Below are 144,179 nucleotides of genomic sequence, written 5' to 3' on the forward strand. Positions count from 1 at the left end.
ACTATTTTGGATTAAAATAATTTAATCTTTCTTACATGCCAATAATGACATGTTAAAATAAAACATACCATTGTTGCCATCTCACCATGCTTCATATTACCCATTTTATTTTAATTTCATTTTATTCCTACCCCCACCCAACCACTCCCCATCCCCACCCCCAAATCTCACCGCCTCTTGCCGCCTACCCCGCCAGTGACCCCTGTAGAGGGGGGAGACGGCAGTCCAGAAACAGAGGGCGACCGACCTTGATTTCGACGAAGCAATCCAAAAATAGAGAGCAACATCGCCCAGTCCAATAGAGAGGGCGACCTTTTCTTAATTGAATTTTTAAAAAAGTTTTAAGAAAAAAATCAAAAGAAAGTGAAGAATTTACTTCTGAAAGTAAGAAATTTTATGCAAGTTTTTTCAATAAAAATAAATAAATAATTGGACTTTAATTTTAAATATTTTTTACTGTAAATAATATATTTTATTAAAATATATTCAAAAACTAAACAATAATTTAAACTACAGATAATTACACTCTTTGAAATTTGAAATTATCATACATAGATCTCAAATGGTTTGAAAAATTACGTCTAGTACCCTTGAGGTTTGCTCCCATCTAACAAATAGGCTCATTCGTTAGTCAAAATTTACTGAATTTATTGATTTTAACAAAAAAAATAAAAATTTATATTTACCTTCGATTGACTTATTGCAGGTCAAATAAATTTTTTCTGACTAAATTACTCTTATAAAGATGAAAATATACCTCCTCACATGCATTAATGTGTTAAGATGTATAAAGATAATTTAATCATAAAAAAAATATTTGACCTCCAACAATAATAAGTCAATCGAAAGTAAATATGAAGTTTTATCTAACTTTTTCTTTTTAATATCAATAAATTCAATTAATTTTGACAAGCAGAATTAAGTACAAAAATATACATGAGAATATTCAAAGAAGCGCAAAATTCAAAATTTATGTATTTTATTTTTTTGTTTATATCAACATTTTCGATTCAAATCCTAATAGAGATGAGTCATGTGTAAATCGAGGATTTTCAGAAGGAGTGCAAGTGTAATTCTAATTTTTTTTATTGAAAAGAAAATATAATTTAACATTTTCAGAGGGTGCTAAATATAGAGAACCCTATTTAGTATTACCTGTTTTCTTGGGTTTATTATTTTACTGGACAAATTATCGACAAAACTTGAAACGCTTGATGACCGCAAACGCATGGCTCATCGGGTTTTTGCTATGAAATCCAGCTCTTGCCCAATTCACAATCCAAAATACAATAAAAAACATGGCTCCTGATCCCTAGCAGATGATACATGGCAGGAAACATGCCTCTCAATATATAGACTACGAAAACTGAATCTTACACGGCCGGTAGCTTTTTGATAGGCACTAATTGCTTTTGCGTACCCGGCAGAAGGATATTATTACTAGAACTTTCTAGCATGGAAGAATGAACTGAACTTTTCATTTCTAGCACTTACAGAGCCATCGTACAGTAGAATAACATATTGACGAGTAGCGTTCCATGCCTCACATCGTTCCACCAAGAAGTGCTCTGATTGTATTTCCTCTCCCTTGTCCAGAACGACGGGTTGAAGTTACACTCATAAATGTGTAAATTATGGATCGTTTACGCCAATAGTTTCTTCATATCATTGGACAGCAGTTTCTTTTCTTCGAGCCCATAGCATTACGAGAGAGAATCCCATCAATGACATTATTACGGTCTGCAAAGTGACGGTAAAAATCATCACTCCATAAGAAAGCAGATCATGTTACATTGGTCCCATTTTTTGGGGTTTTGACAAAGTTCATAAATCGACTTACAGAAATAGCAGGAGGAATGCTGACGAGTGGATCTTGAAAAAACCTATTTGCAAGTGCGAGGGCCAGTAGACTGCTTTGCATGCCTGCAAGTGAGGGTGGGGTGTGGGGATCAGTTCAACTCCACCAACATTGTTATCCTGAATTGTGTTGAGAACATCAGAGGTATTAATTACCTGTCTCATAGGAGAGTGTTCTTTGCAGAGCTTTGGCATCAGGCAAATCATGGAAGACCAGACCAGTGAGAGTGAATCCAGCAATGAATGCTGACAAATGAAATGCAATCACCAGCAGCAGCACCGATATCCCAGAAGGTGACATTACCGCCTCTACGTTAATAGCAAGTGGAGCTCCAACACAAAGAGCAGTCACGAAAACTGAAAGCAGAGGCAGAAGCGGCCGAATTGCGTTACAAATTTTAGGAAAGAATCTGCAGGTGCAAGCGGATGAAGGTAAGAGATGATGTGGTATGCTAAACGAAAAAAGGGACAGAAAAGATAGCATATATAAACGCTAAATACCTATTTAAAAGTAACCCAGTTGCAATAGGAGTGACCACAATTTGTAGGATGTTGGAAACCATTCCTTTCACATCAACCGGCAGCTTTTTGCCAATAAGCAATAAGGACAAGAAGGGGGTGACGAAGACCGCAGTAGCAGTGGAAAGAGATGTCATGACAATGCTAAGAGGGGCCATTTGTGGATCAGTTAGAAAAGTGGCATAATTCGAGAGTTGTGCCCCGCTAACACAAGAGGTTAACATGATCCCAGCAGCTGAAACAAACAATATCGGAAGTTTGGTCTTATAATAAATTTTCATGAAATGATTTACAAGAAATCTCACCTAAGGAGGTTGGGAGACCAAATATAGTCATAGAAACTGTGCCGAAAAGATACCCAAGAAGGGGCTTTACAACAAACTGCCCAATATACCCAGCAAAAATGGCTGCTGGTCTACGGAATGCTTCAAGAAAATCTTTCTCGCTTGAATTAACTCCAACTGCAAACATCAGAAAGCCTAATGCTGGAGCATAATACCTGAATGTTGAACGATGATTTAAAGCATTATTATGTCACATTTATTCAAAAAAAATTACTTTTTCCTTGCACACTATTATCTCAACCAACTTTGACTCGCTTGGATCCTGCAAAGCATAAGATATATGTACTAACAATCAACCACTTCCTGGATCACCCTAATGTACCATTTAGCATTAAATTGTGATCATCTGCAATTATTGTATTTCCTAAATTAAGCCATATATTGGTAGGCTTAAGGCAATAGTCATCTTCTGTTAGTGAACAATTTTATCATTTAAAGAAATCCAACAGAATGAGTCCATGATATCATACGAACAACTTTATGATTCAAAGTGTGGTACCGGACCTGTTAGTGAACCATGTAAATGAAGGTGGGTATACAAGAGCCAAAACTGTACTTGCTAGAACCACTTGAGGTAGAAAAGAGTTTGCACCCTTCAAGACGGTCATCAAGGAAGTGCCCTCCTGAAGCAGAAACAAATTAACCAATGGGTGACCATAACCAAGTAAACTGTTATAAAGGACACATAAGGAAGGCTACATTCTAGCAAGAAGAGATATAAATATGAAAATAGTTCTTATTATCTCCATTTTGTTTCACATTTGGGAATCTAGGATTAAGTATCATTAAATAATAATTTAGCAGAGGTATATCTTAATGGATTTCATGCTTGTTTTTACTCTCTCAGGTAGATCAGATCCCTGATGATTATTTACTGATTCAAACAAATTGTCCGACGAAAATTTATGCACTCTTTTCCCAAGAGAAGTGCGAACTAATTATCTAGGACTTAAAGAGGCTGAATTTATCTTAGTGCTGCAGGCCCTGATAAACCCATCAGGAATGTCACTTGTAGCGCCTTACTAGTGATTCACTATCATATAAATTTCACCTTTATGTTTTTAAGCCAGCAAGAGGAACTACAACTATTTCAATCAAAAAGCAGAGATTCGGATTCTAAACCTGGAGCGGTTGTGGGTGAATTCTGGTGTAACACCTACTTTGAAACTCTTCCCTTCTACTCAGGCATTCAAAGTCTCTAGACTTTAACAGTTAATCTAACCACTACTACAAGTATTTCAGTCCTCAAAAGCTCCAATATGCTTTTCATTCACATGATTCAATAGCAAGCAGCCAAAGACTAAGCAGTGTTCTTTAATGCATCTCACAGAAGTAAAATTCAAATTTCCCTTTTCTTCGTTCTTTCATATGCCTAAGCACCACCTATCCCACCATCCTAAACCATTCACAAAACTACAAAGTCGCACCCTTCAGCCACAAAACTGAACCTGCAAACTCCCTAGCCTTATCTCCATCCTAATTCCTACTAGACCAAAACCTTAAGCATCCAGGAGTCATTCCACTGTTAAAACTATGCTATACATCCATTTTAGCAGGAAAATAAAAATAAGAAATGAACTATTAATCCAATATGTATGAACAGCCTAATTACTTAGTTAATCTTGAAGCAAGGTTGTGAGTAAGCAAATACTGATTAAGTTCAAACCTTGAATTACATTGTTATATCATACTCAACGGACCATGATTAAAGCTGTAAACAGAAACCAAAAGAACCACAATGAAACCACATGAACTAGACAACAAAATGCTGTTAAAGCTGTAGAAAGTATAGACATCACAAATACCTTAGGGGGTTCGGATGCGTGATTAGGATGCCATTCCGGCGATAAATTATCAGGCCCACACTTGCTGATTAATAATAATCTAGAAATCCCACCTACATTTAACTCCACTAATTTCAGAAACAAAGTATAGAACAACACCTACTCTGCAGCCTACACTTACCTGCACTAAGTATATTTAAATCCTAATACACAGTTTTGTTCCGCATAAATAACATCATAGTATCAAATCAAAAATCAGCTAATCCGGCCAACATCTAACTCCATCCACTGCCACAGAGTTCTTTCTGCAATATAGAACAAGCCACTACTACAAAAAAGAAATTAACTCACCGAAGCCTGAGTTCCTCAGACGCAATCCTGCATTATAGAACTCGAATTTAATCACAAAAAGATGAACTTTTTCACTTTTCCTCCTTTTGGGGTTTTAAAATAAGTGATTAGAAAAGGAAAAAAAAAGAAGGACCTGAAAAATGGGAGCAATCTCTCCGGAAGTAAAAAGCGGGAACTCCGGTGGGTTTGACAGGGAGATACTCCCGCCGGTGGCCGTGGAAGTGGTGACGGTGGTGCAGAAGCTTGCCGTGGGAACTCATTATTTTATTTACTCAGTCCTTGTTTCTCGAAAGTCCACTCCCCGAACTGTGGTAAGCACTTTTGATGGGCTATCCTCCGATTTGCTCGTATGAATATTCGGCTTTGCAAATATATATATTTCATACTACATTAGAGGTGAACTTTTCTATTATATTAGTACTTGTAGCATGCGATCCCCGTAAAGGAGAATTATAGTATAAGTTAGAAAAAATAATTAAAAAATATAAATATAATATAAGATGAGACAAAGAAAGAAGTTTGTTTAAAGAAATAAATATAAGATAAAGTACGAGACAAAAAAAATAAATTATAATTATCGATTTATTAAAATTATCAAAGTTTGTAAGTAAAAAGAAATATGGAGAAGTCGAGAAAAATAAAAAAAAATAATTATAAAATTATTTACAAATAATTAAAATTACTATGAATGATCAATTCTTTTAATTGAAGAAATAAATTAAAGAGTAAATTAGGTATTCAAAGTTTGTACGATAAAAAAATTTTCTTTTACAATACAGATAGATTGATAGATATCGGCAGGTAATTAATTATTCAAAAGAAATTTACCAAAAAATTATAAAAACTATAGTATATGAATAAATATTAATTGGGCCGTTCAGCTACAACTACGGCGAGTGAATGACTGCGTCTTCCACTAATGTACTCCCCAATTCACTTTAAGCATGCATTAAATAATTTTTGTTGTACTCTTTAATTTATTCCATTTCCTAAATAAAAGTTGGGCATAATAGTAATTTCATTTAATTTTAGTAACCACACAATTGTAACTTATTTAATTTTCTCGATCCACTGCTTTCATATTTTTTTTGCCCTCACAAATTTATACTTTTTTCTCACTTAACATTCTCATTTCTCTTTTAACATTCTCCTCACAAATAATAAATACGGAATAGAATTGAGAAAGAGTGTCCACCATCATGAATGATCTGCGATGCTATTTTCTTGCCAAATATATTACATATGATTTTTAGTATTCTACTCGTATGCAGGGTTTGATTAATAATATCGATACATAGAAACAAATCGAACCTTTGTATTATTCCCTTGGTGCAAATTAGAACATTGACACTTATCGTACAAAACCAGTGGAACCAATGTAAAAAGAATAACATTAAGCTCGACAATTTAATAAACAGATTGCAAAAATAACGTTAAGGAAGTATCATCAGTAATTCTGCAAGAGGGCCTGGAGAAAATACTGGATTCCAATCAAAAAGAAAAAAAATAACATAAGGATCCACAAAATTTAAAAAAAAAAAATCAACTGCTTAAGAAAAGAGTTCTTATGTTTAAAGAACTCGTTATTTGGAACAACCTTTTCAGTAAATTCTAGGAAGCCATAATCCGCAACAGATCATCAATTCTTCAAACAATAAAAAAAAAACTCGTAAACTAATCTTAATAATTAAACTAAAAAATTAACAACTGTTCAACTGGAAAAAACAATGTGACCTTTAAGTTCAGAGATGGAGAGTGAGAAATGAAAAGTGCTTAATAACTGCTCAAAATATTTTCAGTCCAATCAAGTATCGGCACCATTTCTCCCCACATCATTTATATAAAATCATGCATGTATGACTTCCCAAATATTATAAATCGCAATAATTAGAACAGGAATTATTCCAAGAGAAACTAATGGAAAGGGAAATAACAATTAATGCAATCGCCGAGAAACCAACAAAAGTGAAATTAACACCCATGGTAATCCGATATTGAAATTAAAATAAGATATGTATGTCACAAGAAATTGATAAAATCAACTTATAATAGCTTTTCGCTTCTGTTAACTAGCATTATAAATCAATGATCATTCATGTACGTTCTCGGCTTCGTCTACTGCTTTTAATGCTTATTGTTTGTATATGAAGCAATATTGAAAGGAGAGAAGTAGAAAAATTTGCGAGAAGAAAGAAGTCTGTGAACAAAAGAAAGAGATAAAAGAAACGTTAAGAAGAGATATAAGAGAGAAATATGGAGTGGTGTGTAGCACTTTCTAACGGCACTACGGCTATATCTCTCCCTAAATATCATATTTAAAGTAACCATGTTTATTTACACTTAAGTATGCACGTAATTCAGAGACAATATGCACACGTAATGCCAACGTCACAACAGACACAATCAACCCATAAGATTATATATATATATGCACATACCATACACCACAAAGTAAACCATCATAAATAGTTCCCACATCGTCCACACTTTTAGTTCCCCTTTATATATCTAAAATGTAATTTGTATTTTAACTGACGAATGATGAAAAAAATGCATACTGGTCCGATCTAATTGAATACAATATTTGGACCTAACTCTCGATAGGTAGACACATCAAGAACTACTCCTGAAAAATATAAGCAGAGGGTTGAGCCTGCAGCTCATAAGCAAATAACTGCACTATCTATAGATGTATATTAAGTATAGTCCAAACAAGACAATGTGAGCAACATATATAAAATATAATCCATTCAAATCTTTATTACATAACAGAGTCAACTGATAACAAAACATTCAATTAAACTCCTCTTTTCCTAGTCTGCTTACTTGAAGGTGGATATAGTGCTTTTCACCACCAAATTTAATCTCATAATTTATTACATAATAATTAAATGAATATCCTTGACACGCTTCATAGCCTCTCATTCGCATCATAGCTCTTTCAATTCGCATTATAGATCTTTTCATATCGTATTATAGCTCTTTTTCATTTTATTTTGTCATACTGGCTATTCAACAACATCAAGGGATACTCATATCACAATTACATTCAATTTCCACTACTCCCTCATTTTCATATATCGGCATTCTTGTAAGCAGCTAGTAACATAAAATTATATATCATCGTATTTTTATTTTACAAGCACCAATAACACTTCACTCAACAAATGTAACATTTTTATGTTCTTTCTCATCAATTATTCAAATTAAATCATCCACCACCCATACAATTTCATATAAATCAATTCCAGCATAAATAACAAACTTAATAAAAATAGTATCACAAAAATATAAAATATATATAAATAACACTAATTATTTACTTACATCCACCTTACAAAATTTTAATTATCAAATAGATAATTATTCAATCATCTCACTTTATCTCGAGGTCTTGTCATATTTCTTAGCATGTGTGTTTAAGGTGTGAGTGTGTGTAATTTGTAATTGGTGTGTTGTAATGTTTTACAATATATCTATCTCACACTTTACGTATACATGTATATATATATATATTATTTTTATTTATATTTAATTTAATTTTTTTAAAATACTCATTACATTTTATTTAATTTTTTAATTAATATAATTTATACTCAATTATTATAATGAGCTCCAATTTACTCCATTCAAATTTTAATATATTCTAATTTCAACCTATAATTTATTTATTAATTAACTAAATTTCGTAGATATTTACCAATTAATTCAACAATTATATATTACAATATTTGGGGCGTCACATAGTGGTTGAGGGATATGGAGCAGTGGTTGAGAGGAGAAAGAATAGAATTTATAAAATAATTTAAAAAATATTAAAATTACTATTTTGGATAATTTTTTCGAAAAATATAGAAATTAGAGGGTAAGTTGAAACAGTTAAAAATTGGTACGATTAAAGTATATATTTGCTTTTATAATAGCATAGATAACATGAATTTATTGATGAAATAATGAATTTATTTAAAAGTTTAAACTAATGTAGATGAAATTTGAACCCAAAATTTTTTATTTAACTTGATTCTGATATTACATTAAATTAGCACATCATCTCAAACTGCCAATCATTTAATATAATAGTAAATTACATTTTATTTTTTGAACTATACTCATTTTTATACTTTATCATTTAAATTTTTTGCTGTGTCAGTGAATTTTTTTATCTAAAAAACATATGATATTTGCGGGCAATGCATGGACAAAATATCACTTGTCTAGTGTATGTGATATTTTTTCCAACAAAAAACTCAAATGAAAAATGGTAAAAGAAAAAACCTAAATCTACAATATAATACATAATCATTTATACTACATATAATTTAACAACTTGATTATTACTATCATATGAATGTCTTAAATTTTTAAGGATAATTATATTTCTCTTTATTGAGGTCTGATGCAATTACTTACATAAATTTTGTGTGGTTTGAAAAATTATATTTAATATCCGTTAAATTTGATTCCATCTAACAAATAAGTTTCTCAATTAATCAAAATTTATTTAATTTGGTGATATTAACAAAAAAAATTAGATAATATTTACCCTCAGTTCACTTATTACTGATTTATAACAGGTCAAATAAATATTTTAATAATAAATTACCCTATACATCTTCCAATGAATGTAAGGATGTATATCTTCACCGTTATAAGGGCAATTTAGTCAAAAAAAATTGTGTGACCTGCAATAAGTCAATAACAAATCAATTGGGTAAATATAATTTTCATCAGTTTTTTTATTAATATTAACAAATTCAGTGAATTTTGACTACCTATTTGTTAGACAGATGCAAACCTCAAAGGTACTAGATGTAATTTTATAAATTACAGGAGGCCTACGTATAGTTACACGAAACTTTAGGGAAGGGGTATTTATCCCTTTTTTATATTTAAAGAAATTATATGACACTCCTTGAGATTATATTTAACTACACAAACACCCGATGCTCTTTATAAAATTATAAATATACTCCTTGAAATTGTAGTTGGAATTATAATCGTATCCATATTCAACGAAATTTTTTTTACAAATATCCCCTAAATTAATTACATTAATACCCCTCAAAAAATATACTTATAATTTTTGCAAAGATAAAAAGTGTGTTTATAGACCTAACATCCAAAGTATTTTTGGGTAAATATAAGTTTCATTAATAAAACAAGATCGTACAGTACAACAGTGCTCACCTGGTGGTTTCTCCCTCGACAGGCCAAGGGCTACGCCATAATCTACATAACGCACATGAACTAATAGAACGAGATAAATTAATACTGATAATCCTCTGTCTAATATCTTTCACAATAATGGTGGCTATGATGTTCGGTGGTCGCTCCGTATGCTCAAAGCGTCTTATACCATAGTATTTACCCTTTTCATTTTTATGATAGCCATAGCGGCTAACGTGGTCACTATAATTTATCAACGACTTACTAATAAATTTTAATTAAGTCAAAAAGTTTGAGATAATTTTTCTTTTTTAAAAATATATATATATATATATATATCGATATTTTTAAATCAATCAACATACTATCATTACAATATTCAATATACAATACGTTAATATTTTGATATGAACAATAAATTCAGAGACCAAAGTAAATAAAGAAACAACATAAAATAGACTAAATATTTACATATTTTTAAAACTTAAACTTATAACTTTTTAATTGTAAGATTACAAACTCATCATTCGGACATGAAGTTATTGGAACAAGGTCGACATATCAAGACTTTCGGAATCATGACTTTAAATTAATTGTACTGATTACCTAATTGATTGTCAATAATTAGTATTTGTAAATTATTGACTAATCGATGAAAAAAATTATGATACTTATAAATTATTGATTAATGATTAATAATTTATCATTAACTAATATTTAAAAAATGTATTAATATATTTGACCATTTAATAAAAATAAAAAGACCACCGACTTACAGCGCATTCTGTTGATGGTGTAATACTGGCTTGTATAAAAAAATAGAACATAAAATTAGGAGGGAAAAAACATTGACAATGCCGGTATGCATATTTTACTGGTTGCAGACGAGAAATTTCGACAGCTTATGAGTCTTAATATCTCATCTTTTTTTTTCAAGATAAAATTATAAAAGTGATCAAGTCCATATGGATAATATCTCCTATTATGAAGTACGAATCACGTTGCATGCATCTGTTATAAAAAAAAAAAAAAGACAATAATAATAATAACAAAGGGCACTACATATTTATGTAAAAATTTAGGGTTTGTTTGGTTCAAATAAGAAAAAGATAAAGTGTAAGAGGGAGGAGAAGTGAAAAACAACAGAGAGAAAAAGAATAATAGTTTTCTTTCAAATTGTTTAGTAATTGAAAGGGGAGTATAAATCTCAAAACTTCCCCCTTTGTTTGGTACCAGAAAAATAGATTGAGAACAAAAGAGTAATTTTTATATATCTATTGATTATTCATTTCTCTTTATTTCGTATTAGAAAATAAACAAGTTAATATTACTAAAATAATTCTAATATATTAAAAAAATTAAAAATTTTATTAGTGAAAATATTCATCAAATAAGAAAAGAATTATTTTATTCATCAATTGTACATTTATTCTAAACTATTGAGTTTAAATAAAATGAAAATTACTACCAATGATCATTGACATAATAGTTTTTTTTATCATATACTTTCATTTGTCCGCTCAATTTTGGGCAAGAACAAAATTAGACTCTCAAAATGTATCATATACATCCAATTTTACTTCTCCTCTAACTATTCTTTCTAACTAAATATCAATTTTTTTTTTTTACTTCCACTTTTCTTTCACATTTCGTCCCAATCAAATAAATTATTTCTGATCCTATAATTATAAAATTATATTCTATGGAACCCCTCAAAAGAAAACAAGACAGAAAATGTCAAAGAAGAATGATAAGATTAATTAAAATAAATAAATAAATAAAATAATTGAAGGAGGATAAATATCATTATGTGCAGCTTCCTTTTGTCAGTCTCATTTTTTTATTTAGTTGAGAGTTGTTTGATCTTTGTCTGTTTCTACTCTAAATTATTCTTCCGCAAGATTCTCTTCTCTTCCTTTTGCCCTTTTCTCTATCAATCAATTAAAACCCGACCCATTTCTCTTAGCCCATTTCATCCCGGGTGATTTCCATATTTCAAATGAGTGGTTGCAATAGCTTTTGCAAAAAATTCTTAATCAAATCAAAATTAAATTAATACATAATAAGTATAATATAGTTATTATATAATTAGTAATAATTTTTTTAAATTATACAATAATTATAGACAAGTATATTAAAATCATTATATAATTAGTTCAAGTTTGACCAAACTCAGTGTACTTCTGACTTATTCTTTAAGTGTAATAATTTGATAAATTGTTTGCATGATTAGGGTTCAGATAGCTGGATAAGACGATCTTTGATTATAGTCAACAACGATGTCAACCCCATCACACAAGAAAATAAAGCCAATTAGAAAACGAATGTGAAGTCCGAACAAGTCTTTGTTTGTTGAAAAATAATTTCACTGGGGGTCTGATTTTATTTTCAAAAGTTAATTTTTTTTAGTTTGGCACAATTTTATATTTTGAAATTAGTTAGTTTGTTTGTTTAATCCAATCCCATTAAAAATATTCATTTTTAATAGAAATTTACAGTTCAATCTACTGAAAAACACACTTAGTAAATCACCCTTCTATATGTCATCGTCGCTTAATAAAAAAAGAACACGACATGACACATATCATTCTCATGTTGATTTTTTAACAAATAAAATTAATATTATATTATATATTCAAAATATAATATTTACAAAATACCTGCATAACAAATCAAATCTAAACACATCCTCATTTCTCACACCAATGAACCTAAATTTCAATATACAATCCAAATAATAGCTGCATGTATGTATGTGTCTTTGTTAATGAAGCAAATTGACAATACGGCTCTTGAAAACTGTATTCAAATTCCTGACGTATAAAATACGTACGTGTAAGACAGCGTACAGAGTCGGATTGGATTTCTCTATCGGGTCAATTTTATTTTTTAAGGCAGATCTAGTTCGTGCAATTTTATCACGTGTCCAGTCTATTTTAGAAAAGTTCAAAATATATAATTAAACTTGAAAATTCAATTCTGTGCTCTACAAGAAAAGAGTAAGTAAAAATAATACTAGAAACACTCTGGTCATAACCCTTCGATACTTATTATAAATATGAAAATATGGATCATAAAAAGAAAAATTCAAATTCAAATTCAACCCACCTACTCGAGTCTTGTATGGATATGCAGGAAGGGGTGCTCCTAGGTGTGTGTAAGGGTTTTGTTTGTTCGCGAGAACTGATTCTTCGTCAAGTTAGTTTGGGGGTGTGGACTTGCGCAAATTTGGGTAACGGCTACGAGGGATAAATTGAAAGGAAACTGAACCAGATCAGGGATGGCTGTAAACTCATAAGCTATCGAGATTAAGTTTGATCGGACTTGAACCAATTATATGACAAGTGCAATACACATACCGCATGATTGGCGTACAAACTCAGAAAAAGTGACCAATAAATGGTAAATGTATTACACTCTATGATTGATTTAGTTTAGACAAACTTAATTTAGGTAAAGAAAATTCGTCGTAAGAATAGTTAAGCTGGCAAAAGTTGTTTAGAGGGTATGTAAGGCTAGTATTTATACTATTCTCGAGTTATACAAACATATGTTAATTATTGATATAAAAATAATTATATAGTTATTGTGAGTCTACACACACCCGAGTTTGATTCAAATTGGGATTGGATTGACATAATTCAAAAAAGATTAACGTGGATTTCTGGTCGATTTTACTTTGTAGGGACAATTTTGTCATTTTAAGGTGCCATGACTAAGCTCCTGCATCAGATTTTAGTATTAGGAAAAAATAAAACTGAAGAGTATACTAATTTAGGTTGGAAATGAAAGGTATGTTATTCATGCAATGTATAATTTCTTACTGATATTAAATTATAAAAGGTAAATATTCTTACCACTTGCCCATCTTCTTGTTCCAATCTAGATAGAATTAAAATATGCGACAAGCATAACAACAAATATAATTTTTTGTTATGATTATTAGTAAAAAATTATAATAAATAATAATTAATTATAATTGCACAATAATATTAAAATATTTTTTTGATATGCACACTAATATTAAATTAGTTATTATTTTTGTATATAATGTCAAAATACTAATCATAATTAAAATTATAATAAATATTTTGATAATAAGTGAACTATGGCAAAAATATTAATTTACAGTGGTTAGCAACGTGACAATATTATTTGTTGAAAATACAATAAATTTGAAAAAAAAATCCATTTTAAATAATTTTTTATTTTTGTCAATAGAAAAATGAGTAACTAAATTGAGACCGGAGGTAAAAGGATTAAATGCAATTTTGATCCTCTAACTATAGCCAAATACCGTTTTAGTCTTTTAACTTGTTAGGGTTTGGATTTGGTCTTCTATGTATTTCAATTGCTCAATTTTAGGACTTTTTTCGCCGGAAAATTACCCAAATCGCCGGAATTTTCCATGTGGACATTTAATTAGGGCTGAGATATAATTGGTTAGTTTTAGCTGATTTGACAATTTTTTGAATTTAAAAAAAAAAAAAAGAATGACATGGCCACTTTTTCGCCCCTCTTTTCGCCGCACCTTCTCTCTAATTCGACCAATTTTTGATGAATCACCGGCACCACCGATATCAGTCGACTCCCCATCACCAGACGAACATTTCCCCTCCATCAATTTGAAGTTTCATCACGATTTGACACTGGGCTCAAGAGGTGACCGACGCGACTTTCCACCGTCAATACGCCGCCGTCCGAACGAATCACCATTGCGCACCACCACCGTTGGATTCCTCTCATCAAGGCGAGTCGAACGACACCTTTCCCAGTCATTTTCATCAACTCCTCGACGAGATCAGTTCTTTTAAAGTTTCGCGACGCCGCCACCTTTGAACCGTCGGATCTCCGCCGTCCGAACGAATCACCATCGCGGACCACCACCGTTGGACTCCCCTCGCCAAGGCGTTTCCAACGAGACCTCACCCATCAATTTTCATCAGATTTTTTACGAGATCACAAGGTCGGAGTCTTCGACCGCCGCCGTCCTTCGCGTTGTCACACTTAATATGCCATGTCATTCTTTTTTTTTTTAATTCAAAAAATTGCCAAGCCAGCTAAAATTAACCAATTATGTCTCAGCCCTAATTTAAATGTCCACATGCGCTCCACGTGGAAATTTCCGGCGAGTTGGGTAATTTTTCGACGAAAAAAGTCCCAAAATTGAGCAATTGAAATACATAGAGGACCAAATTCAAAGCCTAACAAGTTAAAGGACTAAAACGGTATTTGACTATAGTTAGAGGACCAAACTTGCATTTAATCTGAGGTAAAATGTCAATAATTCTTTTTGAAACGATAATTACATAATTACATTAATATTTGAATATATTGAATCGTATATCACATCAGAAGAAATTTAACATTTAATCATAACTAATTGTCATGGTTAAAAATAAATAATAATAGTACATAGTCATTCATCAGGGTCATACAATGATTACTGATCCTGATTTTTGCGTATGTGGCTAAAACATTTGACATAAGTAAAAGTCATGACAAAAACATTTGTTATGGCTTTTGCACCAATTTTTTTTTAACTATGATTAATATAATTAGTTACCGTGATTTAGTCCATGATATATAAAATTATAGTCAATGATAAATTTTCTTTTATTATCGGTTTATCAATACAAAAATATAACCAAAAATAAAAAAAATAAATTACGATAAATTTATATAGAGTGAAACAAATACTTACACATTTAATAAAATTTATATTTATAACTTTAAATTTATTAAAAAAATAAAATTTTAACTATCAAACTAAGACATCATCGTTAAAAAGTGAGAAATTGTTGATAGGACTAGACTTCAAAATAAATGGCTGTAAGTTGAGCAATTTTAACATTTATAAATAGTTACGGTAGGCGTCAGGCACAGCCAATAAGAAGCCTCACGGAATTCCGAGCGTGGCGGTGAAGGGACGACGTATGCCCCCACCGTTTTCACCACGTGTCCCACTCAGCCCAGCTCCCCCACAGTGCTACAGCAAATAATTCGTTGTCGACGTGACGTCCGAATGCACTTTGATATTGCCACTCCCGGAATTCGTCGTTCCATCTTCAGGGGTAAATTTGTCATCAAAATTTATGATTATTTGCTAAATCAAACTATATGAGAATTTATTGTAACAAGTATTTTGTCGCGTTTGACATGAATTTATTAATTGAATGAAAAAATTATAATTTTAGCTTCATAGGATAAATAATTCAATATATTTAGTTTTATAGGATAAATTAGAAAAAATACATTTAACTTTTAATAGTCTTAAATTGAGAAAATTCGTCATATTTAATTACCTACTTTATGGGATTTATGAAACTAAATACGTCGAGTTTTTTTATTTTGTAACTATTTTGAAAATAGAATTAATGTGTCGAGTTTTTAATTTTAGGGTCATTTTAAAAATCTCATAAAAAATGACTTAAAGTGATGAACCTATTATTATATCCGACAAAAGTATAATTTCGCCTAATTGAATCGATGTAATCTCAATTTAGTTGACATCAATGTAAATTATAGAAAATTTATTGATTATATATATTTTTTTTGAAGTTTGAAGAAAAAAAAAGAAAATGAGTTCATTAGGCCAAAATTTAAAAAATACCACAAAATGTAAGAAAAACGACTATTCCCTCAATGAAACTTTCATTAACTGTAACGATTTTATTATCAAATGGACTAAAAAAAAATAATAGTTTGAGGATCGAAGCTGAAATATTAAATTGTTTGAGAATCAAAATTATATAAATTATTTTATTTAAAAACTAAAAATATAATTATTTTATTTTTTTTAATGTATTGATGGGATCGATATAATACTTAAAAAAAAATAAAAGTAAATTTCTCAAATAAGAATGGGGATTTCTTAAATTAAAGTAAAACCCTTTGTCCCTTTCCTACAACAATCGATTGCCTCTCATCATGTACCACTCTGTACAGTAAACAAAGAAAAGATCATTCCCATACGTATATTTATACCTACGCTTGCTAATTTCCCTGATTTTCCTGCTGCTTCTCTTTCAATCCACGTTTCTTTTCCTTCGGCTCGGCACATTCTTCCTCTACTTCACTCAATTTTTTCTGGGTTGCGATATACGAATGTATATGTGTAGGTGTAGAGAGAGAGAGAGAGAGGAGAGAAATAGTAGATAAACGGCTGTATTTTGCAGTTACTACAAGAACCCGAAACCCCTCGATCAGGTTTTTTTGGTGGGTTGGGGGGTGGGGTGTCCTTTTTTTCTTCTTTTTGATTCATTATTGCTCTTTATCTGGGTGGTAATTGAGGAGTTGGGTTCGATTAATTGGTCAGAAAGATTGGGGTTTAATTTCGGCTGTGATGACTTGCAATGCTGCGGATGAGGATCTTAGGCTGGGGGGAGATTACGTGAAATTGGAGGAGGGCGGTGGTGAGTGTGGGGCCCGCTGGCGGGTGCAGACGTCGACGTCGACGTCGACGTCGGGTTGTTGTGGTGGTAGTAGTGATAGTGGCGGTGGCGGAGGGTGGTGGTGGTCTTGGTGGTGGTGGGCGAAGCTGATTCTGGTGGTGGTGTTTGTTGCCGTGTTGGGTGCGGTTTTCTTCAAATGGGTCGGACCCTTTTTCATGGATAAGGTTAATTTTCCTCTAAATTACTTAAATATGCATTTCTTTCCTTCAAGAATTTATCTGTAGTTGCATGAATTGATTTGTTCTAGCTGTTGTTTGTATATGAATCATATGCTGATGCAGATTGTTGATGTCACTCTGTGTGCATTTGCTCTCTGTTCTTGGTAAATGGAATGAGTCAATTTCAGAAGTTCTTGCTGCAACTGCGTTTAGTCTGTGTGAATGAGTGACCCACAAAACCATCAGTTTTCATGGTATCTTTATTTAGTATGTAGAGTTTATGGAATTGATGAATAAAATTGATATCTTTTATTTATTTTATTTTTTGTGATAATGAATAAAATTGATATCTTGTTTGTATTATATAATGAAAGCTCTCCATTTGTTACATGCCCTTTCTATTTCCCCCCTGGTATGTTAGCTCAGGGTTGTAGGGGATGGGTGCTCAGAATTGGAGGGTTCTGGAACTCCTTGCTCTTCCTTCTTTGATGTTCTGTAATCATTTGAATATTTTGGATGTTGGGTGCGTATTGAGTTCTCTTCCTGTCAGGTTGGCATTAGATGAGAGTAGTTTTATTATATCAGTTTTGTGGCACTTCTGGCCTACTCAAGTAATTTTCAAGTTTAGAATTACAGACTCATCAGATGCAGTCTGCATTTTGTTGACTCGTCGCTTTGTCATTGATGATTGAAAATGAGTTTATATGCACTATTCATCATGTGATTATTATTCTACTGCACACTTGGATGCTTATTAAAGCGAAGAATTCATCTTTGCACACTTGGATTAACCGGGAAGCTGAACATGTGTTGGGACTATATCAAGTGCGCAATGTTGGTATTTGCTTATCTCGTTTTTTTAGACTTAGTCTACACATTTAATCCAATAACTCATGACCCCTATCTTATCTGAAGTTCTGAATGAATGTCATATAGGTAAGCATGCTTCAATGTCACATTTTGCTATGGGCCAGCTTTGTTTAAGTAGGTTCTCTCCAGAAAAAAGTTTATGCATATAAGTGAAGTGGATGCCTGGATGTCATTCACTCATTTCAAGTGTCATAGAATCTTTAACTATTTTCATCTAACTGTACTTACCAGGTCGAATTTTTAACTGAGTGAAATGCATAATTTTTGCAGGAGATCATCCCCATAATAATTTGGGAGAGGAAAACGTTCAGCACAACAATGCTAGCGCTGATAGTGTTTGGTTCTCTGACGATATTTCCAACTCTTCTTTTACCTTCTACACCTTCCATGTGGGTGGCTGGAATGACTTTTGGATATGGTTATGGATTTCTGCTGATTATTGGAGCAGTGCCTATTGGTGTCTCTATACCTTACTTCATTGGTTCACTTTTCTGTCATAGAATCCATGTATGAGTATTTTCTTGTCTATATTGTTTCCACATTTTGCTTGTGCTTGGATTCTTATACTTACATATTTCTTACTTGTAGATGTGGTTAGAAAAGTATCCAAAGAAAGCTTCTATCATAAGACTGGCAGGTGAAGGAAATAGGTTTAATCAGTTCCGAGCTGTTGCCTTGATTAGGGTTTCTCCTTTCCCTTATGTTGTATATAACTACTGTGCTATGGCTACGGATGTGAAGTATGGTCCTTACTTGTTGGGGACGCTGGTAGGCATGGTGCCAGAAATATTTGTTGCACTTTACACGTAAGAACTCTCTCTCTCTCTCTCTCTCTCTCAGGGTTCGTGTGTGTGTGTATATCTATCTGTAACCAAATAACTAAACAAAAATGTGGGAATGACCTTTGCACTGGTAGCCTGTACTAGAATCAATTGTGATAAGCCCGTCAATCCTTAACCCGATGAAGCCAGAACATATACTTGGTAATGCATGCACCTAATCATCATTCTCATCTGTGATATTTAGGTTTTGAGAACTTCTAGCTGGAGAATTTTTATCTGTAAACTGTTAATGGTATTTATCATTATAGTTCACTTTGTCCTATGATGATATCTTTTATGGCCATCTTCATTTTAAGCAAACTTTTTGCGTTCAGAAATTATCATACCAGTGTTTCACTTGTGGAGAAACTAATATGCTATTTCCCCTCGCCACTTTTACTACAAAATTTGATGCCAAAGAAAGTAAAACTGCTTCTGATAGAAATAATGTTTGCTTTCTTTTTGCACTTGTTTCAAATTTATCTGTTATGAATCTTATGATGCTAAGTCTGGTGGCAGAGCTAAGGTGTGATTATATATAGCTTTGTATTGGAGAGGATATGTATCAGACATATACTTTTATTTTTCTTTTTTTTTTCTTTCTGTTGTATGTATGGATTGTTAGATAACTGTGCCTAAACAATTTTCTTACTTTGAGTGAACGGCAAACTATAAAGGAATACAAGGTATTCTGAAGAGTGCAGAGATTGTTAACTTCATAGCAACCAATAACAATGAGTACTCTAAGCACCTTTTTGCCTGCTTGAACAAATGCTTTTTGAGCATGGCAGCTGATTTTCACACAACTTATTAATATGATGATAATTGTGATTCCAGGGCAGGAGAATTATCCCTGCTTGTTTGTTTCCTGTAAGGTCTCATTCCTCCCGACTCACACTACCTTTGTTTTAACTGCAGTGGCATCCTCATTAAAACTTTGGCTAATGCTTCACATGATCGGCACTCCCTCTCTGCTTCCCAGATTATTTTCAATGTGATTGGCTTTTGCGTTACTGTGGCCACGACAGTGATAATTACGTTATACGCAAAAAGACGACTCAAAGAGCTCCAGATGCAAGAGGAGCTATTACTGCAGTGATCTTATATTTGTTGCCGGCTTGGTCAAGTTTTGAATGGCAATGATCAGTGAGATTATGAATATATGATTATACAAGAACTTGTTGGTTGCTGGTTTCTTATAAGTGCGTCATGGTACAGTTTTTCTCGAAGGGAAATGGCGTTGAGTACATAACAGCTAATGAAACTAATACTGTAGTTCATATATTATCAATGAAGAAAATCTGTTCATGATCCTTTTGATGGCTTTGCTCTTTCATTTGCAAGATCGAGCGTGTTTGTATTTAATCGAAATCACAGCCTCTTCAAGGGCGATGCTCTTGGGAGATCTCTATATTGCCAATTTACTTGTGTAGTCTTTATATAGTGCCTGTATTCTATGTAGTCCTGTCTGATTCAAGAATTTTATCTATTCAGTCATGGGTTGTGTTGTGAAAATTGGACCAGAGACCCAACTGGTTAAGTTATCAGGTCAATGGGTCATTGGTCCAACCTATCAGACCGGATTGAAAGAACCAGTTAATTTGGGCTCTGTTTTGAAGTGTATATATACGTTATACGTATATATATTCACATAATATATAAATATATTATATATCAACATATATAGATTATATACATTCACATTATATATATATATATATATATTAGCTTAATATAAATTTGAAATGATTCCCCAAATCACACCAGCAAAACCAGATTAAACCCGTTTGTACATTTTTCCCTTCTGCCTATAAATTGCTTCATCTTCCTCATTCCCACAGCCACCAAAAACCCCACCTTTACATTTCACCAGTGAGGAAAAGTGTTTTAATTGGTATTGCTTTTTTGCATTTTGTTGTTTCTCTTACAATGGGAACGAAGATAGGCTCAACGGTGTCGTCTCGGCTATCACTCCTCCACCATACCGTCTAACTCTGCTAAGCCCACATCAGCGTGTGTTCTCTGTCCCGCAGTTCAGTTTTCTACTTTTTTTTTTTAAAAAAGATTAAAAAACCATTTTGACCGGTTCATACCGATTCTCTCGCCAATGGTACCAGACAGGACACATTGGAGCCGGACGGTCCGGTTCTAAAAACATTGTTGTCATATGTCCATTTCAACATAGTTTTGTTCAGTTCTTATTTGGTTCTTCAGCCTTGTATGTAACATCTTATGTTACACATACTGAAGCACGACGAGCTTGCCAAAATACTCTTGCATGCAAGAAGATGAGTTATTTAAATGTCTATTCTTTCCTGCTACTTAGTTTCATTCTTAATCTACTCTGGATGTGTTAGAATCGGTCAGATTAGGCCTAAATGACTGTTGGTTTGAAGGCATCCACCACTTTTTTTAGTTATTGACACTTCATTGTCTTAAAAGGTTAACGAGATATTGGTACAGCCTATTCACTACCTTTGTAATAGATTTTGCACAAGGTGCAACTGTTCATAAGTTAATTCTTGAAAATAAGTGGAAAGAGTTGCTTAAATGAAATTATTCTAAGGCAAGGGAGTACGCAGTTTCTTATCAATTTCTACAATTTATTGATAAATTTACAAGTATTAAGAAAGTGTTGGCAAAAACTTCAAGTTTTAGACAAGTGGTTTTTGTAGAGAAAGTTGAGAGTTGTAAAAGAATCAAAATGAGGTCTTTGTGAGCATTTGGAATTCCATTTGGAAGAGAGTGCTTGGTTGGACGGAGGAGTTGCATTCTCAAGTGGGGAGGAAGGTTCTGATCAAGTTTGTTCTCCAACCGATACCAACATATGTGTCCTGATGATGCTTATCAGGGAGACTGAATCTTCATTGGCGGATTTCTGGTGGAATTGTACATAGCTCAAAGAAGAATGTACATTGGCTCGCACGCCCATAACTTTGTGCAGTGGCCTTGTTTTCGTGACTTGCTGCGGCTTAATCTTGCTATTTTTGGTAGAATAGGATTGACAACTCATTCATTCACCGAATTCTCTCGTGAGTCGTGTGTTGAGAGCTCGCTACTATCCCCACTCAGATTCTTTGCATGCGTCCTTGGGATGGAATCCCTCGTTTTCTTGGAGTAGTATGTCAACTCAGCATATTTTGAGGGTGGGATGTCGCTGGTTGGTTGAGGATGGCAAAACAAACAGAATTTGGCTTGATGGTTGGATCCCGCGGCTGCACACTTTTCAGCCCATCTTACCAATCTCATTGCTACTTGAATCAGCCACCATGTGGACTTATTCGCCCGGACGCGGTCAGCTGGAACCTGGAGCTACCTGGAGGACTTGAAGATGAACAGCTTAGTCCCTCTCTCACCTTCCATGTTACTAGATCCTGTTGTCTGGCATTCTTCCAAGAGCGGAACCTTCTATGTGCGAAGCGCGCACAACCTGTTGAAGGACGTGGAGGACAGATTGCAGGACTCTGGGGAGGGAAACACCAGTTGCGCTTTAAGGGGGAACTGGGATTTTGTGTGGGGGACAAAAGTGCCAAACAAAGTCAGGTTCAGAATGTTGGTGACGTAACTGTATGTTTGTTTATGACTAGCAATTGATGATATCGTGTTTATGACATTGTTTGATTGTTATTTGGTGCAGTTTCATGTTAAAATAATGTTCAGTTACAATTATAGCATGCATTGTTTAGATGTTATCTGGCGTATTGATGCCACTAAAAAAACAAAACAAGTCAATTACTTTGGTTTGGACAATTACAAGACCGTTCGAACATCACAATTTTGATGAATTCACATTTTGTTGAAAATTACAGGACACTTCTTTTGTCAAAAATGTGGAATTAGGTAGATGAGCCATTCTTCGCACCAAACATCCACAACTTCCCTCCAAATCAACCACTGTATGTTTTTAACGGAATATTAAGGGTGAAGGCCACATTAAACATTAGGGACTAAATGTGATAGCTGAAATATAAGGGACTAAATGCGAATAATTAACAGGACCAAAAATGATGTTTACCTTTTCTGGCAAGAATTTTGAATTCACAAGTTCGTCCTTCAATAGTTCAATTTCTTGTAAATACTGAAAGCAGGAGAAAAGAAAAACAAAATCCTACATAAAACACTAATGATAAATTTGGGAAGTTGGAGCATGGATACAATTTTAATTACGTAAGCATTTTCATAGACTTTTTTCTTCCAATAAATAATAATATTGTTATCTAGCAATACATAAATACTGATTATAATGTTCTGTTGCTATTATTCTAGCATTCAACTAATGGTTCAAAAAGTTTATTTTAACTTCGCGTTCATTTTTTATATAAAATTAAATTATTTTTTTGTCGTTACGTAAATGAATCTCCAGCAATGAAAGATGGGGGTGGACTATGTACGAGAAAATTAACTTTAGGCACATGTTGCACTGTTTGCTTGGGTCTCAAATTCTTCCCAAGCATACCAAGTGAACCTCAGATATCACTTCACATTCTAATTGCTGCCTGGTTTTAAATCTCCATCGTGTTCAACCCCCAAAAAAAAGTAATAATAAATTAAAAATCAACAGTCGAAAAATGAGAAGAAACCGTACGATCTTATAAGTTGGCAAACTGATTAATGGTTTAAACCGAATCAGGACGACAAAACTCAAATATATTTTCCTTTTCAATAATATTTGAAGCTGAACTCAAGTTACACTATATATTAATTCTAAAACCACATAACATGTTTATAATTATCGAGTTACTCGGAATAGTTCCATACTGCTCAATCGAGATCACATTCCAGTTGTGATACCACACTACATTTAGTCACTTGGGGTTACCTATTCTAGAAGTAGAGCAAAACTTTGAATGTACATAACCTAATAATCTTGAACAGGTACCGGATATAGATAAAAACCAAACATGCCTAGGAGGTGCTGTCAAACAATGAGAAAACTGTCGCATGGCAGCAAATATTGCAAGTCAATCCGTTGTTGGATGGATGGAGAATTGACTCTGAATTATCATACAGTTCAAGGATTTCAAGCTGCAGTTGCTAAGCCAATCCAGTGATGACTCTGTAAGTGCTCAAGATCGAGATGAAACTTGTATTCAGTGAGTTGCCATGGCTTTCTCGCCAAACCTGTAATATAAAGCAAGTAGCGTTTTAATAGTCCTATTTTTATATATTCATTGGTTTAGATGGCAAAGGTATAGATGGATGATACACAAGGCATCTATACGTACCAGACTGTTTGCAGCATGTGAATTGGTAGGATCAGATAAGACTTCCCATTCTCAAATGGGAACCAAAATATGCAATCTACACTACGTGAGGTGAAAAAGGAAACCCAGAGGCTGGGACGCTTCGTATATAAATAGATTACAACTGTATGTACATGAACATCAATGTGCAGCAAACTTTGACCAAAGACTGCATTTGCACAATCAGATTGAGAACGCCAGCTTTAACCTGCAGATTTCTGTACATAAATGCAACCCATAAGTTCATCCTCGAGTCTTCCAATACACTGTCATCTGAGCAACCTTGCAGAACCAGATGCCTCTTAAAGGAACAAGTCCCTTCTTTGAGAATTTCAGCATATAATTGGGTCTGGACCATAATTTAACTCAACAGGCTGCACACTGCATACATGGATACAACAGGATGAAGGTAGTGCTCTTGATATTAAAGAATAGTTACAAGGACAGAGATATAAATGAAAGAGTTGCCGGATGTAACATGTAAAGCAAGGATATAATTTAGAAAGTTTCACGAGGGCAGTGACCTAGATTATTAGATATGGCCGAGCTTATGCTGGAAAATGTCAGGCATGTAACTCAGACTTCTTTCTACATTTCCAAATAAGAGAAAATAGAAGTCTAAGTTGCATAAACATGTTAATCACTTCTTGAACCTGTGTCTGCAACCTTCACTGCGCCAAAATATGAACACTAATGATCCTATCATCTATTTAAATTTGGTCAAAGGATATGGCGTTGTAGATCGATTGTCTTTCTTTTCTATTCCTCTTTCAATATTACTAGGTCACTGAGCAATCTCCTATTGTATACGAAATGCATGCTATCAGTAAAATTTAATGGAATTCTTCATCATGTAGCCCTTTCTCATGTCAGAAAAATACCTTTAAGACTGATACTGTTATAGATTTGTTCATGAAATAAATAGAGAACCTGAGAAGGTGAATGCTATCTGATACAAGTTCCTCAAACCATAAACTCACCTTTGCCTAACTTTAAGCATTCCGGTCCCAATTTGCATGGGTATGCCCATAATGATGCATTCACTAACTCCTTCAATCCTATCCACTCTCCCACTCACAGAAGCATTGAAAAGGTGATCTGCTGTCTTCTCAAATGAAGCAAGCATCAGTACACTGTCCCTCATTCTCTGCACTCCATGCCTTGTTATTCCCAGGACTTCACCCTGAAAGAGTTACCCAATGAATAACGAAACCAGTTAATTTAAGTTCAAATAAGAAAAGTATACAATACTAACAAACCATACGACACTTGAAATTTTCATAATTATCAAATATTATGCAATTGCAACCTGCGAAGGGCCTAATCATTGCCAGGCTGAAAAGACCTACGTGATCTCAACTGCATTAGTGACAAAATGAAAAACTTTGTAGGTTTTTCTGATTCTTTATTGATAGAACTACTTCCACACTTCCAGTGTTTTCCATCTTTGTTAGCCAAAAGTTAAGCCCTTTTCTCCCCATCTCTTTTTAGGTGATGGGAAATAGAGATAACGTCAAGAAATGAGATCCGCATATGTGTATTTGTTGCATCATAAAGAAGTCTTACTTCTTTTTTTAAAAAAAAAATAAGATACAAGCATGGATAATAAGAGGTGAAACACAAAGGTAGAATAAGTTAGAAAATAATGATGGTAACTCAGACATTTGCTCCCTGCCCGAGTGTCTAGGCTGTAATAGCAAGGACACAAAAAGTATAGTTCATTGTGGCACCGTAAGAAAGGAAACATAAATTGAAGAATATGAGTGACCTTAAATGTCATCAAATCTGCCAGAAGCATCATGTGCCGTATGTCTATCGTCATGCCATGGCTTGACATGGTAAAATGTATCTCTTCAATTATTTTTTTCCTTGCTGCTTCAATCCCAAGTGTCTGCTGTACTTCTATGATGTGATTACTTGTCGTGTTCTTACCATCAACTCCATCAGTGCCCATAACAGATAAAAGACCAGTCCTGGAAGGAAAAAAACATTATGCACAAATAACTTGCCAAGTATCAAGAAACTATGTATGGAACTATGAGATGATACTTTCACCCATGGAAATTAATAAGATTAGTCCATGAATATGAACAACATCTGAATTGGTACTTTGGAAAAGAGTACATCGACGCTCCCGAGCTTAGGTCTAATTACACAAATACCTAGGATAAATCCAAATTACCACCCTGAAATATTGAAAAATGGCCAAAAAAACAAAACCCTGAAAAAAAAAAAAGGGTAGGCTCCCAACCTCTTAATAAAGAAGCATATTACCCCCCTCTACTGGGCATTGTAGTTCACTAGCACATTTTTGCGACTGGTTTAGCTATTTTGGTTATAAATCGTCACTTTTACCCCTAATTACTAAATATAAAAGCTAAAAAACATTATCACTTTCTCTTTCTTTATATTGCAGCACACTTCTCTCTTTTTCCGGAGGTTTTCTTCTATGGATAATTTCTACGAAAACACGTGCAGTTTGTCAGTAATAAGGGGTAAAAGTGATCGGTTACACACCAAAGTAGCTAAAACCAGTCGCAAAATGGACGAGTGAACTACACTACCCAGCGGAGGGGGGGTAATATGCTTCTTTATTAAAAAGGTTGGCGAGGCTCTTTGCCTTTTTTTTTTTTTTTCCCAAGGATTTTCTTTGCCCTTTTCCAATATTTCTGGGGGTAATTTAGATTTATCTCCAAATACCTGCTACCTTTACAAGTATACCCCCAAACCACCTAATGTCGTAATGGTAATTCATATCAACACCTTCAAGGGAGAAAACTTAGAAGTACACCCCCTCATGAGGGTGCTCTAACCTTGAGGCTTGTCGATATAAATTACCGCTAAAAACTGAGTGTTTAATGTTGTAACATATCAAAATTATGCAATCAATTTAGCTTGAGATGCTCTTTGAAATTCACAACCCAAAAGGTCATACCCTGAAAACCAATAAACAAACTCAGCCAACCTCTTTCTTTTCACAATACGTCATAATAATCAAGCTGGCACTATGCATAAAGGCAATGATAGAGAAAAGAAAAATTACTCTTTTATACCACCACCTTCAGATGCGCATCCACAAGTGTAATTATACCCCTGCAACCCCTGCCCCCTCATTTCATTGACCAAATTCTCACACACACACGCAACCCTCAGCAAAACCAAGCACTCACAATTCATCATCTTGCCATTCCTTTTCCACCAAAAAAGCCAACTGCAGATGACCAGATCTTCTCACCTTAATGGCTCCCTATTCTCATACCGACCTTCATCACCACCACCACCACCACGTATGTCCATTGAATGAGTGCATCTTAAAATGTCGGCACACGTATAGGAATAATGTGGGTAGCTCTTAATCTGACCAACTCAAGCAAAACATAATACATCAAGTGACCCACAAACAGGACACACCCACCAATATCAACTGATGCCTAAAAATGGAATATTAATGAGTTAAAACACTCTCATTATATTTCTTCTTCACAAAAGAACATAGTCAAACGTGTCAAATGTATTATTTCATTCCAACTCACCACCTTCTGAAACAAACCAAAGTCCTCCTACCAACCCATCAATCTTTTCATTTCAACATTGACATCCCTGTTACCTGCATCACCTATTGTACCAAAGCTAAGAACACCTACTTTGAGTTAGCACCAAAATTAACTACACAAAAGCCTCCTGAACCAGCAGCAGCTTAAGCGTGAGATTCTAGTCGGCAGTAGAGGTGTTATTCTTTAACCAAATACCATCATGCCAAACCTACCCAATGAAATTAATAAGACATGTCTGCACCATCACAACTTATACCCAAATGATGATCATTTATCCTGCAAGTTATTGCCCTACCTAAATAGCATACTCTCTACAGAAGCCTTCACACACCCCTAAATATAGAATTTCTGCTGAAGAAAGCCAATGCAGTCACTGACATATTCTCATCAACTAAAGCCAAGAGCTACCTTCATTATAGCACAACGTCTCAGTAACTTAAATGCAGTTCAGGAGATTATGGCAACTCATGCAACACTTGTCTGTTTAAAGAAACCACAAAGAACCTCCAACAGGCTTGCACATTCTCATAAAGAGCAAGTTATCATCACCCAGCTGCATCCTTAACAACATAAGTTTGGAGAAAAACCTTGGTGTGGTCATATTACACAGAAGTTTTAAGTGAACTTGTTTTACTCCTTTACCATCTTCTTCCACATGTAATTAGTAGCAGTCAAGTGCCACATCCCTACCTCAAAATATCTTATTGTTTCTCCACAAAGGTCTATAAATCATAAATTCCTTTATGTCTCTTCTTTCCTCCACTTTGGTGTTTTTCATGCACAACTGTTGACAATATGCACCATAAACATCTACCTTAAACTGATGGTGAATTTACTACTACAACTGAGAAGCAATCGCAGCAGGTTTGGGCACGATATGGCACTTCATGAGCATGTGACTGACAACCCAATAACCATCCCAAGGACATATAAAAAGGAGTAATTTGGGCCAGACGTTTGACGGCCCATGTATAAGATGTAATAGATGTGTGCAAATACAGAATGCAAAAACATTATAACACATATAAGATGCCAAAAAATTTTACCCCATACTATAATTTTCACTTAACTGTCAAATTTTGTCTGAATGATGTTCCGGCAAATTTGATTTGACATTGAAGAATTCATAATATACTTTCTTTCCTTACCATTATAATAACACAGATTAAGTGTATCCGAAATAGTTTATGCCCTTTGAGTATAATTTTTCAAATATTAGTTATATATGGCCTGTGTACCCCGGCTGTACCACGCCCTACATTTCTTTCAGAATTGGATGGTCCACCATGTAACTGCTGTATCCTACAAACTGTCCATTTTGTGAAATTGATGTATGCCAATAGGAGGACAACATTAATATAGATGTAATACATAATTAGAGTATGGAACATGAACTGCCTTCTAAATTCAAAATACCTAGCAATTCTTTCAGCGTCAAAGAACAGAGATGAACCTTTGCAAACTACTCTGGGAGAAAGAAAATAAAGAATCCAGAGATTTTACAGAAACTTACCCCTCTACTAGTAACTTCAGCTTTTTACGAGTTGGATCCTTTTCCTTTGCTTCATTCACTATTATAACGCGTTCAACAGAATTGATTCCCTGCCATCCACAGAAGACCAGCAAAAAGGAAAATAGAAAGAGATAGTTCAGCTCAAGATAAAACAATTAAAACATCAGACCACTGTTAAATGACAAGGTATTTGTCTACAGCATAGCAAAACCTAATATCAAAATTTAACTCCTCATATCAGTTTCACCTTCACAACAACTTTCGAGAGCTTATTCTTAATTGCGTGAACCTCAAAATGAAGTTTGCTTCTATCAGCCTGCAGAACAACTTCGAGTTTTCTGGGATTCAATACCTTAACTTGCTGCAGCAAATACACAGTAATATCAGTGATAAGAGCAACAATTTCTTCACAAGCACCAAAAGAGAACTGTTGACACTCGGACATGCAAGCACCCAAAACAGAAGAGGGTGTCCATACACACACACACACACACATGAAAAGATGTTTGGCTAATTGCACCTGCTCCTTCAGTTTCATCCTTGGAGTTTGTAGGACTGATTCTTTTACAGTATATGCATCAATGGACAGTTGTGCACCTTGTATTCTTTTCATGTCGAGTGTTATTACTATGGATGCTGACCTTGATGCTTGCGAAGTCTTTATACTCTTAGCTACCTACAGAATAGAGGAATGGCTGAGTAAAAAGATAAACTCAGTACAGTCCACAGGAAGCATCTCGCGAAATGAATCAGAACGAAAACAGAACCTACTAAATTTAGTATAAGAAAATCCTAAAATATTCCTGTTAATAAGCACTGAATGCTGATGATAGTAGAATGACTTCACACCACGAAGACCAACTATTCTATTCTTGCAGAAGAAAGCTCTAGAATATGCGGCTAAAACAGTTCACCATGGCAGAACATTGCAGTATACCAGAATTAAAACATGTTTTGGAACCCTATACACGAACATCAATTCAAATTGAGGAAGTTTACCTGCTCCAAAAGCGTTTTTTCAATACGTCCTTTCACTAATTTAGCAATTATATCATTATCGTTACACTGCAGAGCTGTAGTAATGATTGGTGTGTTGATCCTCTTAGCAGCATTGATAATTTCTTTTATCCGTGGAACTCCAAGGGTAACATCTATTACAAGATTAAGTTGAACATATTGGAGTTTACCAAGTATAACGGAAAAGGTTAACTAAGATAATATTACGCAAGGATTGTATTGTAGGATACTCATGCTCGCAACTCCAGCAAAATGGAAAGTTTTCAATGTCATCTGTGTTCCCGGCTCTCCAATACTTTGAGCTCCAATTGCACCTATTGCAGTACCAGCTTCGATTTTCTTTGAATTGTAACGAGTTATGCAGGTTTCTAGGAAGACCTAAAATAATAACAAAGTACTGGTGTAAGATACAAATGTCAAATTACAAAATGCTCTGTGTGCCGCGTGCAAGCAGCAACAAAAAATGATTCCACAACCCCTAGTGACACAATCCAGAACATAATTACTTAAAATGGATTATGCAGACGGCTTAAGTGCTTCCTTATTTTGATCTTTATGCTCGAAGAACAGGTTAATGAAACAAACAACTTTTAAGGCCTCATAAAAGGAGTGTCATAAAAAAATATATTTAGTATAACTAGCATTCTCCCAGTTAGAGAATTATAAAATACTAAATTAAGAGATTTTAGTTTTAAGCGTAAATGTTTATAAGGACGGATAGGATACTGATTGAGAGTCCTTGATCCAGAAAACTATATATATGTGTGCGTGTGTGCAGCCATAGAAAATGATTCCACAAGCCTAGTGAAACAACTCAGAACATTATTACTTAAAGAGATTATGCAGATAGCTTAGGTGCATCCATATGTTGATTTTATGGGACGAACAGGAATAATGAAACAGGCAACTTTTAAAGCCTCATAGAAGGACTTTTCATAACAAAAGAAGATTTAGATTGATAAGGATTTTCATAGTCAAAAAATTATAAAATATTAAATTAAGACATTTTCTATCTAAATGCAAAGTTTATAAAAGAAAGGAATAAGCATACTACCAAAATGAGTTCGTGTCTGTGCAGCAATAGAAAATGATTCACAACCCTAGTGACACAATTCAGAACATAATTACTTAAAGAGATTATCCACATGGATTAGGTGCATCCCTATGTTGATTTTTATGTTCGAAGAACAGAAAACAGACAGCTTTTAAGACCTCATATAAGGACTGTGATAACAGAAAATATTTAGATAATAAGCATTTTCGCTGTCAAAGAATTCTAAAATATTAAATTAAGACATTTTGATCCCAGTAAATGTAAAGTTTTTAAAGGAATAAGCATACCATCAATGTGAGTGCGTGTGTATGCAGCGATGGGAAATGATTGCACAACCCTTATGATTCAATTAAGAACATAATTAGTTAAAGAGATTATCAAGATGGCTCAGGTGCATCCTTATGTTGATATTTTTGTTCAAAAAAAAAGAAAAAAAGAAAAATGAAACCAACCACTTTCAAAGCCTTGTAAAAGGAGTGTCGTAACCAAATAAATTATTTATAATAAAAAGCATTTTGCAGTAAAAGAATCTAAAAAATTAAATTAGGACATTGGATCCTAATAACTGTAAGGTTTATAAGAAAGGAATAAAAGCTCTCTCTTAGACATACACACACAGAGAGGCATGCCAGGCCGCTCTCTCGTTGCCCCCACCCCAGACCCCAATTGCATACCACAGATGCACGCATAAACTCACATGACAGAAAAGTGATTAACTAAAGTAGCCAACCAGCCACATTAGCTGTTTAGTAGTTGTCTGAACATATCCTTTTTAACACAAACTTAAGAAGTAAAAATGATGTCAAACATCCACAGAATCTAGGTTCAGTCAGAAATTGTTGTAAAAAGACTCCACAGAAGTTTAGGTATTATTATATCAAGTTACAACCTTTTGTAGCCTTTTAACAATCAGGTGTTAGCAACTGGGGTTACAAAATGATTATCAACTGACTTCACCAGTACTAATTGAGGGTCCTCTTCTGAAAATTATTACCAAACTGTTAACCTGGGTTATAAAGTGATTATCAACCAAGTCAAGCCTTCTCCAGTACTAATTGAGGCTGTGCTCCAGTAAAAGCCATTTATTGAAAAGTTTGTGATATGCCCATCTAAAGGGATGGAATTAATAATTATCCAATCAAATTGCTAATGTTTCCAGAAAAATGTTAAAGCAATTAAGTCCATACAAATCAATTGAAAATATCACCTAGTGCTAGAGAAAAAGGATGAGGGAAGAAAATTACCACTAGTTGGTTCCTAGTAATCCCAGATACATTTGAAGCCAGTTTTTCCAGAGAAACCTGATCCTCTCCAGAATATCCCCCTTCATTCAATTTGAGCATCAGATCTGAGCTAGGATGTTTCTTCTCAATGAAACTTTTTAATGATTTATCAAAAGTCTCCAAGGTCTCCTTTTTAGATGGCGTATCCGATGGAGGAGGATCCTTTAAGCACTCTTCTTCAAGATCCATGGTCGATTTTGGGAGCCTTTCCTCAATCATCTCGTTCACTATTTTCTTTATTTCTTCAGTATTTAAACTCTTTTCCTCTGCTGCAGGGCAGGTGGCCTGTCAAAATAACACAAGAAAGAAACTGAAGAATCTTTATAAACAGCTACAAGATGCAGTTGAATTTCCCAAGAAGAGCAGCGCAGAAAGGATGATACCAATACCTTGGCTTTCATGAATAATCTTTCAAAGTTAAGTGGAAGCCCACTTTTCTCTTCCATCTGTGCAGGGTCCATACCATCACCCCCATACACAAATTGAACAATGGAACCACTGGCATTTCTCACTGTATTGTCATACTGCACTGATAGGTCCTCCAAAGCTTTCATAAGTCTACGAGACATATACCCTGTGTCAGCAGTTTTAACCTGCAACAGCAAAAGAAGTTTTAAATTTATTTTAACTTGAGTTGCCAGGGAGTATGATAAAAATTGTGAAAACTCCCCATGATATTCACTAGATGAAGTAACATTTCCATAACAGAAGAAAATTCAACCCAAGACTATACAACAAATAGATTAAGCAAATAAGCAAGTGGATGTGAATTATGCAAATAAGTCAAACAACTGTATCTCCCAGGAAAATTGTAGCTCATGACCCCATATTACAAACAATTTACTAAATTTGCAACGATATATCCCAATACTATACGATGCAATAATTAGGTCATTTGACAAAGTTTTAAACAAGTCATTACTTTGTTAGGAGAATACATCTACAGTTGAGAATACATGTATAAACCCTGATTGATTTGAAAGAAAGCAAACCACGTCAAGTTTGATAACCCAGTAAATCCACAATTCAGTTATACTCTGTAAATTCAGGGACCACTGCCAACATCCAATATCGACTCATATCCCAATTAGTAGACAAATGAATGCCACAAAAAAATCAGTAACTCCATTACTCTATTCAGCCCTCAATAAGATCTATTCAACCCAAGACAAAAGGCAAAATTCTTTCCATACCTTTTGCAATTATTTGAAAACCAAGCATACAAAAGTTTTCACATTTTTGAGAAATACTAAAACAAGAATGTTACTTTGGCATATTGTCATACTGTTTAAATAAAATTTTGTAAATTATGATTTCTGATTGGCATATTGTCATACTGTTTAAATAAAATTTTGTAAATTATGATTTCTGATTGAAAATAGCACCTCAGAACTGCTTAATTAACTGATTCTCAGCGACAAAAACTAACTTCAAGTAGACCCACACTTGAATATGATTAACAGATTCAAAATTAGAGCGTACTAAAACCCCATGGTGTTAAAGAGGCAATCGGTCTTAGCCTTTGCTTACTGATTGAAAACACTCGGTTGAGATGATAAAAAACGACCGCAGGAAACATGATAATATTTTCCATGTTTGACTAGTTCAGTCATAAAGGAAAATTTAACAGATGACAGTGGACCGGCTGCAAAGGAGGGGGAGTAAAGGTGCCAGAGGCCTCAGCATTTTGTCTATGACATGGCAGGTGGAATAATAATGATTCTTATTGATGGTAGCTTTAGCACTCATGAAATATTCGAGACAAAGCGGAGGAACGCAGCAAATTCAAGAATACTACTTCATGCAAGATACTGTTTGTTTGTGTTTCCATTTCCAGCTTGTTTTAAACAGTGAAAAAATGTTTATTTATATGTTATCTCATTGAAAATATATGATTTGACACCACAATTCAATTAAAAACACAATCCGATTATCTAATCCAAACACTCATTTTTCATAAAGACCTATATAAAATTGAAAACACATTTTTCACCAAAAACTGAAATTTGAAAACACAAGCTAACAGGCCTTTTAGGCAGTGTTAAAGTCGCGTCATGCGCAAAGGTCCCCTTGCGCCGCACACCTCTTTAAAGCATGGCTCATATTAACAGAAATAAAGTTACATATTCATACATCACTATCTATTAACATCAATAATGCACAAACAATTAGATATAAAATAGAAATATGTAAAACAACCATTATAAAAATGAATAAATATAAATTATCCATCACTCTCACTCCATTTCTTCCCCATCGCTTCTTCTTTTTGGTTTCTTTTCTAAATCTTTTTAATGTTTTTTAAAAGAATAAAATAAAGGCTGGGCTTCAACAAACCCAGCCTTTATGTAAACTGGGCGATCTTCAAAGAAAATTGGGCTTTGCCCAGTTTTCTTTCAGCCCAAACTGAAAAAAGGCTATGTTCTTGAGATAATCATAAGAAATTAGCACGTAAATGCCCATCCATTTCCTCAACATTTAAGAAATGGAAGTACTTTCTGGAAGAGCGAGAGGTCGATAACATAAACTAGTCTTGTGTAGTTTTTCAGAAAGAACAATAAAAATGTTAAAAACCTGACCTGTGCAAAATAATTTTACTTGTTAATAAAACTACTAGAACAAATGAATTGAACAAAGACCAAACGTTAACTTACTTTGAGCCACAGTATAGATGAAACTGAAAACAACAAGTAATAATCTTCCAAACAAAGGGATTTGAGCAAAGCTTTGAAATCTTTTAATCCTTGTTATATCGATCATTTATTCCAAGTATCAAGCAAATGAACTGTTCCTCAGAGGATTAAAACAAAATCCAAAAAGAGAGAACTTTTAAAAATATTCTCCAGACGGCAGTAGCATCTATACAGGAACTCCTTTCTGGCTGCAAACGCTTCTTGTTATCTGGCTGGTGAACAATGACTTTAAGAAAAAGAGGCTTTTTCCTCGAGTTTGTTTTGCTAGATATGCATGGATTCTAAGTCATTGGGAAAACGTGATGAAAACAAATTATGACAATTCAACCATCGCAACAAAGGAAACAAAGAAGAAAAGAAACAATAAGGGAGAGAATAAAAGAGAAGATAGATGCTTTTCTTCATACTGTTTGAAGCAACATAAACAATATTCTTCGTAAGAATATCAACTTTATAGAGGCAAGAAGATACTAAAGTAGTTAGACACCTTAAAAGCTATTACTTGGCTAAGACGTAGACTCCAACTACAAAACCGGGTAGTTAATTAATTTTAATACAAATCCTAGATGACTAATGAGTCCCAAAATCACAGTCGAACCCCTAATAAAAACTAATAACTGAAACCACGTGAAACAGAAAGGTAGCAGACTACCCTTAACTGAAAAATAATGAACCTTAAAGATAATACTCCAGAACAGGCAAGGGCATAGTCATTTTAACCAGAAACTCTTATTTCATGTCACAGAGCTCAAATTTTCAGGTCAGGCTTCTGATTTCCGTTATTGTTTGCACATCTTCACCAATTGTAGGGACAAACATTCTAAACATGACAAAGTAGATGGGGTATCAAGCATGTTCTCGAGTCAAATAATTCAAGGACCCCCAAGCTGATGGTGAGGAGAATAATTGAGGAAGGAATTTAAATTGGTAGTCTCATAAACAAGTCTAGAAAAGCAAGAAATAATACATACTGCTGTATCCACAAGACCTTCTCTCCCCCCCATGGTGTGGAAGAAAAATTCAGTTGCAGATAAACCAGTATAAAAGGAATTCTGAACGAAGCCTTTAGCCTGAATTCAAGAAAAGAAAGTAAAATTCAGCAACAGCGGGTATAAATTTTTAATTTGAGAATATAAATTAAAGCATAAAGATAACTTATCCACACATACTGACAAATTTTGAAATTCAGAAGCACTCAGAATCCAGTAAGAGAATGATGCACGGCAACAATTAGGAAATGGTATTAAGTAGATATGATGCTTATGTTCTAATTTTTCTAAATTTTTCTTCTAGGATCCATGGATTGAAGTTTACAGTGTTTTCAGCACATATTGGTACTATTTAAGTTCTAGTAAATTGGATACAATCTTGTTGAGTAGTCACTGAGACCCAAATATGGCCTGATCAGTGTGCATGAAATTGATAATATCACAGTCTATAATAAGTCCTAAATCAGGAAACAACCATCAATATATTCATGACGCGGCGTAAGTGTCAGTCTAAGTTCAATTCTAAAGTTGCCATGAAGCAATGTAAGTGTCATAGTCTAAGTTTACTTTTAGGATCCTGGAGCCTGTGACTAAGCTTGTATCATGACTAAGCAATCCTTTGAAGACAGTTCACATTTACATTAAAGTAGGATAAGTGGAGGTTAACAATGCATAATACCAATTAAACCCTTTGGCCTAACCATGTAATACAATGCATGAAGAATGAATCACTTCAGTATTGCAACATGAGTCCTATATGCCCAAACACTTAGCTGATTAAAGAATAAACTAACCTAGCAAATATCTTCACCTGTCTTGTGAATCATCATTGAACTATTACCAACATATTTGAAAAACATTTTCATAAGGAAATACAAGCAGCTTATCTGCCACTTGTATCCTACAATAAGACTGCCATAATATAAGATATCACTTCTATGAAATAGTAAAACAAAAATGGTTTTGGGTTCCCCATAGCTAAATTCCCAAGGGAATGAGCACATCTGCCATGTAAGTTCTGCAAAGGCTAGTTTCCACTTTTACTTCAAAATGGTAATGTATGGCTTTCTTCTCAAGTAGGAGATTAACAAATATGGGGATCATTCAAGAGTTGCACTGATTGGGAAAATTGGATCAAAGCCTCCAACGGAAAAGGTATGCAATTTTTTCGTGCCAACAGCTTTGAGAAGTTCATATACGATGGGATTCCATGAATACAACATGTGATTATCAAGGGTAAAATAGCAGAAGATTGTTATGGATTATTCATTCATTTGGTGAGATTTGTTGATGGAGGTCCAGTGAGTATATTTAAGTAAACAGTACTTGTGTTCAGATGAGGAGCCCCATACTCTCATACTCCCAAATCCCATCTGGGTTTCAGTGCCCAACTTGCCTCGTTAATTAGGCTGATTGTTGAACATTCTTTAGGTTGACAGTTATACTATACGCTGAATCTGATTAACCTAATACTTATACCACAACGAATTTTGTTTCAACACCTCGAGTTGGATATTACCAAGTTCAAGTTATCAAGAATCTGAGTGGATGATGAAAATGAATATTTGGCAGCTTATTTTGACAGAAAACTGTATTAGCCATGTCAGAGCTATGTTTTATTGAACATCCAGGTTCAATAAAGGGTGCAACCATCAGGTCTGAAAAACAGGTGAATGAAACAGAGTCCCCCACACTGACAGCACTAGAAAGGAGGTGCTAGGTGGATTCACTGCCAAGCAGCTCTGCCAGGCTTGGCCGGGCAGCTTAGGTTCCTACAGTTTAGGATGGATACTTGCGTGCTGTTGCTTTAACACCCTTCCCAAAACAAAAGGAGGTCAAACCCAGACACACATGACACTTGCTGCTTTCTAGGTTTGATGCATGAAATGAATACGGCCCCAACTTCCAGAAATAGCTACATCAGGGTCAGTGAGGCAGGAGAATGAGGCTCAGCTGGTACTCTTGGAAATGGTTGGGAAATGGTCCAGAAGTGCAGCAATTGCAACCCTTATTCTTAGCTGAATTAGCTCATACTCGGTCCTTCAATTTAACAGGACTCAGACATGAATGGACCAAAGGATACACCAAAAAAGGATCTTGTGGATATAGGGAGGCAGCTACTGGGGCAGCAAAACAAGATGCAATAATTGGCTTTCGAAGGCACTGAGGAGTGGTTGGGCATCTGAGTCGGTAGAGCTTCGAGCTGGAAATTATTGAAAGGAGTTTAATTGGGCTCAGGTTTAGACCTCTGGCTGAGGGTTTTTAGTCAGAAGCACCACCCAAAGGTACAATTCAATTTGCAGACTTGTTTTGGCAAATCGACAGTGCTTACAGTCCCAAGCCAGTAAACTGAGTCCGAGCCCCAGGCTGGTGACATTTCTCTAACTGAGGGTCTGGGTCATCAGCCTCGAGATATTTCTCAGGAAAGTACAAGAAAAGTCAGCGGCACCTTTCTATAGTGTCTACAGTGGATAAATTAGAAATAAGATCCACACGGTGATCAAGCTGAGACATGGGACCAATGACCGTTGTGCGAAGCATGGCAGGAGAAGTAGTTACCAAATTCCTCGAACTATACAAATTAAGAAGGGATTGAGTACAAAACTGATTGGCTGGTTTCAGATCCCCATCTCAACCCAAGTTATATCCACGATTAATGGTTGATTGGGTAGGGGGGAGATACAGTCGGCAGCTCCTGGAGTACAAAGGCTATTCAGTAGTCATATGCTACCAAGTGGTTAGATGTATGGTACAAATAAGGGCCTCTGGACACATGCTCAATCAGAACATATGGATTTCAATCCCCACTAATAGATCCAGGTTAGATACAATCATGGATGATGCATTTACATGAGAGAATATTGGATAGTTAGAAGAGTCTGAATTTGAAGCTCAGCCTCATCTTGTGTCCGTAGACAGACTTTTGATGAGGACTACCAGGGTGTGCATTGGTTGAAAGTCACAGATTATTTCAGCTCACTTATTTTGGCAAAAGTCGTAGAGTCCAAGGAGTTCAAGCAGCCATAATGTCTAGAGATAATCCTTTTACATGCTTGTATGTTGTTTTAACTTTCTTCAAGTTATTGTGAAACAGGACGTCAAACTTCAATTTGTAGTTGTCTGTCCTCCACTATATTTGGTTAGTATGCGAGTCTCCCTTGCCAAACCCATCAACCTCGATGAATCAGTCATATAGTGGTGATTGCAAATAAAAATGTTGGAAGATTTTTTTGTATATTTTCCTTATTTATCTTCAGTATTTTCAGTATCAACCACATCTATGCCATATTTGTATTTCTGTCTAGTCTTAACATAATGTTGGCCTTGTATCAATTAAATAAGCCTTCTAATTCTTGCCAAATTACCAAAAATAACATTTAGGCCAAGCATGACAATCTACTCTACTCAGAAAGCACAACAAAGTTTACCAAAAATAACAAGGCATAATTAACTTACATCTGGGTCCTTAGCTCCTCTTTCAAAATGAGGCAGAGTTCGATCAACAAATCCATTTGGAGCTCTACGACCTCCAACGGATTGCTGGCCCACGCATGCAATCATCTGGCAGATATTGATAGGAGATCCTTTGGAACCACATTGTGACATGATTAGGGGGCTATTCCTCCAATTTAAATTCTTCATACAGACCTACCAAAACAATTTCAAATAATGATAAAGGCTTCCTTTAAGCATGTCTGACAAAAATACTAAATACACTGTTAAACAACAAGAGAGAACAAAATTTTCCATGGAATTTGTAATACTCTTGTATAACATTAACATGCACACAAAGTTCATGGTCGGAAGTGCGTGCAGGACAGAAGGTGGACCAATTGAGGCTGCTATATTTATGGAAAAATAAAATGGAATATGCAGATCCAAGGTACTTACAATTCCCACAAATGTCATGAGCTCAATTCCTGAGAAGTATGCACAAGAACAGTAAGAGAAGAGGCTCACAGCTTAACGTAAAAGTAGTCCCTACTTTCTGTTCACACTTACCTTGGGCAAGCTCAACCTCCAATGTGCAGAAACAAATTTCATAAAAAAGCACTCATGGATGAAATGATGGACACACCAATCAAGTGAACAACAAGACGGCTACAAGATGCAAGTTCAAACAAAATCCCCATATTGAGATCCTTTCGTAAAATAATCCCATAGTTTAGGCAAACATTTACACAAAATTCAATCACCAACAACAGCACACTTAGAAAAGAGATCGACTCTCACATTTGCAGTTCTTTCCCGAATATTGTTAAGGGTTCCAGTTATCTTGGCTTCAAGTGTCTCAGCCCTATTGCAGCCTGGTAGCAGCTCCAGCTTGCCAGAATTATAGCTCTCTATATAGTCGGTACACTGGCCATACTCCTTATCAATTGTCAACTTCTTCTCCTTGTTTAATACATCACCAGGGGTCACATCATTGATTCCAATTGAGAATCCATGATTTCCTATCCATCGAGCACTATAACAACAAAAGTAATCAACAGAGAATTCAGCCATTTGTTTCTTTGAAATAACAAGAAGGCAAGAACAGATTAACAGAAGAAATTATTTGCCCCACCCACATCAATCAATGACATAAGAACCATAAGCTAAATATATCAGCTGACTAAAAGGTTCAGTTCTAAACTATGAGTTTTACTCCTCTCAACCGAAATTCCACTCAGTTTTTTAGTTTTTCCATCACCTTACATGTCTGATTTGCCAGCAGCATTACAGAGATGCATAACCATATCTTGCTCTATGTTAGACAAGAAAACTGCAGAAATTACCCTGTGTTACTTTCTCAGTAATTATTGATAATACTTTGTTGGAGAATATTGCAGACATTTATTCTTAGTGGTCTCCACTTTTCCAAGTGGGACATGAAGAAGAGGCACTGATACTGTAAATAAACCAATTACAGTAATGCAGTACCAACCAACTTGCTAAATATCACATAATTTTCACAACCATATTCAACATTAAATGGAATAGCCCAGTCTTCCGACATTCCCTGCAGCTCAAAGCAATGGTCATATTAACCAATACTCAGGTCCATTTTCAGCCTTAGAATCAACTGAACGTTTTCTGGCCATTTAACACCTTTCTGGATATGTGTCTCCCTTCTCCCTCACAGGAACAAAAATAAGGATACCAAGAAGACTACAATTAGAAACTATGTAATCTATCCATCAGCATCCAGTCGACGATTTGAGACTCAACAAGAGCTCCTTACAGCCGAAGAACTTGCAAGAAGACATAATTGATGTAAATCCAGTTATTCTAAGTTATAGGAGTTGTGGTTAGCCTGTGGATTTTAAGAGACAAGCTAATCCAAGCTGAATATCACCCAATCTGGCTTGCTCAATGAGCAAGCTTGACTAATACTCAACTCGAGCTCCTTGAAAAACCTAGCTCGAGTATAACTAATTTCTGTTCGAAAGCAAGTAGCTGGCTCGCAGGCCTTTTTTCTTTTATTCTTTTTATTTTTAAGTATATTTCATATTTTCAAATACATATGCAATACTATATCAGGTTAACATATAAAATATTTCACAATAAACTAAATCAATCTCATATTTTAATGTTATATAATAACAAAAACATGATATCTTTACTTATATTATCTTATATCTGTCTAAAGATAACCTGAATCTAAGTGATCATATAATTATTTAATATAAAGCATATAATTTTCATTGATATATTCTAATGTCAATTCTTAATCTCTTGTACTTCTATAAATTAATAAATTCTAACAAATAATATTAACTTTTCATATTTATCATAGAGTATATGTTTTTACCAAATGTAAAAGTATGTAATATTTTTATTTTACTATGTTAAATTTGGTAATACCCATGCGTTAATACTAAAGATAATAATAACAATGGTGTTGAAAATTCTATTTTCATGAAATAGCATTATATATGTTTATGATCAACTATTGCTTGATTTATTACCAATTCTTCTATAATTTTTATATTGGTGATAAATATAAGAATTTAAAAACAAATCTTAATAATATATTTTAATTATTATTCTCCTTCTATTTCCAGAAAATAGTTTTTCAATGTTATATATTGTTATAATTAATGTATTATATAACTCAATTAAAAAAGAGAACTTTCTCTAGACAAACATATTTTTAAAATGACATACTCTAAGGACTATTGGATTCATTTCATAATTTATCGGAACTTTTTAATCTAATAAATATATAACTAAACCAAGTTATGTCCAAGTATTTACATAAGTTGATACATATTTTACATGTTTACTGATTTGTTACTATTAAACTAACATTATAAAGATATTATGAAGTTATATATTCCAAACATTAAATTAAAGTCATGTACGTACACTTTGTAAAACTTTAAATATTATGAATTAATTAATAAAAATACTGAAACTATTATTATTCTATATGTCCTTTTTTATATTGATTGTTGTCCTATCTGTTAAGTTGTCTCATTAGTTTATAAAAAGTCGGGAATATATTTTATATTAGATCTAAAGAATGTCCTAAAGTAATTATTTCAAATTTATTTTAAACAATAACTAAAATCATTTTTATTAAATGAGCTAGACCTCGACAAGCTCTTGAATCATGAGCTCGAGCTTGAGCCTTAAATTTTTGCCAAGCTCGAGTTTCTTTTGCACTGCTAGTAAAAATCATGGTTTTGCTGATAAGTTGGTCAATCTTGGCCATGATGCTTCAGCTAATTGTTAAAAATTAGCGGGATTCTGCTTTTATGCCTGATTTCGATTTTTTGTAAAGCCATGGGACCAAATATTAGCCATCTACAGCTACATTGTATTCTAACAAGTTAATGCTAGAGGCTATTGAAAATGGATAACTACTGGAATAAATAATTTGGACAAGCAGGCTTGACATTAAACAAAGAAAATCCACAGATAGCATGGAGAGAACAGAGATTCCGATGGCTGTACATCAGTTATGGAGTCATCTAAGATAGTTAAAAGAAGACTCTCGTGCTAAACTTAACGAAAGAAAATCAGATAAGAAATCTGAAATTGTAGACAAGGCAAAGCAAAAAAGTGAAAGGTAGATATCGGATTTGGGTTGTATCAGTTCTGAATACCATTAAGAAAATCCTTACTTAACCAGGCACAAATCATCAACTTAGCAGCAGCGTTAAACACTTACATAACAACCTGAGAACTCTTGAAGAAGAGATTCAAAAAAAATGAAACATTGTTTAAGACCGCACAGTTTCACTAGAAATAACTCAGACCAGTCAATCACACCAATGAAAATTGCCAGCATACTGAATTGTGCTGGCTAGCTGTAACCAGTAAAGAGAGTTCCTTCCGGATAAATACATGCACAAGAAAATAGCTGATCCAGTGCCTTTAGAGCTGCTACTATCTTACCTTAACTTTGCTAAGCGGTTCATGCAAGTGGCAGCAGCATGTGCACTGTAATCCCTGAGAAGCACAGAGTAAAGACCATCTTTGCTCCCATTTCCTGTTTGCATATTAGGCGAATAAACATATGAGCTTACACCAAAAAGATAAATAAAGCACTTCCACTCCCTGAGAGTCCATATTTGGAATTGCACAGTAAAGCAAACTCACATCCATTCCATGTGTTACGAGAGAATTTACATCGGTCAGAAGAATTTCTCCCTCAGTAATAACTTAACTAAACAGATAATTATGGTATTAAAATGTCTCAGTTTTTATACAAATATATTACAAGAGCAATTTCAGAACAAGAATAGAGATTCAATGTACTAGCTATGCTTGCTTTCTTAAACCCTCATCCAACAGTTAAAGTTTTTGGAAGTGCAACAACTTTACTGCTACAAACAAGATTAAGATAAAAGTAGCCATTTTTCCCCTCAGCAGAGCCTAGTTTCCGTCATGCCACAAAACCTCAGAACCAATAGATTGCAACATCAGAAAATGCAAGGAAAACATTATATTTTTATGTCAGCAAACACTTTTACAAAGATTACTTCAGAATATCTCCAGCAAAATAAAACTCAACTCAACAAAGCCCCATCCCAAACTTATCGCAGTTTAGTGACATCAATCCTCTTCTTTCTCTCTACTCGTTCAAGAGCCATATCCCATTTTAGAACATAAAGTTAGATTCTTCTTGATCATTTCATGCAGGTACTATTATGGAACCTCTTCCTCTAAGTTTCCGATCAATCCAAATATCATGAAGCTAATAATCTCAACATGTTTGATTTTCAGTCAAATTTCAGAGATTTGGAGTGCATGGTCAGGAAGACAAATGGTCATCCATTACAGAGCACTTGCTCAACAACTAGTAGATTTATAAGGTGCAAAGTCTCCATTCAGCAGTTGCAACCTTCGGGATATATTATATTATATTAAAACTAACTGTATGATAACAATTAGAAGAAACGGAGTAATTGTGCATAAACTCCTCTCCGAACTATTTTATGAAGCTTTAGAGAAATCTTGGTGTTGAATTCTAGGATAAAGGACTGCACAAAGTCGTAACGCTCAATATACAAAATTCGGCGTTCAAGAATCAGGTGGATTTTGGAAGCACAAGAAATGACTAAAGATTCTGGTATCTAGAAACAGCCCACCAAATCTGCCACATACACAGGTACATAAACCTCCGGTGCATTTTTATGCATTAAAAAAGCCAACTACATAATTGAAAAGCTGTGATTGCTGATAAACCTCTTGCATTTTCCAAACCGATTGCTGAAGGAGCCAAAACATCTCAGGAGAGAGATAAAACTGCCATCCAGACAAATAGCAAAAACATAGAAAGGAGACTGACCTACTGTAGCCTTCCCAAGCTGCCCACTGATTAGCTCACTGTTACGGATATAAACAAATCCATCCTTCGGGCACATTGTCTCTCTAGACTTCCCATAACTCTTTTCTGCTACTGTAAGATTTAGATATACTCTCATTTTTGCATGAGGACGCAATAGTACGCTAAATAACTGTTTACCAGTCCAAAGCTCCACTGGCTGCAAAAAAGGAAAAGGGCAAACCATGATTAAACACCAAAGCCTTCTGACATACAGAAGAGAATGGCCCATAAATCAACCACTTCTGACAAGAGTAAAGAACCATGGTGTACACTTCGAAAGAAATTACAATTTACAAAAGCAATCTGGATTCTAACGTTTGTTATATTCACAAAAATAGGTTTGTGGTTACGACAACTATCTCAGCATCATGCCTAAAGCAGATTAGGGAGTATTTTGCATCCTTATTCCTTTAGTTTACAGCTCCAAGCAGTTTTAATACTAACTCAGGTCTAAATGTTGACATTATGCAGCAATAATCTGGATACTTTGTGTACACCTGTTGTACCGTACTATTCCTCATTTCTGTTAAAAGTTATGACTTCTAAACTAAAACCAACAGTTGCAGTTGGAAATAAAAGAGGTCCTTTTTCTTTCTCCAAGCACCGCCAATCCCTCACCAAGGCTTTGCGTCCCACATTTATGGTGATCTTTACTTGATCTCATATAAGGCACAAATGTGGGGATCATAATAACCCCCTTCTTCATCTTGACAGCACCAAGATCCACATTTGAATCAATGAGCATTGTGCATGAAGGTGGCTCTCGCATATAGGAAAAAATATATCGAAAAGCACAGATACAGCTAATAGTTTCATCTTGCACAGGAATTTTCATAGCACCAACCCTTGAACCATCTATTATGCACCAAATTCAACCTTTATGCAGCTCAGACTACACAAAGTGATACCAAATTGTCAGAAACCAGAACCAATCTTTACTTTCTCCTGCTGCTTGGTTTGGGCCTAACACTCCTACATCTTGTGAGGAAAGAGAAATATACACCCGCAAAAATAAGATATACAAAAGAAAGAAAGAAGACATCTTCACGCGGACATTAAGACGACCCAACACACACCAAAAAATACGGATCAATAAAGATATATACACAGATAAAGTAAGAAAGGACAATGACCCGTACATGAATACCAATCACGTGTAGGAAGACAAGTGAGGGGCACAAGCATATTGAATTTCATCATACATCACGAAAAACAGCTAATTTGATAAACATGCAAGACAAGTGCACTAGAAGTCTAATGACAGAGCATGGAAGCAAAAAATATGAAGTACAGGAAAGAAGTTGTCATATAAATATTTACAAGAAATAGTGACATAACAGCAATAAACAGATTAGTAGAAGAGCACTGATCAACAATATTTGACAGTAGAGCAAGTATGCCCCCTAATCTCACCTTAACTAAGGCTGGTGTTGGTAGATCAATTGGGTCCATTGCGTCACCCATATATGAACACATAAGCGAAAAGGAAGCACGATCATAGAAGGTGTCTTTTCTTGTTATAAGAAAGGATGAAGTTAAAAAATCTTGCGTTGAAGCAACCAAGATTTCACCATTCTTTGGAGTGCATAAATTGTTTTGCACCTGCAGCAGTGCCACCAACAATCAGTAGTAGAATGAATGGAATATCAAATGACAAGCTATATAGACACAGCCATCTTCTACACATTCCTGGTCAGCATGGTCAAAGTTCATTCACATACATGTACCAATTAACTTATTCACAATTATGTGGGGGAAAAAATCATGTATAATTGCACCATAGATTGAAAGAGTTGAATGATGAAATTTAATGATTTTTGACAATTCTCCACAGCACCATGTGATCATGCATGTCAAGGTACTTGAGTCTTCCAGATACCAGAAATCTATAGGAACTCCATGGCTTAAACCAATTTCAGACGCAACAGGAACTCATTCTCCATCAGGGAAAAGGGAAATATTTGGAAGACTTTAGCCTGCGTTTCTTCCATCCCTTGTTCCCCAATTGGTTTTACAGGGAAAAAAGGACCCATTCTCCTAATTTGGCTTATATTTGGGCAATTCCATGAAGAAACTTGGTCTGAAAGTCCCAAAAGTACCCATTTGCTGATCTTTTCGACAACTTTCCAGTCATAGGATGGTTCACCATCAAAACTATATGCTAATAAGTAAACATTTGTTTCATTAGTATGATAATATTTAAGCATGGCAAGAATCCTATCATAGGATCCTCTAACGACGCCACAAATAAAAAAGCAATTGACCACAATTTATACTGTTTCCAACCGACAACCATATAGCTGCCGTCGGAAATGTAAAAGAGAATTAAATATAGCAAAACCTGAACCGGTTGCCCCAGGAAAAGCTAGCCAATACTGAGACAACAGATAATGGTATTGTGTTATTCAGTATGGTTGCAAAATACATGACAATCTCTTCTCACGTATGAAAAAGAGAAGACAGTAGAAGGACAACAAGGACCAGTACAAAAAATTGTTTCACCACACAAAGTATGCAGTCTATCCAAAAGTAACGAAGTACGTAAGGCTGACTGTTAGCATGATATTATATCTAAGTCAAAAAATCAAAGAATGTACATAATATGCCAAACTAAAGCAGCTGATTGTATCATGAGGAAAAATAACACACATCCAGAGTGAGTAACCAAAGCCAAATAAAATATATAAAAAGTCAAATGTTATTTACCCCCATCAACATAAGAGCCTCAGTACGGGCCTCTTCAGTTTGTGGTACATGCATATTCATCTCATCACCATCAAAATCAGCATTGTATGGATTGCAAACTGACTCATTGAATCTCAGGGTGCGCCAAGGCATTATCCTTGCCTGGAGACAACAAATACATGACGATACAAATGAAAAATCTAAGGTTATTCTATCATATATGTGTCAGATGCAGTAGGTACCCGATGGGACATGATTGACATTCGATGCAAACTTGGTTGTCTGTTAAATAAGACAATATCTCCATCTTCCAGATGACGATCCACAATGTAACCATACTTCAACTCATCTGCATGGCGCTTTCTAGATGAAAACATTAATGATCTGCCATATGAAAAATAAGTAAAAATTAGAGTTAAGCATACCGCAAAAGAGGTACTGAGAAAATAAAATTACAAAACATTTAATACTTACATTTCAGTACCATCAGGCTGCCGTATAAACTTTGCGCCAGGATATTTGTTGGGGCCATTACGAACGCATTGCCTCAATTTCTCTATATTATGATGTGAAACACGCTCAGGATAAGTTAAAATCCGAGCCATTAGGATAGGAATAGCAACCTGTCAGCAGATTCAAAAGAATTGTAAGAAACAAAGTGAAGCATCTCGGATTTCATGTTTAAGTAGAAAGCCAGACCTCACTAATTTTCAAATTTGGGTCAGGAGATATAACTGTTCTGCCAGTATACTCTACACGCTTCCCTGATAAGTTGCCACGGAACCTTCCCTGCTTTCCTTTGAGGCGCTGAACAAAACCACTCAATGGCTTGGCAGTGGTCATGTGGAATGGCAATCCACGGACATCACTATTGATATACTGTGCAACCTCCATTTGCAGATCATCCCAGCTAGTCTGGCGCCACATTTTACAAACATAGATTAAGCAATTATTCTTCCAAAAATGAATTTGAGAAATTGAAAGGAACCTCGAGCTGCCTGGTGCATTAGTAAGGTGAATTCTAAAAGATTAATTATCCATAACCGAGTTTCAGTGACCAGTAGTCGCACTAATACATTTATGGAACTATCCAGAAAACACCAACAACACTTACAAATACTACCAATAATAGCTTAAGTAATTTAGCAAATCCAACTATTTATGCCTAAGAAGAGGAGGGATGAGATTCCAATCTTTCCACAAGTTTTCAAAATGACTGCAGAACTATAAAGAAATTACCTAAATCCAGAGAATCATAATCTTATTTTTGATGCAAGGATGGAGAAGCCACCAAACTAGTTCTCGTCATACTTGTATGCACATGCATAAAGAGAAAACATACAAAAAAATATGCAGGTTCTGTATCCAGCACTTCAGTAGTGATCATTGTTCAATTATCCGTAAGATTTCCAAGAACCAACTTTGATCAAATGGTAAAGATAACGATTACGTATTGAATTATTAATATGCATTTCCTTTCCTGATTTCCTCACCAACTTCCCTACCTCCACGCAAAGTTATGTTCCATTTGAAGTCAAAACAATGAAGCAGCCAAGATTCTCCACATGTCTCCTCGTGTATATAATGCAAAGGTAATTTGAAAAACAGTACTATTTCACCAAAGAGGCAATTACTCAAGAACACTCTTAATTTTGTATAAATCCCATTATCTTCTAAAGAGCTAATCGAGTATCACCTTATCTACAAACATAAATGTTAAAATGGGTTTATTAGTACAACTCATATACAAGAAAGAACTAAATTGAAACATGTTACCAGGTTCTTGTTATATAGGTTTGTTTCCAATAGTTCTTGACGAAGACTAGCATTTGCTTGGATGATACGTTTTAGCCTCTCTGTGATGTCATTCTCATTGCTGCACAGGCCAATAACAATAAGAACAACAACAATAGCGATAACGATAATGACAGTGACAATAATATTAACAACAACAATAAGAAGAAGAAGAATAAAACTCAAAACAGAAAACATCACGGGGGAAATAACAGTGATGAACCAAGGGGATAAAGTAGGCCGACAATTGAATGGCCCAAAAGCAACTAGCTAACCAAGAGGCATGAAGCAAAGTTCACTAAAATAATGTTAAAAATCATTTATTATTCACAAGATGCCACTTCGGAGTTTGGAGTTGAGACTTTACAACATAAGCCTGGTCGATTATTATTACTAAAACCACGACTATCATTTGGTTAGACTCAAGCTCTGCAACTTTAGCCTCAGACTGTTTCCAAACTTCTAAACTCCAAGTTCAACATTAAAACCTTAAAAAATATGAACCAAGCATACAATCATTAACATAAAGCAACAGTCCATTAACATAGAGTAAATATCTCTGCTAGAAAAGAGGGAGTACTGTCTAGCTTGAGGTTTTACCTTTGTGTTCCACCATCCACAAAAACTGAAGGTCGTATGGCAATTGGTGGCACAAGAATATTTGTGACCATAAGTTTCTCTGGTCTATCATTTAGATAAAGCAACTCACAATCCTGCAGATAAAAAGAATAGCAAAAACAAAAAAAGAAAAAATGAATCTAAAAAACGTAATAAAACAATAATATGGAAGCAGGCCATAAGTTATAACTAAGGGGTGTCGAGTACAAAAAAATTCTAAAAAGCTTTCCACTAATTTTCCTGAAACTAAGAAATTGATGGGAGTACCTCATCCAGCATATTTCTCAGTAGTTGATAGACTAACTTAGGGTCAATTATAGAAGAAAAATTGACATTCCCTTTGGAGTCCTTTGTATGGGAAACAGCAGATTGACATTCCTCCAAGTCACTGTCAACAATTTTCGCACGATCATGCTGGATCTTCAGAGGTCCCTTTTTAACCATGCCTAAAATAAAAAATGTTTCAGAATAAGCACGTGAAACACAAGAGCACTAAGAGAGCACCTTCCCTTTACCTTGTAAAGATATTTAATGGGTCTAAGGATAGTGGACCAACAAAATTGCCCAATCCAAAAGAACAAGACCAGCCACTAGTGAAAAACACAACTTTTGAAGGTATGACTTCTATCTACCATGCTATATTGCAAATAACTCCAAGTTTCAAAATAACCTATAAATATAAATTTTAAGAAGAAACAATTACATTTAACAAGCAAAGCGCCACAACCAACCAAATACACTATTCTCAGCCACCAAAAGCATTTTAAAACACCCCTGATGACAATGAGCAAAGATTATATGGAGTTCACCAAGATGTCTGCCTTTGGTTTGTAATAAGATTATTTGCTCAAATGCTCTTTAGCACAAGCAAATTTTTTAAACAGGCTTGCCTCATTTTTTTGAATCTGTAGACATCTCTAAGCCGCAAGAGCTTGAAATAAAGATGATCCTTTTCCGGATTAAAGGAATTTGAAAAGGGTCTTCAGGTCAAAAAGATCTGGCCAAAAGATCAGTTATTTCAAAACTACCTGATTAGAGATTAAGTCTACCCACATAAAAAAATCCGAAGTAGAACACCTCAATAAGCTGAATATCATCACAAAATACTAAAGAGAAGAAAGTGCCGAGGGGGAAATTTTTCAGAAATGCATCACCAGAAGGAACACAAAAGAGTCTAATGGTTGATGCAGTGCCTTCAAAAGGTTGAATATGTATACTTTGATAAAGCTAAATATTGACAAAGGTTCCAGATTCTAAGAAAACTACTTTGCTCCTTCACGCACTCCAGCTTATTAAAAGCTCTTTTCTATTTTTTATTTTATCTAATAATAGTGTTCTATATCTCCTCTTAAGTTGCAGATCACATTTATCCATGAAACCAAGATTATGGAGCCATGCATAAATTGTTTAAGTTCAGAAAACATACACTGATATCAGTCAGTTTAACAATTTACAAAGCAACATGGAAAATCTATTTAGTAATATGTTTGCCACAGTTTGGATGTCTAACCATTTATATATCCACATCTCGAGCACTTCACAGCTCTCTTACTTCCTGCCATGGCATTACACCTCTTCACTACTTTTTTCAGTATCTCATTCTTCTTCAAAGGCTCAAGTTTTGGATTCCTCATCTTCTTTAGAAATTCCTGACGCTCTTTCTCCTCAAGAAGCACTCTGGCGCACTTCTGTTAGTGGGAAATAAATGAGAAATTAAAGGATGAATCTTCAGCAATCATAATTATTACTCAGGAGAATTCCAGCTCTGGCCTCTTGATTCAAATATAATATCACGACAATGCAGAGAATTAGGAGGAATAAGACGACAAACCAGATGAAGAAGGTTGCAATGGTAATTACCACATAGGGATAGGCATTACTACCATAATGAGAAGAATAATAATAGCAGCACCAAGAGGATACAAAGACAAGACGAAAGGAAAGGAACTAATATATAGACACTGGAGATAAGTCCTCCATGTGTTCTGGCTTCTGCATATCAAATGTCTATAAACAATTAGGAAAGTAATTACCACTTAAGACAATTCAAAAAATTTCCTACGGATTAAGAAACTTAATATAGCTGAATACAATATGTCATAGATGGTTCTCAATAAGATAAAAATCTTGAGCATGACTTTTTAGAGTCATGTCAAAGGCAGTTGCCACAAAGCATAAAAGTTCCATATAATAGGCACACACACCTTGAAATAAAAAGCAACTTTACTATTCTTCCAGATTATCTACAGATAAAAAGATGAAAATGAATTACCAATTTAATACTAATAAGAATGGTGCAAATTTTGATACCTTGCAGATGCACTTCAATATATCTATTATCGTACTTAAATATCCAACGTTATATACAGGAAGAGCGAGAGCCAAATATCCACAATGCCCTGGGCATTCCCGAAAATTACCATAGCACGTTTTACAAAACCCATTCTTGTTTGGAGGTCCCTGAAAAACAAAAGGTGAGATGCACAACTGACGTTATAGATGAAACTTTGAACTTAAGCGAACATCCCAAAAAATTAAATAATTTATTCTTTATGTATATTTAGGCAGCCAACTGTGTAAAAGACACATTTCATACTATGGCAGTGATAAAGAGTAAAGACATTTCAGCAATGCTACAGAAATTAAGTGCACTTATTTGACAGGTAAGATAGTACTAACATTTTAATGTAGTAATCATAAAATCAATATCCCTCATATACACCTATAGAGTAGGCCATAAAGCAAGATTAGTATAGAACAATGAACTTTAAACATTATAAACTATACACCCCAAACATTGCCTTTAGGATTCCTCCCCTACCCAGCCCAAACTCAAGTTTTTATCAAGAATCCCCTGATCCCCCTCCCATCCAAAAACAGTAGGTCATCCGTCATTTCCATCACTAATAGAGGTAATAAGACGAAATGGACTGATATGCACTAACTTATTATTCCATGTTGGTGCCCAATCTGGCCAACTTTTAACTTCAAAGATAGATTGGAGATCTTTAATCAGTTCTTTTTTTCTTTTACAGATTTTACAGATATATGTGACCAATCCAACTACTATAACCTCTACCAGATAAAGCGCCCAAAGTTAGCCAAAAATTGAAGATAATACTGTCAGAGCTAACTCTACCATTCTGATTACATTCTGGGTTAGAAATAAACAGCTTGATAGGATGTCTCTTGTAACAAGTTTCTATTCCAATTTTACACCCACCATTTGTAGATAAAATTATTTCTTGCAACACTGAATCTTAAACAATTGGGTTAGGGATCAAGACAAAAAGAATTAGTGTTATCTCTTCCAATTGATGTCTGTTTCAAAATTCATAGCCTACGCAAACAAAAAGAGCTAGAGACAGGAAATGAAGTAGAAGACTATAACAGAGAAAACGCGCTAATGGTGCGGCATGCCGTATGTAGTGATTCTAATCCACTCTAAATAATAAATTAAAATAAAAAGGCATTCTGAATCATCTCGAATAGAAAAGGACGCCACAAACATCACATGCTTTTTCTCAAAGACCCTTTTGCAGAGCTGCCTTGATCTTTTTTCCCAGCTTGCTTGGTCTAAAATGCACTAAGTGAAAAGATGCTTAATACCAACCAAAGAATGTAGCAATCCTAAACTTAGAAGAAACATCAAACTAGTCACCCAAAATAATATAACGATGGCATAAAAAGTAAACAAGAAAAAAGGAACGACAAGAAAAGGAAAGGAATAAAGCATCATTATGCACCATGAAAAAATTTATAATTCAACATGCTAGCTCAATTGTTGTGTAAAAGAACAGGTCATGTTCAGAACTAGCTTTTAGTAACAGAGAGATTGAAAAAATAAGGATGAGGTATTTTAGGTGTCCTATTCAAGTGTTACATACCTCTATTCTCAAGATACTATTTACTGAATGGTACTATTTCTGCAGGGAAATGGACAACAAACTTAGAAGTATAGCAGCCCTCTTGATTCATTGCATACACTTGAGGGACACTTACAGGGACTGAAGGGCTCATTTGAGAGGGGCACTTATACTAGCATTTCCTGCCAAAAGGTCATCCTTTTATGGTTTTATACCTAGCCGCTTTATGATCCTTGATATTTTCAAAGAATCATTTCACCTTTTGGGTATCCCAAGTAAATTGCAAACTTCAAAACAATATTTCCCCCAACACCCAATATACAAGTGTGTCTGGGTGTGTGTTTGTCTGTGTCTGTGTCTGTGTGTGCGATTACAGCTTTCTCAAATTTCCAAATTCTAAATCTGACAATTGGAGAAAAGGAGATACAACCAAACATACATATCAAAAACCATACACAAAGTTGAGTTTCTAAAATGATGCAACTTGTGTCTGAAAAAAGGGCATATGCGTTGTGACTCTTGCTGATTTCAATATTTTAGTTATTTTCTGCAGCAAGTAAGTTGTAACAGAAATCCATCCTAATAGTACGAGAAAATAATAACTTCAAAAGAGAAAGATCTGGCAGTATTACCATGTGAGGGTCGAGCAAACCATTGTCAATAGGCTTTTTAGTGGAGTCATAATAGACACCACGAGAAACTTCAACTTCAGCAGTTTTTAGTACTTCAGTTCCAGAGAATGTTGAAAATTGAATGCTTTCTCTGGAAAATGGCAAGTAAAACAGGAGTAAATGAACAACCCAATACAAGTAAAATTTGTTAGGATTCTTGTTTCGAGATAGAAATATAATCACTCAAGTAAAGGCCATAACAAGCCGGGGTGCTAAAATGGCTGTGACAAAAAGATAGGATCTTTAGCTATTTAGCAAGTTCTTCAATCTATACCCAAAAATTTTGTTGCTTCCACATAATGTTATGAATTTTTCGAAACACAACCTCAATCTGAGCAAATGTCTCTTACTCTTAAACATATATTTACTAGCACTTTTACAGCTTATTAATCTATCAAGCTCATGACATTCTCACCCCCCCCCCCCAAACCGTTGAGAGAAGAGATTCTCACATCAATATTCCATAAAGACAATAGCGGGACACTGCTCAAGACATGCGGTAAGACCCCCTTACCAATCTGCTAAGCAAACAAAGTAGTGTTCTGCAGAATCAACACATCCCCAGAAACAAAAGTATGCAAACGGCACCCCAGCTTAGCGCTTTAAGTGGCTTTAAGTATATTTATAACACAGTAACCGTATGAACTTACATCCTACGAGGACCAACATCTTCGATGTACGGCTGCTTACTGAATTGCAAGGTTGCTTGAACCTTCCTCATCTCCTACTGTAATCACCAAAAACCAATTTTTAATCAAAAGGGAGTCCCACATACACAGTCAGAATACAGTCCTAACTGTACGTAAAAACTTAATCTTAAAATCTCTCAAAACTTCACATTCATGAGTCACATTACTTTCCAATAGCAGAACAAATGTTCCTCCCTAGGTTAGAAGCGGTGGGGGAGGGGTTGAGGCGGCGGTTTGTGGGTGGGGGAAGTGGACGGCGGATGAGTCGGGTGGAGATTCGAACTACGGCTGGGCGTGTCGCCACGGACTGCCGGGCCTGAGCAGCGGCTAGACGGCGGAATCAGGTACCGACGCGGGGGACGGTGGACTGTGGTCACACGGGAAGAAGGAGGAGAAGAAGCGAAGAGTAGAAAAGAGAGATGGAGGGGGGAAACCGGAGGGAAAAGAAACGCAAAAAGAGGAAAAAGAGAGGGGCCAAAAACAATAAATAGATTTAAGAGGGTATTTTCATCTATTTTTAAATTTTTATCAATTTATTTTCTATCAAATAAATACCCTATTTTTTTACTTTTTATCTTTTTCTCTAATCGAAGAGATAATTACCAGCCTAAGCCAACGTGGCACATAATATTTGTGCACATATAACCACAGAGATACAACACAAATTCTAAAAATAAAAATTAGTGTATAATTAAACAAGTAATGAACATAAATGAAAGTGTAGAATAAACATCATATTATGTTGGCAGTTAAAAAATAATGTGAACCATTTAAAATAAATACATAATTACATTGGTTTAAATTTTTAAAAGTAGCAATATCCATGTCATATCTATAATATATAAAAAACAAAACCCCATTTTTATTCATAAATAGCGGTTACTTACACCGCAACACTAATTTTTTTTTTAATCATCCGAACTCAAATTCTTTTTTTATCTATATGCATATACTATCTATGTATACTAATATGAAAAATTTACTTACAAATTTGTAAAACAATGATACCAAACTTTTTTTTAGGTCAATAATATCTCTAAATTAATTTTTTTTATTTATTTATTTTTTTAAAATTTGATGTGTTTTTTAGATATTTATTCTTATCTATACTATACTAGTCGTTGTGGTACTCCCCCTATGTGCATATAATAAATAACTGTTTATGCTTTAAAATATATTATAAATAAAAATAAGATATATAAATCAACACATTATATTTAAAGAATAAGTAAATAAAATAAAATAAATTTAAGAATATTATCGATACAAAAGTAATTTGGTGTGAGTAAAAATTTTATATTAATATAGATAGATATTATAAATCATATAAATGAGAAGAAGAATTTGATTAAGGGTGGTTAAAGATTCATAAGTACATTTTTTGTAGTTTAAAAAATTGATGTCGCAGTGTAAGTAACAGCTATTTGTGAGTAAAAATTGAGCTTTTTTTTTTATCTATACTAATATATAAAAAGAAAAAAAGAAAAAATCCAATTTTCACTTACACCGCGACACCAATTTTTTGAATTGCCAATATCCTCATGTATTTTCAACCACCCCTATTCAAATTATCCTTCTCATCTATCTATATACCTATACTATCTATCTATACTAATATGAAAATCTTACTCATAAATTTGTAATACAATGATACCAATTTTTTTGTGTCGGTAATATCTCTAAATTAATTTTTATTTTATTTTATTTTTTTAAATATAACTTGATTTTTGTATATTTTGTTCTTATTTATAATATATTTTAAAATATAAATAAAAATTTATTATATACCCGCAAAGATGGCGTGTCATAACGATTAGTAAAAAAGAAAAGGCCTTCACATTCACAAATGAATGAGACAGTTGCACTATTTTTTTATGAAGTCAAAAATGCTCTTCAATCTATAGAATAACTAACTTTTAACTTTTCAAATTTTACATTAATTATTTTTTCTTTTTCTTTTATTTTCAATGTAATATATTGATTTATGTATATTTTTTATTTATATTATTAATTCTAATTTATTTTTAAATATGAAAAAAATATTAATTTTATGCATACAGAAATGACATGCCACAACGGCTAATGGGTATAAATAAAAAGCCCAAAATCAAGTCTAGTTCTCAATCCAATAGCAAGCCTAAAAGGCCCCAATTTGAGAAGGATTGAGGAGGCCCCCTAGGCCTTCCTTCACATAGCAGCCCAGGAAGGTTGCGACCCAAGAGAAGGAATTGTTTTATGAAGATCCAAGAAGCCTAAGTCCAGCTCTAGTTCACCCTGGCAGACAGGTAGGCATTTGTCCAGGTGGAGAGACGCTATTCGGGACACAACGAGAAGGTCTAGGGAGACTGACCCCTAGAGAAGTAGGATCCTCACTCCTCTAAAGTCTCTTGACTAAGATAGACTCCCGTAGATTCCTCCAACTAACAACATAAGAATTTTAATAATGTTGGCAACCACCTCCTCGACTCCCTCAGAGGCCAGACTGCATCACTACAGGTTCCTATACTCAAGCTTGCAGAAAAATTTGGCCCACTAAAGAGCTTAAGTCTATAAATGAATTGACCCATGTGATTTTTCGACGTATCAATTGGCATTGTCTATTAGTACATAGAACTAAAATGTGATATCAATGGAAGCTCCAAACAACAATCTCAACAAGAAGGCTATTGAGGTCACTGGGATACTCAAGCTCTTCAAGTAGTGGCAGACACCTCCTTAGCCCTTGCTTGAGGACCAATCGTTGCAGGATCCTCCAGGCTCTCTGGACCCTCAATGGATCTCCCACGGAAAAGCACTTTGTCAGAGCCTCCTTTGGGATGTTGTCTCTTGGATGGATGGAGGGCCATACAACAGATGATTGGATCAGCAGTTCAAGAGCAATTGATGGAGGTAACATGCGTATTGCTAGCGACCTCTGTGGAAGCCGAGACGGTCGTTGAGAATGAAGCCCCCTAAGCCCAAAGGCCAATGACCCCTTAAGAGGAGCAAGATCACCCCCCACACCTCCCGGAAGGGATTCTGCCAATGGATAACCCATCTAGAGTTTTTACAAAATGGACTGCAAGAGGTCCAACATCAAGTCGTGATTTGTTTTGAAAAATTTAGTATTTTGTATAAGCTGCGAGTTTTTCATTTTGTAATTTAAGAAATGAATCTTTAATACACATGATTACTTTCTACTAACAATGAATAATACAAATTTAATCATATTATATTATAAGTTTTATAAAAAAATATTGTCATTTTATTATTATCTAAAAATTTTTATTTTTTTAAACGTCAAATATAAAAAATGGTTACTAATGATCCAACCTTACTCATTTGCAATCCAACACATTTTCAACCCATTAAATCAAATCTATATTCAACCCAACCAGTTTAACACCCTTAACTTCGATTCTCAAACACAAATTGTACAACCTCACCTCTCGTCTCTATATTCATCAAGACTTGAATTATTCGGAAAGACACATGAGGGCAAACTTCGAAGATAGTGTGCCACATACAAATCATATCAAAATTTTCAAACTCCAGGGCTGAGAACCTTGCGGTTACCAATTTTGCAAACATGATCGTGCTTTCATTTTCCAATTTAAACCAATCGAAAACGGCCCATATATGATGAACAAATAGGTTATGATAAACAATTTGGAGAATCAGCGAGAAAAAAACAATGTCATTTCAGACAATATTATCAGAAAAACTTTAGCGTCAATCAAATCAAATGGGTGGGGGGGGGGGGGGGGGCAAACTTAAAAAACAATTTGAATGGATCAATTTTCTTTGTTGATACTACCCTTCTTTGGTTCCTACCAAAATATAAGTAAGTTATCATTCTTCACAGTAAACAGCTCAAGATCCCAGAGTTCACCAAATGTTTGGCATTATCTAAACCTCAAACAAAAACTTCACAACGGGGAGCCGGTTTGAAGAAAAAGATATCAGTGTTCTTCTGAAGTCTAACCAAAAATTTCCGAGAGAAGGTTCTGGAAGAAGCATGGATAAGAAGGTCGATGGATGATTAATACATAGGAAACAGGACTTCCATGAGATGGAAACTACCGCTTCTTCTTCCCACCTTTCCCAGATTTGGATGCACCCGCTGCTGAGCTCGAGGCAGGTTCCTGCTTCTTAGTTCGGCCAGGATGTCGGGGAACCAACTCTGCAACATGAAGCATTAATTGTTTCCCTGCACCATCATACCAACAAGAATTTAGAAAATGCCGGATGGAGATCATATATATATGTATATTAGTACATGTAGCCAATTGCAAAAACCATGGAAATATCTGTCGATAATTTTTTGTTTCCATTACAAGAAAACATAAGAAGTGCAAATCTGAAATAATAGCTCAACATATATCTCATAGCTACAGAAGTAATAAGCAGTACAACTGGCACAGGATATCGACGACTCTTCTCCAAAAAAGTCCTCCCAGGGCAAACTAGGAGAAGCAAAAAGGAAACAGTAAAAGTTAATGCTCGTCGCTGGAAAGTAATTAAAAATGACAATAGACGACAGGGAAGCCCAGCAACTACCTTATACAAGAGGTTATATAAATGGGCAACCATATTGACCCTAAAGCACAATTCATTAGGCACCACATGCAAATGAAGAACTCTTCGAACTTTGAACAGAATGATCAAAGGCGTTTCATGGGGTTGGGATGTCCAAAACAGATGATTTATTTTCTGGTAGACATGCATTAAACAATAAGCAAGACTTGCCAAAGTGAAAATTTTCAACTAAGATCTGTCAAAGTTAAAGAGTAAACAAGAATGTCGATTGGTCAATGAAAATTGTATAGACTTAGTATGGTTCTTCAATAAGAATTAAAATAAAATCACTTGAAAGATAACATAATTTTAAGTGCTGATTGAACTTCTGGCCTCCAATAGAACATAGAGGTTAGTTGCATATTTTCCACTTCCTGCTAAAGAACATTCTCTTGAAACATGGAGCTAAAGTGAATTATCTTCTCTTTCATACCCCATATTGTTTGTGGGGGAACGTCTCCCTAGAAGCCACCTGTACGACTTCCTTTTAGGCCAAAAGCTGATAGGGATATTACGAATCAACTTATTGGTCTTACTGAATACATCATTATTGAGGATTATGATACCAAAGATCCACGCAGTTTCAGACAGACACATAATTTACTAGGTAACTTGAAAAGTATCACTTACAATTCGATGATATCAAGCATACATTACAAACCACCAACATGCTAGAAACATCACTGCCAGATGAACTCAAGATTGTGGAAACTCCACTCGTAAGCAATGCAATAGACAGCAACAAGTACTGCAACACACAAGATAACTTAGAATTAAAACTACTTACTTGAAGAGATAGCTGGATTGCAGAGACTCCCATCTTCCCGTTTCAACAAAACCCTCACCCTTCCTCTTTGCATAAAATCCCGTGGATATGCCTTCTCGCTCTAATAATAGCAATGATCGAATCAAAGAAAACGCATAACAAAATCAGCCACCATTTGACACCCTGAATAATTTTTTTAAAAAAAGGAGAGAAAGAAGGAAACCTCGATGGCGCAGGGGAGTTTGAGATGGGCGCAGCAATCATAAATCTCAGTGCAAGTAGGGTTTTCACATGCCTTGCTGGCATTGATTCTCCGACCCTCAGCAAGGGTTTTCTTTGAATTTATGTAAATTGGGTAAATTATTACCCATTTCTTGATATTTTGCATGTCCACATCCATAGTTGTTCCCTATAATATTATCGAAAAATAAATCCAATCATACAATAAAACAAAAATTTCTTAAGAATTTGATTGCATGGACACATCTGAATTGATTATTAGTTCTATTTAACAGGTGAAATAGATTCACCTGAAAAGATATGCTTAGTATCAAAATTTATGATTAGCGGAAGAAATCAACTAATTTTGATGATGATTAACAATGAAAAAATGAACCCTATTCAAGCATTTATTCTGATCATCATGGAAAACATCATTAAATGCACTCAAAACACTCTACAGCCTAAACCCACCGCAAATAAAAATAAAAATTAGTATGGAGCCCGAAAATCATGAAAATTAGACAATGCAACAAGAAACCAGAAGTTCAAATGAATGGAGCCCAAAAACAAAATAGTACCTGAAATTTATGCTTCTAAGAAAATCTCAATATTGTGAGTATCACTGAAAATTGTTGCTTGAACTTGAGTTCACATAAACAGAACCAGTGAACCAAAAAGACATATATAAGGACCACATGATGAAGCCTAATATAGCATGAAACCAAAAATCAAACAAACAAGAAAAGGGGCAAAATGTACAAAACCTAACAACAAACCATTCAAGAATCTCCCCAGAAATCAAAACCCTCTATCAGAATCCGCAAGACACACAGAAACCAACCCCTAGAAGAGTCCAAGAACTCTGCAAACTCCAGAACCCCCACAAGAAATCAGCCGAACGAATTTCCAGTCACAAAGAAACACAAGACACAGGGCAAGAAAGAAAAGAACACGCTAAAATAGGTGATGTCTCACAATTGAAAGTCTCGAACTATATTAGAAGTAACCCGGGCAAAAAGACTTGTGTTTTCCACTTTCTGCTATCAGTTTCCCTGCTATTAATTGCTCCACCTGTGCCTCACTCTCCACGCCGGACCCTCCTCTACAATGGTACCGTTTCTCCCCCGTACCCGTAAAAATTGAAGGTTCTTCACTTCTTACAGATTTTGTTTAACATCAATTACTTAGGTTGTTCTCTAATAGATCTTAATTGGAATTTCTATACTCTCAGATTTGGGATTTCAACAAATTAAAAGCTGATATCTGTAGTGGTCTTGGAAGCCCAGAAATCCTACTTATTTCAACTGAGTAACTCCCTCATTCAAATAAGAAAAAAATTCTTGAAAACTAAAATTACCTAATCAGGTGACGCCAATGCGAGGAAGCTGGGTAGAAAAATTACACGGAAGCACCGATCAACAACGACGGGAAAGGAGGGCGCACAGCCGCTGCGGCGGATTCAGGGAAGGACGCGACGCGATTGTTGTCGTTTCTGGAAGAAGCGATTGGGACTCAGTTCTCACAATCTCACGTCTAAAATCTACGAGTAAAATTTTATTGTGACGGAGTTTTAATTATTAATATCGTATTAATATTCGAGTAATTATAAACGCTTCACTTTAGTACTCGATTCATTGTTAATATCACTTTTATTTTCAATTATTATTTTTATAGTATATTTTTTTATATAATAACTTTTGTGGCCTTAGATAATAAATAATAAATAATCCAAAAGTTTTGAATGAAATTTAAATCTAATGAATTTTGTTCTTATTCCATCTGGTTTTCATTTTTATATTTGAATATCACACATAAATATTCCAAATAATTTAAATAAAATTTAAAGCTATATTTTGTCTTATTTAAACCATGTGATTTTTATTTTTTACATTTGAATATTACACTTATATTATTACTTTATTATTATTTATAAAATAAATCAGTATTTAGTAATTAACTATATTGTTATAAAGGACCTAAACTCCATTTTACCACCATGTGTTTTCTTGAAACAGCTCAAAAACCTCCTGTGTTTTATAAATAGGTTAAAAAATTCCGGTAGGGTGCACGCGCATAAAAATGCATTGAGTTTGATTTTTTGTTATTTTGACCTTTTATTTTGTCTTTAATTGACTAAAATGCCTATATATTGTATCTAAAATTAGTATGCTCAAATTGACTTTTTTTTTTTTGTCTTTTTTATTTCTTCTAAAAATATAATTTTTTTTATTCTTAAACATATTTATATTAAATTTCAAAATGTTAAAAAACAAAAAAAGTTAAAAGTAATATAATAAAAAAAAATACAAACTTAGATTGATGCGTTCAAAAAATGCACGGGTCCAATGGATGAACAATCACGCTTGGGCCTCAATCCTAAAGGAGGACCTGCAAAAAAGGCATTAGCACTCCAACGTCCAAGTTGGTTTTGGATTTAAAATTGAATAAAGCCAAAAAGTAAATAAATATAATTGAAATCAAGATATGGTGAATAAAGTCGGTGAAAAATATAAAAACACGTGATAACGTGCTTGTAGAGTGCTTAAAGAATATTTAAAGAGTGAGAGATAGCGATGTGCATAAATCGGTTTAACCGGCCGAACCGGACCGAAATCCTAACCAAAATTTTCGGTTAGGTCATCGTTTTTTTTTTATATATATAATCAATTTTTCGGTTCGATTTTTTGGTGATCGGTCGGTTAATCGAAATGAACCGAAAATTAATTTTTTGAATATTATATTATATATATTATTATTAATTTACACTTGTGGCTTGTACTATTAAATTAGAATTTAATTTTGGTATTTGTATTTTTGGATAAAATTGAAAAAATATCATAATTATTTATATATATAATTTAAAAAAATGATTTTTTTGATTTTTTAAACCAAAAAAATCAAAATTGTTTGATTTTTAACCGAATCGGATCGAACCATTTCGTTCAATTTTTTATTTTCAAAAACTCCGAACCGAATTTTCAGTTAATCGAAAATTCAGTTTGGTTAACCGAAATACACACCCCTAGTGAGAGAGGTGATTTAGAAAGCAAGAAAAGTATAAAGGACGTGAGGGGACGTCCAGAGAGTGAGAAAAGTATCAGGAAGATCTCAGGAAGGTGTGGATACATTAAAGGGTCTCATGAATGTGTCAAGAAGATGATGAAAGAGATGTTAGAGTGTGTGGGAGGTCTCCTTCGTACGAGGAATAAAGTTGTATTTATAGGGGGTGTCCCCTTGTGATGGGGCTCTGCACGTTTACTTCATTCTCGGGGAGAAATGGATATGGATCGTTTGGATAAGCCATGTCTTATCTTCTATTAATCTTGCTTTTGAATCCTTATCTTCGAGTATGGGGTACTCTTCATCAATGAGGACTCCTAACCATCAAGGAGTCCAGGGCTTCGGGGGAGTCTCCCTCGTCTGTAAGGAGTCCTAGCTATCAAGGAGTCATTCCTTACTAGGGCTGATATGGTTCCAAGGTAGTTGTTGACAACTAAGCCAATTGGATGCCACAATGGAGTGTGGGCTACCATGCGTGCCTTTTGGGCTTTGATCATGGTCCGAGTAAGGGATGTCTTGGGCCTCATCTCTTAGCCAATTTGTTTTAAGGGACACCCGCCATGGCGGTCTAACAGGTCCCCTTGGACTCCAAGGATGTTACAGACCTTTTGTTTCTTTCTTCTTTTTGGATTGCTTGAGCCTCTTTGAGCCAATTTATTTTTATGCACATCAGTAACCCCCCACTCTAATAAGTGAAAATTTCGACACTTATTAGAGTAGATATCTTTAGTGGTGAGCTCCGAAGAATGAACTTTTATTTTCTCTATTTTTTTTTCTGAATTCCTGCAAAGAATGTTAGTCGCATAAGTATGTTTAGAATAAAAAGAGAGCTTACTTAGTGCTTGTATGAAGTATGACTTTTTGTGAAGGTGCCTCTATGAAGGAGGGCTTAACAGGTGCCTTTTGTGCCTACGTCGGTATAGGGCTTTATTTTTGCAAGAGAATGTTAAATAACAAAGACATATATATACTACGAATAGCTCTTGCATGGAGCAAAATTATTGTGCCTCCTCGGAAGAGGGCTTGTTTGAGGGGAACCTAATTGGAGCAAGACTTAGAAGTCTCTCCAGTGAAAGAATAAGGTATCTGCCGAAAGTAGGGCTTAGATGCCCCTGTGGAGGAAGCCTTAAGTGCCTGCACGGGACAAAGCTTATAAGTTCTTCAGAGAAGGACCTAAGTACCTGCAGGAACAAGGGTTGGGGTGCCTCCACAGAGGAGGGCCTCTGTACCTATGTGGAATACATGACTTTTTATGAGAGAGATGCCTTTCTCGTGAAATCCCTACAAAAATACACATCTTAACACATGAAGGTAGTAAAATAAACCTCCAAAATTATTAAGTTAAAATATTAAAAATACTCCTCAAGGGAAACTTATATCTAAAAATTTATTCGGTAAGGGAGATGCCTTTTTTAGTTTAACACGTTTTGTGTTGGGTTATAGCAGTTGAGATATTGAGTGTATATATACATTAGCCATTGTCATCTCCAGATACAATCAACTAGAATTACAGCCCGTTAGTTAAAGCTTTCAACTACCATTTTGTTCTTGTTATAACAATGGCAATTTCAGTTTTCAATTCGTTTGCTTCCGCCGTTTTTACAAACCGAAGGAGCCCAATAAATTAAGATCCAGATCCGCTCGGGATTAGCTAAAAAAGTATCAAACCCTTCCCAATCTAGTTGAGGCCGCGGTTGTTATCCTTACAAAGTGGGAATTTGGTGCAGCTACATCAATTTTTTATAAATTTCAAAAATATTCTCGAACTGATAAAACAATTAACTTATTTAACTTCTCAAATATTACGTTAATTTCTTTTCTTTCTCACTCTTTCTCTACTTCTTCTTCTTCTTCTTCTTCTTTTTTTTTTTTTTCCACGTGATGTATCGATTTATATATTTTATCTTATTTAGAATATATTATAAAAAGTGAAAAATTATCTATTATACGCATATAGAAATATCGTGTGAAGATAACTAATTATATTAAAAGTAAATCCAAAATGCATTGCAAAAATTTAAAAGTCATATTTGCGTTCTAAATTTTAAAATTTTAGAATCTAAAATTGAAAATTTTGAATCTAAAATTGAAAATTTTGAATCTAAATTTAAGTTTTGCAATCAAATTTTAATATTTCGATTAAATGCAAAAAACTATCTTCACCGATGAAAATTTATATTCCTTAGAATTTAACTATTAACATAAATTATTAATAATGAATTTTTCTATATGTATTGAAAAATAAAGATAATAGAAAGTGTCAACATAATAAAAATATAATTGGCTCAAAGATGGAAATGGAAGTCAATTGGTTCAAACAAAGACAAAATATATCCACAGAAATTTATGCAATTTTTTTTTGGATTTATTTATTAGTATTTTTTAACATCTAATAGTAAAATGATCATTACATAAAAAGGTAATAAAAAAATAAATTGGGTATTAAAGTGATTTTAATGACAAAACTCAAATATTAATTAATTAATTTATAATTACTCAGGTACCAAAATAACATAAGTGCCAAAACTCATGTACCAAAATAAAATCTAAAAGGAGAGGATGGTTGTAATTTATTAAAACTGTAAAATAAATCCATCGTTTGATCCGCACTTAATTCAAAAATAACAAATTTTAATAGGTTTAAATATTTTTTTAGTCCTGTGATTTTGGTACTTTGGCATTTTTGTTCTATATTTTTCTATGATTGCAAAAGAGTTCTCTGACAATTTTGGTTCTTCTGATGTCGGATTTGTCAAAAAGTTACATAATCTTTTTGCGACCTCTAAAAAGATAAAGAAAAAAAATGCTAAAATTAATAGGGGACATATGATTTATTTCGACAACTTTTACAAAATTCGGCATTAGTAGGACCAAAGTCACGAAATTTGTTATAAAACTATTTTGCAATCCTAGAAAGATAAAGGATAAAAGTACTTAAGTGCCAAAATTATAAGACAAAAAATATATTTAAGCCAATTTTAATACTTTAAACTTCTACTGTTATTACAAAATGAAAAGTAACGAAATACAAAAAGAAATTGATTCAGTTCAACGAATGAATCAAGTAATGGAGGTTTATTTAAAGCTAATTATGTTCATAAATTACATTGACACTTCTAAAATTTGACCTAACTGCAAATATATTACTGTTAGATTAAAAAATTTAAATATATCACTTAAAGTTTGTGTTGTTGCATGTAACTCTATTAGACAGGGTTCCAACTGGTGACAGACCGTATTTTCAACACGATCTCTGATGACGGTCATCTAGTAAAAAGAGACGTGTAAGAATGAATTTATAGATAAAGAAATAGATAAAAGTGAAGCGAAAAAAATAACATTGAACTAAGAGAGAGGAGCCGTCGGAGCAGGCGGTGGCAAAGCTAGCAACTTTGTTTAGCCCTATTAAAATTTAATTAATTAGTTTGGTAAATAAAAATTTTAAATAATTATAATATTTGTTGCAAATTAGATACTTATAATGATATAAATACAAATAATTCTTATAACTATTACTCCAGTAATGAGTGGTGGGTTGAAATTTAAGAGCAATAAATTTCTCGGTCTTTACATACAAATTTATTCGTTTCGTAAAAATTAAAACTTACATTTATATAGTCAAATATTGAAAAATAAAATCATGATCAATTTTTATATATAGGCTTATTTATTTATCACGAGTGATTAAATAAAAAGTTACTAAATAAAATAATGAACAACTAATTTAAAAATTCGAATAATCCGATCGTTTCGCACATTCTCTTAGACGTTCCCTCTACAAGAATAAAAAAAATAATCGAAGAAAAATAAATTTTATTTTATCTAATAAATAAAAATAAATTACAAAACAATCAAAAGAAACAAGTTGCTCGTAACTCAGAATATATAAATTAAAAATCAATAATAGAAAACATAAAATTAAAATGAATTTTGAAAAAAAATATAATCTAGTGTTGAGAAAATTACAAGACCAAACATTTTTTTTATTGGCTAACTAAGAACAATATAGTTCTAACTAGTGAAGAGAGACTAAAGGTGGGGATCCCGAAGAAATTATTTTGTAAATAAATCCATGTGAATTTTGATTTTTTTTTATTGTACAAGATAAGTTTAGACATAAGACTTAATTTAATAGTCTTAGGGCTTAGGCCGAGGTCAAGCCCTGTAGGCCTCTAGGGTTCAACAAGGCTTGCCATTGGGACGAAAATATCCTCGTGATGGTGAACTATGACAGTCCAAACGAGAGTGAATTGACCAGTGAAAGAGGGAGAAATAAGAAACGAGAGCGAGCTTTGTTTGGAAGAGCATCAGTCTGATGGTTTATATTTGGTCGTTAGTTCTTGATATTCCGTTTATCTTTTCAAAAACATAAATATGTACATATTATCTTTTCCAGAAAATTATGATTGTATTTTTGTACTTACACAGTTCTCTGACAAACATAGTTCCACCAGTGATGTCCTAGCACCGAACAAGTGTGGTACACTTACTGTGTAATTGATCATTTTCTCTAAATTGTACACCAAATATACGATAAGTATATTAAATTTATCATATATTTGATTCAAATCCGATTAAATTCAATTTGAATTAGAATTTGCAGCTACTGTATTGAGTTCAAAAAGACGGTGGGACATATGAAGAAAAGTAATGGAATCCCAGTGCATTGAATGAGAGTGTGAAAAATGAAAAGGAATCAGAGGGAGAAGAAATCAAATGCAGCAGCTTCTGCTGCAATTAGATGAGCATTTATATCTGCAAGTACGCTGTTGTTCAATTGCCCAAACCTCTTCTCCTTTCAGAAAAAAAAAAGTTAACTGTCAACTCAAATCAAATGGGGTCCCTCCATTTCCAAAACAAGAAAAACCATTGAATGCCAACAACCCTATATATACATGTGTTTGCATAGCCCCAAAATGTAAAGGTTTTAAATGATGTGAATCGAATCCAACATATTCATGAATTATTCAAGATTGAAAATTCGTATTTGAATTTGATTTGATTGTTATATTAATTGTGCTTTACTCGAATCATATATGTTTCGAGCTCGAATAATTTAATATTTTTAAATATATTTTATTATTTTTTTTTTAATTGAATCGAGTACGTAAGCTTATCGAACAAAAAATTTTATTTAAATTTGATTTGTTAAATTTCACAATCTAGCTTCTGTAAATACATTTTTCATAATAAAAACTTACCATAACCCTAATTAAAATATTTGTTCGAGTGTCTAATCTTGTCTACTGCACACCTAATTAATTATAAATAACGATCGTGACAAAATTATGTATTAGATATTGCATATTTTAATCAATTTTAAATTTATACCGTTAAAAGTCTCTAAATTAAATGAAAACAATTATATTAGTACAATTTTAAATACAGTACTATATACAATTTAAAGTACATTCTTTTAAGCACGCACGCATTTCACAAGTAAGAAAAAAGTTGGAGTGAATGTTAAAAAAGTGAAAAATAATCAATCAACTTAATAATGAGTGAATATATGGATCACGAAGATTATGTTAATTTTAAGTGGAATGGCATATAACAAAAAAAAAAAAAAAAAACTAACTTAGATTAATTAGTAGGATAGCTTATCCTCTCATAAATGAGATATATTATCCTATAAATTAAGATAGTAAGACTGAATTCTAATAATGCGAATCAATATATAATTATGTATAATAACCAATAGGGATAATTGCACTCACACCCTTTGAGATTTGATGTAATTACATATAAACTTCATATGATTTAGGAAATTATAGCTATCACCACTGAGGTTTGCTTTCATTTCACAGATTTTAATACATAAGTGCTCCGTTAGCCAAAATTATCTGAATTTGTTGATATTAACAAAAAAAAAAAACTGAACAAATATTAATATTTACCATCGATTGATTTATTAATGATATATTGTAGGTTTAATAAATTTTTTTGAACTAAACTACCCTTACAACTGTGAAGATATACCTCCTCATATGCATTAATGTGTGGAGACGCATGGGGATAATTTAATCGTAGAAAAATTTATTTGATCTACTATAAGTCAATTGGGGGTAAATATATAATTTTTTTCTATTTTTTTTTATTAATATCAATAAATTCGGTGAATTTTGATTAAAATAAGGACTTATTTGTTAGACGAAAAGAGTGTTATATGTAATTTTTTAAATTATAAAAAAATTAAATATAATTATATTAAATTTTAAAAAAATATAATTATACCTAAATAATATTATCATGTTTAATCGTACCAATCAAACAAGGCCTAGGGATTCTCTTATTCTTTTTTCAATTTATGAACTAACGTCTAGAAAGAATCCTATGCAGTTTAAAATTTGATGTGGGCGGGACCCATCGGGAAACGAACTAAACCGATGGGGGTAAATTCGTAATATGAGACCGGTAAAAGAGCCAAGCTTCGACCCGCGCCGGAATTTCAGTGTCTTCAAGACAGGTTGTGAGCCGCCCGAAGCGGAGCTCAAACCCCGATGCCCCCTCTCACTAAGGACACGCAATTTATACTCTTTCCACAAAATGACAATTCAATCCCCTTTTCCCAATAACCCCCATTTTCAAAATTTCAAAATTCCAATATTAAAAACTAGTTGTCACTCATTCAATGTCACAACCCAATCAGATCATTTGGAAGCTTTGGCTGAAAGTGATTCGACACTGCTGTCAATAATCCTACACTCATCATGAATTTTGCGATTTGATCGATATTGTATTGCATGAGGTATTATTTTTTTGATTTTGTATAAATTTTATGATTTTTGTTCTGCAAAAGTGCCGTTCAAAGAAAATAATATTTAGAATTTATGACGATATATTGATTGCAAACGAGAAGTTTGAGTAACTTACATGCTCGAAAATATTACCTTCCTATTGAGATGTCTTCTCAACGTAAAATCATAATATTCATATAAAATTAAAGTATATATTATGTCACGCAATGAGATAGACTGCATTATAGAATTTGCACCGTAATTCTTGATAGTATAACAACACAAATTTATAGAATTATTTTCAAATTTAGTTAGTGATATTAGTTATAAATAGTAGAATTGATTCACAAATTTAATATGATTTAAGGATTAGAATTTTGTATTATTAATTTTTGAATTGTTTGAATCTGACTGATCAAGTCAAATCTGAACGGAACTATGCGGAGGGCATTTTGGTCCGATCAGGAGACGTTATTCTGGGCATTCAGATTCGGATCCTCCCATATCCGTCATTTCGCCCCACCATTCAAATTCTCGGATCCTCTTAACCTCGCCGCTCGCTCTCTCTCTCTCTCTCTCTCTCTCTCTCTCTCTCTTCTGTCAAAACAAAGTATACATACAATCGTCCTGTCTCTATCGTACCCACCACAAATCCACATTTCAATTCTCATTCTCTCTCGCAATTCGTGAAGTCTCGACTCTCAGCTTTTTATCTCTCTGTCTCTCTCTCCTCTCAGATACTTGGCAGTCTACAGTAAGAGAGGGAATAAGGAAAATGGACGAAAAAATGGTGGATGATACTGTGAATGAGGAGGAGGTGGAGTACAACTTCACGGCTTATGAGATTGATCTCGACTATGAGTTCGACGCCTCTCGCTTCTTTGACTTCAGCCGAGCCGAGTCGCCTCTAGAGGCGCGTCAGGCGGAACTCTGGTTCGACTCCGCTGGAAGCTACCCGCCTTCACGTACTTCTTTCTACCATTTTGTCTACGCGGACTAATGACTACAACTCTATATGTTGTATTTCATTACAATTTTTTTTCCGTTAGTTCATTGTTGAAACTGTGCCTCTCGTTTTGCGTACTTGTACCTTCTGTTTATTTCCGTGATTGCTTATGGTTTCTTATTTTTCATCTTGCTTTGTGGCCTTTTTTGAGAGTGCAGTAGAAGGTTCAAATTTTTGGAGCTTGAGGTACTAGAATCATTTGACACTGTTGTGAAGCGAATAAATTTTGGTTTTTGATGGAGTGTGCGGAGTGCTTGTACCATCATCTGCATGTGCCGTTAGAATTTTGAATTGTTGATTTGTTCCTAAAATTTGCTAGGCTCAAACCGGATCCAGTTTACTATCACACATGCTCTATAGCTATATGCCTCTCTTTAGATGAAAAGGATATCAATGACTTATGAACCGGTGAGCAAAGCCCTATCCTTAGTCAAGGTAGTAGTGCGTATTCTCCCTCGGTGTCCCTGTAGCCCCAAGATCGGCGAATAAGATCTCTTCTACAAAATCGATTGAGTGACCCTCGGGGAGGGGCACGAAAGACAGAATGGTGCAGCTACCGCAGTGACTGACTGCCTAGTTGGCAGGCAGGAACGGGCTATAGGCAAGGGAGGTAAGCTGCCCCCCCGGTCCCAAGGGGCAGGGTCTTTTGAAGCTGCTTAAAGGTGTTCTCCATTTGGTTGAGCTGTGACTGCTTGAATTTTGCATTTTAGAATGGTTGTTCAGATTCTTTTTCAGTTTGCGTGAGTAATTATGTTGGTAATTTGACGATATCTATTTGTTGGAACAATATCATACCACAAGTAGTCAAAGTGGGAGGATTAAAACATGCATCTGAAGGAGGGGATATCTTTTATAACTTGAAATTCAGGGGAATGCATATTGGACAATAGATTCAAGAGGTATGTTATCCATTATGTGGTGATAAGTATTGAGATCAATAGGTAAGGAATTTGAGTTCAAGAATGAAAGTATGCCTTGCTGCATAATTTGGAAGCAGAAAACAGCTAAAGGACGGCTGTTGTCAATTAACATAATTCTTTTTGCTAATTATTGCTTAAATATGCTAATGGTCATATTGTGTTTTATGCTCTTTTAAGGTTCTTATTCAAGCATCCGAAATTCCTCACAGTTGTGATAATCTCTTTTCAGCTTTTGTGGCGAGGTTGGTTCCACGAGAGGAAATTCTGATGGGAAATATTAATATCTCCCCCAAATCTAAAGGTGTAGAGAGCATGAACTTGTGTGAGGGTGACTCTGATGTTGAGGTGGACCGTGAAATTTCTGCTATGGGGACTCAATATGGAGGTACAACTAATTATAAAAATTCAAAATTTGCCTTCTTTCATTCCATTAGTGGACTCTTGCACTTACATAATCCTGAGCTATTTCTCTGCAAATGTATGTTCATGAAGGTTCTTAAAGTTCCGTATTGGTACCTTCATCTATGTTGAAGGGAGAGTTTAAAAGGATGGTTGACCGTAGTCTTCCTCAGCACTTACATTTATTGAAATTTTATTTCCCTGTCAGTCTGAAGGTTTAATTATATTGGATTTTTCATGATTTAAAAATATTTTTAGCTTGCTAAGAGATTTAACTTGTAAGGATTAAGTTCACATATTGGATTATTCTGATTCTGCATTCCTGACTTGTGACTGAAAATGGTCTGGGTTATTAAGGGCGTAGTTAGTATCTTGAAGTTGACATCGTCACCAAATTTCATGCTTAGGCTATATACTTAGTCATTCTCTCAGATTCAATGGAACTGTTCATTTTGAATTTAAAAGAAAAACGTCATTTCCTGATAAGTAAAGCATATAACGAAGATTTCCTAGCATATGTCAGGTCAGACCTTTAAGCATTACTCCTGAAATCACACCTTGAGAGCATTAGAACCATAAAGAACATGAGGGCAAATGTGGACACAAGGTTACATAGTTATACATACGATTGTGCCTGATCGAGCCCTATAGTCAGAGATCAACTTCACATGGTCATTATTTCTACTTCACTTGCACATTCGTGATTTGATTGGAGGATGAGGATGATGTTGGCAGACATGTCTGCAAATCTGTTAAAAAGGGTTTCATATGTCATTACATTGCTTGAATGAAAATGATAAAACACAGACCAAGCCTGTTCTTTGGTGTCCAGAGGACCAGAAACAAACTTGTAGTTGGAAAGCCAATTGTTCAGAGAATGTGTAGATGGGAAGGTTGTGATCAGCTTATTTTAGTAGTTCTATTTCATGAGTTAAAACTGTTTTGGAACTGCTTTGGTGGAGAGAAGCATATGAGCTGAAACACTCTCTGGAACTTGTTCATGAATCTCCATACATGCAACAATGTGGAAGCCCTAAAAACAAAAAGAACAGGGAGAGTTTGAAGTGGACAAGTTAGCAGCAAGTTCAGTCTCAGGCTTGCCTCTTTGGACTGTGGTTTTTGCTTGGAGCTGTTCACTGGAAGAAGCATCATGGCAGTTGACTGTTGCTCTTTCTTTGCCTAGAAAATTTAGCCAATAGATGCAACTATAATATCTATATAGTTATCATGAATCTGGAGTGAAGATGTCTGGCCAAAAGATATAGGATTCAGAAGCTGAAAGATCAGTGGTCCTGATAATGTGCTAGAGCATCATGGTTTTGAATTTTTTGTCAGATATTCATACAAGCGGGGATGGAGAATAGTTAACTAGCTTGCAGCAAGAATGTGGATTAAGAGGTACACACGATGTACTATGATGGTAGAAAGGGAAAACAATTAATGATTCAAAGATCTGAAAATTGTTAATGAAAGAACTGTTGTAATTTTTGTCATTTTAATTCTGTATGGAATTTCTAAGTAGATCTGTTCAGAGGAATTTTTGGTCTGTAAATGGCTGACCTTCTTTTGGCACAACTTCTCAATGGATGAATTTATCAATATACTATTTTGGACTCCTTTAGAAGAATGAGATTGTTTCTGACTGCTGTATTTTAATATCTAGATCTTAGTGATGTCACCTACTTGCTCACACTTTTGTATAATTCTGTCCTATAGATCGAGAAGGACAAGATAAGGAAACTTCCTCCACTGTACATATTGCCAGCCAGCAAAAGTTTCAGGATCATTCCCAGAAATTACCCTCAGGTTATCCTTCTTTTTGATGGTTTTATGGTTAAAGGGTTCAATCTTGTTTCCTAATGTTTCCTGTTCTGTAAACTATGTTTATTTGAGTCACCCTAACTTCAGTATGACAAATTTGGTGAGTGCTGCTTATTGAAGACCTCAGATTTCGTTTCTTATTTGCGTCTATCATCTTAGCCTTTGATTTTCATGTGTTACGAATAATATATAAAATTTTCTTTTAATCTTATATCTATGCAGGATTAACATTTTACAATCACATGGAAAAAAATGTAAACTCACAAAATCAAACTAAGCTGTCAATGAAACCTACTTGCCCGAGGACTTCAACTCTTATGAAGCCAACAGCAAGTCAATTGGCCAAGCAAAATCGTCCTTTTCAGGCTGGTTATTCTAGGTGATTATTTTTTCTTAATTCCAAAGTTTCAGTTGAATGTTTACAGGGCATCTGCATGAGACTGTGTTTTTATATTGTGTGACTGGAAAAGGGAAAGCTCTCAAGACCTGGATTACAGATCAAGTTATTACAATTTCCTTTGCAGAAAAGATCATCACGTTCTCGATAATCAATCAATGATTTGACCTTTTGTGAATCATATGAAGGGTCCATCATTTGAGGTTGTCATTCATCATCATTAGTAAAAGATCTTTGTTACTTGAAATGCTAGGTCACACACGTCCGTCTTAGATAAAACATCTAAAAGCTCAGCTAGCACTAGTGTGATTGAGAACCAAGCTGCAAAAAGACAAAAGCTTGAGGGTGGTCTTCTGTGGAAGGTATAGAAAATCTGTTTTGTCTTTGTTGCTAAATTTTCATTTATCAGATATAGTTTGTTCTCTGGTTTGGTTTTTATTTGATTGCTTTCTATTAGCCCCATTCTGGATCTCTTAAATGCTCTTTGATGAGAAGTACTGGTGAGTTTTTGTATTTATAGTGCTTACTGGTGGATGCATTGTTGATTTAGAGTATTACAAAATCTTCTTTCTTATATTAGTATTCTCAGAAGATTATAACTCTAAACAGGTTGCTGGTACAGTGCAGCTGCAGCAAACTAATTTTGTACATAAGGTGCCCCAGCGGGTAAGTTGATTACATCTAGAAGCATGGTCTTATAAGCCTTTATAAAGTCCATCTGCACACTGCACTACATTTTGAATTGTTTATTTATTTGAAGTATTTAAAATGGACAAGGTTGTACTTGTAGACAAGTGCAGAAGTGTACAAATGTTCAGTTTTAATGGTTTTCTCAAGTTCCCTTAAATTATCAATGCTCCAGATGGCAAAATCAAGGGAAAGGCTCGTAGACTTGAAATATTGTTGTGCTTGTGGATCTAAGATTTTTTAAATTTCAACAGGATGGATTCCTTGATGGAAGCACGAGCCGTGTTAAGCCAAGGATCACTATTCCTAGAGATCCAGAACTTGAAACAGCACAGAGGGCCCAAAGGACAAGGTTGGTTATATTAACTCCAGCATCCTTTCTTCTGTTGGAGCTGATTCCTGTTGCTGTGGAAGGAGATTTTTCTCTAATGATGTCTAAATGTCCTTGATGGTTGAGTTTCAGGACAAAGAGTAGTAAAGAAGAAACAGTGACTTCAACTGTTCGTAGATTCAAAGCTCTTCCACTAAATAGAAAAGTTAGCATCTAAATTTTATTAAGTGATCTTACATACCTTGAACTATAGCATGAAATTCAGATCCAAATCCTGTATTTCAGATTCTTGAAGCCCCTTCATTACTTCCAAAGAGAAGCACTCCTCGCCTACCTGATTTTCAGGTGAGTTCTTCTGAAATATTGCCATCCAGGGAATTTGATTTACATGACTATCATGTTGAATTTTCGTTGGTGAATTTGGTTTCAGGAATTTCACTTGAAGACATCAGAGAGGGCAATGCAACATAGCTCAGCAGTTCTAAAGTCTACAGTCCCTTGCAATCTTTCTGATAAGGTTGTTAAATAGATACTTGAGATATAATTCTCTTAAAGTTGTTAATTCTTCTATATGACATCTGTGAAGTTACGCTTACAACTTTTGTGAATCTGATAAAAAAGGAGAAAGAGTGGATGTGATAAAATATATAACAATGCTCTTGTTATTCTGGCTTCGATGTCACTGGGGGTAGACTTGCTTCAATCTAGTATAATGAACAGATTTCAGTGATACCTGAAATGTACTGATGATGATGTTTTCTTGTCTCCTTTTGTCTTATAGCAGGAATTACCCAAATGCACCAGTAACTCAACCATAGATCATGGAAACCGAGAACCTGGAAGGTATTGCTTTGAGATGCTGATTTTTTTCCTTTATGAATGAAGACTTTATATCAAGCCTCACTTGTGATTCCATCCTGACTTTTATAGTTATTATACAGTTTCATAGTCATCTCTAAATTGTGGAATTGGCTGTGATGTATATGATTGTGTGTGTGTGTGTATATATAATATAAGTCTATCTAACTTTTTTCACACACACACACACATACATATATATATATATATATTTATCTAATTTCAAAGTCATCATTGTAGGTCTCATTTCCTGCTTTTGGTTTATAATGTGAATGTTTAAACTTGTTAACTGCATACATCTTTTGCCTCTTAGTCACCATTGCGTGCTTTTCAAAATCTGTCTGATACTTTGTTATCCCTGTGGACTGGAAGTTTGATCTTTGTTTCAGTACTATACATATTTCACAACCAACATGGAACCCTTTTATCTCCTAATAACATTGTAAAGCTCATTTTGTCAGACCCAGCCTTATGAATAATGCTTCAAGGCCAGATGGTTGCCAGTCATCTCACAGCTTCAAAGCTCTTCCCCTCAATAAGAAGGTATCCTTTTCAAAATCATGTATCTGAAATTTTATGCAGAGGACGTGATTCACTATATTTTTTAATTGCAGATATTGACTAGCAAGGGGGATCTTGGAATTTTCAGAAATAACAAGAAGGAAACCACAGTGCCAATGGTACTTGATATATGAAAATTTGGTTCTATTTTATTCGAATTGATTATTTTGATGAAAAACATTAAACCACATTACTGTCTTTCCAACTTCACAGGAATTCAATTTCCAAACTGATAAGAGATTTCATAATAATCTTCCTATCGAACAATTCAACAAGGTACATTATTAAAGCCTTCTGCTTGCCAGATGATCTTTATCATCTTACACTCCATCTAACTGTTCACAACCAGCAGTTATGAACTACAACTTGGGCAGCATTTCTGCTTTTAGTGCTTCTGTTAGTATCACTGAAGGAAATTGCATTTTGTGACATCTTTCTTTTGCTCAATCAGCTCTCTCTGGCATCTGAAACCCAACCAGTTGCTAATTCTGAGTCTAAAGTACCAGGTCCCTTCAGCACATTGGCAAAGGTTCCTCAAGATTCTTTTATCACATTAATGGTTTCAAATCATGTTATCTTTTAGGTTCTTATTTTGATTAAATTCATTTGTTACAAGGGCTCAAAAGAGAATAGATGGGCTTGTTTCCAGCAAGGCAATGAGGTAGTTGACAACACCTTCATTCTTTATTTCAAATGTCATAATTTTCCTTATCTTCAGTAGTTATAGAGTACTTAACTTTGACATTCTGCACAATTTGCTAAATCCTTAGTCAAATGATATCTGTCTCTACTGTGACAGATAAAACAACCTTCAAAACTCAAACTGCCCCCATTTGGAGGAATGCAGCAACCTAGTGCTGATGAAGGAAAAGATGAACTCAGTACCGCTTCTGGCATTAGCTGGTAATAGATTGATCATTTACATACCTCTTACGTCCTTGAGTTTGTGAACGTAGACCTCATTTTAACGCTGATGCAGGAGTAAGTCCGTTCGGTAAAGTTTACAGGGGATTATGTGAATTGTATTGGACGAGGGCATGAATTGAGCTTTCTGAGTTTTTGGCATTCGACTAAGACTGCCAAATGTTTGTCCGGGCAGAAGAATAAGTGCATAAATCGGGTCATGAAGTATCAAGATCTTGCGGATGGATACACAATTTAGAATCCCTCAACTAACTATAGAAGAGTCATTTTTATACCCAAAATTGCTAATCATTTTCACAGGTGCATTCCTAGTTGTGAAATACACAGTTTAGTGTAATCTTCTTTTGATTCATAATATACTGTTGTCGACCGAAATTGTATAGCAAGAATACCCATGTTGCATATGAAACAATCTTTCTTAGAAGAAATTTTCTTATTAGATACGTTGCAGTTACATCATTTTGTCCTAGTTTCTGTAGCAAATGCACGACTTCTTCCTGGTTGGAAGGTCATCTTGCCCTTTCTGTACTATTTTTTCTTCTTAACATTCACTGTTTTCAATGAAATCCTTGAACCAGATAAAGCTTCTGAAAATCAGCTAATTTTCTAAATCTCTACGACTCAGAATGATTGTTGAAGACCATTTGGCTGAAATATAGGCATGACTTACCTTTACCCTAGTTTCTTTTACCAAGTCAAGAGTATAGTTTCTGCCGTTTTTAGCCGGCTAGCTCGTTTCGTGTCTTATTATTGCCCTATAAATACACTATACGTCAACAAGCAGGCAACAAGCAATTACAAACAGGGCTTTTCCCCACACCCAAATCCAAAAACAATGGCCACAAAAGGTTTCTTGATTGCCATCATCGTTGCAACAGTCACTGTTCCAGCTTTAGCAACTGATTATGTTGTAGGTGACAACGCCGGTTGGAAACTGGGTGTTAATTACACTGCATGGGCTGAGGGGAAAGACTTCTTCGTCGGAGACAGACTCAGTACGTCGCCACCATATATTCCATTTTAGATCGACCATACTAAACTTTTGCTAGCTTCGCCTTTTGCATATCACTCATACTTAAAGACTGTTTTTCTTGTTGCAGTATTCAAGTACGGCCAGGGGGCACACAACGTTCACAGAGTAAATGGAACTGGCTTCCAACAATGTATGGTACCCTCACCACTTGAGGCTCTCACTACCGGAAATGACGTGATTACGCTAGCAACCCCTGGAAGGAAGTGGTACATCTGTGGCATTGGGGGTCATTGCGCCTCTGGAATGAAGCTTGTAATCACCGTCGCTTCAGCAGAAGCTCCTGCCATGGCCCCGGCCCCGAGCATTGGAACGTCAGCAGCAGCCAATCATCAGAACTCCCCTGTGGGATCTTGTGTATGGATACTTGTAGCATTGGCCATGTTTATGCTGATTTCCGCGTAGTAGTGGAGTGATATAGCTTGTAGTTTTTTGCATGATCTCTTCCTTTTCGTTGATTGATTTCTTATTGCATTCCCACATCAGTTGTCTTGTAATCTTTGAAATTAATTCTTTTGTTTTTGGTAATGTTTTCTTGTTCTTTCAATTGTCTATAGTCACATTGTTGTTGCTGTAATTGGAAATGTTGAAATGATTGATATATACACTATGTTATTCACTTCTTGTTTCCTTGTAACATGTGATGGCTAGGCCATACTTTTTGGAGAAATAATTGTTGTTCTGCGTGCAATTTGGCATGATTTACCATAGTATATGTACTATGGTTAACATATACCCATTACTTTAAGAAATGGGATATGTATTAATCTTTTAACTACTCAATATATATAATATTTACAAGATCATTAAACATGCCACATGACCCATCAAAACATAAAACGAAAACCAAAAAGGGGAGATGGTGTCAAATGTATCCAAACTTTAGAAGACGTTTCGGTCTTGTCTTTTAGGATTAACATTTGTAAGATATTCGAGCTAATATTATAGTGAGTATATTATATTTATTATATGAATAATATACATTTTAAAAGAAATGATCAATCATATCAAACGTACTATAAAACTTGCAATTTGATTGATTTATTATGACTAAATTTTGAAACAAAATTTTCTGAAAAACATTACTTATGTCTGGGTGTCTGTCCAATAAAGTGGTGGATGATGACCCCTCCATTCTACACACTCTCTCTCTCTCTCTCTCCCCTTTCTTTTGGGTGACGATGGTGGCTTAGATAATGAGGTGATGCCGTCGCCCTCTTCACCAGGGGCCGACCAGTAAGAATTTATTATAATAAGCTAATTTTGAAGAAGTACAGAGTTTCTTATTATTTTTTAATTTTTTAACAAAGTTCTTTAATTTTGCTCATTTAATTATAAAATTAGTCTCTAAAATTTATAATTTCATTTTATCTAAATATGACTTTGAGAACTTCAATTTTAAAGTAAAATATAAGATTATTAATTTCAAGTTCAAAAACATTTTATAGTAAATTTGTTATGTAGGTAGAAAATTAATAATTTATGCAGGCCATCCCTACTTCTTATTGAGAATAATTAATTAGCAGAATAATTACATTCATACCTTTAATTTATGGTCTATTTATATAAATTATTTTTAATTTTTGTATCATAGTAGCCAAAAATCAAGAATAGTTGTTGTAATAATGTTGATGTTTTTTGAGAGTATATATAATTATACAAAAAATTAGGGATGATTTGTGTAAATAATATCAATATTTTTGATAAGAATATATATAACTTTTTAAAAACATAATAATAATTTATGTAAATAGATCGCAAATCTGATGTAATTATCCCTTAATTAGAATAATCTCATATTTTTGGTTTGCGTTGCAGCATTTAAGTATACCCCGGGAGTTCACAACGTTGTCAAAGTGAATGGCAGTGAGTTCCAGCAATGTGTGGCCTCAAATGCAAGCAATGCCCTTACCTGTGGAAATGACTTGATTACCCTCGCCACCCCCGGGAGGAAGTGCTATATGTGCGGCGTTGCTGATCATTGTTCCAGGGGCATGAAGCTCGTTATCAATGTTTTCTTCATGCCCGGAGCCTCAAATCCTCCGGTCCACACATGGGCTCCGGCGCCGGCGCCGGCACACGGGTGTTAAGATCTAGGTGTGCTCAAGAAAACAAATAAAACATCCCTAATAAGTGAAAAAAGAAAAAATAATAGTAAAAGACATAAATAAGATATAATTAACCACAAGAAATTGATGTGTTACTAGACTTGGATATTTTTCTGTATCGTGATCCGCTGCCGAACTTATTCCAATTCCAAGAGCTCGGACTGAATCAATATCAATATACTGATTCGATCCAAGCTCTCTTATTGAATTGCTCATTCAATGAGCATTCTCAATATTATGCCTTGAAGAGGACTCGAACCTCCGTGCTCTTTAGCACGAGATTTTGAGTCTCCGGAATATTGTCCATTTTGATTGAAATTTTAGTATTTCTTCTATGAAAATACATCTCACTAGAGAGGGAAGTACTGTACGTAAGATTTATATATAACTCAAGCCGTTCGTCTCCATCAATGCGAGATAGTATTATATATTAATTCACGACCATAAATAAATTAATACAAGATTGTTTGAGTTGGTGTTGTATGAAATAAAATGTTGAATTCTAGACAATTCGATCGAGCATGAACAAATTATGATACTTTTTTCTGTAATTATTTGTGCCCTATTTTGGGGAAAAACAAAATTGACGTGCCACTATTAAAGAGATCTAACTCAATTAATGATCATGAGCTCCCTTGACTTTAAGGTCATGAATTCGAACCCCATCAGTACGTGGGATGTTATTCTACTTTAATAATAGGTATTATTCTACTTCATTAGTAGGTAATAGTTAGTTTAGAATCATGAAATCTCAGCTTCGTCAATAATCTTACTCCCTGTATAATAAATTCGGATTGTCAAAAACCAGTTAATTTGGATAAATATGTTTGGCTAGTCCGAAAAATCCCAAACTAGATTACATTCCATACCACAAAAGCAAAAAAAAATAATCTCTTCATTATAAATAATTACTGCTTAAAAGCCACATAAATTAATACTACTTACCACATGAGTCAAACACAATCAAAGTAAAAATTTAAATTTTTATCATAGTTAATTAATATTGACTAATAACATTTTGATCATATTTGTAATGACAATGACTAATAACAGTTATTCAACTGTGGTAATTAGTATTTACTAAAATATTTTTATTTTTTATCATGATAACTGATGCGACTTGTGACATTTACACTGTCCCATTACGCGAGCCATTGTTCGTTCTAATTTTATATGAGTTTCGCATTTTTCTTTTTTTGGAAAGACGCCTCACAAGGGAGGAGGTTCTAGCCTAACTAGTCAGTTCTACAACAAAGTGTTTTTTAAAGATAAAATCATGATTCTCATAAAAAGTCCCAATAAACAATATTACGTATAATAGGGCATCGATCGAATCGTAAGTCGCATAAATAATTAACCATAACAAAAAAACACATATATCTTCCGGTGATTATACAAACCCTAAATTTACAACTTTTGGCCTCATCTTATTACTACATAGGCTAATGCTGCCATTTTACATAGGTAGGAGAAATTACGTTGCCGCTCCTAGCCGGCTGTTGTCTCCAATGATCGCTTTCAAGATACTATATATATACACTAATGCATGCACCTGAATTCTTACAACAAAATAATTAGTTGATCAATTAAGAAAACTTTGCTAAACATCACAAATTAATGGCCTCCAAAGCTTTCTTGATTGTTGCAATGATTTTGGCTCCGACTTTGGCCTACAGTTACAAGGTTGGAGGAGATAGCGACGGATGGAAATCAGGCGACAATTACACAGAATGGGCAACGGGCAAAATTCGCGACGCTTTTGCTACGAATTATGTTGTTGGGGATAACGCAGGTTGGAAATTAGGTGTTAATTACACTGCATGGACTGAGGGCAAAACCTTTCGTGTTGGTGACACACTTGGTACGTGTTTTTAATCTTTTTTTTTGTTTCATTTTTATATTCTTTTAGGAATAAATGTATTTTTGATCCGCAACTTAGATTATTTAATTGTTTTCGTCCTTTAATTTTCTAAATTAGTATTTTGGTTCTGTATTTTTTAGTGTTCGTAATTTAAGTCATCTTTTTCACCGGAGTTCACCTTGATCCACCAGCTAAAAGGGTGAACTTAGAAGAAAAAAAAAAAAAACTGAAATAGCAAATATAAAAAAGACGTAGACAAAAGCACTACCCTAAAAAGTTATAGGAAAAAAATGAGCCGATAGGAACAACAATTCCAATTTGAGAAGGTCAAGTGAAATGCATATATGCATTTTTCTGGCGAAAAGGCCTCGGGCAGAAAAATGACTAAAATCGAAAAAATTGAATGATGCAGGACCAAAGTACTATCTGATGTGGTTATGATTTTAATGAAAGGATGAAACACGAATTTTATCCTCGATACAATGATTCATCAGGTAAAATTGAGTATAGAGGGAGAACTTTTGGGAGAGAATGTATTGAGTGGTCACCTCAATAAATAGTAACTTGGTGCAAAAAATATTATTTTGGGTATTTATAGTAGTGAAATTTGTAGTGTGGTAGGGTGTATGTATTTATTATATGACTTATATATAAATTACTTTTTTGCCGTTGTAAATAAATATGTATTACCAACATATACTTCATTATCATAGAAAGCTAAAGTACGAAAACAACAAATGATTTGAGTTACGGAACCAAAAATAAATTTAAGCCTAACTTTTAAGATAGTATTCACCGCAAAAGTACAAATTATAACTACTATTTATAAATCATGGTAAATAATATATTCTACCTTAGTCATAAAAAATCAATATGGAAATTTATATTTTTGACAACTGTTTAGCTGTGGACAAAAATATAAGGTATGGTTTTTAATGTCTTGCCTGTAGAAACATGGACTAATAACTACTGTGTACCATGATAAATTAGTGTCTACAATGATTTTTGTATTCTAAATATGTCCTAATTAATTATGGCAAAAAAATTATATTTCTTCTAATGATCACATATTGTTAATTAATGAAAAAAATGTAAGATACACAACCCTTGTTTGTGGAATTCAGGTTAGAAATAATTATATTTACATCCTTAATCTATGATTTATTTACACAAATCCTACTTGTCCTGTAGTAATTATAGAAGCCAGGGGTGGTTTTTTTATAATAATGTTAATTTTTTTTAAGTGGTGTATGTGTAATAATCCAAACTATAGGGATAGTTTGTTAAATAATGTTGACATTTTCCGTAAACATATGCATAATTTTTAAAAAAATAAAATAATTTATGTAAATAAATCGTAGGTCAAGAACGTCGGCAATCAACTCATTAGTTTATAACAACTTAACGTGGTGTGTGGTTGCAGTGTTTATGTACACGTCTGGAACCCACAACGTGTTGAAGGTGGATGGAGCTGATTTCCAAAAATGTGCGTCGTCAAATGCTTCGGCCAAGCCTTTGACAAGTGGAAATGACATGATTACCCTTGCCTCCCCGGGGAAGAAGTGGTACATTTGCAACATTGCTGACCACTGCTCAAAAGGGATGAAGCTTGTCATCACTGTTTCTGAGGCGGAGGCACCGGCTCCCTCCCCCTTCCCGGGATCTTCCGTTCCGCCACCGCCGGGAACTTCGGCAGCTAGTGGAATCTCCTTCTCCTTCTCCATCTCCCCTTTGAAATATACTGTGTGGATGCTTGCAGCTATGGCCCTGTCTAAAATGGTCATGGCTTAAAAACTGATGAATCTGCTTTCATTTATGTTATGTATTTGTGCTGTCTGGTTGATCTAATTCTTTGGTAATATTATTGGGGATTTTATTGTAATTCATTTAAGTAATTGCGCGATTAAAAGAAATATGATTTTTGTTATTGTTAATTAATTATTATAGTCAAAAGTAATTTTTTTTAAAAAAATATGAATTAATCATTATTGCGCAAGCGCCTATTGATGGTCGTTTAAGGAGACGACTCCATAGATCAATCACAGGTAAAAATTATGATAAATATTTTGACAATGGCTAAAATCACGACGATTGTTTGATAAATTATGGTCAAAATTTAAATTTTTGTAATAATTTATTTAACCATGATATATAAGATTGATTTGTTATGAGTTATAAGATATAGACATTTCAATACGGAGAACAATTTATTATTATTATTTTTTTAATGCAGTTTGTGGTGCAGTAAAACGTTTTTGTTTCAGCACTAAAGTGTGGATTTTAAACCCATACAAAATAAGTTAGATTATGGTGGAGTAATTAAATTTAAGTTGTTAAAACAATTATTTTTTAAACAAATTAAATAGTTCTCTTTGTGTGTTTTTGGAGATATTATATCATATTTATTTTGTTTATGTATAATTTATACTAATACTAAAAAGAAAACATCTTTTTCACTCAAAAACGATGATTTTGTGACACCGCAACATCTATTTTTTTATAGTGTTAATAATATTTCTGATTTTTTTTTTGTTTTTATGGATGGAATGTAATGTGTTGGTTTATATATTTTATTTTTATTTGTAATATATTCTAAAGTATGAAAAATTATATAAATAAATTCAAAATTATTGATTGAGTTTCTACTAATTAATATGCAGGTATTTACATCACTTTATGTAAAGTTATTATAATTCATTTAATTATTTTTTTATTATACTAGTATAGTAATTAAATTTACTGTTCAATTTATTAAAATATTGATGTAATTATATAATTAACGTTTTTATTTATACTATATAAAAAGAAAAGACATTTTTTATTTTACAAACAACGATTATGACACTACAATACCAATTTTATTATTATACCAATAATATCTGTAAGTATCGAGGCGAATTAGAGGTGTTTGATGTGACTCGATGGTATTAGATGTAAACTGAAAATTTTTGGACGTCATTGTGCACCCACCCACACACTTCTACTTATCCCTTTTGGCCCGGCGTATGGGTTTGATTTTGAAAAGTAAGTGGTGATTTGATGTGTGATGATGAATTTGGAAAGTTTGATTTTTCTTTGAGTGTTTTGGGTTGAGGGATGGTGTTATTGACGAGTGAACTTAGTTGAATATTATTGTGAAGTGGAATTTTTGAATATAATAAAATATTTATTTATTTTTTCTTTAATAAGTTTTTAAGTTCAGTATATTGGTTCAATCAATACATCAATATTAAATTAATATATCAATATAATTAAAAATAATTAAAGAAACTACAATAAATTCAAATAAAGTAAGACAAATATATACACTTTTGATAAATCTTAAACCCATAATTTTAAATTTGATCGTGGGACCTCAGTTATCACTAGGCTAACTCTATTAAACAAGATAAAAACTATAATTATTGTAATTATATTAATTCATTAATTATGAAACAAAATTTCTAGTATTACATAGTTTAGAAATTATGCGGACTCAGAGATATACACATCATACCATAGTTACAGTTTGGCTTTTATTCTTAATATTTAAAAAATAAAATTTATTAATATTAAATGTCTATATATTAGCTGGCGCCATATATTCAAGAAATATCAGAAATGCATGTGAAATATGCCAAAGTTAATTTGATCTTCACAAAGAAATGAGGAATTTTCATGGCCCAATTAACCCTTTGACTCGTATTTAAATACACTTTTTTTTTCTTAATATAAAGAGAATCGATTTTCCCAACTATCCTTCAAGCGACTCAAATACATGAAGAAAATCATAGATATTAGGTGTTCTTGCCGACAAACCACCTTACTTTGTATATATTTAAGTATACTCTCCCAACTTCTGAACTATGCATATAATCAAATCTAACATGTTTTCTTTTAAAAATATGACAAAATATATTTATTCATTTTTTTTTTAAATGTTCAACTTTTGGTTAAGCATATATATTTTTCAATTTTTTTTAAGAAGCATGTATGAGTCATTGGTTTTATTATATTTATTGTGCATCTACTATATATATATATTAACTTATATTTCATTCTTAATGTAAATTCTTCACTTAATAAAAAATTATTTGATTATGAATTAATGTGTAAAATACTAAAATATATTAAAAATAATATAATTGTCCAAGACATGAGGATATTTTTGTTCAATTAAGGGGGTAAGTGTTACATTTATTAGTTTAAGAAGATAAATGATTCATGACGAATAATTTAGAGGGTAAAGTATATTTTAGCCAATACTATGATATATATCGCGTTAATTTAGAGGGGAAGAATAGTTAATATATTTAAAAAATGTCTCCATATTTAATTGAACTCAATCTCAAATGCCATAATCACGGACTGGTCGTTAATTCCTATATATATATATAGAGGTTAGCACAATTGAGGTTGGCCTCTTTGTTTTCTTTCTTTCTTTTATTTTTGTATGAAGAAAAATGTTAGGGTCAGTGCATACCTCCAAAATCACAGGTGTATTATACATCATTTATAGGGATAGATGTATTTTTAGTTTTGTAATTTAAGTTATTTGGCGTTTTCGATCGTTGCTTAATTTTTTAGGATAGTATTTTAGTTTTACCTCTTATTAAATTTTACGATTTTAGTCATTTTGTTTTGGCCAAAATTGATCTCCACAGGCAAAAAGAGTGAGCTCCAGCGGAAAAAAACGAAAAAAGATTACAATTTTGAAAATTTAAAAGATGTCGGATTAAAATGCTACACTGAAAAGTTAAAGGACAACAATGCTGATAAAATTAAGGGTCATGTGAGATGTATATGTATTTTCCGATGACAAAGGTGAACTTCGATGGAAAAAAGAATTGAAATTATAAAAATTAAAAGGATGTAAAATCGTCAAATGATCTAAGTTACTAGACCAATAATACATTGAAGTATTATTTATCAATATAATTCTTACATCAATTGAGAAAATAAAATTTATTGACAGGAAGTGATCCGTTTTTACCAATTTAACTAACTATCGACAGGTTCGCCTGTTTGTGCCATCAAAGCTAAGCTCAAAGTGAAAATTCCATCAATTGTTTTAAAAAAGGCCCAACTAACAGCAAATTCACAGCTTTTAGCCTTGTTTTGGAGCCAAAAACTATGTTAATTAGCCAGCTGCTTTTTGAACCAAATTAATCTCACTAACAAGAAACTATATATAGACTAGTGTATGAATGCCATTAAGCATCAATCCTCCACCACCAAGAAAATCAAACGTTTCTGAAAGTGATCGATCATCGATGGCCCCCAGAGCTTTCTTGATCGCTGTGATCGCTACAATATTAGCCATTGCTGCTCCGGCGTCGGCGGCCTACAATTACATTGTCGGAGATGACGCGGGCTGGACGTTGGGTGTTAATTATACTCAATGGGTAGAGGGCAAAGACTTTCGTGTGGGAGACAAGCTCGGTACATTTTTTTAAGCCAACATTCACCTCCTAATTAGATTCGGTCGAATCAAATTAATGGCACAACAAATATAATATATACGCTGTGTGATTGATATATAAGCGTATCGTACGATCATATAATTGATACTGGTCTGACCAAACCCCTTCTGAATTAGAACTTTTGGAGCAAGGGGTTTAGTTTACCCTTCACTCCTGAAAAAACAACTACTGCTAGCTAGCTAGATATGTTAACATCAATGACTCTAAACCTAACTCACGATCATCTCTTTTTCTGATTGCAGTGTTCAAATATGACAACACCGCTCACAACGTTGCGAAAGTAAACGGAAGTGATTTCCAGCAATGCGTGGCATCAAATGCAAGCAATCTATTGACTAGCGGGAACGACGAAATCACCCTTTCCGCCCCAGGAAAGAAGTGGTACATTTGCAGCATCGCTGACCACTGCGCTAAGGGGATGAAACTTGTCATCACCGTCTCAGCAGTACCGGGCGCACCGGCTCCTGCCCCGCTGCCATGGCTTGCCACCCCAACACCCGCCCCAACACCCGTTGTCACTCCTGCCCCGACACCCAACACTTCTGCCGCCGGTGAGGTCTCCCCGTTGAAATCTTTTGTGTGGATTCTTGGAGCTTTGGCTGCCTTGAAAGTGATCATGGTATGAGGGAGTGACTGAGAAAGACTTTATCTTCACAACGTTAATAACTCATTTGATCCCAATAATGGTCAAGTTTTAGTTTGTGAAGGCTTTTAATTTGTTTTGTGAGGATATGTTGCCATAACAATGTACTCGAAACGAGAGTGGGGTTTGTGTTTGTGTTTTATGTTTGTTTTTTGAGTTAATTCTTTTGTAATATTTGGTGTCTTCATCGTAAGTTGTCTACTTGATGTGTTGCTTGTGTAACGTTGTTGTTTTAGTATTAATTAAGGTTTTGGTTTTAAACCCATACTTAAGTTCTTAAAGCAAAGTGAAATACCAAGTTGTTATAAAATACATAATACATCATTGCATGATTATTTGATTAAATTTTTCTCTAACACAGTATAAAAAACGCTTATAAAATGTTAGATCTTATTTTAAATATAAACTACTAACGCGTTTGGATAAAGTAATAACTATGGAAAAATTTGATGTTGAAACCAGTGTCGAGCTTATTAACAAAAAGACATTCTTGCTACTGAATTTAACAACGGATTGTTTAAATATTCCGTTACAAAATTCATTAGTAAGTAAATAATGTAGCGTAGCAATGAATTTAGGAAAAAAAAAAACAAAGAATTTTTCTTGCTAAGTGCTCAATCAACAAGGAAAAAGAATCTTTTTTTATTAATTTGCTCGATGCTGATTTTTCTTTTCCGTAGCTATTGAGTCATTTTCTTGTAGTGAGATGTTAAAATCTATAAGATATTTTCACATCTTATAACAATGTTAGTATTTTTGGCATAATAAAGTCTTTTTATTGATAAAATGAGAAAAAGAGGACAAGATACCATGCATTATAATCAAATAAGTAGCTATTTAATTATTGACATAACTTCTATTTATTTATTTTTAAAATACTTTCATAAATAGTACACATTAATTTATCTCTAATAGAAATTTAATAGATACTTTTTAATAAAAGTAAAAAATTGATGAATTATAACCCAAACTAGCATAAAATAATATTAACAATTCATACTAGTCGAATATTAATATAAATATATCATTGATATATATATATATATATATCTCATTAATTGCAATGACAACTTTTTTGGTCATCTAATGTATAATGTCTTCAAACTATAATCCTTTTTTCAGTAAATATAACATTAATAACATTTTTATTTTGACATATTTACAATAATTGAAAATTAATTATTAATTATGTACGTGGTGAATTATGTATAGTTACATAGAGGAGAGAGAAATCCTTTTGCTGATAAAACAAGTGTGAATTATGTATAGTTATGTATATATAGAGAGAGGGAGAATCTTTTGTTGTTAAAAAAGTAAGGTAGAATTTGAATAGAACAAATTAATGAGGTTGTATTTGTTTTATGAATTATTAACTACATAGAGCTAAAAAGATGTTATTAAAAAAATTAAAAAAATATTTTTTTTTCTAAAAGATATGATAAGATGGAAAACATTTTATTTTAAAATCTTACAAGTTTTTATAAAAAAAATACCCAATTATTTTTAGTATCTTAAATATATTATAAGTGGGGCTCACGTAAATTAGTGGGTGGCATTTATATTTCTGTATGAATTGATTTTCGTGATTTAGTCGTATAATTTTATAATTTTGACAATTTTAATAACTTTTCAGCCAATTTGGCTGAAAGTTGCAATTTTAGTCCTGCAAATAAACTTAGGTAGGATAAAAAAGACCCACTCTCCTAAGTTATAAGATTAAAAATACCAAAGCCACCTAAATTATAGGACTAAAATTGCATTTAATTGGATCATGTGCGAGTCACATGTAATTTTCAGCCAAATTGATCGAAAAAGAATGAGAATTGTCAATTTTTTAAAGTTACAAGACTAAATTATAAAAATCAATTCGTGTAGGACCAAAAATACCACCCTCATAAGTTACAAAACTAAAATTATATTTTTTTCACCAAATTCTGATTATGTTCCGGTAATATTTATATTGAGCTATTTTAATATATATATATATATATATGTCAAGTATGTATGGTATCCTAGTTATAATATTAGAATGTCTATAAGTAATTAATAAGTATATTGACAATATTATATTTAATGCTGGAAAGAATGCTCTAATTCAATAATCGCGTACAAGTTGGTGACATGTGAAATGAGACATTCGATTCTACACAATGAGATCTAAGCATTTGACTCCGATTGCCACTGTGGACGTGAGATGATGCACCTGAGACCTTAAATCACTTATAAGAGTACTGTATTTATTATATATATTAAGGAAAAATGTAATTTTAATTTTATAATTTATAAGCGTGGTATTTCTGCTCCTGCCTGAATTGATTTTCGCAATTTAGTTTTGTAACTTTAAAATTTTGACAATTTTTATTAATTGGCTGAAAAATTGCATGTGACTTGCAAATTGCTTTTAGTCCAGTAATTTTGGACTGTTGACATTTTTAGTCCTGTAACTTAAGGGAGTTGACATTTTTAGTCCTGCACAAATATATTTATAGGACTATAATGGCAATTTAATTCCATTATGTGTAAGTTACATGCAAAATTTCGACTAAATTGTCTAAACTATAGAATTATATAACTAAATTGTAAAAATCAATTCGTATAGTACTAAAAATGCCACCTCTACTAAGTTACAGAACTAAAAATTACAATTTTTTCAATACGTTACCCACCCACACAACTCTTACATAAACAGAAGAAATCAAACCCATAATTAGTTTACTAAAATTGGTTTATTTTTACCAAGTGAACCGATAAGTATTGACAGGTTATTCTCTTTTTGCTATCAAAACTAAGCTCATGAAAGTGAATAATCCATTCAAAAATGCCCAACTAAAGGTAAAATTCACAGCTTTTAGGCTGGTTTTGGAGCAAAAAACTATGTCAACTAGCCAGCTGCCTTTTGAACTAAATTAATCTCACTAACAAGAAACTATATATATAGACTCGTGTATGAATGCCATTAAGCATCAAAATCCTACACTGCCAAGTAAATCAATTCGGCCACATTTCTGAAAGTGAACGGATGATGGCCCCAAAGCTTTCTTGATCGCCGCAATATTAGCCATTGCTGTTCCGGCGTCGGCGGCCTACAATATTTACACTGTCGGAGATGACGCGGGCTGGAAGTTGGGTGTTAATTACACAGAATGGGCTAAGGGCAAAGACTTTCGTGTTGGAGACAAGCTCGGTACGTTTTTTCCTTCAGCTTTTAATATATATATGCTTATGGTTTGATGTTATAATATAGTAAATTTAATTTGAAAGAAAATAAAAATTATAGGGGTGTTATTCCTTTGAATAACTTTTATCCTAATAAGGTTTTTATTGAGATAATGTAAAAACTTTGTGCTTTTTATTTGATTTTCAAACGTTAATTTACTGTAAGAAACTCATCTGTATGCATTCCAAAAATAAATTTGCAATTGTTATATGGTTATTTATACAAAAATTATTTGGGAATATATATAATATATGTCAGACTGCAAAAGCTAGACCTGTAATAGATATAATTTTAAAATGATAGAAATTTAATTAACATTATTGCAAAATTATATTTTTGGTTTTGTAACTTTAGATATCGTTTGCATTATTGGTACTATAACTTACTCCATTTAGACATTTAGTTATTTTTTGACGAATTTAGTTATGAACATCTTACATTTGGTCCTTACTTTGGCAAATTTAGTCTTGTTTTGACAATTTTGGTCCCTTTCACATTATAATAGATCTCGTTTTTGGTCTTTAACTATGAGTCTTTAGGATGAAAATCATCAATACAAGACTAAATTTATCAAAAAAGGACCAAATTTAAAATGTTTAGAACTAAAAATTCATAAAAAAAAACTAAATATATAAATGAAATAAGTTATAGGATCATAAATATAATTTTACCTAACATTACAGTATGTTTTGTCTTTCATATTTTTCACATGCATTGGATGCGTCCGGTCAATATCAATAATCGACCATTAACCTAACCCACGGTCATCTTTTTATCTGGTGGCAGTGTTCAAATACAACCCGGGCGCTCACACAGTTGCGAAAGTAAACGCAAGTGATTTCCAACAATGTGTGGCATCAAATGCTAGTAATGTATTGACCAGTGGGAACGACGAGATCAGCCTTTCCACTCCAGGAAAGAAGTGGTACATTTGCAGCATCGCTGACCACTGCGCTAAGGGGATGAAACTTGTCATCACCGTCTCCGCGGCGGAGGCACCAGCTCCCGCCCCGATGCCATGGCCTGCCACCCCCACTTCCCCCCGAATACCCGGCACGATGGTATGGCCCGCCGTCCCCACTTCCGCCCAAACACCCGGCACTTCCGCAGCGGGTGCGGTCTCCCCGTTGAAATCTTATGTGTGGATTCTTGGAGCTTTGGCTGCCTTGAAAGTGATCATAGTATGAAGGAGTGACTGAGAAAGACTTTATCTTCACAGCGTTAATAACTAATTTGATCCCAATAATGGTCAAGTTTTAGTTTGTTTTGTGATGAGGATATGATGCCATTACGACGCATTTGAAAAGAGAGTGGCTGGTTTGAATTTCTGTTGTCTGATTAAGTTAATTCTTTTATTGGTGTTTTGATTGTAAGTCGTCTACTTGATCTGTTGTTTGTTTAACGTTGGTTTTTTAGTATTAGTTAAGGTTTGGTTTTAAACTCATACTTGAGTTTTTAAATTAAATTAATGTACCAAGTTATAAAAATGATAATTATATATATCATTACATGAATGTCAAGATAGCGATCAATAGATTAACATGTTCCTCAATACCTTAAATAACAATTAAATTTCAAAAAACAATGAAATTAAGGTTTTGGTGTGATTCAGAGTATGTTTGTACATTCGTTTATTAAATATTTTCAATTTTAATTGCTAGACTAAGACCTCATTGTTAAGATATTGAGTTGTTGGTCGGATGGTATTTGGAAAAATCTTTTGGGCTGATGTAATTTTTCCTAACCACGTTACTACAAAATTACAAAGTAACTTTAGAAAATCGAGCTACATGGCTTGCACCCCCCCCCCCCCCCCTTTAGGTATAATTAGTCATCGTGATATGTGGTTCTTACATGTATATAATAAATAATTTTTATATTTTAAAATATATTGTATATAGTAAAAATTATATATAAACAACGCATCATATTCTAAAAAGAAAAAAAAAAGAAGGAAAGAAAGCAAGAAAGAGACAAAAAAAGAAAATCAATTAAGGGGTATTATTGGCATAATAATAAAATTGGTATTGCTGTGTTATAACTGCCGTTTGTGAGATAAAAAAGCCTTCTCTTTTTATATAGTATAGATTAAGATAGGAAGAAAATGTTAATTTTAGTCCTATAATTTATAAGAGAGATATTTTTGATCCTGCAAGAATTGATTTTCATAATTTAGTCTTATAGCTAGCTTTAAAATTTTGACAATTTTAATCTTTTAAATTTACCAAAATTTTAATACTGCATGACTGAATTACAAAAATTAATTTCTTTAAATTACAAGATTAGAATTGCATTTTCTCCACTGAAGATTCATGGTATAAGCAACCAAATCTACATTATGTTATGTTCGTATTTATATATAGGGTTAATTATTGTACCTAATATTTCTTTTAAATATACAAAATTATACTTTTTACATTTAATTACATTTACATCCTTTTAGGTTCCAAAAACACTTCATTTGCTAGCAAACTCACACAGAAGTAGTGAAATTTTCATTTTAATTTGCACATTTTTAATTATATGAAAGTACGTTAGTACCCTCACAAAGGTTTCATATATTACTAAGGCCACAATTTATTCCGTAAAATATAAAGATCTTTGGATGGCGAGGGGTAAGGCTTGTACACACTCCACTTAATTCGAGCATTAATTATTGAGAATACAAAGTTAGGACGTGAGAAATATGAATGTTAGAAATGCTGAATTCGAACAGCTAGAGCACAGAAAGTTAGGATTGTCGAGCTGATCAACCAGAAATCCTATAAAAGTTGTAGGATTACATGTAAATATTTTGCACTTGATAGGCATAACTAGATCATATCAATAGTATCAATCTTGATTTTATTTTTGATGTCTAAATGAAATAAAAATTAATTGGCATTAGCTGGCGTCATATATATTCAAGGAATATCAGAATATGCCAAAGTTAAATTACATATTGACGAGGAAATTAAATGAGGACTATTCTTCTTTTCTTTATTCTGAGGGAACTTTGTTGTCATGGCTTAATTTAACTCTTGAATAGTTGGATAAAACAAAATCTTATATCTATTCATAAATTACGAGGCACATCCCAAATCTATAGTTTATATATTCTCTGCACTTCCCTAAGAACTTTCCACAAAATTCATATTATGACAATACATTGATACCTTCTTGTTTCTTTACTATTTCTTTTACAATTTTTTTAAAAAAAAAAAATACAAGGGACACCTTCTTGTTCTTTACTATGATTTCGCCTGCAATGAGCTTTGCTTTTCTTTCTTTTTTTTTTTTTAATTTATTTTTTTTAAAAAAAACTATCCCTTTTGTTAGTGAATAACATAGAAAAAAAGTATAAACACTAGAAAAAAAAAATTCTATTAGCTGCAATATTAGTGGTTAGGGCTAAAAACCATGGTAAATGACCACTGTTAACTACGATTAAATAAAATCGATATAAAAAACTAACTTTTCCACTATGAAAAAGTATTTATCACGGCTAAGAGCCATAGTTTTTAGCCATGGCAAATGTCCACTTAGTCTATAGAAAAATTTTAAAAAATTAAGTATAATTATAATTTATAGCCCACAGTGGCATTTCGATCAGTTTACCATAAAAATATATAGGAACCTAAAGAAAATTAATGAATTGGGTTAGTTGTTGGAGGAATCTATTAAAATCAAGAGGGTATTGGTAATTTTCCAAATAATAAGGAGATATTATAGTTATGTCAGGCATCTAAAGAACTCATTGTAATTAACCAAAAAAAAAAAAAATTACACCAAAATTATTTTAACCACAAAAAAGTTACCAAATTGTATAAATACGGTGTCGCACAAAATCACAATAAAATCAAGCATATAATAAATTTAAAACTTACCTGCACGTTAAATAAAATTCGAACCCAAACGTCATAATCACTTATCTATCATTAATCTCCATAAGTTCTTTGTGCGATCAAAGCTAAGCAAAAATAAATAATCCATCGAAAAAAAAGAAGAAGAAAAACAGAAGCTGAACTAAAGACTAATACACAATTTTCAGCCTTGTTTTAGGAGCATAAAACTATGTTAGCCGGCTGTGTTTTCCATTAAGTATCTGTCAATAACAAGAAACTATATATAGAGTAGTGTATGAGTGGCATTAAGCATCAATCCTGCAACATCAAGCATATTAGTTGATCAAGGAAACTTTGGCCAGAGTCAAAATTACAGTGATGGCCTCCAAAGCTTTCTTGATGGCTGTGATAGCTGCAATAGCCATTGTTGTTCCTCCGACTTCGGCCTACGACTACATGGTCGGAGATGACGCGGGCTGGAAGTTGGGTGTTAACTACACAGAATGGGCTAAGGGCAAAGACTTTCGTGTTGGTGACAAGCTAAGTACGTCTTACCTTCATTACCCCCGTACTCGTTTATGTATACTATATATTACTAGCAGTAGAATGCAGTCCACGGGTGTTTAAAATTTAGGTATAATCACAACATCAGGTTTCTCCGTTTTTTTTGGATAAAATGTTTGATATACATGATAATGATGGGTTTTAAATCAGTCTAATATATTTGAAATCCGTTCTCCGGAGTCTTCCCTCAAATTCAAATGGAGCTTGATCACTTATGTTTGAACTGAAATAATCTAACTTATGATCATCTGTTTTTGTTATATATACTGCAGTATTTATGTACAATAAGGATTCTCACAACCTTGCCAAAGTAAGTGGAGACGATTTCAAGCAATGCGTGGCGTCAAACAAAAGCAACATTTTGAACACTGGGAATGAAGAAATCACACTCGCCGCCCCAGGAAAGAAGTGGTACATTTGCAGCGTTAATGACCACTGCTCTAAGGGAATGAAACTTGTCATCACCGTCTCCGCGGCCGATGGGCCGATTCCCGCTCCGTGGCCCGCTGCCCCGACGCCCACCACTTCCGCTGCCGGTGAAGTCTCGCCGTTGAAATCTTATGTGTGGATTCTTGGAGCCTTGGCTGCCTTCAAACTCTTCATGGTTTGATCAGTGACTCTGAAATTTAGACTACTCTATTTTGGTCATGACGTTAATAATTTATTTCCCAACTTGGTTGAAATTAATATCACATCAAGTTTTAGTTTGTTAAGCCCTTTTGGTTTGTGTTGATATATATGTTCCAATTACAATGTATCTTGGAACCGAGTGGGTTTGAAATTTATGCTTGAAATAAAGTTATTGTAATATTTTTTTACTGAAGCTTGTCTGAAATAAAATGGCTGAGCAATAAGTGCTTTTCCTGAATTGGAAAAATTGCATTTTTCGTCTTACTGGTTTCATAACTTATAAAAATTATCATTTTAATCATTTTGTCAATTTTTATTAGTATTTTGATAAAAAAAGCCAAACATGTAACTGTTAATTCTTCGACCTTCCGATAGTATAATACAAGCTCTTGAAAGATGCAATTCTAGACAGCGTAATATTTGTTGTTTGCGTGTGTTTGGGTGGTAGTATGTGTATTTGGAGACCCTAAGCCCCTCAACTATTTTTAAGGTAGTATTCTTTCGTCAAAGTCTTTTAGTATTTCAATGAAAAAGGCGTATACTAAGTACATGACCATTATTTAAAATATTGATGGACTAAAAGTGAGATTTTTTATAACTTTGTAGAGCATTAATGAGAAATCTTTAATAGGACTAAAAGTGCTAAGTATTTGATTAGAAGTGGAGGGAAAGTAACATTTTTGGTCCCATAAGTCGAAAATATGTTTGGATTTATTTATAGAGATGATTTAAAATAATTTAAAATAAGTGTTGTATGTTTTATATTTGTTTTGGGAGATAAAAATTACTGTTTATCGTTAAATATGTCTCTTCTATATATATGTATGTATAAGTATTGTATATTTAATACTGTGTTTATTAGAGTCAAAAGTCACTGTTCATTGTAAAAAATAATCTCTCTTTTATATTATATGTATTAAAATATATTATATATAGAAAGTTAAAAATTAAAAATTAAAAATTTTCTAAGATAAAGTGTAAAAATAAACAAGCAAACACTGAATTTGTTTTCACCAATCTTAAAAATCCCCCAAACTGAAACCAAACAAAGCCAACGTTTTGCAAGGAATTGTTAACATAAAATCATTATTTTATCATAGAAAATAATTCGTCATGAGCTCCTCACAACTAACCCTCAAGCTAAACTTAATCTTTAACTATGTTTTATGAAAAATAATTTTGTAAACTAAATAAACGGGTAGGGGTCAGCACCAAATTCCCCGTTTAGATACAGATGAATTTAACAAAAAAAAGGTCAGGAAAAATGATTTCCCTACATAAATATTGGTGAGGGAAATAACATTTTAGGGTGATTATATCTACACCGCCTAGAGAAAATTTCAATCTATCTTTTACCCAAAAATAAATAAAAATTATACTTTCATCTTTTTTGAAAATATTCAAAATGCGCATATAAAAACATATAAAAATATCCAATATTGAAAATAACTATTTGTTCTGAAAACTTAAATGCACATATAAAGTAATAAATTCGTGAAAGAACACATTGAATGACATATAAAAAATAAGTATTGTTATATTTATATTATAACGTTCATGAAATTTTATATATAATTGAGAGATTAATTGACAATTATCAAGAAAAATATAAATAAATTATAGGTTGAAATTCAATATATTAAAATTTAAAGGGATTAAATTGAAGTTGTATAAAATATTTGGGGTTAAATTATTAAATTAGCAAATTAGGACATGCAGTTAGAGTTTTCATACAAATTAACATAAAACAAAGAAAAATAATAAAGATAGACATCCAGCAACACTTGGCCCCTAGGTTGTAGAGGATGCTTTTAACGAAATGGGGATTTTTTTTCTTTAATTTAAATAAAACAGAGGGTTTTTTACTAATAAAATTAACTCATAAAAATTTGGCGTTGTTTCACCAAAATAAATTGAATGTTACCCATTTGACAGTACAAATACAAAATCAGTGAAAATTAATGAAAATAACAATACAGATATCATTACTGGAGATGAGACAGCTCATGTCGAGAAATTTGAGGATACGTTCACTTAATTAGTTTAAGGGCTCTTGAAATGAAGCTAACGAGGGCAGCGATCAAGATGATCATCCAGAAAATCATAGATGTCATAATCCCTTTACTGTGGAACACATTCTTAGATGTGACAAGCGCAACAATTGACAAATATTCTCCAACTACAAAACACACAGTGATGTATGCACAATATAGCCCCGTGGTCCATGCAAAGGAGTCAACCTTGAAAGCTTGTAATACCATTAAGATGGTAGCAATAGAAGAGAAGAATGACTGTGTATTTAACCACATCAGATCTCGGAATTTCTTACGATCCAAATCATAAAGAATTGTTTCTCCGGGCTTATGTGTGGAGCCGGCTGAAGAAGTAGTGTTGGATGTGGCTTCATTTGGACCCCAATCTTGCCACATCCCTCCAGGAGGAGTTAACGCAACCTGAAACGTTATGGTAGCGAATACTGATGCCATTACTATAATGCCACTTCTCAATTCTGTGAACCATTTTTGTTTTGCATTTCGATCGTCTTCCTCTTGGCTACTTAAGCTTGATGAAGTATCCGGAGGGGAGTGTTGGAGCCCAGTCTGGACGTTTGTTGGAGCCCGATCTGTGCGTCTGTCGGTATCATTTGGGATCGTGAACCCCCCACATGTGTAATTGTCTCTTCTATATATGCATCGTTTGAGTTAAATGCATCCACGAACAACATGTCCAATGGCCTGAGGCCATTTGAATTCTCTGCATTCACATTCAAATTCTACAACTTCACTAAATATTCTACTGTCTGCAAAATAATCAAAATTTTAGTTATGTTTGAATCAAATGAGAAGCGTGTTCAGGGCATATTACTACAAAATAAATAATTAAATTACGTTTTGAAAGAATAATTTCCTAGCATAAAATTATTATTTCGTCATATAATGTTAATGCGTGAAAAATAATTTGTTGCTCCTCACGAATAAGATTGTTAGGCTTATTCTCTAATAATGTGAGGAAACCTAATTTCCTTACATAAATATTGGCGAGGAAAAGAATATCCTTGCAGATAAATGGTGTACCGAAAGTAATGCTTATGACAAATCAACATTTCTTGGTAATATATATGTATAAATATATATAAAGTTAATTACATCTAAACCGCCTATAAAAATATCAATTATATATATAGAAATCAAACTCACAACTTTTTTAAAAAATACCTAATTTTAATTACATCTCCTTTTTGTTAGAGTTTCAAATGAAAAAATATTGACATCGATAAAAAATTTAAGTGCAATATCCATGAAAATGGATTAGCCCAAAAAAGACGAAGCAGACCAAAAGAAAAAAACCTGCAAAACCCCATATAAAAGCTAGTTGTTGATGGCCATCTCCCACCAATTGGAGTTCCAATTCTAAGAGGCCCAAACTAAGAGATACCCTTATGAAGTCAGGCGGGACACGTCCACAAGGAATTTAGATGACAAATTTATCTAGGATTACCTACTTAACGTCACCAAGAGATCTGCCAGAATGTATAAATTCCAATAATCAAAACTAGGACACGTGACAACAGGACGAGACAAGCTGGAAGCATACTATTGTTAAGGTAACTTTCTATTCATGGATAAAATAGACCTCCATACAGAGGGTGCCTCTAACTGAATCCCAAAAGATGGGAGATCCTGCCACCTCACCTAAATGAAGATAAGGATAAGCTTTTGCCTCCAAAGCGAGTCCATATGTTAGCAGGAGGACATGAGCTGGAGACGTCTTTATCCTTAAAATAACCTCCAGTTTGAGAAATTCTACAAGAGGAGGATATCCTCTTAACTGCCTTGTTAAGATTTTATTTTATTTTTTTCTAAAAACCATTGGACTCTAGCTATAAGAAGAGGACTCCTCCAAGAATATGGAAGGATTCGACCTTATCCTGTCCGCATGGGATGGGGGGGAGGATTGGACTATAAATTGCGGGCTTCCTACATAGAGTTGAGAAACCAAGGCCCAACTTATGTATAAGGTACTTTTTCTTTTCTTAAAATAAAAAAAAAATAAAACTATCGAATATTTTATTTCAATTAATATATAAATTACATGTATAGAATTTTTTATTCAGTAAAACAAAGGTCAAACTGCATAAAATCCCATATGTTTTGAAAATTCAGCTAAAAAATATATTATTACTTTTTTATTTTAATGAACGTTGAAGTTATTTCTGTATAGCTGTGGGATCAAATTAACTTATTACAACCATTAAATTATGAAAGATTAAAGGGCTAGATTTTATAAATTTTAAAATTATATGTGTAGAATTATAAATTATAAAAAAACAAAATTATTATTTTAAAATACAAAATATAACTAAATTAACCCTCTACCCCCCATCTCCCAACTTCCGCCAAATGGACTCTAATACAAGATAAAAGACATTTATTATACACTAAAGCGTGTGTACACTAAATAATACAGCTAGAAGATGCAATAAGATTTTGTAAGAAAAAATCTTCTCGATTTAGGGGAAACCTGAAATTGTCTGTTGGCTGTTGCAAGATGTAGAATTGTGTTGCCTTCCCGATCACCTACATTCAGCAAACCTTCAACTGACGATCCAAGTTTCTGATCAATCAAGAATTTGAGTGCCTCATGCTGGTGGTGTTTCACTGCAAGATGTAGAACAGTCTCTTGATGAAAAGTCACCTCGTTTGCAGCGTCTGGATAATTGACAAAGAGCAGGTCAATGACTTCAATTTTACCACTGACCATGGCAGAATGAAGTGCAGTTTTCCCGTCCCTATCTTTCTTCATGCACACCTCCACAACAGCAAAATTCTGCTTCACAAACTCAAGCATAAATTGGACGATCTCCAAGTGGGCATTGGCCGAAGCCAAGTGCAGCGGGCTGTAACCGTCTCGATTGAGTTGAGAGAGTTGGTGGGCAGAAATTATGCTCAGCCTTATATATTCTCGGCAAAATTGCAAAATTGGTCCCGTAAGTATGGGGGGTGGCAGAATTGGGACCGTAAGTACAGGACTAGCAATTTTAGTCCTGTAAGTATTGATTTTTTGGCAATTTTGGTCCTTCCGACCAAAAAGTGCCCAAAAACGCAGCGGAGAGATTTGGGGCTTAGGGTTCCGACGTCCACGTGCGCAACTTAAACACGTAGGAGCTTGCGTGGCGAATGACATGGCTTTAGGCGGGAAAAAGAGCTCCTATTCCCGCTTTTTTCACCGTATGTAAGATCTCTCTCTCTCTATCTCTCATTTTTGCTGCTGCAAATGAAGTTGCAGGTGAAAAAAACAGCAAAAATGTCTTCTTTATCATTCTTGCATACATACCTGAAGGATGTCGATGATGCTGTTGACCCACATCTAGAGCGGATAAAGAATGAGGCCATTGGAGATGACAGCGATGAGGAGGTGATGCTCCTATTTTGCTCAGCGATGAGAAAAACAGCAGTTGATTTGGTTGGAGGTTCTTGAGAGATTGTCCACTGCAGATAAGGAGCGATTGGGCTTTCTGTTCAGCACTTAGTGGAGAGCTATCAACATGTTTTGTTTCGGTGCCCCTTCTCTAGGCACTACTTGAGATTCGCTTCACTTGGCCCCATCAGTCACCAGTGGGGATTCTAGAAGATGGCATGGAAAACACCTGCTCAGTACCTGCTATATAACACAAAAGACTGAAGGCTTAGTGCCAAATTATCCCCTAAACTCCTAAGTCGTACCTGATCAACAATGCTGCTAACCAAACAATCCGGTGAACTCCTAATGCCTTGGAATCTACGCTTGTTTCCTCAATCCAAATATGGTACATCATGAAGACAGGGATGAAAGCACCAGGATTGAAGAAGAAAGCTGAAGGAAGAAGGTGATGAACAGAGCCTGGAAGTCTAGTCTCTGTCGAAGAAAGTTGCTATTTCACAGAGGAAAGTTGTCGTTTTACAACTTGCACTAACACTTTTATTAGTAAGGAGCAATCGTGTTTCTCCTAACACAATTCTTGTAGAAGTGAGATTTTATTAGTTGATTAGCAGCTAGTCATTGGGTTTGTTAGTAACTACCTTCAAATATAATCACTGTACTTCTTCCCCATTTTTATCTGAGAGATACTGAAATGGAACTCGATTTCTTGATTTTATTTTCTTGCTTCTCGACACACCAAAGACATTTTTGCTGTTTTTCTTCACCTGCAACTTCATTTGCAGCATCAAAAATGAGAGAGAGAGAGAGAGAGCTCTTACATACGGTGAAAAAAGCGGAAAGATGAGCTCTTTTTCCCACCTAATGCCACGTCATTGGCCACGCAAGCTCCTACGTGTTTAAGTTGCGGACGTGGACATCAGACCCCTAAGCCCCAAATCTCTCCGTCGCGTTTTTGGGCAATTTTGGTCGGAAGGACCAAAATTGCCAAAAAATCAATACTTACAGGACTAAAATTGCCAGTCCTGTACTTACGGTCCCAATTCTGCCACCCCCATACTTATGGGACCAATTTTGCAATTTTGCCTATATTCTTGCACAAACTCCGCCTGCCTAGGGGTGGCAACGAGTCGAGCTCGGCCATTTTTGTTGAGCTCGAGCTCGAGCTCGACTCTGCAACTTCAAGCTCGAGCTCGAGCTCGAGCTCGCCGAGCTCGCCCAGGTTGAGCTCGAGCTCGAGCTCGACACTGCATTCCCAAGCTCGAACTCGAGCTCGAGCTCGAGAAATTGAGCCCAAGCTCGAGCTCGAGCTCGTCAGCTCGACAGCGCCTGGACCACGCGAACCACTCCAGGGTGCCTCAGGCGGACGAGTCGAGCCGCATTTGGCCGAATCACATCCAAAAATACACAAATGGAGATGTTATCTCCGACGTCACCGGCGACTCAATAGATGATTCTGCAGTTTCAGATTGACATAATTGAGCCCATGACTGCAAAAATTCCTCAATCTCTTCAACGATGTGAAGAGTTTTTAGAGCGCGGCCACGACGACATTTGTGATATTGGCAGGGATCTCTTTCTTCTTGTAGAGAGTTTGCAATTCTCTCCTTGTGGTGGGGGGGGGGGAGAGGGGGAGGAGAAGTGGTGGGTGGCGGGTGGCGGTGGCGGTGGCGGAGGGAGAGATGGATTTGGGGCTAGGGTTCTAAGGATTTGGGGAAGAAAAAAGATTGGAGAAAGAATGGAGATTAGAAAGAGAAAGAGAGAAAGAAAAAGAAAGAAGAAACGAGAAAAAGAGAGAGAAAGAGATGGGTGTTGACTTTTGTTGTATTATTATTATTATTATTATTATTATTTTATTATTATTAGTATTAGTATTAGTATTAGTATTAGTATTAGTATTAATGTATTATTATTATTATTATTATTATTTTAAATTATGAGATTGAATCATCAAATTATTACATAGATATAGTTGAAATTAATATATATTCACAATTTGCAAAACTTATATATTGATAAATGTTAGTATAACATTGATCTAACTATCATTTCACATTGTTGAACAACATGGGTTAATCGAACCATCAAAATTCAGATCAGACCGTTAGATATGATCAAACTTACATAAAAATACGTTTGGTAAAGTTCTAAACTTATTGGATATACGGATATCGAGATATCCTACTCAAAACATAAGAGTAATCATTCAAGACGGTGTATCGTTAAATCAGGCCATGTGATTTTAAATCATACCATCAGATATAATCTAATGAACACAGTCTTGTATATATTTAAATTTCGTATGAATCGGATGCCCGAATTTTAAGATATGGTAATTATTGATTAAATTTTTTAATCTCATTATATATATAATAAAATAATAATTAGAATTGTTCAACCATCATCATCATCATCATCATCATCATTATTATTATTATTATTATTATTATTATTAGATTAATTCATATATAGAATTACTAAATTTTGACATAAATTTATAAATAATAAAAAATCATAAGTGAATTACTTGCCAATTTAAAAAATGTATAACGTAATACAAATATATATTAAAATATAACATAAAGATATTATAATAATTTTAATTATAAAAAATATTATAATTTACTAAGTTGTTGATTGAATTTATTTTTATATAAAGATCAAATGTATAAATAAAAGTACCATAATTTATTATTATCCAAAATAAAATATATGATGTTGATTAATAATTATAATATATGATCAATTTATATTATAAAACTGATTAAATATTAAATATAAAATTAAATATATAAAGAATTCAAAAATAAATATATATATATAAAAAAAAATAAAAAATATTCACCAGCTCGCGAGCCAGCTCGCGAGCTGGTGAACACTTCAAACCCAGCTCGAGCTCGAGCTCGATAGGAGCTCGAGCTCGAGCAGGCTCGACTTGAGCTCGAATTTTTCGAGCTCGAGTCGAGCTCAAAGTCGAGCCGGCTCGTCGAGCTCGCGAGCCGGCTCGACTCATCTGCCACCCCTACGCCTGCCCAAACATGGAAGCCCGGTGCAAAGGAGTCTCAACACACCCGCATGAGTGAAGTTTTTGAAGGATTGAATCATCTTCGCCAACTGCATCATAAAGGGCTTCTACATTTCCTGAGCGAGCGGCCTCCAACAATTTGCCCTCCATTAATGGCTGTGGAAATCCTCCAATATGCTTACACGCTGGATAGATTTCTTCATAATATATAGAGATTATCTTAGTTTGATTGTATTTACTTGGTCAACTGTTTAACTCTTTTAATAGTACTAATCGTCGTGCACCTTTCAACTGTATGCATATAAAAAAATAATATTTCACACTTTTAATTATGTTATCAATAAAAATAAAATATATAAATTAATACATCATATTATTTTAAAAAAATAAAGGAAAAAGAGTATTATATAAAACCATTGTTTTTTTAGTGACGATTTCTTTTTTTTTTTAATATTAATATATACTGTTATTTTTTGAATTATTATTATTCAAAATTAGACATTTATGACGATTCATCCAACAACAAAAGATAGTAATAAAGTTGTCAGCAGAGATGAATGTCTGAATGAAAATATTGTCGGAGTATGATGGCTTTGTTGCTTGCACAAATTCCTTTCCTTAATGACACATACAAGATCCAACAAAAAGGCATTAAATTTGTCACCTTTGCTAGAACTTTGGTCATAATTTGTTTGTTATGTAACACCCCAGACCTGCCATGAAAACTATCGAAATGGATCCCACAATCTGAGCAATAATTCAACCAATTCAATTTAAATTTTGTGAATGCTGAATGCTGCTTCAGCCAAGAAGCCTGTGAAATCAGATTGTTAGTAATATACTAGAAAGTGACAACCAATGTTGACTACATAATTATGGAAAAAGACGTGCTCTTTCTGTTTATAATTTAACGAAAATGATTAATGGGATGTAAGTTGCAATATTTTTAGATTTATGCGACTAAAGTTGTTGAGTCGTAAAATAATGAGACCAAAATTATAAATGATCTAAGTTATGAGGCGTAAATTGCATTTTTCCCTTCAGATGGCAAATGAAAAATGAAAAATGAAAAATGGGGATGTGATCTTATATAAAAAATATTTACACGACTAATGTTCAACAAGCCCAATTTCACATGTTAGCTGTGGTCCATTTCCTTCTTACCCGCTTTCAAATATAGAATTTATTAATATTTTAAAGTTGGGTAACATTTAAGCCATGTACATATCCGCCTAATTCATACCAAAATGTTTCTTCCATATCTCTTCGTCTGAATAAAATTTTAGTTTAAAAAAATAATTATTTTGTGTGTATATTTTTGAAAATAGTTGTAATGACTTAATTGGGTTTAGCCCCTAAAAAAGGCTACTTATTTTTAACTTTAATAGGATGTTAGTGGTTTTAGCCCATCAAAAAGGGTAAATTACAATTACATCTCTTGAAGTTTGTTATTTATAAATATCTTCCTATTATTTGAAAAATTATAAATACGCTTTTAATTTTAACGTCCATCTAACAATAAGCACATTCAATTGGCCTCCATTATGTTTCTATCTGTTGATTAGAGTAGCTAAGAAATAATTGAAAGCAAATGGCAAATGGTGGAAAAATTGCAATTTACATCTCATCAGCAGATTTAGTCCCACAAGTCAAAAAAAATTGTAATTTACGTCCCATTATCAGTTTTCATTAAATTCATGGAAGGAGTACATGCACGTGCTTTGCACATGCCTCTTCGGCTAGTAAGATTGAAGCCTTATTCGGTTAGTAAGATTGATGGACAATCTCTGCCAATGAGGCTTTACTCGGTTAATAAGATTGAAGCCTCACAACTTTTAGATTGTGAGTTCGAGTTCAACAAATGAAATTAGTTGTTTAATTTTATAGTATGTTGTTATGTTTTTGTCTCATTTACACGTATTCGTCATTTTGAGTTGTTGATGTATTAAATACAAATTTAAATTATTGATATATTGAATCAATATTTGAGTAATATAATAAATTGCTTATCATTCGAGAAAAAAGAAAAGGGAATAAGGTTGTTGATTGAATGACTAATTATTAAAAATGATATAGAATATGTTTCTAATATTTATTTTTTTGGATAAATGCTACATATTGTCCCTTAAATTTTCATTTAGAATTATTTTAGTCCCTAAAATTTATTTCTTGACTTTAACATTCTTAAATGTTTAGTTTTTATCTTAGTTTGGTCCTTCTCTGACCAATTTCCTACGAAAATGTGGTCGAATTTTGACTCTTTGGGGTAAAATTGTTAATAAGTTTGATTAAGTTCCTTAAGTTACTAATTTGTCAAATTAATCATTTTTTTAAATAACAAAGTAACTGTTTTATAACTTTTATGCTTGTAATTATCTTATGGGAATAATGAAAATTTTGAACTCTTGTGAATGTAATAATAATAATATATTACTTAATTTAAAATTGTTGGGTGGATAACCCCCAGTGATTCGTTTCACCAAATACCTATCAACTATTACAAGGTATAACAATAGAGTACAAAACTCCTTAATACAGACCAAGATATATAAAAATATAAGAAAGAACAGAAGTAAAGAACAAATCAAATAGAAAGAACAAATCTGATTTTGAGAAACGGCTCAGGTTGTCGCCAGACCCAACCACCAAGGTACGAATTCCTTTGTCACTGAGACTTATACACCAAGAGTAAAGGGGCCAAACCTACGGTTACACCACTGTCAGCCGTACCACAGATCACGGAGACCTCGCCTCTCACAATGGGTCACAAAAACACTTTATATGGATGATATGAGAGGAATAATAAGAGCTAGTATACTGCTGTGTATTTTCTCCGAGGAAGAAGACGGAGTATATATAAGGTTCAAGACGGATTGAGAGAATGGTAGGTGAGGAAACTTTCCAACAAAGCCATTGGATTGGCTTTGGAAAGTTTCCTTCCAAAACGTCGGTAGAAGAAGAAGGTAGAGGCAGGAGTATCCATGGAGGATAATAGACTTTAGAGAGAGAAGAGAGATTTCAGCGGCGCAAGAAGAAATGGGGAAAATAGCAGATTAGGGTTAGGGCTGCAGACAATAAGTAGTGGGCGAACCGGGTCGGGTTACCGGGTAGAATAAGTGGGCAGCCTGGTGGGTTTGGGCCTTTACTCAGCTGGGCCTACCTTATTGGTCATTTGAGCCATATAAACTTTACAAAAATAAACAGGTCTCTTTTTTAAAAATAGTTTTAAAAAAAACCAAAATTATGATAAGCTTTATAAAACTTATCTGATCTGAAAATATAACAAAAATTTTAAATCTGTAATTTTTTATTTTACGATGTAAGATACATCTAAAAAGGTTAAAACTTAACAAAGGTAGATTATACTTTTGAACTAGATTATTTGGTGGATTTTATATATGTATAATTTATTTTTAGAGGTTTTATTAATATATAGCACCATTTTATAGAAAACTAATATAGCTCCATTTTATAGAAAAAAATTTATAAAAATCTTTTGAAATGAATTTTATATATATTTAAAATCCACCAAATAGTATAGTTAAAAGTATATTTCACCAATTTTTTCTTTAAAATTGTAGCTATTAATATTTAATAAATATTATTAAATTTTAATTTTATTGACTTATGTTTAACTCTTAAGAATAAAAAATAGACTTAAATTTTTTAATTATATTTTCTGAGTATATAATTTTTATAAAATCTATTCATAATTTGATTTTTTTTTTCACTTTTGAAAATGTAAACAAAAAGAGACTACTTAATTTTATGTGAAGCAATATGCTGTTATGTTTACAAAAGTTCATATTTTTATTTTTCATACTATATAACTACGTCATGTTCACCATATAAAAATATAAAAAAAATAGTTTTCTTTCTAAAAAAAAACTGTTTTGATAATTATATAAATTTAAGGGTCTAAAATGATAAAATCAAACTTAAACTAACTATTTTATCCTCCAAAAAGTCAAAATCTGGTGATATTTGCCAAAAACTGGTTAGAGGGACCAAATTGAGATAAAAACTAAAATTTAAGGATGCTAAAGTAAGAAATGAACTCGAGGGACTAAATTGATTTTAAATAAAAACTTAAGGGGCCAAATATAATATGTACTCTTAATTTTTTAGGATAAATTATATTGATACTCCCCGAGGTTAGATCAAATTACACAAACTGAGTGTTTGTATAAATTTTGTATTAAATAAGGGATATAGTTATAATTATAAATATAACCTCAAGGGCGTAACTATAAATTTGTAAAAGTAGAGGATGTTTGTATATTCTAACACAATCATATAGGGTGTCAATGTAATTTACTATTTTTTATAAAGATAATACGAAGAATAAATTTTTATTTTAATCAAAAGAAAAAAATTCGAAAAATAAATTAGATATACATAAATACAGGCCATAAGTGATTCACGGCCCAATGATTCTAATTATCTTGGATATTACAAATTGAATTTAGGCCCATACCCTTAATATCTGATTAGGATTGATTGACAGTTGTCAGGCCAAAATCAAAACAGTCTGTTCACACACAACAGTATAATTTTTTGATTGAGAGACAGTTGTCAGCCCAAAATCAAAACAGTATGTTCACACACAACGGTACAATTTTTTGTTCGATACAAATAGGTTGCTCCCACCCCATTTTGGTTCTCATTTTCATCTCTCTCTTTAGTTTTTTCGTATGCTTGGTTTTCTTTTCAATTCTCAATTAGGTCATTTTTCCTCGCTAGCGAGAGAGGGAAATTCTTTTCCGATTTTTGATTTTTCATAGTTTTTCAACTTCTCACTTGTATTTGTTTTCAATTCTTTTGAGTGGAATGAATGGGATTCGGAAGTGGTACGATCGATCGAAGACGCAATGATGGAAGAATACTCTCGGAAACTCCATCGAAACACATCAAAAGGAGAAGAGGTGAATATGCAGATAGCGTGTGGTATTGTGAGTTACATTCTTATTTTTATTATGTTTTGTGTGTTCTTGATACTTCTTTTTTCAGTTTTTGATTCAATTTTTTATTTTTTCTTACTTTATACCTTTTTGTTACTAAATCTTTTATTATTTATATTATTTTATTTTGTGTTTTAGCGAATACTTTCTTGAACTTTTGTATTTCTTTCCCCATATTTTATATTTCAATCTTTTGAATGTTTTTTGTTTTGGTTTATTCTTTCTTCTTGTTTATATGTTTGATTTTTATTATTTTAATCTTCTTTGTGTTTTCTTGATAGTTCTTGATTTTAACTTTTATATTTTTCCATATTTTTATTTTTTAATTTTCTGATTTTTTCCATTTTGCTTTCTTTTTTTTCTATGTTTTGATCTTCCTTGATTTTTCTGATGTCATTTTTATATTTTATATATATATTTTTTTTTGTTTTCAGTTCGGTTACTCATTATTATTTTTCTCGTAGTTGATTCTCTTATAGTATCTTATACAGGTACTTTGAGGTAACTAATCAATTCCTTTTTCTGGGAGTTAACTCTTCTCATGAAGCATGCTTAATTTATGTAGTAGTCTCTTCTTCTAATCGGGAAGAGTATGAAATTGATATGTACACCAAACTAATGAGAGCTACACCAAAACTCATGAGAGCGCCTATTGTATGTGTGCTTCATGACCCATGTGTTGATAAGGCTTTATCTGAATGTAATTGTGTGTTCTTTGTTAAATTGTGTTGCAGAGCATCTACAAATTCTTAGTTACAAAATTATACTGACTGCAAGTTCCCAAGTTCCAAAGTGGATTTGTCATTGAAATGGCTAGTATGAGAATAGGACTCAAAAGATTCATCTTGGTTCTTGATTACATATTAATATATCTTGGTTTCTTTCTTTCCAAATCTTACATTAGTTTCTAGTTGTCTTGAAGAAAATGTCTACAATTATGGGAGCCCTGATCCATTGAAGTTTATTGCACAATGCAAACCATGTTATATTGACGGTTGGGAATCAAGAATGGTTGTGATGGATCTCCTATTGGTAATACTGTAAGTCATGCTTTTGGACTTGGATTTGTATCTTTTGTCACCTATTTTCATGTTTTGTAGCAAATTTAATGTATAGTAGTTCAAGAAACCTATCTCAAAAGAAGTTCTTTATCTACATGATTTTCCAAGTCTGACATCATTCTCTACAAAAAAGGATATTTTAACATGAAGGAAAGAAAAGTGTTTTCTACAGATGACTTTCTAATTAGGTGGTTCTCAGGTTCTATTAAGATGGTGGTGCTTTCTTAAAAGTAGTAATTTGAGATCTTATATTGCTGCTAAGATTGTAGTTAATTCTTATTTAATGATCGTCGCATCCTCTTTTTAAGCGTTTTTAGTTGGAAAAAATAGAACGTAAAATCTTTCCTTGAAGTATATATGTAGGTCATTGCTAGAGCTCCAAATAGTGTTTCCTTTTAAGGTCATTGCTGTTGATTATGAAAGGCAAAGGAAAGTGTTAGACCCAAATCAGTTTTTTTTGTCTTGTTCAATATTTTTTGTACATGTCCTAGCTTTAGAATAGAATTTAAGAGGTGTCCTAGTTTTAGGTGGAATTTCTTCAGGAAATCAAATGCATACATGTGTCTTGTTTCAAAGCTGCGTTGGTGCTTAAATGATGGTTGGAGATCAACAATTGTTATTGGCTGAAAATTATCTGTATCTCTTTCTTTGATTTGATCGGAATTAGGAGTCATGTTTGATGTCGGTGGATGCTAATGGCAAATGATAAAGTTTCAAAGTCATCAGTACTACACTGACTTGAGAGGAGATGGTATTTTTGTTTTCTTCAGCATCACCATAATGTGCAAGATGGTTGTGAAGGATCTCCGTACTGCTAATATTGTAAGTCATGCTTTGAGACTTAGATTTGTATTGTTATCTATTTCCATATTTTTGTAGAAAATTTAATATATAGTTGGAACAAACTAATTCGAATGAACTTCTTTATCTGCTTGAATTCCAAGTCAGACATCATTCTCTACAAAGGATGATATTTTGACATGAAGGAAAGAAAAGGGCTGTTTAGAAATGACTTTCTAATGAGGTGGATAAGTCAAAAAAATGATGAGGCTTCCTTAGTAGTAGTAATTTGAGATCCTATATTGCAGCTAAGGTTGTGGTTATTTCTTATTTAATGATCGCCACATCCTCTTCCTAAGCATTCTTAGTTGGGAAAAATAGAACGTAAAGTCTTTCATTGAAGAATATATGTAGGTCATTGCTAGAACTCCACATCCTCTTTCTAAGATCTTAGTTTGGAAAAATATCACTGAAATACATATTTTAATGGTTTTTCTTTCTTAATCGTGGATAGGCAGGCAGAATGCTGCATTTAGGGGATATCATTTGAATTAACAATTGAGTATATGAAGTTGTTTCTGCTTCTAATCGTTGTGCTTGATAACTTATAAAGACTTTCTTCTATTTTATGTTCACACACAACTGTATAATTTTTTGTTCGATACAAATAGGTTACTCCCATCCTATTTTGGTTCTGAATTCATCTTTCTCTTTTGTTTTTCCTTTGATTGGTTTTTTTTCAATTCTGAGTTAGGTTGTTTTTTCTTGCGATCGAGAGAGGGAAATTCTTTTCTGATTTTTGTGTTCATAGTTTTTCAACCTCTCACTTGTATTTGTTTTTAATTCTTTTGAGAGGAATGAATGAGATTCGGAAATGGTCGTACAATTGATCGAAGATGCGGTGGAAGAATACTCTCGAAAACTCCATAGAAACACATCAAATGGAAAAGAGGTGAATATACATATCAACGTGTGGTATTGTGAGATAGAACCTTCTTGTTTTTATTATGTTTTGTGTGTTGTTGATATTTCATTTTTTTAGTTTTTGATTCAATTTGCAATTTCTTGCTTTTTTTACTTTATACCTTTTCGATACTTGACTTTTTTATTATTTATTATTTATTTTGTGTTTTATCGATATTTTCTTTAACTTTTGTTTCCCCCCTCCCTCATATTTTATATTTCAATTTTCTGAATGTTTTTTGTTTTGGTTTATTCTTTCTTCTTGTTTATATGCTTTATTTTTATTATTTTTAATCTTCTTTTGTGTTTTCTTGATAGTTCTTGATTTTAACTTTTGTATTTTCTCATATTTTTATTTTTTAATTTTCTATTTTTTTCCATTTTGCTTTCTTTTTTCCTATGTTTTGACATTCCTTGATTTTTCTGATCATGTTTTCTATGGTTTATTTTTATATTTTATATTTTATTTTCAATTCGGTTGCTCAATATTATTTTTCTCGTAGTTGATTGTCTTATCATATCTTGAATAGGTACTTTTAATTAACTATTAATCCCCTTTTTTGGGGAGTTGACTCTTCTCATGAAGCATGCTTAATTTATATAGTAGGCTCGTCTTCTAATCATGAAGAGTACGAAATTGATGTGTACACTGCGAAACTCATGAGAGTTACACCAAAACTCATGAGAATGGCCTATCGTACGTGTGCTTCACGACCCATGTGTTGATAAATCAACAATTTGAGCATGACTAAGACTTTATGTGAATGTAATTGTGTGTTCTTTGTTAGAATTGTGTAGCAGAGAGCATCTACAAATTCTCAGTTACAAAATTATACTGACTGCAAGTTCCAAAGTGGAGTTTGTCATTGAAATGGTTAGTATGAGAATAGGACTCAAAAGATTCATCTTTTTGGTTCTTGACTAAGACTTTATGTGAATGTAATTGTGTGTTCTTTGTTAGAATTGTGTAGCAGAGAGCATCTACAAATTCTCAGTTACAAAATTATACTGACTGCAAGTTCCAAAGTGGAGTTTGTCATTGAAATGGTTAGTATGAGAATAGGACTCAAAAGATTCATCTTTTTGGTTCTTGATTAAATATTAATATATCTTGCTTTTTTTCTTTCCAAATCTTATATTAGTTTCTAGTTGTCTTGAAGAAAATGTCTACAATTATGGGAACCCTGATCCATTGAAGTTTATTGCACATTACAAACCATCTTATATTGATGGTTGGCAATTAGCAATGGTTGTGATGAATCTCCTATTATTAATACTGTAAGTCATGCTTTTGGACTTGGATTTTTGTCACCTATTTTCATGTTTTGTAGCAAATTTTTAATGTATAGTAGTTGAAGAAACCTATCTCGAAAGAAGTTCTTTATGGACTCAAAAGATTCATCTTTTTGGTTCTTGATTAAATATTAATATATCTTGCTTTTTTTCTTTCCAAATCTTATATTAGTTTCTAGTTGTCTTGAAGAAAATGTCTACAATTATGGGAACCCTGATCCATTGAAGTTTATTGCACATTACAAACCATCTTATATTGATGGTTGGCAATTAGCAATGGTTGTGATGAATCTCCTATTATTAATACTGTAAGTCATGCTTTTGGACTTGGATTTTTGTCACCTATTTTCATGTTTTGTAGCAAATTTTTAATGTATAGTAGTTGAAGAAACCTATCTCGAAAGAAGTTCTTTATCTGTATGAATTTCCAAGTCTGATATCATTCTCTACAATGGAGGATATTTTGACATAAAGGAAAGAAAAGTGTTTTCTACAGATGACTTTCTAATTAGGTGGTTCTCAGGTTCTATTAAGATGGTGGTTCCTTAAGAGCAGTAATTTGAGATCTTATATTGCTGCTAAGATTGTAGTTAATTATTATTCAATGATTGTCACATCCTCTTTTTAAGCTTTTTTAGTTGGGAAAAATAGAACGTAAAATCTTTCATTGAAGTATATATGTAGGTCATTGCTACAGCTCCAAATAGTGTTTCCTTTTAAGGTCATTGCTGTTGATTATGAGAGGCAAAGGAAAGTGTTAGATGAAAGCCTTATGCAAATTTGCTAGATATTATACTCCCAAATCAATTTTTTTTTGTCTTGTTCAATTTATTTTGTACATGTCCTAGCTTTAGAATAGAATTTTAGAGGTGTCCTAGTTTTAGGTGGAATTTCTTCAGGAAATCAAATGCATACATGCGTCTTGCTTCAGAGCTGCTTTGGTGCTTAAACCATGGTTGGAGATCAGCAATTGTTATTGGCTGAAAATTACCTGTATCTCTTTCTTTGATTTGATTGGGATTAGGAGTCATGTTTGATGTAGGTGGATGCTAGAGTACCAATTTAAGGTACATGTCCTAGTATATTTAAATAGTAAAACCAATGGCAAATGATAAAGTTTCAAAGTCATTAGTACTATACTGACTTGAGTGGAAATGGTCTTTTTGTTTGCTTCAGCATCACCATAATGTGCAAGTTGGTTGTGAAGGATATTTGTACTGTTAATACTCTAAGTCATGCTTTGGGACTTATATTTGTATCTTTTGTTATCTATTTCCATATTTTTTGTGGAAAATTTAATATATAGTCGAAGCAAACTAATCCGAATGAACTTCTTTATCTGCGTGAATTCCAAGTCAGACATCATTCTATAGAGGATGATATTTTGACATGAAGGAAAGAAAAGGGCTATTTAGAAATGACTTTCAAATGAGGTGGATAAGTCAGAAAAATGATGAGGCTTCCTTAGTAGCAGTAATTTGAGATCTTATATTGCGGCTAAGGTTGTGGTTATTTCTTATTTAATGTTTGTCAAATCCTCTTCTAAGCATTCTTAGTTGGAAAAATTAGAACTTTCTTTCACTGACATATATAGTTCAATGCTAGGGCACCAATTAGTGTTTCCTATTAAAGTCCATGTACTAATTTAGAAACACCAAAAGTGATGGTAAGTGACAAAGTTTCAATAATATCTGTACTACATTGACTTGAGAGGAAATGGTCTTTTTGTTTGCCAAAAGCTTATCCTCTCTTATTGCTTCAACATCACCAAAGTTTGCAATGGGGTTGTGAAGGATCTCCTACTCTTAATACTGTAAGTTATGCTTGGATTTGTGTTACCTATTTTCATGTTTTGTAGCAAATTTAATGTAGAGTAGTTGAAGAAACCTATCTCAAAAGAAGTTCTTTATCTGCATGACTTTCCAAGTCTGACGTCAATCTCTATAAAGAAGGATATTTTGACATGAAGGAAAGAAAACCGTTGTCTACAGATGATTTTCTAATGAGGTGGTTCTCAGGTTCTTTATGATGATGGTGCTTCCTTAAGAGCAATAATTCGAGATCTTATATTGCAGCTAAGGTTGTAGTTATTTCTTATTTAATGATCGCCACATCCTCTTCCTAAGCATTCTTAGTTGGAAAAAATAGAACGTAAAATCTTTCATTGAAGAATATATGTATGTCATTGCTAGAACTCCACATCCTTTTTCTAAGATCTTAGTTTGAAAAAATATCACTGAAGTACATATTTTAATGGTTTTTCTTTCTTGATCATGGATAGGCGGGCCGAATGCTGCATTTAGGGGATATCATTTGAAATAACAATTGAGTATAGGAAGAAGTTTCTGCTTCTAATCGTTGTGCTCGATAACTTATAAAGTTAGATACTTGTGAACAATATTGGCAATATTGTGTGTAAAGCAAGGGAATGGAAAATTTCATGAGGGTTATTGCTCTTGATTGTGAGAGGGAAAGGGATATATGAAAGCTGATGCAAAATTTGCTGGAAACTTCCCATAGTACGTACGTAGTCTGTACATTGTCTATTATTCAACTTTTGCAGTGTAGTTTTGCTGCTGCTTGTGCGAGAAATTTTGGCTAATTAACATCATGCCAAATCATCTTCAGTTTGATTTAATTGGAAATAGGGAGTCTTATGTTCGATATAGGTAGCAGTAATTAGTATTGCCTTTCAAGGTACATGTTTTAATTTATTTCAATACTAACTACTCATAGTCACTGAGAGTAAATGATCACTGTACGTGTGAAGATATGTTAAAACTTTTGAAGAAATAGTTGTAAAAGTTATAAATATGTTACTGATTTAAATTGTTCTAGAAAGCGTGACTATGATAAAAATTATTTAAGAAATACTGCATAGTTGTTATTGTGACATGTGGATTTTGTCAATTCTATTTTCAAATTCTTTTTCTTGATCGTCTCTTTTACATGTTACTAAGACAATTCTTGTCATAGTTACTGAGGATTAATTTTAATCTGTACTTCATTATGAAAAGTTTGAGCAGAAATAGATAAATGCTTTTATGATTGTGTAGGATGCAGTAGATTATGTGTGATTTCTATTGAAGTTTCATCTCTTTCTTCGTTACATTATAAATTATATAAACATAAATATATTTGAAGTTTCATCTCTTTTTTCGTTACATTATAAATTATATAAACATAAATATATTTTCAAAAGAACAACGTATCTATATCTATAATTTTTTGTTCGATACAAATAGGTTGCTCCCATCCTATTTTGGTTCTTAATTTCATCTCTCTTTTGTTTTTTTTTTAATTTCTTTTGATTGGTTTTCTTTTCAATTCTCAATTGGTTGTTTTTTCTCGCGATCGAGAGGGGGAAATTCTTTTCTGATTTTTGATTGTACATAGTTTTTAAACTTCTCACTTGTATTTCAATTCTTTTGAGCGGAATGAGCGAGATTTGAAAATTGTCGTACAATTGATCGAAGATGCGGTGGAAGAATACTCTCGGAAACTCCACCGAAAACATATCAAATGGAAAAGAGGTGAATATGCAGATCAACGTGTGTATTGTGAGTTAGAACCTTTTTGTTTTTATTATGTTTTGTGTGTTCTTATTACTTCTTTTTTTCAGTTTTTGATTCAAATTTGCAATTTCTTTTTTTCTTATTTTATACCTTTTTGATACTTGACTTTTTTATTATTTATTATTTTACTTTGTGTTTTATCGATACTTTGTTTAACTTTTATTTTTTCCCCATATATTGTATTTCAATTTTCTCAATATTTTTTGTTTTGGTTTATTCTTTCTTCTTGTTTATAGGTTTGATTTTTATTATTCTTAATCTTCTTTTGTGTTTTCTTGATAGTTCTTGATTTTGACTTTTGTATTTTCTCATTATTTTAGTTTTTACTTTTCTGATTTTTCCATTTTGCTTTCTTTTTTTCTATGTTTTGATATTCCTTTATTTTTCTGATGCCATTTTTTCTATGGTTCATTTTTATATTTATTTTCAATTCAGTTCCTCATTATTATTTTTCTCGTAGTTGATTGTCTTATTGTATCTTGAACGGGTACTTTTAAATAACTATTCAATCTCCTTTTTTTGGGAGTTGACTCTTCTGATGAAGCATGCTTAATTTATGTAGTAGTCTCGTCTTCTAATGATGAAGAGTATGAAATTGATGTGTACACCGAAACTCATGAGAGTATGTGTGCTTCATGACCAATGTATTGATAAATCAACAATTTGCACATGACTAAGACTTTATCTGAATGTAATTGTGTAGCAGAGCACCTACAAATTCTCAGTTACAAAATTATACTGACTGCAAACCTACAAATTCTCAGTTACAAAATTATACTGACTGCAAGTTCCAAAATGGAGTTTGTCATTGAAATGGCTACTATGAGAATAGGACTCAAAAGATTCATCTTTTTGGTTCTTTGATTACAGATTAATATATATTGCTTTTCTCTTTCCAAATCCTATATTAGTTTCTAGTTGTCTTGAAGAAAACGTCTACAATTATGGGAGCCCTGATCCATTGAAGTTTATTGCACATTGCAAACCATCTTATATTGATGGTTGGGAATCAGCAATGGTTGTGATGGATTTCCTACTGTTGATACTGTAAGTCATGCAATTGGATTTGAATTTGTATTTTTTGTTACCTATTAAATAAAATATTCAAAATATAAAATTTAAAAATAATAACTACCAATTATTAGTATATATTATTATTAAATATTCTACAAACATAAATTAACAAAATAAAAAAAAAATTAAGTGTGCCCAAGTCGTCAGTAGCAATAACGACTTAGGCAAATTTTTCAGAAAATAAAAAAATAAGAAAAAATATTGGGGAGTTAGTAGCACTAACGACTTCCGTTAATTTTGCAACTAATACCCATTTTAATATTATTTTAGTAAATGGACCGAGAAATGGACACAGGGGAACAGGGAGGCGAAGAAGTAGAGGGAGCAATCGCTACGAATTTCTTCGGATCAATTTGAATGGAGTGTAGTTGTAAAACTAATAAATTTAATTATTCAATAAATCAAACGATAATTAAATTAAAAAGTAGATTATATATATAAATTTAAAAAATTGTACAAAAATACAAACTAAACAATAAAATCATATAATTTGAAGCGGTCTCCTCGTCCTGCTCCTTGTCGTTTCACGACAGATTTTGAAGCTCTGAACATCTCGTCATGTTAAGATTGTCAATCTACAGAGAAGAATTGCTGATTCATGTGTTGCTTCTCTTCTCTCTAATGTAGTCGTGTTTTTTATTTCCGCTTTTGTACCATTTTACTTAGCTCATTTTGTTTTACAATTTTGTCTTTTAGTTAGCTGCTCACATGGCATTGCTGTTAGTTTGTTAGGATATTTTTCTCTGTTTCTTCTCTGTTATTTAAACCCAGCTACTCCGTTCCTTCAGTGAACAGATTTTGTGAATACACATATTTTTCAGAAAATGGCTTTGCTTGTGTGTTCATCTGTTGTTGATAGAGAATTTGACATGGTATCAGAGCCATCGTGCTGATGGTCTCTGTATATCTCTATTGGTGAAAAACATTATACAAACCTAAAATAGATGATGGCTGATTTACGAGGAGGAACGACAGAATCAACACCAGCAGACATGAGATCTGGAGGTGAACAGAACCATGCGAAGCTGCTTCATTTGGAGTACTCTCCTTTGCCTATCATCTCTGCGCCTCTGAATGGGAACAACTGGCTAGCCTGGAGCAGAGCGGTACGCATAGCGTTAGGCAGCAGAGACAAGTTGAGCTTTATCGATGGAACCTGTGTGCAACCACGAGAAGGTACTGAGGAGATGCGGCAATGGAGGACAACAGATTACATGGTTCTAACCTGGATACTGAACACTATATCTAAGGATATAGTCAATGCCTACCTATATACGTCTTCAGCAAGAGCTTTATGGCTGGAGCTCGAAGCACGATACGGTGAGTCTAACGGTCCATTGTTGTATCAAATACAGAGAGAAATCAATTCCATGACACAAGGAAATATGAGTGTGGCGACATATTACACTAAACTGAAACAACTATGGGATGAAATACGTTGTCTAATACCTACTACTTCATGCACTTGTGGACTATGTATGTGTGGTAGCAACGATAGAAACATAGTGCAGACTGAGGCAGGTCATTTAATTCAATTTCTTATGGGGTTAAATGACTCCTTTGATGGAGTGCGCAGTCAAATATTGGTGATGGAACCTTTGCCTCATGTAGATAAAGCATACTCCATGGTTATGCGAGTCGAAAGGCAGAGACAGATACACTTAGAGTCTATGGACACAGGGGTTAATACAACAATGTATGTGAGAAATGTGGAACATGATCGCAGATATGTTTATAAAACCTTTGGGAAGAAGAAAGTTACTGATAAGAGACATTTAACCTGTGAGAGTTGTGGCAAGATGGGACATGACAAGGACGCATGTTTCAGGTTCATGGATTATAGATACTGGAGCTACGAGACACATGTGTGGTGATGCTACATTACTTGATTCCTTAGCTCCCATTCACCCTACTCCTATCATCTCTTTGCTTGATGGAAATACCACTGATGCTACACATACAGGAACTGTAAAACTGTCACACAATATCATCCTTGAACATGTTCTTCACATTCCTAGTTTTCAACATAATCTGCTATCTGTCTCTCAACTCTGCAAGCCTTACCTATTCGTTTTTCTTTCTCTAATAATCTTTGCTTGCTGCAGGACCGGAGGACTGAGGAAGTCTTAGCTATAGGCAAGCAAATAGGAAAACTTTACTATCTGGACACACTTTCTTTTTCACCTATGAACAAGGCATCTTATTCGAACTCTGTGTCTAAATCGTTGCTCCTTTCCCATGTACATGATGCATATGAATTGTGGCACAAGAGGCTTGGACATCCCTCTGCTAATGTACTTAGTCATATTTCTAGCTTGAATCTAAATAAAAGCATTGAACCACCTATCTGTCATGTCTGTCCACTTGCTAAGCAAGCTAGAACACCATTTCCCTCAAGTACATCCACATCTTCAATTCTTTTTTAATTAGTTCACGTTGATATATGGGGTCCCTACAAACAACCCTCCATTGGAGGATGTCATTATGTTCTCACACTTGTTGATGACTATTCTAGAGCCACTTGGACATACCTTATGCGATACAAATCTCAAACAACATCTCTCTTGTCATCATTCATCAAGCAAGTCCAAACTTAATTCGGATTACAAGTTAAGGACTGATAATGGTCCAGAATTTCTTGCATCCTCTTGTCAAGAGCTAATAAAAAATCATGGTATTATACACCACAAATCATGTGTTTATACACCGTAACAGAATGGGGTCGTAGAACGAAAGCACAAACACTTACTCCAAGTCGCTAGAGCTTTGATGTTTGAATCTCATCTTCCAAAACATTTCTGGGCAGAGTCCATTCTCGCTGCCACCTTTATCATTAATCGTTTGCCTTCCCCAACTCTCAATTGGAAATCACCCTATGAACTCTTGTATAAAACAAGTCCTTCATATCAGTTTCTTAAAACTTTCGGCTGCCTATGCTATGCAGCAAATGTGCAGCCACACAAATCAAAATTTGAACCTAGAGCTACTAGGTGTGTGTTTATAGGTTATGTCCACGGTCAAAAGGCATATAAACTATATGACATTGAGCAAAGGTCTGTTCTCATTTCGAGAGATGTTATTTTTCATGAAAATGTGTTTCCCTATAAGAATTGTACAATGGAAAGTGAGCATTGCCCTGTTCCTTTACCTATAAATGTTGACTGTGAACCCATCAACTCTGCACCTTTATCTACTGCAATCTCATCTACTACTTCTGAAAACCTGTCCACTTCTTTTCCATCCTCTGCATCTGATAATTCTACAGCTGATACACATCCTAGTCTCGTTGTCTCCCCCCATCCTTACCTCGTAGATCAACAAGGCCTTCTCATAAACCAAGTTGGTTGAAGGATTTTGTTTGCCATTCCTACATAGATTGCCAAACCCCTTCATTTTCTGTTGCATCATCACATTTGAGTTTCTTGCCTGCTTTGTCTATAGTGCAGGAACCAAGGACATATGCACAAGCCAAGGACATTCTTGAATGGCAACAAGCGATGGATGCCGAAATTACTGCTTTGGAGGAAAATGATACCTGGGAAGTCACTACTCTTCCCTCTGACAAACGGGCAATAGGATGCAAGTGGGTATACAAGGTGAAGCTAAAACCCGATGGTTCGGTGGATAAGTACAAAGCACGACTTGTTGCAAAGGGGTATAACCAAATCGAAGGTATTGATTATCTTGAAAGTTTTTCTCCTGTGGCTAAAGCCGTCACCGTACGTCTTTTCTTGGCTATTGCTTCTAGTTTTGGATGGGCATTACATCAAATCGATATTAACAATGCTTTTCTGCACGGATATTTGAATGAGGATATTTACATGCTTCCTCCTGATGGTTATTCCGTACCTCAAGGCCAAGTATGCAAGCTCAAACGTTCGTTGTACGGACTAAAGCAGGCTTCTCGCCAATGGAACCATGAATTCACCACCAAGTTGCTTGCTTACGGCTTTGTGCAGTCACATAATGATCACTGCTTATTTTCGAAGTCTATTGAATCTGAGGTGATTTTTCTCCTTGTTTATGTTGATGATGTACTAATCTCCAGTTCTGCAGAAGCTCTCATTCAACCTGTAAAGGATTATTTGCATGGTCTTTTCACTATCAAGGATTTGGGGCATGCCAAATACTTCCTCGGTCTAGAAATTGCTCGTTCTTCCGAAGGTACTTCAGTCACTCAGCAGAAGTACATCAAAGATATCATCCATGATTCTGGCCTTGACAACGCCAATCCTGTGCACACTCCGCTGCCTTTAGGTCTGAAATTAAGTTCTTGTGGAACTGTTTTGAAGGATCCAGAATCATATCGACGTTTAATTGGAAGGCTCTTATACCTGGGATTTACTCGCCTGGATGTTTCTTACGGGGTGCAACAACTGAGCCAGTTTGTTCATCGTCCTTGCAAGGAACATCTGGCTGCTGCTCTACACTTGGTTAAATATCTCAAGGGGACTTCTACAAAAGGTCTCTTTTTTCCTGCCCATAATTCCTTTTCTTTGACTGGATATTGCGATGTTGATTGGGCTAGCTGCCCTGATAGTCGACGTTCGCTCACAGGTTATTGTGTATTTTTGGGTTCGGCCTTGATTTCGTGGAAGACTAAAAAGCAACCTACCGTCTCCCGCTCCACAGCAGAGGCTGAATATAGGAGTCTTGCTGCGACCGTCTGCGAATTACAGTGGATTTCATATCTTCTTAAGGATTTTCAGGTTCCAATTCAGACTCCGATTCCTCTCTATTGCGACAACCAAGCCGCTGTCCACATTGTCGCCAACCCCGTATTTCACGAACGCACGAAGCACTTGGAGATCGATTGTCACTTAGTTCGTGACAAGTACAAAGATGGGTTCGTTCTTCCTTCCCATGTTCCAAGCAAGCTACAACTCGCTGATTGCTTCACCAAAGTTTTAGCTCGCCCTGCTCTCACTGTTCATCTCTCCAAGTTGGGCTTGGTTGACTTCTCTTCAAGTCCAACTTGAGGGGGGCTGTTAAGATTGTCAATCTACAGAGGAGAATTGCTGATTCATGTGTTGCTTCTCTTCTCTCTAATGTAGTCGTGTTTTTTATTTCCGCTTTTGTACCATTTTACTTAGCTCATTTTGTTTTACAATTTTGTCTTTTAGTTAGCTGCTCACATGGCATTGCTGTTAGTTTGTTAGGATATTTTTCTCTGTTTCTTCTCTGTTATTTAAACCCAGCTACTCCGTTCCTTCAGTGAACAGATTTTGTGAATACACATATTTTTCAGAAAATGGCTTTGCTTGTGTGTTCATCTGTTGTTGATAGAGAATTTGACAGTCATTCATGCGAGAGTAGTATTTGGGCTGAAAAAGAGATAAAAATTATTAGTATTCGATATTCACTACAAGAAATTTTATTTTTAGTAAGGAAAAAATTCTTTACAATAGGAAAAAAACTATATTACGATAATATTTTTCCTTATAAAATATTATAATTTATCATAACTATATTATAAACTCTATTATAATTATGTGGTCTAAATTCCAAGAATTTTCCTAATATGAATAGTCTCCTAAAGTATGAACTAAGTACGTTGGACAACTATATTATAAACGTAATTCTTTTCGAACGAGTTTTCATTTCAAAAGTTGTTACAAAAATCACTATAAATGCAAATAGATGACGCCATTTTGATCTCCAAATCAACATCGTTTTAGAACACAGACTGAAATGAAGTCATTTTAACACTCTCGTTCCAAAATCCATCCCAAACTTCATCACAATACTAATTTATAATTATCTTAAATAAATAAAAACATCATTGTATCGTGCAAATCGTTCCAAATTTTGTTTTAAAAAGACAATCTAAAACCCAGTGGAATAATTAAAAAATAAACAAATAAACCATTTATTCTGAAAACTTAAATGCAGATATAAAGTAATAAATTGGTGAAAGAACATATTGAATAACATATAAAAAATAAGTATTGTCATATTCATATTTTAACGTTCATGAAATTTTATATATAATTGAGAGATTAATTGATAATTATCAAGAAAAGTATATATAAATTATAAATTAAAATATGAAGGGTAATTGAAATTTTATAAAATATTTGGGGTTAAATTATATAAATTAGCAAATTAGGAGATGCAATTAGAATTTTCATACAAATTAACATAAAACAAAGAAAAATAATAAAGATAGACATCCAGCAACACTTGTCCCCTAGGTTGTAGAGGATGTTTCTAACCAAATGGGGATTTTTTTCTTTACTTTAAATAACACATAGGATTTTTTCAATTGACACCCATTTCTTATTATGAATTGACAATGCAAAAAATAGAATATTAGTGAAAATTAATAAAAATCAGAATACATATATCATTACAGTGATGAGACAACTCATGTCGAGAAATTTGAGGATACTTTCACTTAATTAGTTTAAGGGCTCTTAAAAAGAAGCTAAGGAGGGCAGCGCTCAAGATCATCATCCAGAAAATCAGAGACATCAAAATCCCTGGACTGTTGAACACATTCTTCGATGTGACAAGTGCAACAATTGAAAGATACTCTACTACTACAAAAAACACAGTGATGTATGCACAATTTAGCCCCAATGTCCATGCAAATGAGTCAACCTTGAAAGCTTGCAATACCATTAAGATGGTAGCAATAGAAGAGAAGAATGACTGTGTATTTAACCACATGAGCCCGCGGAATTTCTTACGATCCAAATCATAAAGAATTGTTTCTCCGGGCTTATGTGTGGAGTCGGCTGAAGAAGTAGTGTTGGATGTGGCTTCATTTGAACCCCAATCTTGCCACATCCCTCCAGGAGGAGTTAGCGCAACCTGAAACGTTATAGTAGCAAATACTGATGCCATTACTATAATGCCACTTCTCAATTCTGTGAACCATTTTTGTTTTGTATTTTGATCGTCTTCCTCTTGGCTACTTAAGCTTGATGAAGTATCCGCAGGGGAGTGTTGGAGCCCGGTCTGGACGTTTGTTGGTGCCATTTGTTGGAGTCCGGTCTGGACGTCTGTTGGTATCACTTGGGATCGCGAACCCCCTACATGTGTAATTGTCTCTTTTATATATGCATCATATGAGTTAAATGTATCCACGAACAACATGTCCAATGGCCTGAGGCCATTTGAATTCTCTGCGTTCACATTCAAATTCTGTAGCTTCACTAAGTATTCTACTGTCTGCAAAATGATCAAAATTTTAGTTATGTTTGAATCACTGGATTCGAAATGAGAAGCGTGTTTAGGGAATATTACTACAAAATAAATAATTAAATTACGTTTTCAAAGAATAATTTCGCAGCATAAAATTATTGTTTCGTCATATAATGTTAATGTGAGAAAAGTAATTTGTCGCTCCTCACAAATAAGATCGTTAGGCTTATTCTCTAATAATGTGAGGAAACCTAATTTCCTTACAAAAATATTGGTCAGGAAAAGAATTTCATTGCAAATAAATGGTGTACTGGAAGTAATGCTTATGACAAATCAATGTCTCTTGATAATATATATGTATATATATAAAGTTAATTACATTTAAACCGCCTACGAAAATATCAATTATATATAGAAATCAAACTCATAATTTTTTTAAAATACTCAATTTATAATTACATCTCCTTTTAGTAGAGTTTCAAAAAGCTAGTGGTTGACGACCACCCTCCACCAATTGGAGCTCCAATTCTAAGAGGCCTAAACTAAGAGATACCCTTATAAAGTCAGGTGGGAGGCATCCACAAGGAATTTAGATGACAAATTTATGTAGAATTACCTACTTTACGTCACCAGGAGATATGCCAAAATGCATAAATTCCAACAATCAAAGCTAGGACACGTGACAGCAGGACGAGACAAGCTGGAAGCATACTGTCGTTAAGGTAACTACCTATTTGTAGATAAAATAGGTGTCCCTGCAGAGGATGCCTCTAACTGAATCCAGAAAGATGGGGGATCCTGCCACCTCACCTAAATGAAGATAAGGATAAGCTTTTGCCTCCAAAGCAAGTACATGTGTTAGTAGGAGGACATGAGCTAGAGATGACTTTATCCCTAAAGTAACCTCCTGTATGAGAAATCCTACAAAAAGAGGATATCCTCTACCTTGTTAAGATTCTCGAAGGACGTAACAGATATTTTTTTATCCTTTTCCTAAAATTCTTTGGACTCCAGCTGTAAGGAGATGACTCCCGCACGAATGTGGGAGGATTCGACCTTATCCTGTCCGCATGGGGTGGGGGGGTTTGGGCTATAAATTGCGGGCTTCCTACATAGAGTTGAGAAACCAAGGCCAACGTATGTGTAAAGGTATTTTTTCTCTTTTTAGAATTAAAAAAAATTAATTAAATAAAACAATTGAATATTTTATTTCAATTAATATATATAAATTATATGTATAAAAATTTTGTATTAAGTAAAACAAAGGCCAAACTGCATAAAGTTCCACGTGTTTGAAAATTCAGCTAAAAAATATCCTCTTTGTCTTTAAAATATAGGCAAAATGAACCTTCTCTATTTTCTTGAATCTAGCTCACATCTCCCTCTTGATTAATTGAAGCTAACACCGTAAAAGTTTTTTTCCCAAGTGAGCATTATGCCTACTTTATATATATTGTTAATTTTTATTTCAATGAACGTTGAATTTCTTTGTATATAGTCGTAGGATCAAGTTAACTTATTACAACCATTAGATTATAGAAGATTAAAGACCTAGATTTTATGAATTTTAAATATATATGTAAAATTATAAATTATAAAAAAACAAAATAATTATTTATAAATACAAAATATAACAAAATTAACCCTCTGCCCCCCATCTCCCAACTTCCACCAAATGGATTCTAGTACAACATAAAAGACATATTCGTTATACCCTAAATAATATAGCTAGAAGATGCAATAAGATTTTGTGAGAAAAAATCTTCTTGATTTAGGGGATACCTGAAATTGTCTGTTGGCTGTTGCAAGATGTAGAATTGTGTTGCCTTCCCGATCACCTACATTCAGCAAACCTTCAACCGACGATCCAAGTTTCTGATCAATCAAGAATTTGAGTGCCTCATGCTGGTGGTGTTTCACCGCAAGATGTAGAACAGTCTCTTGATGAAAAGTCACCTCATTTGCAGCGTCTGGATAATTGACAAACAGCAGGTCAATGACTTCAATTTTACCACTGACCATGGCAGAATGAAGTGCAGTTCTGCCGTCCCTATCTTTCTTCATGCACACCTCCACAACAGCAAAATTCTGCTTCACAAACTCAAGCATAAATTGGACGATCTCCAAGTGGGCATTGGCCGAAGCCAAGTGCAGCGGGCTGTAACCGTCTCGATTGAGTTGAGAGAGTTGGTGGGCAGAAATTAAGCTCAGCCTTATATATTCTCGCACAAACTCCGCCTGCCCAAACATGGAAGCCCGGTGCAAAGGAGTCTCAACGCACCCGCATGAGTGCAGTTTCTGAAGGATTGAATCATCTTCGCCAACTGCATCATAAAGGGCTTCTACATTTCCTGAGCGAGCGGCCTCCAACAATTTGCCCTCCATTAAATGGTGTGGAAATCCTCCAATGCTTCACCAATATATAGAGATTATGTTAGTTCGATTGGGTTTACTTGGTCAACTGTTTAAGTCTTTTAATTATACCAATCGTCGTGCATATAGTTTCAGCTGTATGCATATAAGAAATAATATTTCATTCTTTAAATTATGTTATATATAAAAATAAAATATATAATCAATACATCATATTTTTTTAAAAATAGAAAAAAAAAATCAACTTAAGAGTATTATACACAGATTTATAATGAAAAAATTAGTATAGTGGTATCACAAACCATTATTTTCTTGTGACAATTCTTTTTTTTATATTAGTATATATTGTTGTTTTTTGAATTATTATTCAAAATTAGACATTTATGACGATTCATCCAACAACAAAAGATAGTATTAAAATTGTCACTAGAGATGAATGTCTGAATGAAAATATTGTCGGAGTATGATGGTGTTGTTGCTTGGACAAATTCCTTTCCTTAATGACACATACAAGATCCAACAAAATGACATTGTATTTGTCACCTTTACTAGAACTTTGGTTCATAATTTGTTTGTTATGTTGGTTACAAGAGAAACCCCAGACCTGCCAAGAAAACTATCCAATTGGATCCCCCAATCTGAGCAATAATTCGACCAATTCAATTCCAATTTTGTTATAATAATTATTAATAATAAAATTTATGTATAAATGTTATATTACACTGTTAATTGAACATCGGTATATAATGTCGACTTACTGATAACAAAAATATAGTAACAATATTGTTGTTATAGTGTCATTAAATTGTCATTATACATGTGTTATTAATTATTTTTAATAAAAGACATTTTTTAGTGATTCTTACTGCTGACAACTTTTACTGAATGATTATCACCAAGAATTATGATAATTAATTTACGAATTAGTATAATGCTATTGAAACCCTAAAAAATGATAGGCCCAAGTGACCCAAGACAAAGAGAGGCCCAAAAAGACGAAGTGAAATTTTCCAGCCGAAAGAAGGGCCCTTTAAGCCCACGTAGTCCACCTATCTGCTGCATGGATGCCAAGCTATCCCCGAGAAAGTAGGGGCGACACGTGGTCGACATCTTTCCGAACCAGTTTGGAAGAAGCCAGCTGATTCAGAGATGTCGGACCTCCGAATGCACTATGAAAAATAGGCTCATTGCCACGGAATGTTTGCCACAAACTTTGGGATTAAATCTTAAAAATTTTGAATTTTCGTGGTATATTCCGTGGAGAAATAACGATAAACTTTTGCCACTAAAAATTCGTTATAAAATTTGATCAACTATAAAGTGGCCGCTTATGTAGAAAGTTGTGGTAAAAGTCGAAGCAAAACTGTTGACTTAAAAGGTTTCAACTAAACTGATTTAACTTATTTATATATCTCAAATTACAAATTTTAACTAGATTAATTTCACTAGTTAACTTTCAAATTAAAGTTTAAACTAAACTAATTTAACTAATTAATAACTCTCATAATAAACGTATTTAACTTAGATTAAAATTTTAACTAAACTAATTACAACGTGCACTACACCAGAAAAAACAGTCTGACAATCCCGACACAATCATATGGGCCACCTGTTGTACTATGAACAAAGAATGATATCAGTAAGAAAAGATCTCGTACCAACATCAGTCACACCCTTTCAGAAAGAAAAAAATTAACCTGACCCAGTTGCATAAAAAAATTATCCTCTGCGTCCAATTCATCTGTTGTTCATCACCCCACTAGAGTTACCCCCCTCCTGCGTAGCTGGGGTTTGCTTTTCCTGAATTAGAGGGGCAGTCACAACATCAAAGTACTTCTTCACCCTCTTCTCGTCATGTGAAGTCCAATTATAATATTCCATCATAAACACACACATACATTTGTCAAAACTGACATCATCAGGTGTTTTAAGCATTTGATTTTTGCACTTTTGATATGGACACCTAATCATGTCTCCGTCCATATGTCCACGCTGACATTTGGCCTATTGTACGAAAGTTTTATTACCATTTTCAAACTCCAGCGTAAGTTCCACGCTCCTCAGGAGATTGTTACCATACATTCATCTCCTCAATTGCCTTAACATGATGTTCACAAAAATATTTGAAAATCAGAGAGAGATTTTGAGTGGGTGCGGTTAATCAATTCAAGAAGAAATAAATCAAATGTAAACAATATGTAACATACATATATAAGAAAATTTGGACTAGCTTTTGGGGAGATATGCCGTGGAAATACAGTCGTTGGAATATAGCCTTTACATACATCCATTATTATAACACCCTTTGTAACAAGGAATGCCTTCCGGAAAAAAAAAAAGTTTAAATTGGAACGACTTTTGTAACTCCACTTAAATATTAGGTTTACAAACGATTTTACTTTTGACATTTGGCACGCTTATAATATTTTTTAGGTGGTCATTACAAGTCCAAGTAGACTGTTCCAAAAATCATTGTTGGCAACAAAAAAAATTTCAATGTGTAGGATATTTGTGACAAAATATCATATCTTCAGCAATGAAATACTTCATTGCAGTAAATAAATTTTCTTTTAGTGTTTTTCATCGTTAAAAACACAATATATACTGTCAAAAAATTCTCATCCCAAAATACAGTGATGTTTTAATTGCAACCTACCTCTGAAGCTTGCGACGGACAGTCCTTGCAAAACTCCATCCAAGTATTTGGGCATGTAGCTCATATTTTAAGACAGATGTATGTTGCAATTATTGTTCAAAATATCACCCATCGTTTAAAAATAATGACCTTCCAAAAGTACCCGTCGCAAAATTCCCACCCCTCTCAAACTTGTGGCCCATTGGAAGTATATATATATATGATGGGGGCTAGATTCCGTCACAAATATTTGGACGGGTCTCCGCGACTTTCACTTGTCAAGTCGTCTTAGAATCTGTCACAAATTTTAGTTTGTTATGGATCTGAACAACTCATTGCAAGAAGGAGACTATTTTGTTGCGCCAACGGATACCAATTATTGAGAAAATTTGCATCGGAAACTTTATATATAATAAAAATTTAAAAGATAAAAAATAAGAAGATAACCAAATGAATTATTATATAAACCCATGGTCCAATTGTACTGTAACTAAAAGATGATAAAATCACAAGATACAAGATAGATAGATATATCATTGCACTAAATGAATCTTAGAATGGATGAGAATTTGCGGATGGACTATTTCTCCCGCTTGTTGCATTTGGTATTGCTTCCCCCGACGAGGAACTCGTGTTAAAATCCCTCCTCGGAAACTGTAGAATGCTCTTGTGATTCAAGCTAAGGATGGCAGCGCCGAGGATCAGGGCCCAGATAATTAGAGGTGCAATAAAACCTGGATACATAAGCAACTTCGTCCCCACAATAAGTCGAACAATTTCGAAATATTCCACTACTACAAACACCACAGTAATGGAGACACAAAATATCCCCATCTTCCATGCTGGGGACTCGGCCTTGAAAACCTGTAACATTATTATGATGGTCGCAATGGAAGCGAGGAATGCTTGTGTGTTGCACGACAACAGAATACGAAATTTCTTCTGATCCAAATCATAAAGAATTGATTCTCCGGGCTTATGTGCAGGGATGGCTGAAGTATTTGATGTGGCTGCTGCATTTGGACCCCAATCCTGCCACACGCCTCCTGGAGGAGTTAGTACAACCTGAAATGTCATAGTAGCAAATATTGATGCCATTACTATAATCCCACTTCTCAATTGCTTCAACCGTTTCGTGTCGTCTGCTTGGCTAATGGACGTTGATGAAGTATCCAGAGAGTGGGGGTGTTGCAGCCTGGCCTGGACATTTGTTGTTGCCATTTGGGATCGACAACCCCCTGCAAGTGTAATTGTCTCTTCAATATGTGCTTCGTTAGAGGTATTAACTAACAACATGTCCAACGGCCTGAGGCCATTTGAATTCTCTGCATTCACATTCAAATTCGGCTGCTTTACTAAATACTCCACAGTCTGCAAAAATGAGAAGCACATTCATGATTTTCTGTTTAGTTCGAAAATGACAGAATTAAATTGCTGTCTACTGAAATTACTTCTTCATTTTCAGTGTTAATTACATGTAGAATTCTTAAAAAGTACGAAATTATATTATTTCACAAAGTTATGGAAGTTATACTTACACATTTTTTTTATATACTCTATTTATAATCACGATGTGTTAGAATTTGAATAAAAAATATAGTTACTCACAAAAAAGAATTTAAGTCTAACTTTTGACCCCTTTTTTCATCAAAACTCTTTATCTTTGTGCCCTTTCTTTCCAATGGTCAATCAGTAACTATTTATCAGGTAGTTGTTATTATTTATCCCATTTTTTTTTCTCCAAATATTATCTATAACTTGTTATAATCGGAGAGCACCTTTTTGGTGTTCGAATTTTCTTTTGTATGCTATTTTTATTTTTTATTTTTTAATTATTTCAGTAGTTTTTTTTTTTTATCAACTTTCAATTATCTCTCTCCCTCAACTTTCGTGTTTTTCCCCCCACTTTTATCACAATAACAACTGACAACGTCTATTTTTTAAAAAATATATATAAATATTTATTTAATTAATATATATTTTTTGAAAAAATATTAATTATAGTATTTATGTTTTAAATTAATTCCACATACATTTGGGTGTGCGCACACACTAGTATATGTATTAATTTTAAATAATTTATTATTCACAAATATATATATATATATTATTTAAGGGATATATTTATAATTTTTCAAATAACAAGAAGATTTTCATAATTATACCAACACTTCATGAGAGGGCATTGTTATTTACTGTAAAAAAATAAACAAATACACCTACGAAACTATAAATTTTTCAAGTCACTCTCTTCATTTAGGAGGACTTACTTGAAGTTGTCTGTTGTTAGTTGCGAGATGTAGAATTGTGTTGCCTTCCCAATCACCCAGATTCAGCAAATCCTCAACCGACGAACCAAATTTTTGATCAATCAAGAACATGAGCGCCTCATGCTGGTGGTGTTTCACAGCAAGATGTAGAATACTATCCTTGTGAAAAGTCATCTTCGTTGCAGCTTGTGGACAATGGTCAAACAGCACATCAATGACATCAATTTTACCATTAACCACAGCAGAATGTAGTGCCGTTCTCCCGTCTCTATCTTTGTTCATGCAAAGCTCTTCGACAACAGATTTCTGCTTCCCGAACTCAAGCAAAAATGTGACCATCTCCAAGTGGCCGGCGGCCGACGCCAAGTGCAGTGGGCTACAACCATCTTGATTGAGTTGGGAGAGTTGGTGGGCGGAAATTGAGCTCAGCTTCATGTATTCTCGCACAAAGTTCGCCTGCCCGAACATGAAAGCCAGGTGCAAAGGTGTCTCTACGCTGCCCGATAAGTGCAGTTTCAGGAGGACTGCAGCGCCAGCTTCTTGAACTACATCATAAAGTGCTTGCAGATTTCCTGAGCAAGCCGCCTCCAACAATTTGGTCTCCATCAATTCATCTGGAAATTTTTCAATGCTTCACCAATATATAGAGATCATTTCAATTGAATCGAGTTGACTTTGGTTATGTTTTAGTCTTTTAATAGCATTATCTATTTAAAATTATTATGTGAAGCATAATAATTAATACTGTGACATGTTAAAAGAAAAAAATATATAAACTTTTAATTTTACGTCTTATTCAATATTGCATATAAATTATTGACAAAATAATTAATTTTTAATTTGTCAACTGTCACTTTTTATTAAATGACAATAACTCCAAGATAATATTTTATTTCATTATACCCTTTTGACTTTTTATATATTAAATTTAGGCCTTAGATTTTTTTATAGATTCTAATGAATTAGCATTATAGCACGACAGTCCTGAGTGCATATAACCAATAACATTAATTTCACGTTTTAAAATATTTTATAAATAAAAATAAAATATATAAACAAATGGATCACATCTCACAAAAAAAAAAAAATAATTTAGGAGTATTATCATCACAAAAAAAAATACTGGCCTCGTTGTATTACAAAATGCGGTTTGAGAGTAAAAAGTATTTTTTTTGTACAATCTAAAGATAAAATTTAAAATTTAAAATTTAAATATATATATATATATATATATATACATATATAATGGATTCATGACATGGCATACAATTTGAAATATAAACTTAAAATACGCAGAATCAAACCAACAATTTTTGCGATTTAAAAGAGAGAAGCTCTAGATCCACATCAGAAAAACAAGAATTGTTGAGAAAATGTTGAATTCAAAAAGTAGTGTTGGTGAATCCGTGTGATGATTTTCCTAAGCTAAAGAGGTGAAGATGAAGATAGAGGTGGTTGCTCAAGCTTAAAACTGAAAGTAAAGCTTGATTAGGCAGGGGTAGGGGCTGCAACAAACCTATATATGGCATATGTTGGGCTTTAAATCTTCGACAGACATCACAGTCTTGGACCCGACGAATTACATCATCCTTCATTTGTGGCCAATAAAACATACTCTTGAGTCATTGGTAGGTGCCATTAATACCTGAGTGTCCTTCTATGGTGGAATCATCTCATACCTTTTGATAAATTTTCCATAGTAACCAGTTAAATCAAAAAATCCTCTCAATTCTTTAACACATTTTGGTTGTGGCCATGTTCTCATACATTCAACCTTACTAGGATCTGTAGACACCCCTTCTTTCGTTAAATTGCAGGACTTTCCAATAGGACTAAAACTAACAATTCCTATAATTTCAGGATCAAATTTGTAATTCTCCCCATATCTATATTATTCATGTGTTGTAGCTGTAGTTCTATAACAAAACTTGTATTTTCAGTGAGTGGTTGTGAAAATTTCAAATGTTCTGACTTAAAAACTTGTAAAATATAAAAAGAATAATTCATGAAATATTAGAACGATAAAAGCAGAGCATGGTTGTACCAAAGACACGTTGGAAATTAGCCAAAGATAGCAAAGCACGTATAAGGTAATATAATCAACTTAAAAGTTCAAGACAAGACATTTTAACTAACGAGAAATTCTTGTTGTAATTGGGTTTTGATTATATTTTAACCAATTATAAAATAAAGTGTAATTATATGTACCGTATAATTGATGTATAATTTAAAAAAAATAACTAATCACATAATAAATATTAATAATTAATTAATATTTATTTCAACCTAAATAAGATAATGGTTTGACCAAGACAACAACAGAAGTGCAAGCACGAGTCCACCTCATAATTAATGACAAGAAAATTAATTAAATTACACTACAAATACTATAGTACGTACGGATGAAATGAATCCGACTAAGGACTAGAATTTTGCGATGAACTATTTGATGAACTTTGTGTATTTTGGGATGGTCGGGGTCCCCGCCGAAGAGGTAGGAAATATAGGGCAGTCCCGAAGAAAAAGGCAAAGACTATAATCAAGAGCCAAGGAATGCGAGTCAGCCAAAAATGTGAACTCGTGAGTGACTTCTTGGTCATGATAGACCCGATTGACAAAAATTCCACTGCCATAAAATTAACATTGAGCAGAACCACATAAGGTGCGAGCACGACATATCGCAACTTCCTGGGTTCTAGCGACTGAATCTTGAAAGGTTGTATCATCAAAATGATGGTCGCGACAGAAATCATGAATGTTAATGTATTTAACCTCATCACCTTATTAAATTGCTTAGGATCCAAATTATAAAGAATCGGTACTCCAGGTTGATGTGCAGGGACGACTGAACTGTTGGACGTGGTTGTTGCATTTGAACCCCAATCTTGCCATACTCCTCCGGGAGGGGTTAATGCTACTTGGAACGTCAGAGTAGCAAATACTGATGCCATTACAATAATCCCGCTTCTCAATTCTTTCAACCAGTCGTCCGCTAGGCAAATTGACCCTTTTGGAGTATTCTGAGTGTTGTGGGATGGCCTGGTTTGATTAGTTGTTGCTGCTAATTGTGATCGACAACCCCCTGCAAGTCTGATTGCCTCTTCGATATACATATCCTTTGAGTTAAGGGCACACGCGTACATGATGTCCAATGCCCTGAGGCCGTATGAATTCTCTGCATTGACATTCAAATTGGGCTGCTTCACTAAGTACTCCACCGTCTGCAATAATAAATGCTTGTGATTATTAAGTCGAAAGGCATGTTCTCTCTTTCCCAACCATTCTTCAATTCAGAGGTTACCTGAAGTTGTCGGTTGGCAGTTGCGAGATGTAGAATTGTGTTGCCTTCCCGATCACCTACATTCAACAAATCTTCAACTGATGATCCAAGTTTCTGGCCAATCAAGAACTCAAGCGACTCCTGCTGGTGGTGTTTCACCGCAAGATGTAGAACAGTCTCCTGTTGAGCAGTCACCTCCTTTGCAGCCTGTGGACAATTGACAAGGAGCACATCAACGACATCAATTCTACCATTAACCACAGCACAATGTAGTGCCGTTCTCCTGTCTCTATCTTTCTTCATGCACAGCTCTTCGACAGCACATTTCTGCTTCCCGAACTCAAGCAGAAATGTGACTATCTCCAAGTGGCCGGCGGCCGACGCCAAGTGCAGTGGGCTACAGCCATCTTGATTGAGTTGGGAGAGTTGGTGGGCGGAAATTGAGCTCAGCTTCATGTATTCTCTCACAAACTCCGCCTGCCCGAACATGGAAGCCAAGTGCAGAGGTGTCTCTACGCTTCCTGATAAATGCAATTTCAGAAGGGCTGCAACGCCAGATTGTCCAACTACATCATAAAGTGCTTGCAGATTTCCCGAGCAAGCAGCCTCAAACAATTTGGCTTCCATTCAACTCAATGTGGGAATTTTCTTGTAAATGCTTAATTCAACAATATGGTGACAGGCGAGTTATTTTGCTCCACAACTTATAGGGCTTATCTAAATTGACTTGGTCTATTGTTTTAGTCTTTTAGTGGTACTATGATTTTTCAAAATTAGTTGTATACATTTATTACGCGTACCAATCAAGTTCACACACAAAAGTATGTGACACAATAATTTTATGTGAGCGAATGGAAACTATCAACCAGTTGTTTGAATTAACATCACTTTTCTCGATCAAGATATATAGAGTTTTGGAATCGAACTAGTGCCCCTAACCTCATTATCATCGAGGGAAAAGTATCACCCCATTCGTAATTAAAATGAAAATACTAGTGACGCGACAAACTCAACACATGTGTATACATAATTTAAATTCTTATTATCTATACAATTATAAAGGGATAGAGTATTTATAGACTCAAAGTAGAAGTTTTGATACCACTATATTAAATTTTTATATTTCAAAAAATATCCGTTAACTTCCCAACTCACATTAAATTAACTTCTCATTAATCAAGTTCATTGAGAACATTAATCCCATACAATTAAATGTACTAAAAAGTTAAATTTACTCTCATTTTATTTTAGTTTATTGTTAATTGAAATTAAAATAACATGTTAGCTTTTTTTTTTTTTTGCATGTATATATAATCATCATTATCAATATAATATATATTGTACAAAGTGTCAATTTTTAATTTAATTTATGTGAAATATGTATTGATACTTAATGCATTAAAGAAAGATACCAGAAAATTTTTGTGTAAGGTTGTAAAAGTAATAACAAATTTTAATACAATGAAACACATTATGAGTTTCAATAAAATAAAAATAAAATTAGTATTAAAAATTATGCACGCGAGTACTGCGTGCCACAATATCTAGTATTTGTTTAATTAAATGAATAACTTATTGAACTATTCAAGTACCTATAATTAATGCACATCAATGGAATTTATTAATACAAGAATGTGACTAAATAGATGGTTCAAATCCTATCAATGAATGGGTATAATTTATTTTAATAGTATTTATTAATCTACTATAATAGCAGTGTGATTATTTATATATATTTTATAAATTGACTTTATAGTCTTGGACTGACTTTTCCCTTTTCTTGTATACTATTTTATGGAATAAACCTAAACTAAAACTGAACTAAATGAAACGAAGTTTGCTGAAGTAGTGTATTTGTACTATAAAGAAGAATGAGATAAGTTGGATAAATATTAAAACCTTCTATTATTATTATTATTATTATTATTATTATTATTATTATTATATATATATATATATATATATATATATAAAAGATTCTTTTCCTGACATAGTTAGGAGTTCCTATAACTTAATAAATTCATGAATTTTGGAAAAGGGGGAAGACGCTTTTTCAATATTCTTTGATTTCAAAAGGAGATTATCGATTTTTCAAAAATTAAATAAAAAAATTAAAAATAAGAAAAAGCCGGCTATTGAAATTGAACCGATGACCATCGCATTACAAATGCAATGCTCTAACCTCTGAGCTAAGCGGGCCCACATAATATAAATTTTTCATGCATATAGGGATTTAATACACTATAGTATAATATCTTTAGAAATATAGAAAAGAATAGAATCTATAATTTCTGCACGTCGTTTCTACGTGCATATAATAAATAATCTTTCATGCTTTAAATTATGAATATACATATGAGTAAAAAATATATAAATCCTTTTGGTGCTATCAATATATAAATCTATACATTAGAATTAAAAAATAATAATTTATGAATTAATGTAAAATTTAAGAAGTTGCGAAGGATGTTTTGTACTTCACAAAAAATTGGTACAGTAGTGTCTTTAACCACCGTTTGTGAGTGCGTGTTGTCTTATTTCCTAATTAATTTGCCAACCGCCATTAGCACGTCGTCTTATTTCCTAATTAATTTGAAAAATATGGCAATTCTTAGGGCCTTTCATTTTTTACCTAATATAGATTTTCTGTACTTCGAATTAATGTTTATCTTACATACGAAATTATTAAGCAATGATAAAATTTGCATAAAGAAATGAATTGTATACCTTAACAATTCAATTATAATATTTTTTTTATTAATTACCATCAGCATGTCGTTTTATTTGAAAAGAATGAACAATGATTGCGTCTTTTTATTTTCTTATCAATGAAAAACAGTGGATAATTCTTGCTTTGTATTCAATTCGATCGTATGCATAAGGATCGCGTGCAACTGTTGCTAATTTTATTAATAGAAAAATATTTTTAAAATTATAAAAAATTAGTACAGCAGTATCAGAACCGCGACTTTGTATCTATAATACCTTTTATTTTATAACAGTATAAATATACATACATATATAATTTTTGAATTATTTACTTAGTAAACAATATTTCTTTCAACATACAAAGTACTAACCATTCTAAATTAATAAAAAATATAATCCTAAATTTCATTTAAATAAAACATATTTATTTAATCCCACAAACAATGAAAATATTGTCATTTCAAGAATGATGCAGAATTCTACATTTGGGGTTTGCTCTTCCTGGATGAGAGGGGCAGTCATAACATCAAAATACTCCTTTACTCTCTCCTCGTCATGCGAAATTCAATTATAATATTCAGACATAAACCCTCACATACATAAGTAAAAACTGATATTATCAGGTATTCTGAGCCTTTGATTTTTGCACTTTCGATACGGGCACCTAATCATGTTTCCGTCCATATGTCCACGACACTTGGCCTATTTTAGGAAAGTCTTAATACCATTCTCAAACTCCAGCGTAAGTCCTGTCTTCCTCGAGATGTTCTTATCATACATTCATCTCCTCAATTGCGTTAATATGATGATCACAAAAATGTACGAAAAGCAGAGAGAGATTGAGAGTGGGTGTGGTTGATCAATTCAAGAAGTAATAAATCAAATGTAAACAACATACAACACACATATATATAAGAAAATTTGGACTGGCTTTTGGGGCGACAAAATAGCCGTGGAAATACGGTCATTGGGATATAGCCGTTACATATATCCATTATTATAACACCCTTTATAATAAGGAATGCCTTTTGGAAAGAAAAAAAAAAAAGCCGTTTGAATTGGAACAACTTTTGTTTGGTATGATTATAATATTTTTAGGTGGTTGTTACAAGTCCAAATAGACAGTTCAAAAATTCATTGTAATTTTGCAATGGCAAAAATTTTGTACCGTTTTTTCTAACAACCTAGACGTAATAAACATTCGGAACAACTTTTGTTACAGCTCCTCCAGTGGCCAGTACCATCTACCGCGGTGGGTCTTCCTTGGTTGGCATGCATAAAAAGAAATTCGTAAGTAAATTAAAGTTTACAATTTTAATTATTTTATTAATGCTGTAAATTAATAAATTTCTTATTCAAATATCTGTACAGGAGGTCTAACTTAGTCGTCCGCCTCACCAATGATTTTTTGAACGGTTTACTTGGACTTGTAACGACCACCTAAATTTGGGACAAAAATTATGGTCAATTCGATCCTGGATTCCATCCCAAATTCATTTTAATTCTCAAAATAATTTGGGACAGTTTCCGGCAATATTTCTGATGACAAAATATACATCACAAGTTTTCTAACTAATTTATTGATAAACTTTCCGACGACAACAGATAAAAATTTCGAAAAGAAAGTTCATTGGAATTTTTTTCTTTTTTTCCAATATTCGTCCCAAATTTTCTCCTAAATAAAATACTAATTTTTCGTTCCATGGATGTATTTTCCGACGACATTAATGTACCGTCAAAAAACCGTCCAAAGTATTCCGATGCTCGTACATTTCGTTGGAAGTATTCTCCAAACTGCCTTTTTCACATGGACTTCTTTTTGTCTGAAAACCATCAAAAATTTTGTCGAAAACCTTATTAGCTATGAACTTTTGGCTTGAAAATTCCATCCAAAAAAGTTTTTTTTTTTTTATAGTGAATTTATTATCAATTTATGACTTATCCATACAATCATGCAAGAGAAAAATTTATATAAAATTAAAAATACATATTTTTCACTGAACACTGAAAATTTAAAATAAAAACACAAACAAACAGGTCCCAGCGAATAAAAAACAAATACTAAATTTAGTAGAAAAATGTGTATAATTGATTACAACCTATACAGTAAAACAACAATTGTTTTTCTGAAAATCTTTCATAGAAGAATCCAAAGAATTATATTTCTCAACAATTCCATAAAAAATGTTAACTTCATGAGACGGAAACAAATAAAAATAAGAGAAAAAATTGAGAAATAAAATCAACAAAACTCTCAAAAATCCAATAAAATTTATATTCATTAAGAGCATTTCATAAAAAATCTTAATAGTTGTAATTATTGTAAGAAATATAATAATTATTATATTAGTACATATTAAATAATTATTATTAATTATATATTATTAATAATCCGTGTAATGATTTTCCTAAGCTAAAGAGGTGAAGATGAAGATAGAGGTGGTTGCTCAAGCTTAAAACTCAAAATAAAGCTTGATTAGGCAGGGGTAGGGGCTGCAACAAACCTATATATGGCATATGTTGGGCTTTAGATCTTCGACAGACATCACAGATTGGACCCGACGAATTATATCATCCTTCATTTGTGGCCAATAAAACATACTCTTGAGTTATCGGTAGGTGCCATTAATGCCTGAGTGTCCTTCTATGGTGGAATCATCCCATACCCTTTGATAAATTTTCTATAGTAACCAGTTAAACCCAAAAATCCTCTCAATTCTTTAACACATTTTGGTTGTGGCCATGTTCTCATACATTCAACCTTACTAGGATCTGTAGACACCCCTTCTTTCGTTATGATTTGTCCTAAATATTCAATAGTTTCTTTCCCAAACTCACATTCACTTTTTTTGGCAAACAACTAATTTTTCTTTAGTTGCTCGAGAGTAATTTTTAACTGCTCCAAATGATCATGCCAAAATTTTACTATAAACTAAAATATTAAGAAAAAACACCAAACAAACTTCCTCAAGTAGGAAGCAAATACCACATTCATCAAGGATTGAAAGGTTGAAGGGGATTGCGAAGCCCAAAGGGCGTCACTAGAAATTCGTAATGTCCATGGTGTAAGACAAAACTAGTCTTTGGTACATCTTCTTCAACCATTCTAATTCAAAGTACCCAGAACACAAATCAATTTTTGAAAAGTAACAAGATCCCATCTAATTCATCCAACAACTCATCAATAAATTATAGTAAAAGTTTTTATTCATAA

At 33.7% G+C, this 144,179-nt stretch overlaps 12 protein-coding genes and 1 pseudogene across 17 annotated transcripts; 7 read left to right on the top strand and 6 right to left on the bottom strand.

Moving 5' to 3' along the window:
* Nucleotides 1–1,215: 1,215 nt before the first annotated feature.
* On the bottom strand, nt 1,216–5,226 carry LOC105164182 (putative sodium/metabolite cotransporter BASS6, chloroplastic). Of its 3 annotated transcripts, none has more exons than XM_020694165.2 (9): nt 4,989–5,226; nt 4,856–4,882; nt 4,526–4,632; nt 3,225–3,343; nt 2,682–2,875; nt 2,359–2,611; nt 2,014–2,267; nt 1,841–1,923; nt 1,216–1,740 (listed from the first exon to the last, which is right to left on the bottom strand). In XM_020694165.2, the coding sequence occupies exons 1-9, from the start codon at nt 5,113–5,115 to the stop codon at nt 1,666–1,668; spliced, it is 1,239 nt and encodes a 412-aa protein (XP_020549824.2). In that variant the 5' UTR covers nt 5,116–5,226; the 3' UTR covers nt 1,216–1,665. The 3 variants fall into 3 exon arrangements, with proteins under 3 accessions (XP_020549824.2, XP_011081086.2, XP_088737044.1); XM_011082784.3 differs by having other exon boundaries at nt 4,526–4,617; nt 4,989–5,224; XM_088880918.1 differs by lacking the exon at nt 4,526–4,632 and having other exon boundaries at nt 4,989–5,102.
* An 11,696-nt stretch (nt 5,227–16,922) lies between these two features.
* Nucleotides 16,923–20,763, top strand: LOC105164180 (uncharacterized). The gene is made up of 4 exons (XM_011082783.3): nt 16,923–17,639; nt 18,774–19,010; nt 19,092–19,309; nt 20,243–20,763. The coding sequence occupies exons 1-4, from the start codon at nt 17,367–17,369 to the stop codon at nt 20,421–20,423; spliced, it is 909 nt and encodes a 302-aa protein (XP_011081085.1). The 5' UTR covers nt 16,923–17,366; the 3' UTR covers nt 20,424–20,763.
* A 3,190-nt stretch (nt 20,764–23,953) lies between these two features.
* Nucleotides 23,954–56,272, bottom strand: NRPC1 (nuclear RNA polymerase C1). Its single transcript, XM_011082782.3, has 29 exons — nt 55,982–56,272; nt 55,776–55,852; nt 55,087–55,216; nt 52,899–53,048; nt 52,099–52,276; nt 50,856–51,034; nt 50,571–50,683; nt 49,953–50,052; nt 48,876–49,091; nt 48,651–48,799; nt 48,419–48,560; nt 48,198–48,338; nt 46,905–47,093; nt 45,453–45,648; nt 44,057–44,150; nt 40,904–41,138; nt 40,127–40,318; nt 36,653–36,751; nt 33,378–33,581; nt 32,950–33,273; nt 30,882–31,029; nt 30,634–30,785; nt 30,155–30,310; nt 29,882–29,995; nt 29,635–29,723; nt 26,336–26,540; nt 25,548–25,750; nt 24,550–24,948; nt 23,954–24,445 (listed from the first exon to the last, which is right to left on the bottom strand). Exons 2-28 carry the CDS (start codon nt 55,844–55,846, stop codon nt 24,900–24,902), a joined length of 4,218 nt encoding a protein of 1,405 aa, XP_011081084.2. The 5' UTR covers nt 55,847–55,852; nt 55,982–56,272; the 3' UTR covers nt 23,954–24,445; nt 24,550–24,899.
* Nucleotides 56,273–59,583: 3,311 nt separating this feature from the next.
* Nucleotides 59,584–62,929, bottom strand: LOC105164178 (signal recognition particle 19 kDa protein, putative / SRP19). Its single transcript, XM_011082781.3, has 4 exons — nt 62,717–62,929; nt 61,361–61,546; nt 61,159–61,258; nt 59,584–60,003 (listed from the first exon to the last, which is right to left on the bottom strand). The coding sequence occupies exons 2-4, from the start codon at nt 61,535–61,537 to the stop codon at nt 59,873–59,875; spliced, it is 408 nt and encodes a 135-aa protein (XP_011081083.1). The 5' UTR covers nt 61,538–61,546; nt 62,717–62,929; the 3' UTR covers nt 59,584–59,872.
* Nucleotides 62,930–71,681: 8,752 nt separating this feature from the next.
* Nucleotides 71,682–79,514, top strand: LOC105164177 (protein TPX2). Of its 4 annotated transcripts, none has more exons than XM_011082778.3 (18): nt 71,682–72,121; nt 73,312–73,467; nt 75,198–75,287; nt 75,525–75,681; nt 75,953–76,061; nt 76,309–76,365; nt 76,641–76,738; nt 76,850–76,922; nt 77,003–77,062; nt 77,148–77,234; nt 77,499–77,560; nt 78,037–78,118; nt 78,190–78,255; nt 78,350–78,412; nt 78,588–78,665; nt 78,753–78,797; nt 78,936–79,039; nt 79,116–79,514. In XM_011082778.3, the coding sequence occupies exons 1-18, from the start codon at nt 71,932–71,934 to the stop codon at nt 79,132–79,134; spliced, it is 1,596 nt and encodes a 531-aa protein (XP_011081080.2). In that variant the 5' UTR covers nt 71,682–71,931; the 3' UTR covers nt 79,135–79,514. The 4 variants fall into 4 exon arrangements, 3 of the variants coding, with proteins under 3 accessions (XP_011081080.2, XP_011081081.2, XP_088738279.1); XR_016066215.1 differs by having other exon boundaries at nt 71,799–72,121; nt 78,763–78,797; XM_011082779.3 differs by having other exon boundaries at nt 71,799–72,121; nt 77,502–77,560.
* A 139-nt stretch (nt 79,515–79,653) lies between these two features.
* Nucleotides 79,654–80,665, top strand: LOC105164176 (blue copper protein 1a). Its single transcript, XM_011082777.3, has 2 exons — nt 79,654–80,055; nt 80,161–80,665. Exons 1-2 carry the CDS (start codon nt 79,722–79,724, stop codon nt 80,493–80,495), a joined length of 669 nt encoding a protein of 222 aa, XP_011081079.2. The 5' UTR covers nt 79,654–79,721; the 3' UTR covers nt 80,496–80,665.
* An 8,646-nt stretch (nt 80,666–89,311) lies between these two features.
* LOC105164264 (blue copper protein 1b) lies at nt 89,312–90,146 on the top strand. Its single transcript, XM_011082876.3, has 2 exons — nt 89,312–89,480; nt 89,764–90,146. Exons 1-2 carry the CDS (start codon nt 89,312–89,314, stop codon nt 90,144–90,146), a joined length of 552 nt encoding a protein of 183 aa, XP_011081178.1.
* A 2,964-nt stretch (nt 90,147–93,110) lies between these two features.
* Nucleotides 93,111–94,748, top strand: LOC148787879 (stellacyanin pseudogene; annotated as a pseudogene).
* Nucleotides 94,749–97,545: 2,797 nt separating this feature from the next.
* On the top strand, nt 97,546–98,407 carry LOC105164261 (blue copper protein 1b). Its single transcript, XM_011082874.3, has 2 exons — nt 97,546–97,749; nt 98,042–98,407. The coding sequence occupies exons 1-2, from the start codon at nt 97,584–97,586 to the stop codon at nt 98,377–98,379; spliced, it is 504 nt and encodes a 167-aa protein (XP_011081176.1). The 5' UTR covers nt 97,546–97,583; the 3' UTR covers nt 98,380–98,407.
* Nucleotides 98,408–100,288: 1,881 nt separating this feature from the next.
* LOC105164175 (uncharacterized) lies at nt 100,289–105,615 on the bottom strand. Its single transcript, XM_088881426.1, has 3 exons — nt 102,868–105,615; nt 101,898–101,981; nt 100,289–101,102 (listed from the first exon to the last, which is right to left on the bottom strand). The coding sequence occupies exons 1-3, from the start codon at nt 103,581–103,583 to the stop codon at nt 100,430–100,432; spliced, it is 1,473 nt and encodes a 490-aa protein (XP_088737552.1). The 5' UTR covers nt 103,584–105,615; the 3' UTR covers nt 100,289–100,429.
* Nucleotides 105,616–121,496: 15,881 nt separating this feature from the next.
* On the top strand, nt 121,497–123,897 carry LOC148787880 (uncharacterized). Its single transcript, XM_088881427.1, has 3 exons — nt 121,497–122,414; nt 122,655–122,843; nt 123,265–123,897. Exons 1-3 carry the CDS (start codon nt 121,497–121,499, stop codon nt 123,895–123,897), a joined length of 1,740 nt encoding a protein of 579 aa, XP_088737553.1.
* Nucleotides 123,898–126,838: 2,941 nt separating this feature from the next.
* LOC105164258 (uncharacterized) lies at nt 126,839–130,201 on the bottom strand. Its single transcript, XM_011082871.3, has 2 exons — nt 129,481–130,201; nt 126,839–127,725 (listed from the first exon to the last, which is right to left on the bottom strand). Exons 1-2 carry the CDS (start codon nt 130,081–130,083, stop codon nt 126,943–126,945), a joined length of 1,386 nt encoding a protein of 461 aa, XP_011081173.1. The 5' UTR covers nt 130,084–130,201; the 3' UTR covers nt 126,839–126,942.
* Nucleotides 130,202–133,141: 2,940 nt separating this feature from the next.
* On the bottom strand, nt 133,142–138,949 carry LOC105164173 (uncharacterized). The gene is made up of 4 exons (XM_011082773.3): nt 138,278–138,949; nt 137,395–138,197; nt 134,977–135,607; nt 133,142–134,077 (listed from the first exon to the last, which is right to left on the bottom strand). Exons 1-4 carry the CDS (start codon nt 138,881–138,883, stop codon nt 133,259–133,261), a joined length of 2,859 nt encoding a protein of 952 aa, XP_011081075.2. The 5' UTR covers nt 138,884–138,949; the 3' UTR covers nt 133,142–133,258.
* Nucleotides 138,950–144,179: the final 5,230 nt, after the last annotated feature.

The sequence above is a fragment of the Sesamum indicum genome, linkage group LG6 (assembly GCF_026168435.1).
Source record: "Sesamum indicum cultivar Baizhima isolate 11 linkage group LG6, ASM2616843v1, whole genome shotgun sequence".
In the NCBI taxonomy this organism is placed as follows: Eukaryota; Viridiplantae; Streptophyta; class Magnoliopsida; order Lamiales; family Pedaliaceae; genus Sesamum; species Sesamum indicum.

Excerpts from the sequence above, each read along its gene's own strand:
- LOC105164182 (XM_020694165.2), bottom strand. The coding sequence starts at position 5,115 with ATGAGTTCCCACGGCAAGCTTCTGCACCACCGTCACCACTTCCACGGC. Across the intron at positions 2,876-3,224 it reads TTTACATGGTTCACTAACAG|GTATTATGCTCCAGCATTAG; the intron begins GTCCGGTACCAC and ends TTCAACATTCAG. Across the intron at positions 2,612-2,681 it reads TGGTCTCCCAACCTCCTTAG|CTGCTGGGATCATGTTAACC; the intron begins GTGAGATTTCTT and ends TGTTTGTTTCAG.
- LOC105164180 (XM_011082783.3), top strand. The coding sequence starts at position 17,367 with ATGACTTGCAATGCTGCGGATGAGGATCTTAGGCTGGGGGGAGATTAC. Across the intron at positions 19,011-19,091 it reads TTTTCTGTCATAGAATCCAT|ATGTGGTTAGAAAAGTATCC; the intron begins GTATGAGTATTT and ends TCTTACTTGTAG. Across the intron at positions 19,310-20,242 it reads ATATTTGTTGCACTTTACAC|TGGCATCCTCATTAAAACTT; the intron begins GTAAGAACTCTC and ends TTTTAACTGCAG.
- NRPC1 (XM_011082782.3), bottom strand. The coding sequence starts at position 55,846 with ATGAGGAAGGTTCAAGCAACCTTGCAATTCAGTAAGCAGCCGTACATC. Across the intron at positions 50,684-50,855 it reads TGAGAAATATGCTGGATGAG|GATTGTGAGTTGCTTTATCT; the intron begins GTACTCCCATCA and ends TTTTATCTGCAG. Across the intron at positions 30,786-30,881 it reads TGCTGGAGTTGCGAGCATGA|ATGTTACCCTTGGAGTTCCA; the intron begins GTATCCTACAAT and ends ATCTTGTAATAG.
- LOC105164178 (XM_011082781.3), bottom strand. The coding sequence starts at position 61,537 with ATGGATGTGGACATGCAAAATATCAAGAAATGGGTAATAATTTACCCA. Across the intron at positions 61,259-61,360 it reads AACTCCCCTGCGCCATCGAG|AGCGAGAAGGCATATCCACG; the intron begins GTTTCCTTCTTT and ends TGCTATTATTAG. Across the intron at positions 60,004-61,158 it reads CAATCCAGCTATCTCTTCAA|GGAAACAATTAATGCTTCAT; the intron begins GTAAGTAGTTTT and ends ATGATGGTGCAG.
- LOC105164177 (XM_011082778.3), top strand. The coding sequence starts at position 71,932 with ATGGACGAAAAAATGGTGGATGATACTGTGAATGAGGAGGAGGTGGAG. Across the intron at positions 72,122-73,311 it reads TGGAAGCTACCCGCCTTCAC|CTTTTGTGGCGAGGTTGGTT; the intron begins GTACTTCTTTCT and ends ATCTCTTTTCAG. Across the intron at positions 78,666-78,752 it reads CCTTCAGCACATTGGCAAAG|GGCTCAAAAGAGAATAGATG; the intron begins GTTCCTCAAGAT and ends ATTTGTTACAAG.
- LOC105164176 (XM_011082777.3), top strand. The coding sequence starts at position 79,722 with ATGACTTACCTTTACCCTAGTTTCTTTTACCAAGTCAAGAGTATAGTT. Across the intron at positions 80,056-80,160 it reads CTTCGTCGGAGACAGACTCA|TATTCAAGTACGGCCAGGGG; the intron begins GTACGTCGCCAC and ends TTCTTGTTGCAG.
- LOC105164264 (XM_011082876.3), top strand. The coding sequence starts at position 89,312 with ATGGCCCCCAGAGCTTTCTTGATCGCTGTGATCGCTACAATATTAGCC. Across the intron at positions 89,481-89,763 it reads TCGTGTGGGAGACAAGCTCG|TGTTCAAATATGACAACACC; the intron begins GTACATTTTTTT and ends TTCTGATTGCAG.
- LOC105164261 (XM_011082874.3), top strand. The coding sequence starts at position 97,584 with ATGGCCTCCAAAGCTTTCTTGATGGCTGTGATAGCTGCAATAGCCATT. Across the intron at positions 97,750-98,041 it reads TCGTGTTGGTGACAAGCTAA|TATTTATGTACAATAAGGAT; the intron begins GTACGTCTTACC and ends TATATACTGCAG.
- LOC105164175 (XM_088881426.1), bottom strand. The coding sequence starts at position 103,583 with ATGTCATTCGCCACGCAAGCTCCTACGTGTTTAAGTTGCGCACGTGGA. Across the intron at positions 101,982-102,867 it reads AAATCTTATTGCATCTTCTA|CTTGTCTCGTCCTGTTGTCA; the intron begins GCTGTATTATTT and ends GTATGCTTCCAG. Across the intron at positions 101,103-101,897 it reads CTCTTGGTGACGTTAAGTAG|ACTCAAACGATGCATATATA; the intron begins GTAATCCTAGAT and ends TGGATGCATTTA.
- LOC148787880 (XM_088881427.1), top strand. The coding sequence starts at position 121,497 with ATGGCTGATTTACGAGGAGGAACGACAGAATCAACACCAGCAGACATG. Across the intron at positions 122,415-122,654 it reads ACTGGAGCTACGAGACACAT|GACCGGAGGACTGAGGAAGT; the intron begins GTGTGGTGATGC and ends TGCTTGCTGCAG. Across the intron at positions 122,844-123,264 it reads TTGGACATCCCTCTGCTAAT|AATGGGGTCGTAGAACGAAA; the intron begins GTACTTAGTCAT and ends ACACCGTAACAG.
- LOC105164258 (XM_011082871.3), bottom strand. The coding sequence starts at position 130,083 with ATGGAGGGCAAATTGTTGGAGGCCGCTCGCTCAGGAAATGTAGAAGCC. Across the intron at positions 127,726-129,480 it reads CAGCCAACAGACAATTTCAG|ACAGTAGAATACTTAGTGAA; the intron begins GTATCCCCTAAA and ends ATCATTTTGCAG.
- LOC105164173 (XM_011082773.3), bottom strand. The coding sequence starts at position 138,883 with ATGGAAGCCAAATTGTTTGAGGCTGCTTGCTCGGGAAATCTGCAAGCA. Across the intron at positions 138,198-138,277 it reads CTGCCAACCGACAACTTCAG|ACGGTGGAGTACTTAGTGAA; the intron begins GTAACCTCTGAA and ends TTATTATTGCAG. Across the intron at positions 134,078-134,976 it reads CTAACAACAGACAACTTCAA|ACTGTGGAGTATTTAGTAAA; the intron begins GTAAGTCCTCCT and ends TCATTTTTGCAG.